General features: G+C 44.3%; 1 protein-coding gene and 1 pseudogene across 1 annotated transcript; both read left to right on the plus strand.

Moving 5' to 3' along the window:
• Positions 1-51455: 51455 nt before the first annotated feature.
• LOC144823952 (coagulation factor XI-like) lies at positions 51456-112313 on the plus strand. Its single transcript, XM_078682905.1, has 10 exons — positions 51456-51518; positions 59940-60087; positions 71063-71172; positions 78027-78189; positions 83658-83767; positions 92885-93053; positions 95523-95626; positions 99646-99805; positions 108040-108152; positions 112103-112313. Exons 1-10 carry the CDS (start codon positions 51464-51466, stop codon positions 112105-112107), a joined length of 1137 nt encoding a protein of 378 aa, XP_078539031.1. The 5' UTR covers positions 51456-51463; the 3' UTR covers positions 112108-112313.
• On the plus strand, positions 93992-95500 carry LOC144823953 (large ribosomal subunit protein eL19 pseudogene; annotated as a pseudogene).
• Positions 112314-144179: the final 31866 nt, after the last annotated feature.

Here is a 144179-nt window from a genome sequence, read left to right on the forward strand (position 1 = left end):
TGAATCCTTCCGTAGCGATCTGAATAGGACAAGTCCGAGGCGGGATAGGGGCGTCGCCACATAGGAAGTATAGACAAGATTTCACCCAATTTATTATCAGTCCCGAGTTCCTACTGTAAGAGGCCAACACATCACATACTACGATAAGGGATTTCTGAGGTGAGGTCAAATATAGTAAGATATCGTCAGCATATAAAGAGATCCGATCCTCAAACTGTGGAGCCCAACGAATACCCCGAATCGAGGGCTCCCAACGAATCCAGGCCGCCAGAGGCTTAAGGGCCAGCGAAAACAAAGGGGGGGAGAGTGGGTAACCCTGCCGAGTGCCCTGCCCAAGACAAAACGGCGCAGAGACGCGATTGTTCACAACAACCTGCAAAAGAGGCTCAGTATATAAGAGACGCACCCAACTAATGAATACCGGACCAAAACCGAACTTGGCCAAGACAGCCCATAAGTAAGGCCATTCTACCGTGTCGAAGGCCATAGTTGCATCCAATGAAGCTATTATGGCCGGCTCTCGCAGTGTATGTGCTCTAGCCAATACTCCATGCAACCTCCGCAAATTCAAAGCCGTGTTCCAGTGTGGAATAAATCCCAATTGATCGGGGTGGACCAGTGCACTAATCACTTTGATTAACCTATTTGACAACACTTTAGCCAGTATCTTAGGTTCCGCATTTAACAAGGAGATCGGCCTGTACGAAGCACAATGGGGTCTCGGCTTCCCCTCTTTATGTATCACCACTGTCGAAGCCACTCTCTGATCATAGGGCAATATCCCACGCTCTCGGGCTTCCAAAAACATATCCCTGATATAAGGGGCGATCTTTTCCGGTCGAAGCTTGTACAGTTCGATCGAGAGTCCATTAGGACCCATTGCTTTCCCTGAATTCAGAGCGCGCACTGCCTGGGCTACCTCATCTGTGGTGAGTTGACCATCCATGAAGTTGCAATCCTCCTCAGTAAGGCACGGAAGTTGGATGTCCCTTAGCAACAGACACGAATCTTCCTCCGGCCTATCTGAGACGGAAGTGTACACCCTACGGAAATACTCTGCGAAACTATTCACAAACCCTGAGGGTCAGCTATATGTATCCCCTCCGCCGTCTCAATCCCAGGAACCACTCGATCCGCTCTATCTTTCTTATCCAACCAAGCAATCAGTTTCCCAGCCTTATCCCCCACATCATATAAATGCCACTGTTGTTCCCTACTCAGGGCTCTATCGCAATCAGTGACTAGCGTCCTGTACTCGAGCTGCTTAAGTCGATCGAGAGACGATCTTTTCCAGTCGAAGCTTGTACAGCTCGATCGAGAGTCCATTAGGACCCATTGCTTTCCCTGAATTCAGAGCGCGCACTGCCTGGGCTACCTCATCTGTGGTGAGTTGACCATCCATGAAGTTGCAATCCTCCTCAGTAAGGCACGGAAGTTGGATGTCCCTTAGCAACAGACACAAATCTTCCTCCGGCCTATCTGAGACGGAAGTGTACACCCTACGGAAATACTCTGCGAAACTATTCACAAACCCTGAGGGTCAGCTATATGTATCCCCTCCGCCGTCTCAATCTCAGGAACCACTCGATCCGCTCTATCTTTCTTATCCAACCAAGCAATCAGTTTCCCAGCCTTATCCCCCACATCATATAAATGCCACTGTTGTTCCCTACTCAGGGCTCTATCGCAATCAGTGACTAGCGTCCTGTACTCGAGCTGCTTAAGTTGTAAAACATGCAGTCTAGCGCGGGTAACCTCCTGTTCCATTTCTGTTTTGATGCAGGCTATTTATGATTCAACTCTCACAACTTCCTCCTCTTTCTGCTTTTTCACTCCCGCAATCAGGGACAATGCTTGACCTCTAACCACTGTCTTAAATGCCTCCCACAACGAGATCGGCGAAGACACCGACCCCTCATTTTCCTGGAATTAATGCTCTAACGTTTTCAACAAATCCTTGCGAATTTTAGGATTACGCAAATACCAGGGATTGATGGGGGCAATTCTACCGCTCAAACCCGCGGCCATCTCAACTCTAAGCCAGAGAGGCGAGTAATCCGAAATGCCTCTAGCCAAATGTGTCACTTCCGCAATATATGACGCCTGGGTACTAGACAATAATCAAGTCAAGAAAGACTGCCATGGGCTAAAGAGTGAAAAGTGTATTGTTGCTGATTAGGGTGAAACAATGTCCAGCTATCCGCAAGACCCAACACCACCATAAAATCAGGTAGCCACCTTTGTGCCCGCCCCGCATCACGGGAATGATATCTGTCCATGGCACCTGAAACCACAGCATTGAAATCCCCACCCAGAATCAGCAATCCACTAGGAAGGTCCAGAACAATCTTCCCCAAATCTGTATAAGTAGTGGTTTGAAGACCCGGGAAGACATAAATCGAGACCAAGGAGAGAACGTACCCCTCCCACCGTCCAGACACAGCTATATATCAGCCCCTATCACCAGCAACAATCGAGTCTATTACGAACAAGAACAAATTTTTAAGGAGGATCCCAACTCCCTGAGACCCTGATGTGAATCCCGCATGCGCTACCAAACGGTATCCCTTCCTATGCATCGCCTTACATGCATTCATACCAAGTGCGTTTCCTGAAGTAGTACCCCATCAGGGGCATGTCTTTTAAGGAACTGTAAAACCACACCACACTGTGTTTAATTTTGTCCCCCAGCCCATTCACATTCCCGCTCAGGACCCTCAACCCCCTACCCCCATCACAGAGCATAAAGAAGGCCCAACCCATCTCCGATCCCAGCACCATAGTTAAGCAACTATTTAGATTCACTCCTTGAGATGCAATGCCTTGAAACAACACAAACAACAAAAACATCCAAACAACATAACAAAAAATACCATCCCCAAACCACCCCCCCTCACCACCCCCCTCCCTGCACCCCTGTTCATGGTGTTTATCCGCCCCCAACTCGCAGTGTGCCTGTCGCCCCATCTTCTAACTACTGAACTATCGAAAAGTAACCTTGAGGAGGAGTACTACTCCCGATTTCCCGCCTAACCCCAAGAATATCATCGGACCCGTTTAAACCATGTCCACCACTGAATTTTCTGCAAGTTTATGTGACCGGATTTCACCCCCCCCAACCCAGACCGAGACCACCTGTAAACATGTTAGTTCTTATTCTCGTTCTTGTGCGCCTTCATCTGCATCGTCGTTCCGTCGTGACTATTCATCTGGGAAGGAAAGAGTCTCCAACCAATCCGAGGCACTTTCGGGATTGTCAAAGAAAAAAGCCCTAGTCGCATGCTCAGCTCTCAACCTGGCAGGGTATATCATGGCATACTTCAGCCCTTTATCTCGAAGTTTCCTCTTGACACCCATGAAGGTTTGCCGCTGTTTTTGTACCGCCTGCGTAAAGTCGGGGAAGAATCCAAGGGTAGAATTTTCATACTGAAGAGGGCCCCCATTCCTGGAGGCTTGGAGGATAGCGTCTCGGTCCCTAAAATTAAGCACCTGTGCAATCATTGGCCGGGGCAGCGCTCCCGGTCTAGGTCTCCCTCCCGGTATCCTGTGTGCCCTCTCCACTGTAAAGAAATTCCCCAGTCCTTTAGGCTTTAAATGCTTGAGTATGAGTTCCTCAACAAAGAGGTCCGCGGCCTGGCCCTCGGCCTGATCCGGCATACCAATAATGTGCACGTTGTTTCTACAGGCTCTCCCTTCATACTCGTCCAACTTGCGACTTGCGAGTGCACTATCAGCTTGAAGATCATGTACTTCCTGTTGCAACAAAGCCACATCGTCCATTAGACTGGAGGTCTTGATGTCCAGTGAAGTAACCTTTTCACCAGTTTTGGTGAGATCTGCACGGATTAAATTGACCTCTATCGTGACTGTGTCCAGCTTGTGATCCAAGGACTCCATCTTCCGACCGAGGGAGGTTTTTACTCCATCAATAGCGGCCATCACGACTTGCAGCGTTGGTTCCATCGCAGGGGCAGCTGCCCTCCTACTCTCGTTGTGCGTTTTCCCTGACCCGGTCGGTGAACCCTTAGGTAGTGTGTACCGATCCAACTTGTTAGCTTGGACATACCTCGATCCACTGGGTGGCTTAGATTGTTGCTTCTCTGCTTCGGGTTTAGTCGCCATCTTGAAGGCATGGAAAGAGTGGCTCTGGTGTTAATACCAATCTCTCGACGGGGGTACCAGGTCTGGGGTGGCACTGTGTGGGCGAGTCCAAAGCCGCAAGTGTTGACCCGGTACGGTTCACCGTCAGTCACATACACATGTGCTCCAGGGCGAAGGCAACCCTCTACCTTGCAGCAAGTGTCCCAGCACCTCACCAGATGGTCACGACCAGCCGGACCGCTAGCCCACAGGGGATCTGTTCGGTGCGGAAGTCCACTGATCAATAACAGTAATCCACAAATCAGGAGAAACACCTGTTTTCCACCCCAAACACAGGCACATCAAGCCTCTTGCTCCTGCGACATCTTCACCACCACTGTGCCAGAGCGGATGGATAGGGGCATCCCCGGATTCTACTGGCTCTCCTCAGTCTAAGCAAAGGCCCTCCGTTCATTACACCTCCACCTTGCCCATCAGAGGTATACAAATAGGCCTCTGCACAACTCAATCGAGACTGGGGCCTGTGATGAGGCAGTTCCGGCAACAGTGCCCCCACGACACAGGCGCATCTACTCTGTAGGTCCCCGCATAAAGGGGGGGGGGGCGCAGTGGCGGGGGCAGGCTATCCTGCAGCTTTGGGACGATTATCAGGACGTCTGTGGGACCGAGCCGGCAACCTCCAGATTTGGGCCCGCTGTTATTGCACTCCGGCCGGGGTCTGATCACAGCTCGAGACCCCGGCTTCCCTTGAGGTAGGCCGCAAACTTCCGATCCTCCTCAAATATGATCGCAGCGACCGATGAAGACGCTGAACGCAGCGTTCTGCGTCGCTACACGTCCGCGACCAAAATTCGCGGTCCGGAACCAGGATATTTTACAGGATCTGCCCGGGGGCTGCGGGGGTCTCGAGAGGTGCTAGCTCACGTGGCCATTTTGGATCGCGGCCAGGCTCCTCCCCCGTGATAGGCAATTTTGATGCCACTCTGTTGGACCTGCCCTTTTTGGCAGGTTCACACCAAAACTTTTTGCTTTTTTCCTAGCCTATTTCTGAAACCTGGTGTTGGTGATTTTAGGCCTCTGCGCACTTTTTCACTGTGGTACAGTGTAAAGTGCGTGAGCTCTCTGTGTATGTGTGGTGAGTGACCTGCCTTCCCATAGGAATGCATGGGGAATATGTGTGACCATGGTAGTTCCTGAAGTGTGGGGAGTGCAGGGTCGAGTTTGGTATGTGCGAACTCATGAGATTGAATGCTGCATAATGATGTATGCGGCATGATTGTGTCTAGTGTGGAAGTGCCACTTCTAGAAGTTGGCATGTTAGTGTAATTTGTGTCTGGCATGTGATTGGCTGGAGCTGGCTGGTGAGCCTGGCTCCAGGAGTCAGGATGGGTCTGCCCAGTGGTGAGTGTTGAGATTAGCATGCTGATGTGAGGGAGGGGCTGCACCTGGGACCTGAATAGGGCTGGGTTTTCCCTCCACAATGCTGGCTCCACCCCCTGTGGTGCGTCTGATGTCCCTAGCCTGGCCAGTGAAAGGGAGTTCCCCATAACCAGTTGTAGCTGGTTCTTACATTGCCTACACCCTGCTAGACAAAGGGATTTTTGTGTATAAAAAGGGTGCTGTGACACTCTGAAAATGTTCTTGTTTCTGACTGGAATCAACCAGGGGCGTGCTGCTGCTTGGGCCCAGGGGAAGGCTTGCCTCCCTGGGCCCTGCCCAGCCCCTGGATCCCTGGATGCTGGAGAAATTGCATTGCTGGGAACTGCTGCGCTCCATCTTGATGCTCCAGGACTTCTTTGGACCCTTCTTGCTGTAGGGGTCATTTCCTGCTCTGGGGCCTGTGGTTTTAGCTGTGCCCCCTGCGCCTCGTGGCGCTTTATTTACCAGGTGTGGGCAGAGCGCTGTTGTTTTCCCTCGGGGGAAGCGCTCCTGCCCTTGTGGTCACCAGCGCAGGTGCCCACCCTGCATTATGCCCGTGGGGGTATTATTTAAACTCGGGCGTCAAGCCCGATTATGGCCGCAGTGATCTTTTTCTTTATTAACCAAGAGTGCCCACCTCGCATCTATATTTTAATTATGCGCCGAAGGAGCCTACCCCTTGTTAGGCTCAAAAAAAGTTCACCGCCGCAGCCCAAGGGAAACGCCGGACGGAGATGTCCGGCCCGCCATCTGGTTGTGGGCAGGGCCGGGAGGACGTTGTTTCCGCTTCCCCCAGCTGGGGTAAGCCATGCGCGGCCCTGCCGGTCTCCCGTGTGGAGAGGGAGACCGGAGATATTGCCGACAGAAGAGAGAGGAGGTCGGGAGCCCACCCCGCCTCCTCGAGTGCCGCTGACGAAGTCCCGGGGCTCCCAGGAGGGGGCCCGGGTGAAGCCGCCGATGAGGGCAGCGCGGGGTCCCATGTGCGAAAGGGAAGCCCCGTGCCGCAGGAGAAGTGCTGCCGGTCCCGCAGCACAGGAGGAAGAGACCGGCCCCAGAGACGGCAGCGCGATGCTGCTGCCCCACCAGAGACGTACTGCCGCCTGCCAGAAGGAGCCCCGCCGGAGGAGAACAGCCGGTGAGTGAAGACTGGCTGGGGGGGCTCCGGGCGTGTGTAGCAGCGTGTGGAAAAGTCACAGTGTGGGGGCTTAGGGGCCTTTCTCCGCACTCTATGATGTAGTGCACAGTCCGAGCGACCCCACATGGCAGGGGGCCGCTCCAACGAAGGGGCAAGTTGTTTTTCAAGCCCCGAGGGGCCCGGGAGCATTTTGGAGATTCTGAGTCCCCAGAGAGGGGACTCCAACGACAGGGGGGCATGATTATTGAAAGAGCCTGTGTGGCTTTAGCGTGGCCTTATTTTCTTAAAACGCCAGGCGCTCCTTATACTGGGCCTAAGTTAGTTGAGGGGCCATTTGCTTATTTCCGAGCCCAGCTGGCTCCAGATGGTGACATTTGTTTACAGAGGGCCAGTGAGGGCTAAAGCCGCATTTTTTGTGGTTGCCTAGAGTCTGAGGGCTTCAACGTTTGGGCACAGTTCTGTTCTAGGGTCAGTGAGGGCCCTGTCTCAGTTTTGTTGTTTTCCAGCTGCCCAGCAATTAGTGGGCAGCTGCACAGTTTAGGCGCAATTTGAGAGTCCCTGAGAGGTACAGAGATGGCACAGTGGTGCCAGGCCTTCCACAGCTGCGCAGCACTTAGTGCCAGCTGCAGCGTTTAGGCCCTTGTGATTGTCCTCAACTGCCCAGCAATTAGTGGGCAGCTGCAACGTTTAGGTTTAAGCCGGTGGCGCACCCCTGACTGGCGCTGCGTGGCAGCTCGCCCTGACATTCTGGACACAGGGCTTTTTGAGTCCCTTTATTGGATGGCCAGTTGGCCAGGGGGCTGGTATGTGGGTAGGGCGCAAGGCCCTAATGTGATTTCTGCGCAATGTGATTTTACTATGTTTAGAATGGTAATTGCCTAATGGGATTTTTGCGAAATGTGATGTTACTATGATTATGAGGTTATTTTACCTATGTAGGTTTATGTTAGTGAGAGTTTGTTTCACTGTGAGTTATGCCCCTAAATGTAATTTATTCTTAGGAGGCAGAGTCTAATGTGTTTAGACTAGTGAGGAGATTGCCTACTGTATTTTTACTGGTTAGGCCTAAATGTGATTGCTGCGTAATGTGCTTTGCCTTTATGCTTGTGTTATACTTCTAAAGGTGCTCATGCTTAGAAGTTTGCTTTGCCTAGTATGTTATACTAGGGAGGTTATGTGTCCAGGCGTGATCTATGCCTATGGTTATTAGTATTGCGTAGTGTGTACCTACCTTTACCAGTAGTTACTGGTTGTGACCTATAATTGTTATTTGGTGCTACACTTATTCTCAGTTCTAGAAGTACTATTTCTGCTAAGTGTTGATTCCAACAGTGGCCCATGTGGCCCTGTCTTGGTGTAAATAATCCCATGTGAATATTGCCCGTGCAAGTTGGCATAATGTTTATTGTGTGATTACTATCTGATGTGTTTTGACAATACAAAAGTTATTTTTATATAACCTTGTGTGGAGTTCCTTTTGTGGTGTGCCTAGGATGTTGTTGCTGTTGTGTGCGTGCGCAAATGCTTTACACTTTGCCTCCGGGATAAGCCTGTCTGCTCGTGCCAAGCTACCAAGGGGGTGAGCAGGGGTTATCTTGGCGTGTAACTCCCTTGCCCTGACTAGAATGGTGGTTTCTGCCTGGCTTTGGCGTAAGCCTTAGCCAACCAGAAAATCCCAGTTCTAACATTGTTGGTCAGCGGTGAGGATTAGGACTTGTGTTTGCGCAGTACCACAGCGACAACTGGCTACATTACAAAACTCTGCATTTTTTAGATAGTCACATGTTTGGGATTATTGTTCTTTATTTTGTTTTTCCTCAAGAGTGTCATTTTCAAATGGTGTTCTTGCGCTTTATGTTTAGCGGCAGAAGAGAGAAAATGACAGGGCGGGACGCCAGTAGAGGGGGAGGTTCCCATAGATCAGGAATCCCTTGCTGGGTCCAGTGCCCAATCTCTGTTCCTGTCCCTGTGTGGGTAGATGGAAGAGAGGGAGTGTGTAGGAGAAATGGCTTGCTCGGGAGGGTGGTTATCCCCTGAGTGTAGTGGGTGTGTCTGGATTCCCCAGTATGGTAGGATCCAGTGGTGGCAGCTAAAATATGTCCAGTGCGTGAAGTCCCATTCCCAGTTCCCAGAGTATGGTGCCTGGTGCTCAGTAAGAGGGGTACAGGTTGAGAGTCAGGGGCAGTGAGGAACTGTCTCACCAGTCTGGAGGGGGAGTGTGTGGATGAGTGGTGTGTTGAACTGGAGGAGTTGGTGTTAATTTTTTTTTGTGTGATAAAAGAAGCTTGCCCGGGAGGTGTACCTCTGGTGGTGTGCAGGAGGTCCTGCAGAGGCACTGGACGAGAAGGTGGACATCTGGCGGTGTGCTAGATGTCTTGCAGAGGCATTGGGGAGTTATTCCAAAAGGAGTGGCTTGTGTATCTGATGATCCTGTGTAGGGGAAGAGGTTCATGTGTAGCCCAGCTAGGTCCCAGTAGAATGGTAGGGGTGTAGGGGCTCACGTTCTGTCTCAGTGGAGGTGGAGTGAGTGTGGGACGGTGTGTCCCACGTTGGCCCAAAACCCTATCTCAGGGCCTGGAGGGTTCCCTAAGGGAGCGCCAGGTCAGGGGCCTAAGCTGTACTTATAGGTCATTTGAGGAGGATCTTCCTGTGTCTAGAGGACGGGGAGTGTCTGTAACTAGAACACCGGCGGTCCTGGCGTTGGGCAGTACCACTCCTAAGTGGAGGGTGCAGAAGTCCTGGTTCGCTGGGCATTTGACCGTCCAGAGTGCTTGACCATTTGTGGGGCCTCTGAAGGTCGTTCCCCGAGGCGGGGGGAGGCCAGGTTCAGGTTCAGCCTGACCTGGAGGGAAGGGCATCTGTAATCAGTGTCCTGACCGGTTTTGGCTTCCAGGGGTACTGCTCCAAGGTGGGAGGGTGCAGAACTCTGGGAGGGGGTTCAGAGGGACGGTGTCCTTGTCTCTGACCCGGTGCAGCCTGAGGGTTTAGAACACAGCTTCCCAAACTTTCCATGTTGGTGACACACCTTTTTGTGAAAACAATTTCAGGGACACGGTAACGCGAGCGAGCGCAGCAAGCGAGCACGAACCACCCAAGGGTGGTTTGGGGGGGTTCTCCCCCCGAGAAATGTTTGAAAAAGTAGTGGGCAAATTGTGCATTTCCAAGCAAATTTGAGAAAGCATGAAGGTTAATAAAGCAATTGTTAATCTGGTCTAACAAAGCCAGTGACTGGCAAAACTGAGTGTAAGAAAGGTTAGGTTTGTGCATGAAACAAGAATATAATATTGCACACATTGACTTATGCCCCAGTGATTTACGGCAAAAAAGGGCAGCTGCACGCCCTGCCAACCCTTTCAACCATGCACAAAGTCCACCTGCTGCCTTGCTGAATATGAGTTATACAAAAATCTGTTCTGGAAGGGGGAATTGTGAGTGATAAAACAATCATGCAACTTTTCAACCGGTCTCTGCGCATTGAACTTAGGTGGGACAGCTTTCCTCTGCGCAGCGCGCCAAAAGGCAACAGAGAATAAGACTAGTCATATGTTTTCCATTCAGCACTTTGAGCTAAAATTAACTGCATGTAAGAGAGAAGGAAATCGTACATATCAAAATGTATGGGGACACAACATATCACACGAAAACCGTTCATTGATTTTTTTTAAACATTTATGATTTGTAATATAACACACATACATTTCCAAAACATGATGTCCTTTATGATTAACAATATGTAAATATGTGCAAGAATGAAAAACTTTGAATAAAAACAACAGCACTTACTATTTTATTGAGATGAATGAGGTGGATAAGATTAACACAGCTGGTCAATATTTGGTGGAATATTAGATAAAGACACTGATGCAATCATAGTTTTGGATTTCAGCATTTGGAAAGTGTCTCATAGCACAAGAATTACAACATGAGAATAAAAAACAACAGCACTTGTCTTACTTTTTCAATGAGATATATGAGGCTGATAGGACGCACACAGTTGGTCAATATTTGGTTGAATATTTGATAAAGACACTCGCATTTCATCATCAAGCATTTTTAAGCATCCACGTTTCAGTGTCTTTAAGTTCGTCATTGTTGAAAAGGATACTTCACAAATGTATGTAGTAGAAAACTGCAAGAGAATTTTTAACGCTTTTTTACCTAGGTTTCGATGCATTTTTGTAACGCGAACCCAAAAGCTGTCTAAATCACCCTCTGAATGCATCATGAGCATACTTCGATAATTTTTTATTTCAGCTAATTCTTCTTCTTCAATAAGAGAGAAGTTCCCAGGTGCAGCTGAAAGGAATGGATTTCTGATCCAATCATACTCTTGGATTGCAATATTTGGAAAGTAATGACAAACTTTCTCTCCGAGCAATGTTAAATGGTCAACAATCAGAGGGCTGATATTGCATTTCATCTGGCACTCATCTGTTTTGAAAAACATTTCAAAACTTACTTCTTTCACTTTCCTTTCCCAAATTTTTATTTTGTCTCTCAAACCACAAATTTTATCTACTGCTGTTAAGATATTTTCTCCTTTTCCTTGCATACTGGTGTTAATTTTATTCAAATGTTCAAATACATCAGCAAGATATGCCAATTTTGTGCACCAAAGTTGGTTTCGAATTAGACCACAGAATTCGTGCTGCTTATTGTCCTCAAAAAGTTTAAGCATCATGTCACGCAATTTGTATACACGACAAAGCACTCGACCTCTTGAGAGCCAACGAACGTCGGGGTGCAGTAGGAGCTTTTTAAACCTTGCCCCCATTTGTTTACAAATATGAGCAAATATTCTTCATTTAAGAGGTCGACTTTTAATGTAATTCACCATTTGAATCACTTTGTCCATAACTTTCCTTAATTCATTCCCAATGGTTTGCGCGACTAGTGCCTCGCGATGTAAAAAGCAATGAGTAAATATTTTAGTTTCATTTTCTTTCTTTGCTAAAGCTATAAAACCTTTTGTTGAGCCAACCATTGATGGTGCGCCATCCATGCATATCCCAACACAATTAACCAGCGCAAATTATTTTCCTTCATGAAGCAATCTAAAGTTTGAAATATATCCTCACCTCTAGTTCTCAATGGGAGTTCTAGGCAACACAGGAATTGCTCAATAATTGTGTCAGTATGAATGAAACGTATAAAAACCAGTAATTGAGCTAACCCACTGACATCTGTTGATTCATCTAGTTGCAATGCAAAGATCATATTGTCATCTTGAAAAATATCCTTCATTTGCAGCTTAACGTTAGCAGACATATCTTGAATCCGTCTTCCAATTGTGTTTTCTGCCAAAGGGATTTTATTAACTTCAATCTCAAATTCTGGGCCAAACATTGTTCGAACAATAGCACAGCAAGATTGCCTAATGGTGGTTTCGGAAACAGTGTGTGGTTCCTTGTTTTTGGCAATTATTTGAGCACCAAGTAACTTGCCTTTTGAGCTTTCTCTGATGTCTTCATTCTCTTTGTGAATGATGCAGACTGCTTCCTTATAGATTTTGCAAGCTCAATAAAGTATTCCACTGGTTTTTCTGACAAATGGCTGTGTTTTGTGGTAAAATGGCGTTTTAATTTATTTGGCACCATACTTTCATTTGCCAGTATTTCCCCACAAACTAAACACTGGGGACAAGGATGGTTTTCATTACCAGAAAATGTGAACCCCAGTTCCATATAAGCTTTCTTATATAAACGGGGATTGGCGATTTTCCCTTTACACTTCTTACGCACTGAGAAAGATTGTTCAGTTGATTCTTGGGTGCTCTGCTCAATAGCTGCTACATTTTGTTCTTCGCAAACGTCATCGTCACCAGCTTTTCGCTTCCGAATTATAAACTTATCCATTTTGAGTTCCTGTTTGCCATCCGGGAAAATGAAATGTGGAAATCTAGAGATAGGAAGAACATGAGATACGAAGTTTAAAAATCTTACGCCTCGCTTACAGTCTGGATTCTCTTCAGTAACATTTCAGGATTTGAGTAGTAGATAATCATGTGAAATCAGAGCTCAAATGGTATTCAATATGCTCGCCAAAAACAAGCACAAGAAAGGTTCAAGCTGCGGCCAGTGGAACTAAGCACGAAAGGCCTTTGGCATGGGGTGGACATGAAAACTGACCATGGGCATAGCACAGAAAAACATGGTTGCCAAGGCTCTGCTGTGCAAGCCAAGCAGGGCATGAGTGGAGGGGTACATTAACGCTATTGGCATAAAATTAGTTTGCCGCCAATCTCAGAGGTTTAGTTTATATCCCATGGTGCTAAGTTAGTTAACTAGTATGGCGCCAATCTCGGAGATGTAGTTACGAATAGGTGCTCATGGTGTCAATTAATTGCATCTCAGTTTAGAATGCCAATCAGAGTGGGGTCTCATTTAGTATAATATGCCTCTTTTAACTAGGGATGAACCGGTCTTGTAGAATCTCATTACGGAGTTAACAAGTTATTCCATTTTTGCTGTACAGACAGTTCAGTCCTGGTCCATAATTTATATATTGGTCCTGCGCCAGTGCTGTGTCACACATTTTTCTTTCATGGAGCAAGGAGTGCATAGCTATCATGCTACCACTGATCCACGAGTTCATGCTTTGCACCGGCAACAGAAGTGTTTAGGCATGCTATCTGAACTAAAATGATGTCACTTGCATACTGCCTAACTTGGTTAATACCCTCACTTCTGTTTTTAGGTGTAGCCTGACCCAGAGATGATTTTAGTATTACTGTCACACACACAACCCCACACACACTCAACATCACACACACATACTCAACCACACACACAACCCCACACAATGCCCCCCACACACACTCCACACAACCCCACCCACAGACACACACCCCACACACACACCCCACACAGTCTTGTAGTTTTGTTTATTCAATTGCAAAACTGGACTACAAGTCCCAGGTTTCAAGAAAAAATAACCTGGCCTGAAGCAGCACATCAGACAAAGACCTTGGAAGCTATGCATGCACTTGTATTGAGGCAGATGAGATATTGGCCACGTTTGTGACCTAAGTCTTGTTCCTGTACTAAGGGTCTCACTGCACTCACGTTCAGTGAGTGCATTCATTTTCAGGCTAGCAAGCATTACTTTTATGTCCCTTCCCGGTGTGTCAAACCATTTCTTTATTCAGCGCCAAGATACCCTTGGGTGAACTTACTCTTTACAAATGCCCCTTATGTTATGATAACCACTGACCATCTCCCTCCAGCTCATTATGGACGCTGTTTCCAGCCCTGTACTTTTGTGTGCTGTACGTACTATACTTTGCATTCTGTCTTACGATTGTAGCAGTTCATATCTCTTGCATGAGAAATAAGACTGTTCAATAAACCCTATTTATTGAAACGCCCGTCTCTCTATTTCTGTGCAACTCTGTAGAAACGAAGCATGCACGATTGACTGAGTGAAACGGTTATCTATTGTTTCCACGACTCTGAAGAGATTGTTCCTATTCTGAGGGAAACAAAGTTGTCATGTTTATGCGGTTGTCAGAAACTAATCCCTTCTTGTATATTCGCGAAGTTCTAGTGACCTTTGAGTTAGCTGGCACACACAAGTAATTAAGTTTATGTACTCGATCTAGGCATACTGACCTCAGTCCTATGCCAAATCTATAGTGTATAATATTCCAATGCGCAGAGCCTATCAGGGATATAGGAACTACACTACAAAACAAGGGCTTAGTCAAACCTAATGTTAGGCACTATATTGCACGCAGTGGATTTAATCAGACATAACCAGGGTTACGAAGAGCAGTAGTTTCGCATTCCTATGTAGGTAAGAATTTTGTCCACTGTGGTACTCCTATACAGGAGGAGGCCAGCTGGCAGAGAGAATGGGATAGTGTTGGCCACAGTGCACCATAGAGTATTCACCCGGAACTGCGGTCAAAGTAGAGAGCAGTTGTTTCAATTCTGGGCAGGCCATCAAACAAGCCTATGGATGGGTAAATAAATCCATGGTTAAAACAGAACAGCAGTCCCCAATTTAAGTGGAGGCCAGCTGACTTGCCTTCAATGGGGTAAATAAGCTGTGCACAAGCCCATCAAGCAGGAGGGCTTAATGCAACTTGAATGCAAAATCAAATAAAACAAGAAGGGCTTGGTAAATAAGGTGTAGTCCCTTGAGTGGATACGCCACTAGGTTTCCCCAATAGGAACGGGGTACACCTTCAGAGGTAGACGGAAAGTGTCCTGCTAGAAAGACTGGTAATCACAAGTTGCAGGAGGTTATGAAGCCTGCTATGGTGGGGTGGGGGCCCTGGATACGACGCAGACTTACAGGGTGATCCTGAGGCTGATTGGTACGAGGGGCACCCTTTCAGGAGCACCACAAGGGTGCATTATGCCAAAATCCCACGAGTCTTGCGGTAGAACGATGGCGCCCCGCTAGTCTAGAATGATGGCGCCCCGCTAGTCCCTCGGTGGTTGTAAGCTTAAGCAACCGGGGGCTTGCCTGGTTACGCTCTGCCCCTAAAAAGGCGTGAGTAAAAGGTATGGACTGGTGGTCCATGATATGTAAGGGGTATAACCCCACAAAATGGAGGCACCGATTGGATTGGCCACGGTGCAGTTGGCTCATCAGGTGGGCAGGACAGCTTAGGTGAGTAACCGCTGCCAGCCCTTGGAACGCCCGTAAGTTAAACCACCAAGTTGGCACACTATACTCCTTGTATGTAATAAAGCTGCAGCACAATTTTCCCAACAAAAACTTGTGTGGACTGTATTATTTTGTGCAGCACGACTATTTACTGCTAAGCGGGGTGTTGCCGATATAGGCACTAAGGCTCAGATCTTCCCTGCGGGTAACGTTGTTTCAATATAATAACATAGCGCTTGTTTCGGGGGGGGGGGGGGAGACACGCTCCAATAATGAGGCTATTGTTGCTGAAATTAAGCGTGTACAGTTGTCAACATTATTGAAAGCCGAAGATTGAGCCTACCATACCAAGATGGACGACAGTTTGTACTGAAGTGAATGGTGGTGGTAGTCTCATTTAAACAAACTACTGATATCCAGTGCTTTATCGATGACGTTGGGGGGAGGTAGTGGATACTAAATCATTTTGGCAGCCGGAACTTAAACAAGAGAGAGTGCGATATAAGGAGGAATAGAAGGATAGAGAAAGAGTGAAAGAGTAAAAAGAGAAGGATGAAGGAGTAAAAAAGAATCCGCAAGGGTGAAATAAAAAGGCAAGATGTGTAGGAAGGGGGAGTAAGATCCCTGAGGTCAATGCAAGGCTAAGCAGCCCTGGAATTCGCCAGCATTCAGCAGCACTAGAGCCAGGCTCCTAAGAAAAACGGTGAGGCTCTTCACTTATGTATTTATTATTATTAAAAATAATACAAATTAGGCACTGCTGATATCTAGCATGATGGGACGCAAGACAGTGTTATTAGGAGCACAACTTTCCAGTTTTCAGAATGGCACTTCAAATTATAGCACCTAGTGTTTGTTTTCAGAATGTCTGCATTTCATGAGAAAAAAGCTGCGGTGCCTTAAAAACTCAAATTCGATATGTGAACTAGACCCTGTGTGTAAACACAGCACTGTGCGATGTGTCTCAGAAATTTACATTCAGTGGTGGGTGCAGACCCTGGCCTATACACATACATGTTTAACAAGAACCTCATCTAGAAAGAAAGTTGCAAATCTGCACCCAGAGCTATGACTTTGCAAAGGTGCAGAATTAGAATCTCTGTAAATTAGTACAATTTTTTAGGTTATGCCTCGGCTGATCACAGCTGTTCAAGCATCATTCTGGAATAATTGTTTGATTTCCCTTTTGCCACTGCTTAATTGTGCACATGGTACAGTTATCGATGGCTACATTCCAAAATATGAGACATTGCCCAAACACATTATACAAATATCCATGTTGATAAAGTCCACACATTGTCCAATATGATTTCTTTTTTTCAATTTAGGAGGTCAACATGCGCCAAAGCTGTGTAATATTTCTTTGTTCAACAACTGTGCTACTAATTTCATCTCCAAGCCTAAGGTATTGGTATCTTTAGTCAGACTGATTTAAACAAACTGGCATGATTCATAGCATTTCGAATTCTCAGACACTTCCTCGAAGACAAAACAAGAGCCTGTATTTTACATAAAACACTTTACACGTCCTTGTGCAAACATAAAACACAATATGAGCTGGAGATTGTCCAAAACACACACAATCGAAATAAGGCACTCTTGCTCATCTCAAATTGGTAGCGAGAGGCCACGAGGGTGTCACAGGGACGCAGCTGTAGTATGATGAGGAAATGGAATCTGTCTGTGTGCTGCGAGCAGGCGACTTGCATGTGTGTATGGAGGGGGATGGGGGTGTATTGGTGTGTGAGAGCGCTACTTTCAAGGAAAACTAAAAGGAGCTTACCTGCTGTATAGGTCTGCACACCGCCACTGAAACTCCGACAATGCCCCCACCGGAACTCACTGCAACACCACACCCACTGAGTCTGGGATCAAGCTCCAGATCACGAGGCTCCGCAGCTGCTCTGCCTTCTGCCTTGTCGCGTGCACGTCGAAATTCTTGGGGGCAGCATTCCCCGGCCTAATATCGGCCGGTGGCCTGCCTACATCATCGCGTCGCATCCCGCGACACACCTACGTGTGGGGCGCGACACAGTAACGTGTCGCGCCACACAGTTTGGAAAGCACTGGTTTAGACCCTAGGTTGGGAGATTAGGAAACTTCCAGGCCAAGAAGGAATCTCTGCCAAAGTAGATCAGCTGAAGAGACTGAGGGGGCTGCCCTTGCTGTGTGATCTGGGGCTCACCTGCAGTTTGTTGTTTCCACTAAGGTAGAGGAAAGAGGACTTTGCTGTGTGCTGTGTCCCCCCACCTGCTTGAAGAGGGACTGTGCTGTGTGCTTTGTACCTCCGAAGTTAAATAGTTTCCAGATCCCAGGTGGTAGACCAGTTGATGGAGACAGGTCCTGAACTGGTGGGAGAGTTGTGTTCTGGTGGGTGCTTCCCTGGGAGGGTGCGGAACCCCAGAAGTAGAGGTAGGGTGGGGCATTCTTGCCCGTGACCTCTGGTCAGCCTGAGGGTATGGTCCCTAGGTTGAAGGATCAGTGGTAGTTGTAGCTACACTGAGAAGGAGAGTGTAGAATGGCTATTGTGTGCCAGGGGTTACTGCCCCCACTCTGTGAAGTGGTCAGGACCTGTGACATTTGGATGGCCTAGGGCCTGGTCCTGGCTGTGGATGACTAGAGAGTACCAGTGGAGTATCCTAGTTGGGCCAGAGAGCTCTGGTTGAGAGAAATCCATGTGGGTTCAGAGTGGCGTAGTACCAGAGGGTGTCCCTGCCGTGCAGGCACGTGTCAGTGTTTTGTCGCCCAAAGCAGAGAAGCCCATCAAGGGATTGATTGGTCTACCCTGCGTTTTGGCTGGAAGGGGGTTGTGTTGGACCTGGCCTTTTTTGACAGGTTCACCCCGAAACATTTTGCTTTTTTCCTAGCCTATTTCTGTAACCTGGTGTTGGTTATTTTAGGCCTCTGCACACTTTTTCACTGTGGTACAGTGTAAAGTGCTTGAGCTCTCTGTGTATGTGTGGTGAGTGACCTGCCTTCCCATAGGAATGCATGGGGAATATGTGTAACCATGGTAGTTCCGGATGTGTGGGGAGTACAGGGTCGAGTTTGATATGTGCGAACTCGTGAAATTGAATGCTGCGTAATGATGTATGCGGCATGATTGTGTCTAGTGTGGAAGTGCCACTTCTAGAAGTTGGCATGTTAGTGTAATTTGTGTCTGGCGTGTGATTGGCTGGAGCTGGCTGGTGAGCCTGGCTCCAGGAGTCAGGATGGGTCTGCCCAGTGGTGAGTGTTGAGATTAGCATGCTGATGTGAGGGAGGGGCTGCACCTGGGACCTGAATAGGGCTGGGTTTTCCCTCCACAATGCTGGCTCCACCCCCTGTGGTGCGTCTGATGTCCCTAGCCTGGCCAGTGAAAGGGAGTTCCACATAACCAGTTGTAGCTGGTTGTTACATTGCCTACACCCTGCTAGAAAAAGGGATTTTTGTATATGAAAAGGGTGCTGTGACACTCTGAAAATGTTCTTGTTTCTGACTGGAATCAACCAGGGGCGTGCTGCTGCTTGGGCCCAGGGGAAGGCTTGCCTCCCTGGGCCCTGCCCAGCCCCTGGATCCCTGGATGCTGGAGAAATTGCGTTGCTGGGAGCTGCTGGGCTCTATCTTGATGCTCCAGGACTTCTTTGGACCCTTCTTGCTGTAGGGGTCATTTCCTGCTCTGGGGCCTGTGGTTTTAGCAGCGCCCCCTGCGCCTTATGGCGCTTTATTTCCCAGGTGTGGGCAGAGCGCTGTCGTTTTCCCTCGGGGGAAGCGCTCCTGCCCTTGTGGTCGCCAGCGCAGGTGCCCACAATGCATTATGCCCGTGGGGGTATTATTTAAACTCGGGCGCCTAGCCCGATTATGGCCGCAGTGATCTTTTTCTTTATTATCCACGAGTGCCCACCTCGCATCTATATTTTAATTATGCGCCGAGGGAGCCTACCCCTCGTTAAGCTCAAAAAGAGTTCACCGCCGCAGCCCGGAGGAAACACCGGAAGGAGATGTCCGGCCCGCCGCCTGGTTGTGGGCGGGGCCGGGAGGACATTGTTTCCGCTTCCCCCTGCTGGGGGAAGTCATGCGCGGCCCTGCCGGTCTCCCGTGTGGAGAGGGAGACCGGAGATATGGCCGCCAGAAGAGAGAGGAGGTCGGGAGCCCACCCGCCTCCTCGAGTGCCGCTGATGAAGTCCTGGGGCTCCCAGGAGGGGGCCCGGGTGAAGCCGCCGATGAGGGCAGCGCGGGGTCCCATGTGCGAAAGGGAAGCCCCGTGCCGCAGGAGAAGTGCTGCCGGTCCCGCAGCACAGGAGGAAGAGACCGGCCCCAGAGACGGCAGCGCGATGCTGCTGCCCCGCCAGAGACGTGCTGCTGTCTGCCAGAAGGAGCCCCGTTGGAGGAGAACAGCTGGTGAGTGAAGACTGGCTGGGGGGCTCTGGGCGTGTGTGGCAGTGTGTGGAAAAGTCAAAGTATGGGGGCTTAGGGGCCTTTCTCCACACTCTACGATGTAGTGCACAGTCTGAGCTGCCCCACATGGCAGGGGGCCGCTCCAACGAAAGGCAAGTTGTTTTTCAAGCCCCGAGGGGCCCCGGGGGCATTTTGGAGATTCTGAGTCCCCAGAGAGGGGACTCCAATGACAGGGGGGCATGATTATTGAAAGAGCCTGTGTGGCTCTAGCGTGGCCTTATTTTCTTAAAACGCCAGCGCGCTCCCTATACTGGGCCTAAGTTAGTTGAGGGGCCATTTGCTTATTTCTGAGCCCAGATGGCTCCAGATTGTGACATTTGTTTACAGAGGGCCAGTGAGGGCCCAAGCTGCATTATTTGTGGTTGCCTAGAAACCTGAGGGCTCCAACGTTTGGGCACAGTTCTGTTCTAGGGTCAGTGAGGGCCCTGTCTCAGTTTTGTTGTTTCCCAGCTGCTCAGCAATTAGTGGGCAGCTGCACCGTTCAGGCGCAATTTGAGAGTCCCTGAGAGGTCATCTAAAAAAACACCACCCTATCCAGTGGTATAAACACCTAAGTAACATCGAGGAAGTCCAAAGTAGAACTGATCCAAATGTATCCATTGACATTGCATCTGATGCTGACGAGGGGCTGATTGTGCAGGGGGGAAGTCAAGCACCGACCAACATTTTTTGTGGTACACCCAGTACCCCTGGCAGCAGCACTGCAGTGGTAGCGCCCACACCCTCTACCCCTGCAACATGTATGAGGCACACTAAGAGTCTGGGACAAACACCAATGCAAAAAACTAAATCAATGAGCCTAACTGGTGTGAAGTCTGCAAAATCATCACGTAAAACGGTCCAGCCCACCATTAGCAGCCTGTTTTGGTCAGATGCTCCATTTGAACGCAGCCACCCAACGGTACGTCTGTATAACGCAAAGCTGGCTAAAATGCTAGCGCTGGACCTTCTCCCTTTCTCTTTCGTGGAAGGGGTGGGTTTTCTTGAATTGGTGGCAACAGTCTGCCTTAAATGGAAGGTTCCTAGCCGGTCCTATTTTGCCAGGGTTGCTGTTCCAGCACTACATCAAGATGTGCTGGAGGTGATTGGCGCAGCTATTCTGAAGAGTACTGTTCACACTATCCACATGACAACAGACATGGGGACCAGTTGCCAAGCCCTTGATTACATGTGCATCACTGCACACTGGGTCTCTTTTGCAGGGGTCGTACAACAGTTAAAACAAGCAGGTGTTGACACGGAGAAAGTTTTTCAAGCTACTCGCAAACATGCAACAGTAGGCATGTTTGCCATGGAGAAATCTCACACTGCAGGTAACCTTTTGGAGGAGTTTAACAGGAAGGTCAATGAATGGCTGCATCCAAGAAATCTCATAGTTGGTTATGTTTCCACGGATAATGGCAGTAATATAGTTAGGGCCATGACTGATGGTGAATATTTCAGAGTGCCGTGTTTGGCGCACAGTATTAACATCGTGGTGCAAGAATTCTTGAAAAAAGAAGAGCCAGTCATCAAATTACTGACCCTCTGCCGAAGAATATGCACACATTTCAGCCATTCTTTTAAGGCCCGGAAGCAGCTGAGGAGCATTCAACATGAACGTAAACTGCCAGTCAAAGGACTAATCCAGGAGGTGCCAACACGTTGGAACTCAACCTTTTACATGCTTGAGCATCTGTCTGAGCAGTGGGAGGTAATAAATGATTATGTCTACTCAGAAAGAGATGAGGCTAGAGTTGGAGGAATGGAAGCTAATTGCAAGCCTGGCAGACATGCTTTGTCCTTTTGAGATCTTCACGCGTGAAGTCAGCAGGGAGGACTGTTCTTTGAGCAAAACTATCCCATTGTTGCGCATGCTAGAGCACCAACTGAAGGACGTGTCTTCAACGTTCAGAGATGATGGTGAAAAGCGAGAAGCATATGATTTGGCGGAGAAGTTATTAAAGCGCCTACTTCGCAATGAAAGGCTTAAAAACACACATACAGAACAACATTACATTCGTGCCACTATTCTGGATCCACGGTACAAAAAGGCAGTGGCTAGCAAAGCATTCATTCCTTTTGATGAAGCAGATGTTTCAAAGTACAAACATTGGCTAGCTCTGTCAGCCACTCGGTTCGAAAAAGAGCGGCAGAACCTTCAAGGAGGCAGCACAAGTACAACTGAATCAGCAGGCCATCCGGCATCAAGTTCCACTTCTCAATCCGTGGCCGAAGGGAGGCACTTTCCCTCACAGCCGTTAATGACACCAGCAACCGTATCATCATCCTCACCTGCACCAGGCCCCAAAAAAATATTGTCGGAAGCGGATTGGCTAACTCAGCAAGGGTTTGCTCGGTCCACTTCTGCAAAGGTCGCAGGTGGTACGCAAAGTGGAGCAACCCTGGAGAACCTTGAGTCGGGGGTGCCGGCCTATCTGGATGACCCAACAGAGGTCTGTCATAATGAGAACCTATTGGTATATTGGTATAGGAAAAGCTCTGTATGGCGACTGATCACCAACCTGGCTCTAAATTATTTGTCTTGCCCACTCGCAAGCGTGTCTTCTGCACGTGTTTTCAGTGCTGCTGGTGCCATTGCAACTTCAAAAAGGACCCGCCTCTTGCCAAAAAATGTGGAGAGGTTAACAATAATCAAGATGAATCAGCACTTAATACCACCCGATTACAAAATACGTGAATGCACGCTGGAAGAAGAGGCCACCGACTTAGTTGACGCTGACGGAAGTTCTTCTCAGTCACCTGACCTTCTCCCGTCTCAATTCATAGACTTTGAGGATGAGCTCTACTTCCCTGACACCGAGGCCTGAAAATGACTTCCTTTTTTTTCATCCTTATTCACTTTTATACCTGTGCGTCTTTCTTTGTTTTGCAACTTTTACCACAACAAAACTCTAATCACCTAATCACAATAAGTCCATCATCAGCACTGTCTTCATCTTCTTCTCCTTATTGATTTGAAGGTGCCGCAGTCTGCATTCCTGATGTTCACAAGTTCACAACTCAATCATGCTCCTCTAGCCTCCTCCTCCAGACTCCCCCTATCCATTTCCCTCAAGGCAGATGGATGTATTATGGAGAAAAAATAAACTTTGTCTTCATAAACGAGTCCCCTCAAGTGGGACTGAAATAACTGACTGACTACATGCTTGCTGATTGTTGACAGACTTACTTCTAATATTGGCAGGAGAGGCTGCCCTGTGGGCCCTCACTTTCCGAAGAAGATGCGGACAAAACATAGAACAGGTAATGAATAATGAGAAGATGGCATGCAGTGGACAGCAATGGCTGTCTGTCTCTGTTGAAACCAATTGCTGTTTGTTTTTTGTGGTTTTTGTGATCAGCGCAATTTGCCATGTTTTGAATATACCAGTATTGCAGGTTTTTGGGGGTTTCTTTGGGGGTGTTCTAGATTTGCGGTGCTGGGTCGGGGGGTCTTAGAGCACTGCTGGGAAGGTCTTGTTTCGTCTTAAGAAAATCCATGGTGGAAAAGGGGAGTTATGGCCTAGCTGCAGAGCACGTTTGGACAGAATTGAAGAAAGGCCAAAAATATTCTAAGTATGAGATTTTCAATTTTTGCTTTTTGCCTGTTTGGGGGGGTTCTACTTTTTGCGGGTGGGTTGACGGGTCTGGGGACATTGCTGGGAAGGTCTAATATCAGAATCAAGTGGTTTGACAAAATCCGTGGTGAATTTGTTTTCCGTTTTTGCTCACTTGCCTGTTTTTGGGGTACTGTTTGGGGGGTTCCTGGTGTTTGGGGGTGGGTTTTGGGGTCTGGGAGCACTGCTGGCACAGTCTAATTTTGATTGCATTTGTTTTTCAGGAAATCCATGGTGGAAAAGGGGAGTTATGGCCTAGCTGCATAGCGCGCTTGGAGTGATTTTGGAATGAGGCCTAAAGATTTCTAAGTGTGAGTTTTTCCGGTTTTGCTTTTTGTCTGTTTGGGGGTCTTCTACTTTTTTTCGCCTGGGTTGACGGGTCTGGGGGCATTGCTGGGAAGGTCTAATACCGGATAAAAGTGTTTTGGAGACAATCCATGATAAAAACGTTTTTCACTTTTCAGAGTTTTTGCTCACTTTTGTGTTTTCATTCATTCATTCATTGTGATTGCATTTGTTTTTCAGGAAATCCATGGTGGAAAAGGGGAGTTATGGCCTAGCTGCAGGGCGCGCTTGGAGTGATTTTGGAATTAGGCCTAAATATTTCTGTGTGAGTTTTTCCGGTTTTGCTTTTTGCCTGTTTGGGGGTCTTCCACTTTTTTTCGCCTGGGTTGACGGGTGTGGGGGCATTGCTGGGAAGGTCTAATACCGGATAAAAGTGTTTTGGAGACAATCCATGGTGAAAAAGTTTTCACTTTTCAGAGTTTACGCTCACTTTCGTGTTTTCGGGGGCCTGCTTGGGGGGGTTCCTGGTGTTTGGGAGGGGTTGGGGGGGTCTTGGAGCAACGCTGGGTATGGATAGTTTTGATTGCAAGTGGTTTGAAGAAAATCCATGGTGGCAAAGGGGAGTTAGGGCCTAGCTGCAGAGGGCGCATGAAGTGATTTTGGAACTGGGCCAAAATATTTCTAAGTGCCCGTTTTTGTGTTTTTGCTTTTTGCCTGTTTGGGGGTCTTCTACTTTTTTTCTCCTGGGTTGACGGGTCTGGGGGCATTGCTGGGAAGGTCTAATACCGGAGAAAAGTGGTTTGGAATAAATCCATGGTAAAAAAGTTTTTCACTTTTCAGAGTTTTTGCTCACTTTCGTGTTTTTGGGGGCCTGCTTGGCGCAGTTCCTGGGTTTTGGGGAGGGGTTGGGGGGTCTTGGAGCAACGCTGGGTATGGATAGATTTGATTGCAAGTCATTTGAAGAAAATCCATGTTGGTAAAGGGGAGTTAGGGCCTAGCTGCAGAGGGCGCATGGAGTGATTTTGGAACTGGGCCAAAATATTTCTAAGTGCACGTTTTTGTATTTTTGCTTTTTGCCTGTTTGGGGGTCTTTTACTTTTTTTTGCCTGGGTTGACGGGTGTGGGGGCATTGCTGGGAAGGTCTAATACCGGATAAAAGTGTTTTGGAGACAATCCATGGTGAAAATGTTTTTCACTTTTCAGAGTTTTCGCTCACGTTCGTGTTTTCGGGGGCCTGCTTGGGGGGGTTTCTGGTGTTTGGGAGGGGTTGGGGGGTCTTGGTGCACTGCTGGCACAGTCTAATTTTGATTGCATTTGTTTTTCAGGAAATCCATGGTGGAAAAGGGGAGTTATGGCCTAGCTGCAGAGTGCGCTTGGAGTGATTTTGGAATGAGGCCTAAATATTTCTGTGTGAGTTTTTCCGGTTTTGCTTTTTGCCTGTTTAGGGGTCTTCTACTTTTTTTCGCCTGGGTTGACGGGTGTGGGGGCATTACTGGGAAGGTCTAATACCGGATAAAAGTGTTTTGGACACAATCCATGGTGAAAAAGTTTTTAACTTTTCAGAGTTTTCGCTCACTCTCGTGTTTTCGGGGGCCTGCTTAGGGGGGTTCTTGGTGTTTGGGAGGGGTTGGGGTGGGTCTTGGAGCAACGCTGGGTATGGATAGTTTTGATTGCAAGTGGTTTGAAGAAAATCCATGGTGGCAAAGGGGAGTTAGGGCCTAGCTGCAGAGGGCGCATGAAGTGATTTTGGAACTGGGCCAAAATATTTCTAAGTGCCCGTTTTTGTATTTTTGCTTTTTGCCTGTTTGGGGGTCTTCTACTTTTTTTCTCCTGGGTTGACGGGTCTGGGGGCATTGCTGGGAAGGTCTAATACCGGATAATAGTGGTTTGGAATAAATCCATGGTGAAAAAGTTTTTCACTTTTCAGAGTTTTTGCTCACTTTCGTGTTTTCGGGGGCCTGCTTGGGGCGGTTCCTGGGTTTTGGGGAGGGGTTGGGGGGTCTTGGAGCAACGCTGGGTATGGATAGATTTGATTGCAAGTCATTTGAAGAAAATCCATGTTGGCAAAGGGGAGTTAGGGCCTATCTGCAGAGGGCGCATGGAGTGATTTTGGAACTGGGCCAAAATATTTCGAAGTGCCCGTTTTTGTATTTTTGCTTTTTGCCTGTTTGGGGGTCTTCTACTTTTTTTCGCCTGGGTTGACGGGTGTGGGGGCATTGCTGGGAAGGTCTAATACCGAATAAAAGTGTTTTGGAGACAATCCATGGTGAAAAAGTTTTTCACTTTTCAGAGTTTTCGCTCACTTTCGTGTTTTCGGGGGCCTGCTTGGGGGGTTCCTGGTGTTTGGGAGGGGTTGGGGGGTCTTGGAGCACTAATTTTGATTGCATTTGTTTTTCAGGAAATCCATGGTGGAAAAGGTGAGTTATGGCCTAGCTGCAAAGTGCGCTTGGAGTGATTTTGGAATGAGGCCTAAATATTTCTGTGTGAGTTTTTCCGGTTTTGCTTTTTGCCTGTTTGGGGGTCTTCTACTTTTTTTCGCCTGGGTTGACGGGTCTGGGGGCATTGCTGGGAAGGTCTAATACCGAATAAAAGTGTTTTGGAGACAATCCATGGTGAAAATGTTTTTCACTTTTCAGAGTTTTCGCTCACTTTCGTGTTTTCGGGGGCCTGCTTGGGGGGGTTCCTGGTGTTTGGGGGGGGTTTGGGGGGTCTTGGAGCAATGCTGGATATGGATAGTTTTGATTGCAAGTGGTTGGAAGAAAATCCATGGTGGCATAGGGGAGTTAGGGCCTAGCTGCAGATCGTGCATGGAGTGATTTTGGAACTGGGCCAAAATATTTCGAAGTGCCCGTTTTTGTATTTTTGCTTTTTGCCTGTTTGGGGGTCTTCTATGTTTTTCTCCTGGGTTGACGGGTCTGGGGGCATTGCTGGGAAGGTCTAATACCAGATAAAAGTGGTTTGGAATAAATCCATGGTGAACATTTTTTTCCGTTTTTGCTCACTTGCCTGTTTTTGGGGTTCTGTTTGGGGGGGTTCCTGGTGTTTGGGGGTGGGTTTTGGGATCTGGGAGCACTGCTGGCACAGTCTAATTTTGATTGCATTTGTTTTTCAGGAAATCCATGGTGGAAAAGGGGAGTTATGGCCTAGCTGCAGAGCGCGCTTGGAGTGATTTTGGAATGAGGCCTAAATATTTCTGTGTGAGTTTTTCTGGTTTTGCTTTTTGCCTGTTTGGGGGTCTTCTACTTTTTTTTCGCCTGGGTTGACAGGTCTGGGGGCATTGCTGGGAAGGTCTAATACCGGATAAAAGTGTTTTGGAGACAATCCATGGTGAAAAAGTTTTTCACTTTTCAGAGTTTTCGCTCACTTTCATGTTTTCAGGGGGCCTGCTTGGGGGGGGTTCCCGGTGTTTGGAGGGGTTGGGGGGTCTTGGAGCAACGATGGGTATGGATAGTTTTGATTGCAAGTGGTTTGAAGAAAATCCATGGTGGGAAAGGGGAGTCAGGGCCTAGCTGCAGAGTGCGCATTGAGTGATTTTGGAACTGGGCCAAAATATTTCTAAGTGCCCGTTTTAGTATTTTTGCTTTTTGCCTGTTTGGGGATCTTCTACTTTTTTTGCGCCTGGGTTGACGGGTCTGGGGGCATTGCTGGGAAGGTCTAATATCGGAATCAAGTGGTTTGGAATAAATCCATTGTGAAAAAGTTTTTCAGTTTTTGCTCACTTGCCTGTTTTTGGGGTGCTGTTTCGAGGGGTTCCTGGTGTTTGGGGGTGGGTTTGGGGGTCTGGGAGCACTGCTGGCACAGTCTAATTTTGATTGCATTTGTTTTTAAGGAAATCCATGGTGGAAAAGGGGAGTTATGGCTTAGCTGCAGAGCGCGTTTGGACAGAATTGAAAGAAGGCCGAAAATATTCTAAGTATGAGATTTTCCATTTTTGCTTTTTGCCTGTTTGGGGGGGGGTTCTGCTTTTTTGTGGGTGGGTTGGTGGGTCTTGGGGCATTGCTGGGAAGGTCTAATATTGGAATCAAGTGGTTTGGACAAAATCCATGGTGAAAAAGAGGGGTTAGGGCCTAGGGTTAGAGTTAGGGTTAGGGTTAGGGTTAGGGTTCTGAAATCGCTGATTCCACTTTACGTATAGCTTGAGGGGAAAGATCTGCAAATTTCGCCCACACTTATTTATCCTTGAAAAGGAGACTCTGAGTATGCACTTTCGAAATGATGCTTGTATGTTTTGTAATACTGTCGACTCTGAAACTGAAAGTGTTATTTTTGCACTACACAGCGTACCTTATATTTTTTTCTCCGTGGTGTTTAAATATCACTTCCTGTTTTCCCATCAACAATTACAGACCGGCTTTTACCCTGTGCAATGACAAAAAGGATGACCTCAGGCTTAGCGACCTGCAATTCAGCATCCGTCAGGCAGTCAGTGGACAAAGTGTCTTCTGGTCCCCAACATTGATCGTCGGAGCGTCAGATGGAATGGAGGAGTACCGCGAAAGAGGAATGGCTGGATGCATGAAACTTCCCAAGTTCAACAGGACAACTACAACAACATACAGTTACAGTATCGATCTTCATTTCAACTTATCTTTTAAGTAATGTTATTGCTGTGAACTACTGTGAGTGTGACACTGTGCATTTGCTTGCTCTCTGCTTCAATTCATCCCTCCAGCCATTGTATACTTTTTTCTTTGCTATTTTTTAAACTAATTTAATGTAGGAAGTGGTTCTTCTCTCTGAGGGCAGATAGGCAAGTGAAATTACGTAATTACTGCAGCCCTGTACTGTCACATTGTTGTTTCTTCATAATACATTGTAGAAAGTACTACTTACTTTACAAAAACCTATCCATTTAGGAAACAACTTCATGCATGCAGTAGTGCATGCACTTCCTTTATGTCCCTTAAAAGACGCATGAATAGCTTCGTATCCAAATATTTGTTTATCTTCATTTGTTGTTTGTCCATGCTGTGTTTTTTTTTCCTCTCTCCACAAAACTTTACCCACAAACCCCATTTCCATCCAAGTTTCAAACCCTAACCCTCTTGCCCCGGGCTGTGTGGTTTTCATTGAGGTGTGAGCAAATTACAACAATAATTCCACACACTTGCTGGGGAGGATAAGGTGCAAGCAACCTCCTCAACTCAATTTTAAGGCAGCTAGATGAATCCTAGGATATTGTAATTCTGGGTAAAAAAAACAACAATGAGTATTTTAAAATAAATTCTGAATTTCATGGCCACCATCGATTGGATCCATCGTCAACATCATCCTCCTACATGTCAAGAAGACTTGTTGTGTTACGCTGCTGTGTCACTGTTCTTGTTGTAGCCATAATCATCCATGCAATTCTTTTTTCCCCATACTTATCTTCAGCATTGCTTAGGCTACTGTTCCTTCTAATACTCCTCTCAGGCCACTCAATGTCTCATTTTTTACTTTGTTTTTCATATGCTGCTACTGCTAGTGTGTTACCACTCCTACTACTAACACCACAACAACGGATTTTCAGTCCGGGATGGTGTAATCGCCATTTGCCATGCAGCCAGCGCTGTGCCTAGCTCTGTTCTCAAACACGAATCACAGGTAAGATAAGCATTTTGGGGGGTAGAAAGATGGGCTAGGATGCGGAGGAGAGACTGATAGTAGTACAAGTAAAGTACTAGTATGCCAATTGAATTCACTAACTCTGTTAGTGGCATTTTTGGACGATTTAGAGTAATTTTGAGGAAAACCAAACGTGCCGTAACTTCCGCTCCCAAAAGAAGATCAAAGCGTACACTATGTTGAAGTATGTAAAATGAATAATGTATTTCCCCTAACAAAAATAAACTAGTCCCACCCCTCCCTAACCCAAACAATTGTCCGTTTGAAGTAGTCCAAAAATAAATAATCCCCAACTCCCGATTCCCCCCCACCCCCCAACAGTCTTTAAAAAAGGTGCAAGGGACACAGTCCCTTCCAGCGGTGTTTGGGCAGGCGGTCCTTGCGGAGGTCCCGGAGATGCTTTTCAAGGTCGTCCACCTTGCGCTCTAGGTAGTCCACTCTCAAGCTTAGGCGGCGCATGCGTGCCTTTAAGGCTCTGAGGGGGCCAGCTGCTGATGGTCTTGCAGCTGAGCGGCGGCGGGGGGCTGTCCGAGCCCGGCGGTGGAATGGAGGCTGCTGGCTAGACACGGTGGCAGTGCTGGAGGAGGTTGGTGACGTTCCCTCCTCATTCTCCCGAGCCCACAGCCGGCAATATTCCACTCGAATGGCCTCCATCTTCCGGGCCCTGGCCCGGAGAGAGCCATCTCCCCTCTGGTGAGCTTTTTGGGAGCATCTATATGAAGAAAGAAAGAAAAATAATGTAACCAATACTCTTTAACAATAACACAAAATAATTCAACAGAAAGTTGCCTCACAGTAACACTAGCAATTTGCAAGCACAGTATAACATTTTGGCATGTATCTTTCCGCCGTCTTTGTAGGCCAGTAACAGTGGGAGTTTCAGGAATTCTACTACCAGGCAGCACTATGGACTCAATACATAGTCAGAGAGTACACCTGTATTCTTCTTTTTTTTCTCTACTTTTGCGAAAGAAATTAATTACTTGTACGTGAACTTGTGGTATCCGGCATAATGCCGCTCAGTCAGCTTGCACCCAAGAAAAAGAGACACAAGCCATGATGACGCAGACTTGCATGCATTACTTTAAGCAGTATATGCAGGTGGGGATGGGAAGCTCTTACTTTTGTATAGGGGTGGCACTGGCCATACTCGGTTACATCAAGGGCTACTGCTCAATGTAATTTATATTTCGCACTGCCCCCCCCCCTGGGCCTTCAGTACTACAAAAGGAAAATGAAGATTATTAATTGCTGATCATGTCTCCAGCCGATCACATGATCTCTTTGCTTATGTGATGCATGACTTTAGGTGCTTTATTCTGATAGATTGAGTGAACAACAGCGATAGTCCACCCATGATTAACACAGCAGAAAGAAAATTACGAACATAGGGAGTGAGTGTGGTAACCATAATTGCCGGAGGAAGGGACTTGACTTGATATAATTGTCAACTATACAATACATACACAATATATGCTGTGCTTGCAAAGTAAACTACTGTACTGTTACTTTAGGCAAGGGAGAGTTTCAGAACAATCACAACTTGTAGTATTTAGATTTCCTCTGCTTTGCTACTCTGGCACGGACATGCTGTTCAAACAAAGTAACACTCTTCATGCACTGAGCGTCTGCTCTACATACACCTCTGCTATGCATGAGGAAGAAGAATAATCCAGGCTTCCAAAGTAAACGTCTATCATTTTTCTTAATGTCTCAACTGTAACAAATTTACTTTTTCTCAACAACCAAATAACACCCATTTCATTTTATTTGGTAAACCACCGTCTTCTTGACTTGCATTTGAGTTTCACCCAAATGATATATTGCAATGCATACTACACATGAATTTTCTGATTGACCCACACAGGCAGTCATTTTTTCTTTCTCCTCCAACCATCCTTGCTTCAAGCAGCCATGCATCTGATTCCTTCCTATCAGCCACCTCTGCCTGCATTCAAAAACATGTATCATTCTTTAGTCATAAATGTTACGACTCGCTATTCCTTCCATTGACCCTAAGTTCTTTCCCTTTTCGTTCATCACATCCCTCAAGTTCATCTGATATGACTTAGCTGCACGATAAAAGTTTCCCAGCTGATTTGAAGTCAAATAGAGGGGGCCATTGCTTACTCGAGAACTACCACCGCTAATGCTATTGCTATGTCAAGGGTGACTGTCTTCTCCGTGATTGGCTAAAAAAAAATGTAATTCTAAATCAGTAACTGTTCTTAACAGTACAGTGTACTTGTAGTAGTGTACTTTCTACTGTACAGTATCATACACTCCTTTGCGATCCTACTCTGAAATGTCAATAAGTAAGGAGTCTAATAGTAACGTCCGCCGCTGCTGAGCCATCCCCCTCAGATCCTCCTGGTGGCGCCGCCGCTTGAGTGGACCCCTCCGCGCTGCTGGCCCCGGTACAGGTGGTGGCAAGTGCTGCATCAGATGCTGTGACGCCTAGAAAAAACATGTCATATTTTTAGATGCCATACATCACCCCCTACTTCGTCTCGTAATGGAAGAGAAAATGTTAAACAATTTTTAATTATTGGGAGTGAAAAGAAGTCACGGTTTTGGGGAGGGTGTTAACTTATATGCTTAGCCATAATATGCAACTCTTTTTTGGCACCACTGATTAATGCTTGCTCTTTAACGTGCAACATTTTTATAATTACTGACAGAACCAACTACTCCTCATCACCACCAGGAGGACTTGAAGTTCCAACAAGGTGAGGGCTCCCGAGTCCCGCACAGTTTCTTCTGACTGAGGTATGTGGAAAGTCGAACTGCACCTATCATCAACAATGTCCTATTTCTCTCGTCCATACTTCTGTATATGCAGAATAGTCCCTGAAACACTAGCGGTATGGTATGTGCTACTATCAAATCAAAAAGACAACTACTACCTTATTCTTGGTGGACATTGACATTTTGTTGTTGGAAATTGTCAAAGCACTAACCGTAAGAAGACTGGAATAGGCAGCAAGAGCAACCCAGAGGACTGCACTGAGTGCCCCTAGAGCTATTGCTGGATCAGAGTTTTGTTTAACACCGTTTGCCGACTAGGCAAGCTTAGCTACCTACACAGACAGACTCAGAAATAATAGTAAATAGTAGTAGCACAGAGAGTGATGGTAGAGAGGCAGGATAAGAATGTAGAAACAGTGTACAAGGAGATCTAAGACTATTTTGTAAAAAATAGAGTTAGGGAAGTATAATTATATTAACAACAGAGCTACTTACTGGGGCCAGCAGAAGAGCCTGCAGTGGACCGTTCCTCCTGTCCACTCTGTTCTGCCGGAGTCTGGGGTGGTGCTGTCCTCTTGCCCCTGGGAGGTGCTGATGATCATGAAATAAACACAAACATGGATGATTGTTTTTTGGAAATATTTGATTTCTTTGACCACAATCCTAAATTATCTCGGGGAAACAAATTAGCAAGAATTGCACTACATGTATTGACCTATCTGATCTGGTCAACTAGGAGGATACTAGTACAATATTGCTGGATTCGCAGACCGTCTACTTGGAAAGTTATGTAAATCACTAACTAAACCAACAACAAAAAGGTTCTACTACGACTGTCAGCACTCAGCAGCACGCGACGTAACAGACACAGTCCGTCATCATGATTGCAGAGCACTAAACAATGTCCTACTACTACTACTAATAACATGTCATAATATACTCAACCTGAACCTATCAATCCATCACTATCTCTTCTTCTTAGTGGCAGCAGGAGTACAAAGGAAGGACTATACTTGAGTCTCTAGTCTCTCTAGCATTACGCAGTTCTGTAAAGTACTATACTCATACATATTCAGGCCAAATGAGCACAAAGTTGCAAACAAGTAAGCATAGTAGCAATGCCACTGAGCAGGCGAGCACCTGCAATCACAGAAGCTATTTAAACATTAATTTACCTGCAATGTAATCGAATTGGCAGCATTCTTGCTCTTCGGGAAAAACATATATTAGCAATATAACACAGAGCAGAAGAAAACAAAGTAGTTATTAAATAGCTACTCATCAAGGCCAGGGATCTCCACACCGAGCAGGTGGAGCAGGTCCTGCTCGCGGTCAAGGAGGTCCGACCACCGGTGCGTCGCTTGCTGGTAGGTGTGCCGGACCCCTGATTCCCTCCGGATGGCACGGCACACCTTTTCCCACAGCTGGTGACGCTCCCGGAGGCCATACCCTGCCGCGATCCTGCCCCCTGCTGCCACGGTCTTGGGGAGGTGGCGCTGCACATAATAGATCACTGCGGCCACCTCCACCGCGCTGAATGTCTCCCTGGCCATCACTTCCTCCCCTCGCAACTGCCCGCAAGGGACCCTGGTAGGGGGTGCGGGACTCTTCCACTTCCCCTTCTCCTTCCCGGCTCCCTTTGCCATGGTCCTGTGCAGCAGAAAGAAAAAAAAAACAAGGAAAGAATAGGGAAAAAGTAAAGAAAAAAAAAGTTTTAAAAAGTAGCTTTAAAAGTAACGAAAAGTTGAAAAAACACAAAATATAGATCTAGAAAAAAGAGGGATAGATATAGAGTAGAAAAGATCAAAAAAAGTCCAAAGAAAAAAAGGATTGCACAGATGAAAGGAGGATTAGAAAGCATGCACAGAACCATAGCAATGAAAGAAAAACAAGATGGCCGCGCCCATTGAGGACCGCGTGGGTAAGTTTGCACAATTTTTCCCCCGCGAGTACGCAGAAACACGTGCAAACTCATAATAGCACGCCGCAGACAACGCGACATTGCCAATAGCGCCCGGAAACGGAAATACGCAACACGCACAAGATGGCCGCGCCCATGTACGACCGCATGGGCAACCTCGCGGTCGGTGCGCTGCAAGCGGTCGGCGAATAAGCAAAAAACCGCGCGAACACGCAAAAAAAAGAAATTCACACAAATTCGCGAATTCTGCGGATCACGAATTCGCTTTCGTGCGATTTCGCGGACCGCGAATTCGCAAATTTCGCCCATACTTACTTGAAACTCCTTATGTGCCGCCTGTACGGTAGCTGTAAAGTCAGGATAAAATGATAACACATTGCCCTGGTAGTTGATTGTGCCCTTCTGGCAAGTGATACACAACACAGTGTCTCGGTCCCTGAAATTTAGTAACCTGGTGATGATTGGTCTTGGGGGGCGCCAGGTGGTGTCCGCGCCGTCAGGGATCTATGCGCCTGTACGGTAGCTGTAAAGTCAGGATAAAATGATAACACATTGCCCTGGTAGTTGATTGTGCCCTTTTGGCAAGTGATACGCAACACAGTGTCTCGGTCCCTGAAATTTAGTAACCTGGTGATGATTAGTCTTGGGGGGGCGCCAGATGGTGGGCGCGCCACTAGGGATCTATGCGCCTGCTCTATGGCAAACATTGTCGAGAGGTTGTCAGCACCGCAGATATCTGGCAATAGAGTCTCCACATAGTCTTCCTGGCGCCCAACTCCGACTCCGGCAGACCCAAAATGCGCACATTGTTGAACTGAGAGCGCGCTGTTGAACTGAGAGCGCGCTTCAATGTCCTCATTTTTCACCTGGATGACAGCCAGGAGTTTCGTGATATTAGACGTCTTCGTAGCAACTTACTGGAGGCCATCCTCGGCATCAGATATACGTTGCTCCGCCTTCCCGATCCGCGCTGCGTGTTTATCTAGTTTTGCCGAGAAATGGTCCATCCTGCCGTTAAGGGCCTCAATCTTACCATCAATGGCCTGCAGGCTGGCCTGTATAGCAGATAATGTATTTTCAAGCGCTGTGGGGGCCTGGGCTGTTGATTCCAGCTCTGAGTCCGAGGCCGCAGTCTGTGAAGACTTACCGCCCTTGCGCAACTCGAATGCTAGCCGTGGCTGCTTTTTCTCAGGCTTGCCCCTAATGCTCTCAGCAGATGGAGCCCTGACCATCTGAGACGTAGTGCTACTCGTGGTGGGTGGAGAGGGAGAAACTGTACCTCGTGTTCACAAGCTGAGGGGCCTTATCTGCAGAGGTAGACACTGGGTTATGGTGCGCACTGAGCATACACGACAATGTCGCTCTCCACAAAGTAAAGGGACTCCCTTCATCTAGAGGCAAGCGAATGAGTCTCCAAGCCCGCTACTGCCAGCGCCCTGCGCCTTAAGTAATGTGACGTGTGGTGCCCCCCTTTGCTGTAGGGTGGGGCAATGCAGCGCCAGTGTCCACCGTCGTGATCTCGAGGCCCAAGTCCGCCTATGTCAGTCCCCCAGCCACCGCGGCAACAGGACCCGAGTGGTAATTACAAAAGGTAGAGAAATGCAACTGTGATTGTCCTCAACACGTGTGTTTTACATATCAAGGCTCCAATGCGCGCTAGACACACTGTGTATGGGACTTTTCTCCGTGCACCAAACTTTTCATGTTATAAACCAAGAGCTCACCGGCAGCTCTGCAGGCAGACAGCACGCATCAGGAGGGCACCTTTGTAAATGGGGAGTTGCGCTGTCCGATCTCGAGACGTCGCCTGTAGCTGGAGGGCAGCAATCTCACGCACGAGGGCTCCTCAGTAATTGTATCCCAGCCGTCGCGGGCTCTTCCCGGCCTACCTCCAAGGTCGACGCCGGCCGCTTGCGTAGATAAGGGTGCCAGCCACGACCCAGAGACCACACACGTGCACACCCCACTGAATGCCGTCAGCCCTCTCATGTCGCCGGGAACAGACCTACAATCGCTGTTGCTGTCGCTGTCGCTGAAGTCCACGCAGTTCTCCGAGCCCTCACAAGCTCTTCCACTGGCACACCAACCGCGGCTATAGTGTACAGGTGTCTTCACTGCTGAGACCTCGCGGACACCATTACGATCCTGGACGGAGTACGCCGCTAGTCACCTCCCAAAGCAGCTACGCCGACAATAGACACACCACAATGTCGCCGACGATGCCAGCAGCACTTCTGTGTAAAATGTAGCGACAGATGGCTTGGTAGAGGCAGGATCATGAAAGTATTAATTCAGCAGCCGGCAGAGCAACACTACTGTGCGGCCATCTTGCCGAATGCCAGGCCATGCCCCGGCTTTGCTTGGATGGTAGGAAATATTTACTTTCCCACACAAAAATATGTGAAAAAAAAAGTTTTTTTCTGCTACATTTTAGGTTTGCAGTGGATTCTGGGTAAGAAACAGTAGGGGATCCATGCAAGCCATACCTTCCTGGAATCCCCCAGGTGTCTAGTTTTCATAAATGTGTGGGTTTGGTAGGTTTCCCTAGATGGTCGCCGAGCACGGGGCCAAAAACCCAAGTGACCCCGCCTTGCAAAACCATGTTTTTTGTGAGAGGCAATTCTGATGTCGCCTCAGTACGTTTTGGGCCCTTGCTTGTCGCGGGTACTTGGGCCTCCCACATGAGTGATGCACCATTTTCATGGGGAGACCCAGGGGAACGCTGGGTGGTAGGAAATTTGTGTCAGCCCTGTGATGCCACACCTTTCCCACACAAAAATGTGTGAAAAAAGTGTTTTTTCAGCTAAATTTGAGGTCTGCAGGGGATTCTGGGTAAGAAAACATTAGGGGATCCATGCAAGCCATACCTCTCCCTATCATCCCCCAGGTGTCTAGTCTTCAGAAATGTATGGGTTTGGTATGTTTTAAGCATGGGCAGATTTTGCGAATTGGCAATCCGCGAACTTGCGTATTTACGGATTCGCAATCCGCAAAATCCACGAACTCTCGTGAATTTGCGGATTTTTTTTGTGTTTGTAAGGGTTTCTGCCAGTTCGCGAGGGTTGTGTACCAGTTCGCAATTGTGAACTTACTTGTCGGCTCGCAACGGCCGCGACTATGTTGTTTCTACGTCTGGTTCATCATCACAGGTTCACAGCACCCTCTGTTTCACCACTGCCACCCTCTGGTACACCCATGCCACCCTCTGGTACATCACTGCCACCCTCTGGTTGGTTTATCACTGTAGATTATGGGGTTAAAAAAAAGCAAGCACACCTGCCCTGCTTCAACTGACATGAATTAATTTGGGGTTCATTAATGTGTCACTGAATTTAAACTTCCAGTCTGGCAGTGCACCTGCTTCCTTATCTGTAATTTGCTTTCTGTTGCAGTGCAATTTTTTTTCACAGGACCTTTGTGGCCTGCTTGTAGCTATTCTATGAGCCTGCTGTGAGGGTCAGAGCAGGGTCATAGAATAGTTGCAAATAGGCAACTGAACTCTGGAGGGGCCCCTCAGGAAGCACTAGAGGGAATGGTTACTAATGTTAAGATTGAACTTTTGCACCTGCTGAGTGCTTTCAGTTTTGCAAAAATCGTTTTTCTGCAATTTCGCGCGATTCGCGGGGCGCGAATTCATGCGAGATCAATTTCGGAAGCCGCGAATTCTTGCGAATACACGATTTGTTTTTTTTGCGGCGTGTTTGTTCGCGTGATTTTTTGCGTGTTCGCAAGCCGCTTGTAGCGCAACGTTTGCGAAGTTACCCTAGCGGTCGTACATGGGCGCGGCCATCTTGTTTGCGTGACGTAATTCCGTTTCCGGGCGCTATGTGTAATCTCGCAAAGTGTGCGGCTCGCTAGTACAATTTCGCGTGTGATCGCGAGGAAAATCTCCCGTGAACTTACCCACGCGGTCGTGAACGGGCGCGCCCATCTTGTTTCTCATTCATTGCTATGGTTCTGGGCATGCTTTCTGTATCCTCTCTGAATCTCTGCCATCCTTTGCTTGTTTGAAGTTTTTTTTAATCTATTTTACTTATTATCTATCCCTCTATTTTTCTAGCTCTATATTGTTGTGTTTTCTGCTACTTTTGGTTAATTTTAAACTACTTTTTTAAACTCTTTTCTTTTCTTCTTCCCTATTCTATTTCTTCTTTATTATTTAACTTCCTTTCTGCCCAGACCATGGTAAAGGGAGCCGGGAAGCATCCTGAGAAGGGGAAGGGTCCCGCACCCCGTGCCCGGCTCCCGTGCGGGCGTTTGAGGGGGGAGAATGTCACAGCCCGGGAGATCTTCAGCGCGGAGGAGGTGGCCGCACTAGTTTTTTATGTTCAGCGCCGCCTCCCCAGGACCATCATGGCAGGCGGCAAGATCGCTAGCGGGTACGGGATCCGGGAGCGCCAGAAGCGGTGGGAGAAGGTGTGTCGGGCCATGTACCAACACTCTCGGGTCCGGCGCACCTACAACCAGGCCACCCACCGTTGGACGGATCTCCTGGACCGGGAACGCGATCTGCTGGACCTGCTCGGCCTTGAGATCCCCGGGCTTGGTGAGTAGTAGTAGCTATTTCTTTACTACTCTGTTTTCTCCTGCTCTGTGTGTTATTATATTGCAAATTTTAGTTTTTTACCAAGAGCAATAATGCTGCTGCTTACATTGTAGGTAAATTATATTTCAAAATCTTCTGTGCATTTCAGGTGCACTGCTCTCCCTCTCAGTAGCGTTGCTAGTATGCTTATTTGTTTTCGATTTTATGTTCATTTCATTGGCCTGTGAAATTATCTATGAGTGTAGTTTAAAGAACTGCGTAATGCTAGACACTAAGGGTCAGATTTTTCATTACCGGCGCATCCCAGCAAAGTAGCAGGGATGCGCCAGTAATTGTGCGCCACGCCACCACCACCCATGGTGCGCCGTATTTACAATGTGGCGCACCATGTGCCCAAAACGTCACCAAAACGTTACGCATCTGTGCCGTAAAGGCGGCGCATTGCTGGAGTTGCGTCGCAACGATGGCGCAGCTCCAGCAATGCTCTGGGGTGCCCTATCTCCCCAATGCTGCGTCAAGCCGTACTTCTGCTTCAAGCAGGCGCAGGGTTTGAGTCACGCATCATTGTCCTCAAAGTGACTGATTGAAATCTTGTAGATTTCCCTCAGCCACTTTTAGGGTGCGTTCCTGCGCAGGAACGCCCTCCCTTGCGCCGGTACGCCCCCTGATGGTGCAGGGCTTTACAACGTGATGCATCTCCCATATGCGTCACGTTGTTAATATACGCCGCACCATGGCGCCTCTTTTGTTCTGCCGCTGCGTCACAAAAGTCACGCAACAATGGAGCAAAAGAGCCGCAAGGAGCTTCTAAATCAGCCCCTACAGACTCAAGTCCAGTCCTTCCTTTGTACACCTGGCAATAAGAAGAAATAGTGGTGGTGGATTGATAGTTTGAGTAATTTAATGACTGGTTAATGTAGTAGGAAACTTTTTTAGTGTTGTCGCTGATCTGCAATCACGATGAACTTTGTCTGTCGCTTCGCGTGCTGCAGACTGCTGCCTGCCAGTCCTAGGCGAACCTTTTTAGTAGTTTGTTTAGTGAGTTACATAACTTTCCAAGTCGACGGTCCGCAAATCAAGCAATACTAATATCGTAGTAGACCACATGAGATAGGTCAATATTTCCCGTGGAATACTTGTCCATTTGCTATTTTGCCAAAATATTTTGTTATTGTTCTTTTCAAATGTTTGATTTGGTTGACAAATATCATCCATGTTTTCTGGTCTTTCTTTCTTTCATGTTGTACATCAGCTCCCCCCAGGGGCAAGAGGGCATTGGAGGAGGCTGCTGCTGCTGCTGAACAAGGCCAGGATCGGTCAGGCGAGGGCTCCTTTGCTGGCCCCGGTAAGTTTTAATTTTAATATAGAGTACCTATTTTTTCCTAGCGTTCCTCATTCGATTTTTTCTAAATCGTCTTTGATCTTCTTGTAGACTGTATCTAAATTCTTATCCTGCCTCGACTATGACTCCCTGTGATATTACTAGATTATTCTTATTAGTCTGTCTGTGTAGCTAACTAAGATTGCACATTTGGCAAAAGGTGTAAAACGAAACTCCCATTCTAGTCAGCAATAGCTCTATGCACTGAGTGCAGTCCTCTGGGATTGTCCATAATGTCTTTTCAAGTCTTCTAAATGTTTATGCTTTGACAATTACCAAAAATAAAAAGGTGAATGACCACCAAGAAAGAATAAGATACTACTTTACTTTTGGTTTGGATAGGAGGACAATCCATACTACTACTGTTGCAGGGACAAATCTGCACAAACCGAACTATAAACACTAAATAGTGCACTGTTTATCAATTATAATAGGCGCAGGTAGACTTTCTTTCCACATACCTCAGTGATATCAGACTTTGAAGAACCCCCAATCTCCTTACTGACTATATAGTGTGGCAGAGTCATTTAGCTCCAGAATGCATCGATGATTGATCCCCAATGATGATTATCCAACGCAGGACAAGAGTACAGAGTCAGAGTCCAGAAGTGTCTGAGGCACGGACTCATGCTTGTAAATTGCAAAACCTTTTGCTCATTCACTCATGACCAAAAACCACAGAGTCTATTTAAGTTTTAAAGCTTTATTAAAAGTAAAAATATTTATTAAAATCAAGCTTGTCATAAAACATAAACGGTTCATTAAAAATGGAAAAGTGCTTAGTCATTTTTTATTTCACACATTTACTGTTGGCGAGCCGAGCCCTCACCTGGTTTGAATTTTCATTTTTCTTTTTGGTGCTGAATCATTGGTCCCTTCGTCCTAATGATTTGTTCTTAGAAGTGAAGCTTCTGTCTGTTATGAGGAAAATGGTGCGTGTTAAAAAGCAAGCATTCATCAGTTGTGCCAAAAAATGCAGCAAGACAAGTTGACAACACCCTTCCCTGGAAAAAGGGACATTTTTACTTTAGAGTAGACAGTCACAAATTATTATATTGGTTTCTGTATTCACATTTCTTCATTCCTAGACAAAATACTATTGAGTGGTGTAGGTCTATGACATCTAACATTCTTAAATGTACTTTGTAGGTGGAACATCCGGTGCTGGGCCCAGCGCGGAGGTGGAGGAGGAAAGCTCTGGGGAGGAGGTGGTGCAAGTGCCGCAGCCGGACCAAACTGCTCTGCGGGTTGCCACGGTAGTGGCGGGCAGTGGTAAGCTCTTATATTCCTTACTTATTGAGATTGCAGACTGCATAGTGTGCTGCTCCCCGTGAGAAAACGTAAGGTTTGTCCAGATGAGAAACATGAAGAAGAATGATTGACATTTAGGGGCTTATTATGATGGTGGACGGACCTGAGTCCGTCCGCCACCATAGAGTAGGAGGGACCGTCCGCAGGGGCAGCGGTGGTCCCTCCGTGGTAATTAGGACGTGACCGCCACCCTGGCTACATTGAGCGAAATGTCAGAAAATGCAAAAACTTTTTCCTCATGGATTTTGTCCAAACCCGTTTTATCCGGTATTAGAGCTTCCCATCAATGGCCTGGGAGCCGTCAACCCAGGCGAAAACAAGTAGAAGACCCCCAAACAGCCAAAAAGCAAAAGTACAAAAATGGGGACTTTGTCACTTTTGGTGAAATTTCCAAAATCACTCAGCGTGCGCTCTGCAGCTAGGCCCTAACTCCCCTCTGCCTCCATGGATTTCCTTCAAACCTCTTGCTATCAAAACTATCCATACCCAGCAGTGCTCCCAGACCCCGAAACCCACCCACAAACACCAGGAAGCCCCCCAAACAGGGCCCCGAAAACGCTACATTGAGCGAAATGTCAGAAAATGCAAAAACTTTTTCCTCATGGATTTTGTCCAAACCAGTTTTATCAGGTATTAGAGCTTCCCAGCAATGGCCCCTGAGACGTCAACCCAGGCGAAAACAAGTAGAAGACCCCCAAACAGCCAAAAAGCAAAAGTACAAAAATGGGGACTTAGTCACTTTTGGGGAAATTTCCAAAATCACTCAGCGTGCGCTCTACAGCTAGGCCCTAACTCCCCTCTGCCTCCATGGATTTCCTTCAAACCTCTTGCTATCAAAACTATCCATACCCAGCAGTGCTCCCAGACCCCGAAACCCACCCACAAACACCAGGAAGCCCCCCAAACAGGGCCCCGAAAACGCTACATTGAGCGAAATGTCAGAAAATGCAAAAACTTTTTCCTCATGGATTTTGTCCAAACCAGTTTTATCAGGTATTAGAGCTTCCCAGCAATGGCCCCTGAGCCGTCAACCCAGGCGAAAACAAGTAGAAGACCCCCAAACAGCCAAAAAGCAAAAGTACAAAAATGGGGACTTAGTCACTTTTGGGGAAATTTCCAAAATCACTCAGCGTGCGCTCTACAGCTAGGCCCTAACTCCCCTCTGCCTCCATGGATTTCCTTCAATGATGTTTAAATTCAAGACACCCCACAGACAGACTCAGTCAATACACCACTCACTACCCCTGGGCAAAAGGCCTCAACAGCAGCCCAAAAAAATCGAAAAAAAACACAAAATTCAGCACAATCCCAGGCCATCCATGCCCTCAATGATGTTTAAATTCAAGAAGACACCCCACAGAACGACTAGGCCCATGCACCACTCACTACCCCTGGGCATAATGGATGAAAGCTAGGCAAAATGGGTGCAGGCCTCAGAACACTGCCTGTCTTCAAAATGGCCCCTTGCACCCCAAACACATGGCCAGGGACTGCCTGTACCAGCACTCAAAATGGTCACCACCAACATTGCCAGTCCCCTCCCCATCAACAGTACACCCCAAAAAAAACGAAAAACACACAAAAATCACCACAATGCAATGGCATCCATGATGTTTACATTAAAGAGACCCCACAGACAGACTCAGTCCATGCACCACTCACTACCCCTGGGCAAAAGGCCCCAACAGCAGCCCAAACAAATCGAAAAAAAACACAAAATTCAGCACAATCCCAGGCCATCCATGCCCTCAATGATGTTTAAATTCAAGAAGACACCCCACAGAAAGACTAGGCCCATGCACCACTCACTACCCCTGGGCATAATGGATGAAAGCTAGGCAAAATGGGTGCAGGCCTCAGAACACTGCCTGTCTTCAAAATGGCCCCTTGCACCCCAAACATATGGCCAGGGACTGCCTGTACCAGCACTCAAAATGGCCACCACCCACATGGCCAGTCCCCTCCCCATCAACAGTACACCCCAAAAAAAACGGAAAACACACAAAAATCACCACAATCCAATGCCATCCATGATGTTTACATTAAAGAGACCCCACAGACAGACTCAGTCCATGCACCACTCACTACCCCTGGGCAAAAGGCCCCAACAGCAGCCCAAAAAAATCGGGAAAAAACTACAAAATTCAGCACAATCCCAGGCCATCCATGCCCTCAATGATGTTTGAATTCAAGAAGACACCCCACAGAAAGACTAGGCCCATGCACCACTCACTACCCCTGGGCATAATGGATGAAAGCTAGGCAAAATGGGTGCAGGCCTCAGAACACTGCCTGTCTTCAAAATGGCCCCTTGCACCCCAAACACATGGCCAGGGACTGCCTGTACCAGCACTCAAAATGGCCACCACCCACATGGCCAGTCCGCTCCCCATCAACAGTACACCCCCAAAAAAACGAAAAACACACAAAAATCACCACAATCCAATGCTATCCATGATGTTTACATTAAAGAGACAAACAAAGTCGTGTGTGCATCGAACATGCAAACACATCCCAAGGAGGCACACCGGGGTGGTTCAAACAAATGATTCCAATGTTTTCATATGTTAATTATTTATTTTCTTAAAGGTAAATGGTTTATTTCATGATATTGTCGTCATATCGATGAAAGAATGTTCAATCCTTGGTCAGGATGTTCAACGAAAGGCTCCGATGCATTTCGGGCGGATTGCCCTTTATCAAGGAGCACTGAAAGAAGAAGGAGAAAGGAGTCTGAAGGGGACATTAAAGAGACCCCACAGACAGACTCAGTCCATGCACCACTCACTACCCCTGGACAAAAGGCCCCAACAGCAGGCCAAAAAAATCGACAAAAACCACAAACTTCAGCACAATCCCAGGCCATCCATGCCTTCAATGATGTTTAAATTCAAGAAGACACCCCACAGAAAGACTAGGCCCATGCACCACTCACTACCCCTGGGCATAATGGATGAAAGCTAGGCAAAATGGGTGCAGGCCTCAGAACACCGCCTGTCTTCAAAATGGCCCCTTGCACCCCAAACACATGGCCAGGTACTGCCTGTACCAGCACTCAAAATGGCCACCACCCACATGGCCAGTCCCCTCCCCATCAACAGTACACCCCAAAAAAATGAAAAACACACAAAAATCACCACAATCCAATGCCATCCATGATGTTTACATTAAAGAGACCCCACAGACAGACTCAGTCCATGCACCACTCACTACCCCTGGGCAAAAGGCCCCAACAGCAGCCCAAAAAAATCGAAAAAACCCACAAAATTCAGCACAATCCCAGGCCATCCATGCCCTCAATGATGTTTAAATTCAAGAAGACACCCCACAGAAAGACTAGGCCCATGCACCACTCACTACCCCTGGGCATAATGGATGAAAGCTAGGCAAAATGGGTGCAGGCCTCAGAACACTGCCTGTCTTCAAAATGGCCCCTTGCACCCCAAACACATGGCCAGGGACTGCCTGTACCAGCACTCAAAATGGCCACCACCCACATGGCCAGTTCCCTCCCCATCAACAGTACACCCCAAAAAAAATGAAAAACACACAAAAATCACCCCAATCCAATGCCATCCATGATGTTTACATTAAAGAGACCCCACAGACAGACTCAGTCCATGCACCACTTACTACCCCTGGGCAAAAGGCCCCAACAGCAGCCCAAAAAAATCGAAAAAACCCATAAAATTCAGCACAATCCCAGGCCATCCATGCCCTCAATGATGTTTAAATTCAAGAAGACACCCCACAGAAAGACTAGGCCCATGCACCACTCACTGCCCCTGGGCATAATGGATGAAAGCTAGGCAAAATGGGTGCAGGCCTCAGAACACCTCCTGTCTTCAAAATGGCCCCTTGCACCCCAAACACATTGCCAGGGACTGCCTGTACCAGCACTCAAAATGGCCACCACCTACATGGCCAGTCCCCTCCCCATCAACAGTACACCCCCAAAAAATGAAAAACACACAAAAATCACCCCAATCCAATGCCATCCATGATGTTTACATTAAAGAGACCCCACAGACAGACTCAGTCCATGCACCACTCACTACCCCTGGGCAAAAGGCCCCAACAGCAGCCCAAAAAAATAAAAAAAAAACTACAAAATTCAGCACAATCCCAGGCCATCCATGCCCTCAATGATGTTTAAATTCAACAGAATAGTTCCATCATGAGCACAGGAGCACCGATGCTCATGACGGAACAATTCAGTCATGAGCATCGAAGGGGTTAAAACCTTGGTCCAATCTCAGGTTCTCCCTAGACTGTACTATTGTAATTCTCTGCTTGCTGGCCTCCCCAACTCCCACCTTTCCCCTCTCAAATCAGTACTTCATTCAGCGGCTCGTTTTGGCTTTTTTTGGCCAAAAGAAGTGACCACATCATAACCATACTGTTTTCTCTTGGATGGCTTCCCATCGAAGCAAGGTCAATCTACAAGACTGCCTGTATCACCCACAAAGCCTTGCATACTTCCTCCCCTCAATACCTGGCAAATAAACGTAAAATCAAATCACTGGAGGCTCTAGACCTTTGCACAATGCGGAAAATGTACTGCTTGAGCCCCCCCCACCTTCAAAAGGGAAAGATGAATGGCTCAATCCTTCTCAGGCAATGTGGCTTGGATCTTGAACTCACTTCCTCCACTACTCCGTGCCACCACCTCTATCTGGACTTTCGAAACTGACCTCAAATCTCTCCTCTTCCAAAGACACTTCCAGAATTAATACATCCCTTTTCATGTCCCTCAAGGAAGTTCTTACAATGTTCTAAATATGTAATCTATGCCTTTAAGATCCTAATCCTAATGTGTTTTTGAGTTTTGTGTGACTGCCACCTATTGTTTTCTTTTTCTTTTTTCTTTTTCTCATTTGTATCTGTAACGTAAGTATGTAAATTTCCTCAAGTAACGTACTTGCTTCTAATGTGAAGCGCTCTGACACCTTTGGGTAAAGTCTGCGCTACATAAAATTCCATAAAATAAAGTAAAATAAATTGGCTCCCAGGACTCGCTTCGTCCAATCAGGATGAGCGTAGTCTATCCTGCCCTGCTGCTCTCCACTCCCTTGCCCATGGTCTCCTTTTCTCACGCATCGCACCCAAGGAACCAAGGAAAGGTTCACTCCTCATTCCTCTTTCTTACTTCTCTTCACGTTTCACAATAGTCTCTTATTTTATGCACTACCTAGGCTACCCCCTTCACTCCTTGCCCCCCCCCTCTCTCTGCCCGGATGGGGCCTGTGCCACAGCTCTGTTTGTCCTTGCCCCCCTTGGGCCTCACCACCACTGCTGGTGAATGTACCTGGAGGCCACACGGCGCTTCACCGAGACACACGCATTATATGGTTCAACTCCCCTTCACTGCAGGCAGCGCTCTTTTGCTTACTACTTTAAATCTATTTGTGAATATGCATTTAAATAGGCGAATATATATATATTCCTCCACAAGTAAGTAAACGATCACTCCAAGGTTTTTTCCACCAGCAGTTGTTTAATGCTCAGTCATAATGCGTTTCGCCTGAGCAAGCCTGCTGTGTCAGGCGAAACGCGTTACGACTGGGAATTAAAAAGCTGGTGGTGTAAAAAACCTCGCAGTGATCATTTTATTTACTTGTGGAGGAATATTGATGTCCAGCGTCCTCCACCTGCACGTCGACGATTTGCCAGCCTGGGGCGGGGGAGACGGGAGGAGCAACTTGTTTAGAAAAAAAAATCTATCTATCTATCTATCTATCTATCTATCTATCTATCTATCTATCTATCTATCTATCTATCTATCTATCTATCTATCTATCTATCTATCTATCTATCTATCTATCTATCTATCTATCTATCTATCTATCTATCTATCTATCTATCTATCTATCTATCTATCTATTCTACTGTTTGTATCTTGCCCCATCAGTTTTATCTGCCTTCCGTTGTGTGTCCAAATTAAATTTGCTTCTATTTCCGCCCCGCCCTTTACTTATCTTCCACCCTGATTTTACGCAATCACCTGCTCCCATCACTACCCCCTCTGCCTCTGATGACATTCACCTCCTGTCAGTCACTCCTCCACCTTAGCTGGCCCCGCCCCTCTCCCGCACCTTAAATAACGCGCTCTTGGTCCACGAGAGCGACTCTTCAGCCACCCGAACACAGACAGCAGCGCCCGACAGAGGCGGCACAAGGTGAGAAAAGAAAAACACTTTTCAGAGTATCGTGTGATATAATTGTACATTTAAGTGAACGTTTCATTGTAACTTGTGGTAATTGGTGAAGTTATTGTGTTACCTACGCACAGCGTTGGGTTGAGAAGGCGGGCGATGGGGAGGTGCCCAAGGGTCACCTGTGGTCCGTGTCTCTTTAGGACATCGGTCAACCGGCCACAGGACTTACTGCCATCCGTGGCCCCCGCCAGGCCACTGTAACCCGCAGGCAGAGCCGGCCTTTGCCAAGACAGCGCCCTGGGCGGAAAGAAATGTGGCCCCCTTGCTAATGGTGGTGAGTTAAACCAGGCACTGGGGGCTCCGTTTGTGTTCACGGGTCAGAACCTGGCGGAGCAGGGACCGGGCCCTCAGTGCAAAGATCCCAGACACCCCCCCCCCCCCAACTCTCCTAAATCAGTAATAGCTTGGCTGCCTCACACAGATGATGGTTTTGTTGATCTGTGCCAGCAGGGTCAGAGGGTGAAGGGAGGGCAAGGCATGCGTCAGACATGCGTTATCTAAAGAGTGCCCTGAATGACTACCCAGCAGAGTACTGAACACTCCCCGGGTCGTCTTCATTACAATATTAGAGGGAGTGGGTAAGACTGGGTGTCGGGCAGGAGAGCCCACAGGAAACGTGCTCTGCCTCATAGTGCCATAGCCTGGAACACTTTCACTTCTAGTCCCAGAACTACCAACATCACCGAGAGACCGGACGAATCTGCTGTGTTTTCCTTTAATAGTCGTACATGTATGTGCCTGAGGACTGACTCAGTCCCATTCCTAACAGCCTGACATATGAACCGGTGCTTTGAGTAAATGTCGCCAAACTCTTATAGACGTGTTTTTTACTGTCAGGCGCTACGAAACATTTGGAGGCACCTGTTGTGTCCCTAGGCCAGCCAGCCTTGCAGTGGGTTGGGTCTGACCTGTATTTGGCATTGCTCCAGGCTAGCAGGCTTCCAGAGGCGCAAAGCATGACAGGTGACCTGCTCCAATTTATCTAATCTTTCGGGCTAGACTCCAGCCTGCTGTGAGCCTGACAGAGCGCATTCCTCCTCGTCCCACTTTACAGTTCAGAGTTGCCAAACTTACTTATGACTGGCAGCCTTTCAGACTCCAGCTGGAGGCTGACAGATTATGCTCCAGTTCTACCAGCTTTTCAAGTGTTCTGACTTCAGAGGGAGTAATTTATCTCATAGACGGGGCTGACAAAACAACTGCTTGTCCATAGTCTTACAAGTGCCTCGCATCTGACCCATTCTGACCCTGCCCTATTAGCCCTAGAGGACTTCCTTGTGTGAAGGCCTCTGCTTTTAAAACGACATTTTTGCGGGACTTCCTCCCAGCCCCCAGGTGTAAGCAGGTAGGATTTTGCTCCCCTACAAATAGCCCTGTTTCCTGTCATTAAATCTTCAATGTCTATTTGTCCAGTTTCAAGCTGGTTTGGTTAGTTTCCATCCTCCCGGGCAGGGAGCTGCAGGCAGGCGATCCAACCTCACTATGGAGAGGAAAGGCCACAGCCCAAGTTTCCCTTCACAGGGAGATACCGAAAAGATGTTGCCCCATCTCCCACTTTCAGTTTCTCAGATGCCCACTTTTATTCCGCTTCACAGGAACTCAAAGTACTTGCTGGGCAACACTTCAGCATTAGCGCAGCACCCCCTCAGCACCAGTGCAGCATCAGAGTACTGAACACTCCCCGGGTCTTCGGCATCACAATACCAGAGGGAGCGGGTAAGACTAAGTGCCAGGTAGAGTGTCCATAGGGGACTTCTACAGGCTCAGTCTCCTAGCGGGGCCTAACCTGAATGGTGCCTATAATAAATGGGAAATAACCACTGCCCGTAGACAAGGAAAAACTCAAGGATTTTCCGGAACAATGCTAGAGTGCCGTCTTTAGAAGGGCTCTGCATATTTATGTATGTCACATTTTATTTTGCTTTTGTATATAAATACTACTTTTTCAAAAAAGCGAGTATTTGGCTGGACATTCATTTTTTTGTCATTGTTGGGTTTATTTTGAGTCTTCAGCATGTGTTTGCCTTACACCTACCTCCCTCACAAGTGGCCTTGAACTGCTCGACGTGCACAACCACGAAGTGAAATGCTGAAGTGGTACTTGGCCCAGTTGCTTAGGAGCCATAGTTGATTGATTCCCGGGGATATCAGGAGTACAAGGCCTCAACCACCAAAATTGGTACCAGTTGGATACTGCTTGCCCCATGGCCCTCTGAAAGGGCTTCTGAAATTAAACAATAACAACTGTGTGAAAAACATACCCTCCCTCTCCTTGTTGTTTACTAAGAGCAGACTCATATTTGAATCACTCTGTGTATATAGTTTATTACCAACAAATCCCAAGTGTACTAATCCAAGCCTCAGGTGCGCATTCCTGCCCGAGGGCCTGCAAGGTGTAGAGATACCTGTGTCAGCTCAGTAATGTGAACAGGTGTGATATTCAGCAGTACAGACTCTTTGCTGTGATCTACAGTTCTATTCCTGACTACACATGATGTAACAAGGGAGACCAATCCTTGCTGCGACTTACACCGCAGTGGCTCAACAGATCCTGGGCAGAAGCAATCCTTTTTCATTTGGTGCTGCCATTACTACCTCCCAGGTGCCCATAAACTAGTAACACAAATGTATTTTCTGTCCACCGAGATAAGCATCTCACATCGAACATTGGATCTTGTGCCAAAAACGAAATATTGAGGGGCAGATTTACAAGCCCCTTGCGCCAATTTTGCGTCACTTTTCCCATGTTAAAAGTGACGCAAAAGTGGCGCAAGGGGTTTGTAAATCTGCTCCTAAGTATGTTTGTAGGTTTATGCGGATCGCAAATTCCTCATTATGCGACCAATCTCTTGTTCCCCTTAGCATGAGCATCTTCAAATGGTGTTCAAATTTCGTAGAGGAGGAGCTTGGTGGATATTGTCTCTCTGTTGTGTAGTCCTGCACAGGTAGTTAATATTTATAATAGAAGAGACAGGCGCCTTAAATATCTCCCGTACGTCAATGTGATGTCATGAACCATCTGTGAATCACCGGTATCAATTGGAAGTGATGATTTCTTGGAAATAAAGAAGAAGACTTGGATTCAGACAAATATGGCCTTATAAACTTTTTTTGACTACTAATGACATATGTTTGCTCAGGATTAAGATTTATCTGTGTATTCTTTTCCTGGGGACTAGTGTCCACAGGAATATTTGCAAACGTGGGTGGCCGTTTCCCCTTTTTCCTTAGAGCATCTTATGGAAATATTTGATGAACTTGTTACTCTGATGGTCATGCGCAGACTCTAACCCAGCCATGCTTTGGAATTGTCTCTATCTCTTGTCGTTTAACTGGCATGGCACATTTACCCTGGGCCTAAGCAGTGCTGACATGTCTACAGGATGATTTAAACGCCCTAATCCATGACATGTAATATTTGTATCTTCTTAAGAAAACCTCTTCCCAAAGGGGTTCGCTGGCCGTCGAGGATTATTGACCTGCTTGCAGAGTGCATTTGCACTGCTGGTCCCATGCAAACAACTAACAGAAATAGCTAGTAGGTTTGGTATTCCCATCTGCCCAGAACATTGGAAAATAACAAAACCATATGTTAACCCTCAAAGGCATTCAGAGAAAAGTTGGGTGGGAGGTGGAGCATCCATGCGTCATCTGCCTCTTATCATTCAATCCAAGGGCCGAGGACTCTGCCGTCAGAATTTAGTCTACTCTACACCAGGACGTATCTTGGGGCCATTACTTGTTTTTTTTCAACATGGAAAAAACGAATCAGTAGATCCTTTGTACACCCACAATGAGTGCAGCACATTCCAACTTTTTTGTATTTCCAATAAACAGTGAGTTTTCTATAGCCTTCTGATTAATGTAAGGGCAAAACAATGATAACCAGGCCATTCCAGACCCAAAAGGAACACCAAAGACATGTTACCCTATTTGTGGCTTTAGACTCTAATTTGAACACACACCCCTTATTACGTCATTGCCTTTGACTGATAGAAGTGTGAAATGGGTGACTTAAAAAGAAACTCTGTTCAGAGATGAACCAGTGGAAAGATGTAAAACTCATTAACATGTTTTTCCTTTCATCCTCTTCATTTTGTTACTAATCAAGTCTATAATTATTTTTTCCAGATAAAATCATGAAATATTTCATCCTTCTTCAAGCCTTTCTCGTGTGTGCAACAGCAGGTCTAGGTAAGAGACAATTACAGACAGGGTGAACGTCCTAAAACATGAAGTGGGTGGACTAACCAGGTTCGCCAGAATGCAAGTGACATCACTGTGCATGACATCACTGCAAATGGTATCTTGCCCCTTGACCTCACAGGAAGTGACATCATGTCTAGCAGATTATTCAAGAGTATATGTGAGCATTATGAGATTTAATAAATGAAATCTGATCAGGTCCCTGCCCTGGCTCCAGAGTCACTACAGAGAGGAATGCAGCCCTTTGTGTGGGGTCAGAACACAGCCTAGTCAGGTGAAAGTGTCTGCTCCTAGATCCCTTTCTGCCCAGAATTGCCCATCAGGATGTGGATGGCTCATAGTTACACCTAAGCTCCCTTTGTGTGTGGCTATCTTGAAGGAATGCTCAACGCCCAGCTGTCACACACCGCAGACGTATATTCAGAGACAGACGGAAGGCACCAAACGGTTAAAGTAAGAAAATGGCAACTTGTAAAAGTGGGATTTTCTGAATTGCAATTTAAAATCTGACTCCACCATAAGTTGATATTTTAAATTGTGATTCCAGAGGCACCAAACCTGGGAGTTCTTTATTTTACCAATTAGAAATCACACTTTAAAAATGTAATAAGTTAATCACAATGTTATCCTTTGGGAGAGATAGGCCTTGCAGTGAAAAACGAAGGTAAGAGTTTTTCACTACCAGGACATGTAAAACCTAAGCGTACATGTTCTACTTTTTAAATACACTACACCATGCCCTTGGTCTGTCCAGGGCCTTCCTTAAGGGTGACCTGCCTGTATTAAAAAGAAGGGTTGTGCCTGGCAAAAAGGTTAATTTGCCAGGTTGACATGGCGGTTTAATGCTGCACGTGCAGGCACTGCAATGGCAGGTCTGAGTCATGTTGAAAGGACTACTTAAGTGGGTGGCACAATCGGTGCTGCAAGCCCACTAGCAGCATTCGATTTACAGGCAATGCGCACATGTATTACACTTTACCAGGAACTTTTAAGTAAATTAAATATGCAAATTGTGGATAAGCCAATGAACACATGTTTGAAGCAGAAAGCACCTTCACTTTAGCCGTGGTTAGCAGTGGTAAAGTGCTGAAAGTCCTAAAGACAGCAAAAATAGGAAGTCTGAAGGCAAAAAGTCAGTGGAAACCACACCAATGATGCCAGGTTTAACACTGTACATATATTAATTGAGACACTAGGGACCATGTTACCAGAGGATGCTTATCCATAAGAACAGAGTAATTAGGAATTCCATGACGTATAATGACTCACTAACATGTAGGTAACAAATCACTTGGGGGCAGATGTACAGCCATTTTTGCAGTCGCAAACAGGAATTCAGCCCGTTTGTGATTGCAAAATTGGTATGCCCCATGCACAAACCATATTTTACGATACGGTAACCTATTACCGACTCGCAAAATATGGTTTGCTACTCAATATTAGGAAGGGGCGTGCCAAGGGCATCCCTTCCTAATAACGAGTCTAACAACAATGTATGATTGTTTTGCGACCGCATTTGTGGTTGCAAAACAGTTGAAGTTTACCACCCACTTCAAGTAGGTGGTAAGCCACTCACAAACAGGAAGGGGTCCTCAGGGGACCCCCCACCCCTTTGTGAATGGGTGCGAAAATAATTTTTAGGAGCAGGCAGTGCTCCCAGAGACCACTGCCTGCCCTTAAAAAATGAAACTGAAAAGTTTCCTTTTTCTTTTTTACAAGTATTGCGTTTTCCATTAAGGAAAAGAGGCTGCATTTTTTAAACAACTGCTTTATTAAAAAAGCAGCCACAGACATGGTGGTCTGCGGACCCCAGCAGGTCACCATCCCTGTGAGTGCTAGACATTCCAATGGGGTCACAAATTGCACGTACATCATGAATATTAACGAGGCAGGCCATTTGCAACCCCATTAGGAATCACAAACAGTATCTGAGATACTTTTGTACATTCCATTTTGCGAGTCGAAATTCGATGCAATTTGCAACTCGCAAAATGGAAAGTTTGTGCATCTGGCCCATAATCTCATGTTTCTGGTATCTTTTGTTGTGATAGGCAGTAGTATCTATCTTCCTAGACTGAGTATCATCCTCATGATAATGAGCAGTCAGCCACCTGTTAACATATGTCTATGAGTTCCAAAGAGGCAGAGAAGAGCCCATGAGATCTATGAACATTAGTAAAAAAAGGCAAGCAATACCAAGACTGTTTTGTATGGGTGACATTATCAAGTTCATTGTGCTGAAAACCCTTGTGCAGTCACTTGAAATCACAGGTTTTGTGTTTATTGCCCTCAAAATAGATTTCAGTTGTTCGGCAGTCTCGTTCCCACCATTGTCACTATCAACTATGAAACCTTCTGATATGAAACAATTAAGAGATAATCTTCCACACAGGTCTATACTAAGCATGGGCGCAAAATCCGTTCCGCTCGCGGATTTTCGGCAAATTCACAATACGCGAATTCCCGCGAATTTGCCAAAAATCCGCAAATCCGCGAGCGGAACGGATCCGGGGGGCAAAAGTTCAAGCTTAGTTACTAAGTTAGCTTCAACAGGAAGCACTAATAGATAAAATGCAGGTGCTCGAGTACCTGCTTTATTTAATCTATTAGTGCTTCCTGATGAAGCTAACTTAGTAACTATTTTAGAATGGCGCTGGCAGCTTGCCGGCGCCATTCTAAAATAAAACAGGAGTGGGGCAGAGAGCAGAAGGTCACAGAGTGGGGCAGAGGGCAGAAGGTCAAAAGTTCAGAACAACGAGTGTGGCAAGGGGCAGAAGGGCACAACAACGAGTGGGGCAAGGGGCACAAGTGCAACACAACGAGTGGGGCAGAGGGCAGATTGGCACAAAAAACGAGTGGGGCAGAGGGCAGAAGGGCACAAAAAATGAGAGGGTGGCAGTGATGAACCAGAGGGCGCATCGCGGTCTCGCACAAAAAAAACCCGCGAACACGCAAAGCGCCCCGCGAACACGTCAAGCGCCCCGCGAACACCTGGTCAGCCATCACTTGCTGAGCATAAATAGGTTGCCCGTGCATGATCTGTGGGTGCGACTCCTTCAGCTTTAACCCCATATTTTACAATGTCCTAGGAAAGAGTAGCAAAAGAATACAGGAAGAACATTTCTGCCTCCAAGAATGAAGTGGCCAACATCAGAAAAGAAACAATAATAAAACATTTGAGGGGATGTTTAAATTCCTAAAAGGCTGAAATATACAAGGTGAAATACTGAACAGAGTTGTGAACTGATCATTTAGCTCTTTTAATTCAATTCATGGCATTTGTAGAGGGCACTGATATCTCCGAAGAGGCTTCCTTGCGCTAGTGGAGAGCTCTGAAGAGAATCTGCTTGTCTAAACACCAATTAGACGGGTGTAAAAAGTAGGGTTTTGAGGCTATGTCTGAAAACAGATTCCGAGGGAGTGCATTAAGGGGTTGAATACGAGTCTGGCAGTCCACAGACCGCCAGACTTGCAGGGGCATGCGCTGGTGGTCTCCCCACCTTCCTATTACAATAGGTGGTGGGACTGCTACAACCCCACTGCACCCGCCAGGGAACCACCATTCCTTGACGTGTTGTAGCAGTGTAGAGGCATTCATGTACTTGGCGGGACCGCGGTGGTCCCGCCAAGCATATTAGGACTTTTCTCTCCCCCATGTTTACATGGTGGTTCCTCTTCCAAGTAAACCCTGGCGGAGAGGAAACAATGGGGTCCTCCATGGCCCCCTGGTGTATTTATGCCCTGTGGATGCACACAGGGGTCACAACAGGAGTCCCCCCTGTGTGTATGCACACCAGTTACCTTCACAGCATGGACTTTTCAGTCCATGCCGTGCTGGAACTCTTTTGCCATTTCCATTGTGGTGCCTGTTTTTAGAGGCACCGCTGTGGGAACACTGAAAAAGCCCACCAGACAGGAGGAACCCACTAATCTGGTAGGCGGCCTGATCATGGGTTTGATGGTGTGGGTGCAGGTGGACCCGGTGCCGCACCACCAAACTTGTAATTGGGTTCTAAAAGTCTACTACTGCAGAGACCTATGTTTAGCATTTAGATGTGTTTGAATCATAGCCATGCCACCTCGGACTTTTGTCATTGTGGAAAACTGATGTAATTAGGAACCTCCTAGTAGAATAAGGAAAATATAAATATATGAGGTGGGTACATTGACTAAAGTCAGACCCTAGTAACTGCAGAAAACAATGCTGAAACTAATTACATAGATCAGTGGCCAAGGCATCGGATGCGAAGTGAGCGCCATCCTTACCTTGTTTGGAGACCACACAGCATTCTTGCATAGCCTCAGAAGGCGCGGTCTTGTGGTCCCCTTCTCTAGAGTAGCCCTCTAGCAAGGGATGTGTGCATTCACATGGTGTGAGGCACAAAGCGTCCCTTAGTTTCCTCCCCGCCACACTTTTCATGGGGGTCATGCCGCTATGAAAAGTGTGGCAATGAGGAAACTCATAATAAACTAATTGTTGCCTATTGTTGTTAAATAGAAAGAATTCAGTTTTAGTGGCATTACACTTTTGGATGATGCTGTACAACCAGGTCTGGATGAGGTGCAGGTAGTGCTTGAGGCACTGAATGTCAATAGCGAAGGAGACTTTATATTAGAGTTGTGTCATCAGCATAATGGTGGATTATGAGGCTTTTATCAGTAAGGATAGTACAGGGGACTCCTTGAAGAGGTTAATGGCAGGGAGAGATGAATAATTGGGGAAACCTTCCAGTGATGAGAAGGTTCTGCAATCTGGGGTAGCCCATGTGAACTAACGTGTTGATTTGTATACTTGGGGACCATTTGAGGACACTGCCTGCAAATCACATTCAAGACTTTAGTAGGTGGATGATGCTGGAATGACTGAAAGTGTTCTGGGTGACCACTAGGCCACTTTATCCTGCATATCAGAAGGCAGGGATTATCTTTATCTGTGCCCAAGAGGGCATCGTCCATTATCTGCATGGTATCTGTTTCTGTGATCCATGTGACCTAAAGCTTATCTGATAGTCGTGCGGGATGGGGTTGACATTGAAATCTTTTTGTCTGTGAACACTTTTTTGTTTTTACTGATGAAGGGTAAGTGATTGATAGGGCTGTAACAAAATCAGCAAGGTTTAGTGTTGATTTCTTCAGGAGATGAAGAGTATCAACCAATCAGGATTTATAAAGTGCTGCAAATTTCCAGTGAGGGTCTTAAGGTGCTGGAGTTGCTAGCTGCTTTGCAGTACTCTATTCCTTCAAAAACGATGTCTAGAATCCCTCTGTATTGAAGAAAAACAAGGCGAAGCAGTGAAATACTAGGGAAAAGCAAGAGAAAGCAGTCTGAAGCACTATTTATGGATTGATCACATAAACATGTATTGCATGTGTGCACATGTTGTGAAGGTTCAGTAGGAACCAGTCCTATAAAAGTCATTTGTATAACCTCTTGTCTAAGTCGCCTATAGACTGATATTACTTAAACAAGGACGTGTGTTAGATACGGAAGTATAAAAATTTGTATATCAGCACATGGTCTAAATCCACCGAACACATGATGGGTGACTGTCACTCTTTAGCAAAGCCTTACTAACTTTCTGTTATGTATGGGGTAATTGACCAGTAGACCAAGACTGGTGTACTTGATGTCTCATAAAGACTTCTAGGTCTCAGTAGAGTGCCTATGTAACTTCAAACTGTGTAGGTCTGTACGTCTAAAAGCTCCCAATAATTGCAAGCGAAAATGCAGCGAATGCATGTACAAATATTTCAGCGGTATGCAGCATGTGCATGCACCCTCTTACGAACATATCTAGCAAAGAGTTATGTGTGCCCTGATAACTCCTATCACAATAAAATTGATTGTGCAATGTTAGCAAATAGATTCAGTAAACATGACATTCATACTTTGAAGTCAAATGGGGAATAAACTTTTATCAGTCCAGCACTTAACAAGCCTATGTTAAATGGTGCTCCCTATTAAACAGTAGGAGGTAAATCACAAATATTACACTAAATGGTCTGGACATCCCTTTTAAGCATAAAATTGGTATTTTCAGTGTGCAATCAACCTACTAAAAAGTCCAGAAAATCCAAGGCCCAATGATGAAGCACCAATGTTGTGTAAACTAAGTCTTTGGCTCAGCTCTGCAAGTTTTATTTTCACACCCTTGGTGATACAAGTGAACTAAGTTCAACGCACCAGCACTGAATGTGAAAAACAGGGTGGTAGTTCCGCAGAAACCCACCCAATGTATAAAGGAGGTGATGTCCATGCTTTCGGGTTACTCACAGAGAGCACTGGTAGTCCAAACGATCCTTCATTAATGATTTACACACTCAAGATCACTGGAAACGAATGTGAATTTAAAAATATTTATTTAAAAATAATTATTTGAATATGCTGTGATCTAGTGCACATAATATCATCACAGAAGATAATGAAAAACAGCTAAGCTTTTCAATAACAGGGAAAACAGGAAAAAATCAGAATACCACGATTTATAGCCCTTATACCCTTGATTTGCTATCTCTAAGTGCTATGCTACTTATTGCAGATGAATAAATAATAAGCCTGAGCTTCGGAAGTGGTGCACGTACAAGGACAACCGGATTTGTTTGGAACGGCTTGTCCATTATTTCGAGCACAAGGCATATAGCTAGGAGATTGAGTGCGTGCGAGGACACTATCTGGGCACCAGTTCGTGAAGCCTGAATGGAATGCTTCACAGAGCCTTAGGAACTTTTGCTGGCGGCTTCATCTGTTGAGATGGAATCTGATGCTCTTCTCATCTGAATCTGTCCGTGACCTGGGTGAAGTTTCTCTCCACTTGAAGAAATGAGTGGTGGTCCTTTAATACTAAATTACATTAAGGAATACAAACCTGATGTTGTTTCAGGAATGTTGGATATAGATTACTAGTACCAGAAGAAGTGTTTTAGATGCATATTTAAGAAAATGGGAGACAGAGGGAATTCAATTTGGACTACACACTTTTGATGACATGTCTATGGATGTTGTTTTGATGTCCTTGACATTATGATAAGTGAACACTTGTCTCAGACTGGATATTATAATAAATGTTATATCTGGGTTGTTATCTGAATGATTTGACTCTGTCAGGTCTAGGAATGATAAGGCCTCATTAGTGATTATGCCAGAGTTATAAGCAAGTTGGAGAGGCTAATTAAAATGGATACTATAGATAAAATAGAACCAATGATGTATGTGTTTAAGAACCTAAAACTAAAAGAAAGAAGCCTAAAAGAAGTTTCTAAAATAGATTGAATAATACAATTATGGAGGAAAACAATATTAAGATATGACAATACTGGAATAATTTCTAAGCTAAATAGTCACAACATTATCACTGAATGTGTTTTTGATTGATCTTGCTTATCAGAGATATACATTATACATTTACAGAATTAAAGCATATTCAAGCAACATGCATTTAATGGAACTGCAATTCATCATTTGTTACATGTTCAATAATATGTCTAAAGATTGAAATGAAAAAGGGGCTCTGCCCTGGAAGACCTGATCCATACAACAAAAGTTTAAGTCTCTAAATTCAAAAGAATGCTCTACTTGTATTGATAAAGACTGTTAGCAGTTTTTAAATACATCTATTAAATGAAAAGAGTATAGAATAAGAACTGTACAGAAGGTAAGTGCTTATCTCAACATATTTAGGCAACACTTTTAACCAAGAGGCATATTCATTTGAACAGGCCTGAGCTCTCCTTTTCCATAAATATAGATGAATTACAGTATCATAAGGAATGTGTGACTTAATAATCACCTTTTTGAGAATTATATTGTGTTTATGACCTCCGTGTGCAGATTAAATGAGGCTCATGTAGATTTCCAGCAATACACCACAAGTTGTGGTCCCTAAATACAGACTGGGAAGATACTGCCTTCTCCATCTTGGGCTCAAAAGTTTGGAACACTTGTCCTCTCAATCTGTGCAAAGAATATAATCTCCTTTTCCAGATATTCAGCAACTTTCTGAATCTGTTTCCACACTATGCCCGAAACTGTTAATTTCTTCTGCCAACTTTTTATCAGCACCTAATGTTTGTGAAGAGTGATGGATGCACTATATAAATGTCAATAAATGAAAACACTTATGTCAAGTCAATATATTGAATATCAATCCTTGATCCAGCATTTTGTACCTAGATTGAACCCTTCTGCACTGCTTTGTAATTCTTTCTTTCAGTATGTTCCCTATTGTCTGCTTTTTAAAGTCTTCTGTGCTTTCAGATGGTGCGTTAAGATGTTGACTGAGCTTCTTTAAACTACAAAATAAAGTGTGCTATTGTCTGGTTTTCCTATTGTTTATCCTAAACAGCTATCCACACATTGTTATATAGGATCCTGTATTCTTTCATAATATGGTTTCTGTCTCTCTGTTTTAGATGGTTCTCTCTTAGAGAATGTGGACTTTCCTGGAAGTGACATTGAGAGAATCTTGGCTCCAGATGCGGAATGCTGCCAGATTTACTGCACTGCCCATTTTCGATGCACATTTTTCACCTTTGTTTTAAAGCATCCTAATGTTCAAAGGTATCTTATTTGTTATAATGTGTATTCATCAGTATATTGGCTGTTGACTATGAAAGACAGATTACAGGCCTCTAACATGACAGCAGAACCAATCAATCAATCAATCAATCAGAGCATTTGTATAGCGCACTACTCACCCGGAGGGTCTCAAGGCACTGGGGGGGGGGGGGGGGGTCCGCTACTGCTCGAACAGCCAGGTCTTGAGCTGCTTCCTGAAGGCGAGGTGGTCCTGGGTCAGGCGGAGGTGGGTCGGAAGGGAGTTCCAAGTCTTGGCGGCCAGGTAGGAGAAGGACCTTCCTCCTGTGGTGGCTCTTCGGATGCGGGGGACGGCGGCGAGGGCGTGGCTGGTCGATCGAAGCTGGCGCGTTGGAGCGTAGAAGTTGAGGCGGCTGTTGAGGTATCCTGGTCCTTGGTTGTGTAGGGCTTTGTGTGCGTGGGTGAGGAGCCGGAAGGTGATTCTCTTGTTGACCGGGAGCCAGTGCAGGTCTCTCAGGTGTCCGGAGATGTGGCTGCGGCGGGGGATGTCCAGGATGAGTCGTGCTGAGGTGTTCTGGATCCGCTGGAGTCTCTTCTGGAGTTTGGCGGTGGTTCCGGCGTAGAGGGAGTTGCCGTAGTCCAGACGGCTGGTGACGAGGGCCTGGGTGACCGTCTTCCTGGTCTCGGTGGGGATCCATCGGAAGATCTTGCGTAGCATTCGCAGGATGTGGAAGCACGACGAGGAGACGGCGTTGACTTGTCTGGTCATGGATAGGGAGGAGTCCAGGATGAAGCCCAGGTTGCGTGCGTGGTCAGTTGGTTTGGGTGCGCTGCCCAGGGCGGGGGGCCACCAGGAGTCGTCCCAGGCGGAGGGTGAGGATCCCAGGATGAGGACTTCCGTCTTGTCTGAGTTCAGTTTCAGGCGGCTGTTCGACATCCATTTGGCTACTTCTGTCATCCCTTCGTGCAGGTTGGCTCTGGCGGTGGCGGGGTCGTTAGTGAGGGAGAGGATCAGCTGGGTGTCGTCGGCGTAGGAGATGATGTTCAGGTTGTGCTGGCGTGCGATGGCTGCGAGGGGGCTCATGTAGACGTTGAAGAGAGTTGGGCTGAGCGAGGAGCCTTGAGGAACGCCGCAGATGACTTCGGTGGCCTCGGATCTGAACGGGGGGAGGCGGACCACAAACCTATATAAGCAGGCCTTTAAGTGGAGGTGAATATGGAAGCCCCAAACCCACACAAATTCCAGGGTGCAGCTATTTGCACCCAATTTTCAGCAAGGTGCAGACATTTGGGGGATAGCAGGTACTAAGTATATTTGCACCTCCTCTGTGTGCATCATATATATTCTGTACAGGGAGACGTCAGTTGATGTCATCAACAAGTTGGATGTCTGTGTGGACCAGTACACCGAATAATACTCAATGGCACCTGCAGTTGTTGTGCACCAAAGACCCTTTAGTTGTTAATGGCTGGTTTTAAGTGGGCTTTGTAATAGGCAGGTAGCCAATGAGGGAATGGAGAATGTATAGATCTGAGTTCTATTCCTTACCAAGTGAAACTAAATAATTTCAAGGCACTGCAGCTCCCTCCCCAAAGAGATACCCATGGCTAACTTTAGAGCCAAAGATGTGGCAAAGGTGTTTCCAATAACGTTCGCAGCACACCACTTATCACTTTCTATATCTAACAATAATTTTTACAAAAACATAAGACAATCCATTGGGCTCTTGATGATTTTTTCTTTCTTTTTAATTATTTTCAACTCCAATCCCTTATGTCATGCCAACGCGTTTCGCCGTGGTTAAGGTAACCCAACGGCTTCCTCAGGGCTGGAAATGATACAAGAAGTGCTTTTACAATATCATCTTCCAAGCGCTACATACATTATTACAGAGCCCGCAATTAGCCAACAATCCTGTGCATCTAATGCTGTAAAACTCTGTGAAGCATGCATGAGATTGACAGATATAACTCCTTGTTATTCATTGGTTAAGAGTCATTAAACATTTCAACATTATGTACTTCGGTCAGTTCTACAATCCTTAAATATTCATTTCGTTATATACTGGGTTTAACTAAGATCAGATCGGGTGTAAGTGACCAACCGTAATCCAATACCAGTTGGGACCACTGTGTCATTTAAGTTCACATCGCCCGTGTGCAAAAAAGCAAATAAAACTACATCCAAAGATGTAGTTACCTCAACTTTGCGTTATTTCGTGGTACCAGTGTGAAAACGAGATTTGTTTGAAACACCATTAGAACCTGACAGACAAGGCAAGGCTAGATTCATCACGCATTTGTTCAGTAATTAAAATATTAACAAGACGACTCGCTACCTCCTTGGGAATAATAGTTAACTTCCAATCAAGGATTTCTCTCTGAAGGTTTTCTTAAGTAAAACTGTGTACACCAGTATCCGTGCTATAAAGTAAACAGATTTTGTACTCACATCAGTACATTTCCAATATACAAGCTCTACATAATATCACAATCAAGCGTGCATTACCGCCCCGTGGCCGGTCTTACCTGTAAGTCTAGATCATGGCGTACGGTGTAAAATATCCTAGGGCTGCCGCCGTAGATTTCAATGAAAGGCTACGAGTTACTCCCAATTATCTGTAACCAACGGAAACAGCTATTAACTCCCGTTCTAATACTTCGATTATGCTCCTCTCAAGATGAAGTCTATGCACCAAAACCTACCGATAACGTGCTGGTCTCAATCAAAAAGTATAGTTCTCCCACCGTCGCCTGCCACTCAATCAGTCTTCCCCTGCCAAATCATAAGACACGAACTGCCATTACTTAACTGAAACATCCATAAAGTTGAAATATTCTAATCAAAACTCCTACTACGTCCTCTTACCTTCAAGTTAGCGTACTGCTTCACCCGAGTACAGGCGACCTCCACCCACTTCCTGGTTCGCATAAGTACGTGATCCGTGTGTGATCATAGAAAGCGGACTACGAGTACAAGCCTAGATCCGCCATCTTTTAATGGCTAATAACATAACTATGTGGCAAATTCTACTCATTACTCCATATATGCCAATATTGAAACACATCCTCGATTGTTATCATGATAGGTTATTAGCCCCTATTAATATACGTCCCAAGTTGTTCTTCCGCACTACATCATTCGATATTTGTATACCTACCATAATTGCACAGAAACTCTAGATATGAGCGCTAGGAGTTCGATGCTACTATCGCCTAGATAACCAATAACATAAATGGTTAATAATGTCGGTATTTATAGTTATGTTGAGTAAGATAGTTCCTTAAATATCATTGTCTGCAGTGTTATTATGATTTCAAGGTAAAATGTTCCCTCGATCTCTTTTTAATTAAGTTGTTGCTGCTTATGATAGCTCGATATGCCATAACCTGCTATGCGAACCCCCAGTTCTCCCAAACAATCCTACTCACACCATGAATCCAGTTACTTAAGTAGAATGGCTCAAATCCATTCATACCATTAACAGGAGCGCTCCTCTCCCTTCGCAAATTCAGGTTCCTCAGTCCATCGGTACTTAACCTCAGAGCACTATACTTAATCACCAAGAAAATATTGTAGCTCCTGATCAAAATTTAGGGTGTCCTCCACGGCCCTCAAACGCATGATCCACCTTGCCTCCTGTCTCCTCAGTTTCAATTCCCTATTTCCACCCCGTGGGTCAGTGATTACAGTTTCAATACCGTAGAATCTAAAACTCTTGCTTTGATCCTGCATTATACAGTTATGTACATGTTCTGCTATTGGGTACCTCACATCATTGTTCTTTATCGCTCTTAAATGTTCACTCATTCTTTCAGCATGCGTATTGTGCTCCCTACATACATTTTCAAACATTTACATTCAATGATATAAATAACATATTTAGTGCTACATGTGATGTTCATTCTTATATCATACATTTTGCCATCTTTGATCTGAAATCTTCTCGTTTTGTCCCTGGCACACCTGCACATGCCACAATGCCCACATTTAAAGAAGCCTTTCAAGTGCTCATCTAGCCAGGTCGTTGGTTGCTCCGACCGTGGGTAACTTGGGCTCAGCAGAGATCCCAAAGTCTGTCCCCTTCTAAATGTAATTTGTGGTCGTGCCCCCACATACTTGTCCAAAGTTTTGTCAATTTTCAGTACTTTCCAATGCTTGTTCATACTTTGTAACTGAATGCTACCAACCGGGGTGTAGTCTGTAATCAACCTAATGGGCTGTTCATTTTTTATAGTTTTCTTCAAAGGTTTCTGGGTTGTGATGCGTTCTGTCCTCATCACCCTATTTTTTGCCTGATTGATATTCCATTTGTCATACCCTCTACGGATAAATCTACTCTCCATATCACTAATGCATTCATTAAACTGTTGTTCTTCACTACAATTGTATCACGCCCTTAACATCTCTCCAAATGGAATAGCTTTCACTTGGTGAGATGGATGGGCGCTCTTAGCATGCAAAATCATGTTGCATGAGGTTGGTTTCCGGTACATTCGACTTTCAATACAACCATTCTTTACAAACAGTTCAACATCCAAGGAAGTTATTTCAGTCGTACTATGGGTGGTGGTGAACCTGATGTTCATATGATTACTGTTCAGATATTCGTAAAATCCCTCTAGGGCCACCTCTGTTCCTGTCCAAATCATAATACAATCATCTATGAATCTGCCCCAATATAGGATAAATTAATTCCATTCACTAGCTCCTGGACCCCAGATGAACTTCTCCTCCAGCCAGCCCATGAATATATTGGCGTAGGCCGGTGAAAATCTCGAGCCTATGGCCACACCCTGTTTTTTTGCCTAAACCATTCCCCCTTGAATAGGAAGAAATTATGTGTGAAAATTAGCTCTGTCATGGTTAACGTCATTCGTGTATGCTCCCAGTGACTTGCTGGTCTCTTTCATAGGAAATAGTCTAGTGCCTTCAATCCCAACTCATTTCTTATACTCGTATACAACGAGACTACATCTAGAGTTACCAGTGTCATCCCTGTTTCCCATTGTATGTCACCCAAGATATTTAAAATGTGACGAGTGTCCTTGATATAGGACGGTAAATTAGTCATAATTGGCTGCAAAAAAAATCTACAAATTGTGACATATGCTCTGTTGGGCTCCCAAACACCCAACGTTAGAGATATGGCAAAAGTGGGCTGGTGATAGCTAGAGTAGTGAAGTGACAGCATAAATCCTCACAGCTGGTTTGGTTTCAAGCAGAGGCAGATAAATTGGGGATTAGAAGTGCTGAAGACCCAGGTAGAGAGACATCATCACACACAGCCAGTCCGAGCAGGATTCTGGTGCCCATGGGCTCATGTTCCATACACATCTGGGGTACTGTGGCACTGCGGAAGGAGTGAGTGTCCTGTCAATGGACAGTCTGTCACACTGAAAGGAGGCACCGGGCTAGTGAGGGTGTGCCTCTTCCTCCTCGCATAGCGGCTGGTTATGACCAGAGGGACCTGTAAATAGTGTGGAATCAACAGCACATAATTAAGGAAAAGGTGTGCAGAGACAAGCCACTGTACGGGAAGTTGCTTACAGGCTCTGTAGCCTTGTCGATGTGGTGTTGCCAACAGGGTCTGTGGCCCCACAGTGCATAGCTTATAGGGGATGGGATCTTGCCTCCTGCACATTGACTAGGTGAGCCCTGAAAGCTTTTCTCATGTAGGGGTTGTATGAGGGCCACCTCCAACCACCCATAGAGATTAGAGTAATGGACCGCGGAGGCCTTGTTGATTTCTACCTGACTATAAAGAAGTTTGCTCTCTGTGCTGCGCATTTGAAGTACTTGAGAACCCTTTTATCTGAGTTAGTGAGCCACGTCATCATTCTACCAATACTGTCACATTCCACATTTGCTCTTGTTATGTATACTCAGTACTCGTTTGCCTGTTGTCAGTCCTCTAACTTTAGGAATGTCTCCCTTTCTGCTCATAGTCTGTCTTGAGATGCCTGTGTTCTGTCATTTAGTACCTCTAACGATGTTCAGAGGTACTCCTGGCTTGCAATCTCGGCATGAAGTTGGCCCGTGTCCCCACCACTGCTGATATGTAGTGACTGCACGCTACTAGTTTAAATGCCTCCAATTCTGTTAGTAAAGAAGAAGCCGCCCCCATGTTCTCCCTAAAGTAATTACAGATCATGTCCCCCAATGCAAACCTGAAAATTAGGTCGTCAAATGTTGGTGTTGTTGAGTTTCAAGGTCGGAATGCTAGGTTTGAACATTTTCCAGTCAAGAGTCAACAATACCAGGTTATGGTTGGAGTGAGCTTTTGCCAGACATTCTGCTCTTTTGGTTCTTGTCTATATGTCAGTAGACCATAAAAAAAATCTAGATGTACCAATAGTTCATGCATACTTAAGTCAAAGGAATAAACTCCGCCCTCCGGCTATAGGATTCACCAGGTATCATCAAATCCCCGGTTGTTAATCCAGTCTCGAAACAAATGGGTAGTCTTGTGTATCGGGAAGGGGACTTAGGTAGTGTGGGATGTGGTCTAACATTGCATCAGCCACACAGTTGAGATCTCCTCTGAGTAATATATTGTAGTGGTGTATACGGGTGAGGAGGGGTGTTGGAGAACGATGGCTGGCCCACATTAGGAGTATAAATGTTCACTAGGGCTATATCTTTGCCATTTAACTTGACTGCAAATATCACATCTACCTTCTGGGTCAATGATCTCTATCTGTGAGAAGAACAGGGTTCAGGAAAGGATCCAAGCCAGCACCCCTCTAGTGAGTAATGAATACAAAGTAGTAAAGTTTTCCCTCTCCAGCCCTTTTGGAGAACCAGGCCATCCTCTGCAAGTCCCCTGGAAGAAGGCGTTTTGCACCCTCCATCATTTAAGATATGTCTGGACCTTGTGTCTCTTGGAAGAGGAATCCCAGGTGAGCACCCCTACAGTGGAAGTAGTGCTAGCCATCTGGCTACGGTCAGAGTCGAAGCAAGTTTTATCCCACCATGTGGCCCACTCCATACCTCCCTCCAGGAGGACATGGGTGTAGGAATAAAGCGAACACCCCAACATATGATAAATGGAAAAACATCAACAGTTCCCCCAACTTGGGGATGAACTCATAAAAGCAAACTTCAACTAAGCCTCCCCGGCCAGTCGTGCAATGACACTCCATCCAAACAATAACAAACCATAGCATTAACACTTCTCTAGTGAGATCTGATGAGACCACTGCTTTTGAGGTCTCCGTGTGGTTACTAATGTTGGATAATTCTCTCTGAGGTATTAAACACGGAGGGAGTTCCGTCCGTCCAGTAGTCAGTAATCCCCTGTCTGTTTACTCTCACAAATGGAGTAACATGGTGTCCTGCTGCTTGCCTTGTCTGTAGGCCCCACTCAGGCTATGCCCTCGGTGCCCTCTATGCCATCAGTGTTGAGCCCTCTGGTGGGGAGGTGCACAGAGTGAGGCTCAGAGTTCAGGTCCTCTCTGCAGGGCAACCTGGCCATGACAGTGATGTGCTATTACCCCCTACAGTCCCCAAGCTGGCCAGGTATGAATATGTCATGGTGGCGTTCAAGGCACTCAGTGAGGTCTGAGTAAATAAAGCACTGGGGCCTTCCTGAGAATTTGTCAGAGGATAGCCATATTGGTTATTTTGCTGGTGATCACCTGGATGTATTCTCCATATTGTACACAGGGAAGTTCCACTTTGCTGCTCAGGGGACCACTATCTGTCCTTGTAATTCAGCTCCATGCTATTCACATCATCTTTCCGTTGTCCAGGCAGCCCATGATACTTTCAGTATGGGGAATGCGACATCCCCCCACAGGACACAGGGCACACAACACTGATACCAGGTGCCGTCACCACACTCTGGATGGCAATTGATCCTGTGGGTGGGTGGAGCATCCTCCGCTCCCTGGGACAATCGGCTGGTAATAGGAAGGGAAGAGAGCACGCGGCCCTGCAGCCCCATGTCAAGATGGCCAGACTGCATTCAAGGCTGCAGTCTAGTGATTCCCATTGGGTAACAGCTGAGGGCCTGCTTCGCAGCACAGCGGTAGCTTCCTTATGGCGCAATCTTGAAAGGACAAGGTCAGTTGCATGCCATGGTCCCAGGGAAGCAATCTCAAGCAGTGCCTCCACTCCTGAGCTGTCTGCCACCTCCCTCTTGGTCTTGGAGACCCCAGGTCGGGCGAAGAAAGCTTCAAAAGTGGGGTTTACAGCATGACGGGTAGTTCTGCCCCCTCCCCCTTCCATCCCCAGGATCAGAACTTATCACTGTAAACATGGCTGTAGATGGGGTCACTTGAACAAACTAAGACTCCTTCTGACTGATGGGCACCAGGGTTTAATAGAAATTAGCATTACATAGTTGCACAGCTCTAATATGTAGCTAGATGAGCAGTAGGAGTTAAATCACCGGTGACTGTGTACTGCGGCTGAATTGTGGTCCAAGTCTCTGTTGGAGCCTGCAGGTGCCTGAAGCTTCATTTCCCCAGGCTACAAAAAACGGCACATGGCTGTTGTGCTAGGTATCTGAAAAGGATGGGCGTGCTCCTGATATCCTCTTCTATGATAGCCCAGAATTATAGTGGCGTGCAAGAATATCAATGTGGCTTGGAGCTGAGACCACCACTGTGGGTGACGTGTATGAATCATGCGCACTCCACACATTTGATGATATTAAGTCCAAATATATATCTATTGCACAGTTCGTGGCAAAATGCTCCTCATCCAGGAGCCTCCTTTGAGGCGCTGCAGAACATGGGAAGCTGAAATACACAGGAACTTACACCTTACTTAACACCAGGGATCAGAATGAAGGCTGCTCCTTTGCTGCATAGGGAAAGCCTACACATAGTGTGGGTGTCACTGCGTTGGATTAGAAGCCTGTGGTCTAGGGGCATTGAGAGACTTAGGAGATGAAGACTGGAGTAGGTTGGTGGGCTAATTGCTGGAGGTATCTCATAATTAAGGCTCCCTGTTTTCCACTTTTTGAGTGATTCTTAATACACTTTGCCATGACTACCAGGCCAATAACGTTGTGGGACCATAGATAAGGTGGTAAAAAAAAGGACTTTTAGTAAAGAGGCTTCAACAGCAGTAGATATGCACAAGGCTGATACTGAAATGTTCATATTTTCATGAAAGTACATTGATTTATCTTCTGCGGATGTTCATATCATTGAAATCTGGCACACCTTTAAGAATGACTGCATATTGATTGGTTAAATAAATGTGGAAATATACCAGTTACAGCTTTATTGTTTTCACGAAACCCATAGTAAATGTGGATAGATACAGATAAAGTTGACAAAAAAATAATATTGATAAATACAGACGGCAATGTCAAACAAATTGGCTTACCAAGAGATTGCCATGGCCGGTGAGTTTGCTTTTGCTGCCATTATTATAGACTGAGGGTCTTATTTATGAGGCCTTGTGACAGTTTTGCGCTTTCTGTGCGTCAGTTTTTGCGACGCATCGGTGGCGTAAAACATGCCTCCTGTTGCACCCGATTTACAAACTGACGTATCTAAGCGGATGCGTCACTTTGTAAACCCCTGCGCTACATTATACCTGAGTCAGGTATATTGTATGCAGGGTGGGCGTTCCCACATAAGTAAGTCTCGTAGAAGTGACGCAGTGAAATCTACCAGATTTCACTGCGCCACTCCTACTGTGCAAATGCGTCAATATCTTACGCCTGCCTCACAGCAGGCGTAAGACTGACGCAAGCCCTTTCACATGGGGCTTGCCCCATGTGAAGGACACATTGTTAGAGTTGCGTCACATTTGTGACACACTCCAGCAATGCGTCACATTTGTGCCATACAGATACGTCAGAAACACTGACGTATCTGTAACTCCTTCCGACATGAGGCTTCATATAGTAAATATGACGCATCAATCATGTCGCAAGGAGGGCACATTAAAGTTTGACGCATTGCTGCTTTCACGCAACGATGCGTCACTTCTCATAAATGAGGCCCTGAGTTTCTAGATTGATACGGGAGATCATTTGCTAGAAGTTGTTAGACATTCTGTTTGCAGACTTCTGACTAGACTGTTTGGGTGCAGTTTTCCTACAGCAATTAAATGTTTGTGGATGTGAATACTCTTAGGAGCTCAGAGGGTGGATATGAAGTGTATTTAAGTTCAGCTGTGTACAAGGGCGAGGAAGCCCAGGGTATAGGTAAGTGCCATACACAGTTAATTGCAAAGTATGATGTATTGGAGTTTGGTGAGTAGTTCTGCGGCACATTATTCCACATGTCTGGGTGTGAGACTCGTGGTACCCAGGCTCAATTTGGTGTACGTGTTAAAGGGGGACAGGATACATACATAAGTTCCGTACATAGTTCAGTGCAAATAGATGTAGAGTTAGAAGTAGATAATGTGTGTGTGTGTGTGGTCCATCAGGCACTTTAATTTATGAATCCCCTTTGGGATACACTGTTTGTGTGTGACCTCTTGGGCTGCACTTTGTTTAAAATGATAATGTCTGTTCTACACATAAAACTATTACACAAAGACCCACTTTGTCACATGAAAACCCTAACACACAATCCATACAACTCTGTCGCATGCATGCATTAAACCCCCATTGAGACACATGGATAACCACTTATGCACAGAGTACTCTGTGACGAAATACAGACACCCAAATTCACTTCCTGCACTTGTTCATGGAGATATTTACACAGCTCACATAGGCAGACACATGCACAAGCCTACTCACGATCTCTGATACAATCAACCAAACAGGTCTTCCATAACAGGCCGACACCATTGGAAAGAACTTATCCTCACACTATAGTTAAACAGTTGAAAACTACATATTTTGTCATTTTCATTGTTTTTAATGCATGTACTGTCAATATGATTGAGTTTAAGAATGTTAGGGGTTGTATCGTAGTAAACATGAATTGACTATCAAGTGAACATGTTAACAAATTGCTTGATTTTAGGACTACAGTTCTGCCAATATTTCATCTTTCATTTTTCATTTCTTTCTTTCAGTTATTCCTGTTTTCTGAAGTACACGAGCAATGGACTTCCAATACAGAGAAACACTTTGGCGAATGTTGTGTCTGGGTTTCGTTTATCCACAGTTGACCCAAACAAACATAGTACGTATTGTGTAAATGAATGCTACACTTGAAATCATCTGTCCAATCTGTTTTTATTTGATTATTAGATGAAGCATGCCCATCTGGGAATCGTGTGTATAGTAACAACTTCAGTGTCATCATTTTTCATTCCTATGAGGTTATATTCTGGAAACAATTTGTACAATTTTTATATATTTTTATATATTTGATAACGTTGTTTTTTGTGAATAGCAAACATATTTTCTAAACACATGATCTTAGATGTTTAACAATACTTTATATTCATTTGTTTCATCCTTTTCCTTTTTTGTTCCTGAATTTTGTGTTTCAGTATATATATTACTATTTGCATCAATATGTTAAAAAACCTGAAACTTCTAGACTGAGTTGTATTCCTTAATTCTTTACTCTTTATTTTTATTTTTCATTCTTGCTGTTTCAAACATACCTTGTAAAGCAATATCAATTCATCAATCAGTCTTAAGCACAATAATTGGCCCGAGTTTTCTGAGTACATGGTGTTAGTGATTTTTTACATTTGATTAATTTTCAAAATATAAGACTCAACTACATAAGTCAGAGAGATCCCCATCTTCTTTATTGTTTTTACACCACGAAAGGCAGAGCAGTTGTCCAACCTTCTCAACACAGAACCTTGGATTTCATTTGTTTGCTTTGGACAACCATTTCTGAAAAATCGAGTTGTTGATTGACTAGGTTGTGAGTCATGGTCAAGCAACAGCCACAATGCCTTGCAGGGTGAACTACAAGATGTTCCTAAATTGACCTGTGACTAATCCTGTTTAGCTTGGCACAAAAAGCAGTCACGCTTAATTCAGAGGCAATGTTTAAAGAATGTATACAGCACACAACCAGTAATAAAGTGAAAACCCAACACAAAAAAAATCACAAACCAATTTAGAGAAACAATTTAATAAGGTATTTCACACCAAAATGACAAAAATCCTATCAGTAGCACCAACGTTATCAATATTTTATGTTTTACGTGCAATCTAATGCCTAAAACATCAAAGAGCTCACCACAGACATCTATTCATGTGAGACCTGGTCAAAGTATAAAGGTCAGGCCAACTGCGATGGAGTGCGGTTCGCATACAAGAAGTGGGCTGTGCCCAGTCAGCGCTTACCATCGGACTTTGGAAAGAAAAGTATCTGAAAAAGTAGAAGTTCAGCAAGGCTGCAGGAGTGTCCAAAAAGGGAACGTCTTTGTCAGATGGCCGTAAAGCGAAATCGCAGAGAAAATTTTTACCTTCAGATTTAGCAGTCTAAATGGAAGTTGAAAATCTCCAGCGGGATGAAGCAGGAGGATGTAGCTGAAGACAGTCTGTTCCACGAGGTCGATCCCACTTTGGTGAAGGACCCTCTGAAATGGATTTGCTTAAGCAGAGAAGAAGGTAGCGGGAGAAGCAGCAAAGTCAACCTGACCGGCAATGCATGTTGGGCGGCTTTGTGAGCAGGTTGGTCCCAGTCTCCTAATGTTTCTCAAAGAACTTTTTGGCCAAATTTTGTTTGTCCTAAGTTTTGGAAAATGTCAATCTTGGCAGATTTAGCACCACAACCAAGGGTCCATGAGTGGACAGAGACCTCATCGGAGTTCAGGACTCATTCAGGCGGGGTCCTGGTGCGGGCAAGATGGTGGGAGCCAGTTATGTCCCAGTGGCTCTGAACAAGAGGTCTACAGACTAGCTCTTGGAGGCACTTCTGGCAATCCTGGGTGAAGATACAGGGCTCAACAGCAGGGCTGGCCTCTGAGGGTTGAAAGCAGGCTCCAAGCAGCAGCAGTCTGGCAGAGTGCACAGTAGGCCACAGAAGCAGGCAGCCCTATTAGCCCCTCCGCAGGTCCAGTAGTTTATGCACTGGTGCCCTACTTCTAGAAGGTGGGTGAAGCTTATGGAAAGGTTCTTTGAAGTGCCTCCACTACCCTGGCTCTAAGCTAGTTGCAGTGACATTACAGGGTCGTTCAGCTTATTATGAGGAGACCGGACACAGTCTATTCAGGTGCAAGTGGGCTGTGCTCAGCTCTACCCCCCTTCCCCCAATCCTGTCAGTGATGGGTCATTGATTCACTGATGCCACTATTGTGTGACTGAATGTGAGGAATTCACAAAGTCTAACTGTCAGCTACATACAGTCATGTGACTCAAGACAGGCACAAAGGTCTAAGTGCAGGAAAATGCCAACTTTTCAAAAGTGGCATTTTCAAAATTGTTATGAAAAATCTGACTTTACCATTAAAGATGGTTTATCATTACAATTCCATAGGTACCAAACGTGACATATCTCGCTCTCAATTACGAATTACAGCTTATTAAATGTAATAAGGAATACCATATATTATCCTATGGGAGGGGTAGGTCCACAGTAGTGAAAAGCGAATTTGGGAGTTTTAGACTACCAGGACATGTAAAATTTAAAAGTTCATGTCTAACCTTTTAACTACACAGCACCCTACCGTATGTGATACCTAGGGCATACCTTAGGGGTGACATATGTAATAAAAGGGGACTTTAAGACTTGGCAAGGGGTTTAGAAATGTTAAGTCAACATGGCAGTGTGGCACTGCATTCAGGCTGCAATGGCGGCACGTGAGAACAGTTTAAAGAGCTATTTAAGTGGGTGGCACAATAAGTTCTGCATTCCCAATGGTAGCATTTATTTAGAGTATACCACTCCACCAGGCCTTACAAGTAAATTAAACATACCAAGCAGGTAATGTCAATCAAACCATGTTTAGGGCAGTGAGCACAAGCTCTTTAGCATTGGCAAAGTGCACGGAGCCCCAAGGCCAACACAAGCAAAAATCCACCAAAATCGGAGGAAGCAGGCAAAAAAGTTTGGGAGAAGACCACATTAAGGCTAACAGGTCTAACGCCCTTTCACAGAGGGACCTTCGGGCAGTACCGATATGTGTGCCTTAGGAACCCATAAAAATAAATTAATATATACAGGTCTGCAGGAACTATATGTAAATGTAAACATTATTCATTGTTGGCTTGATCCCCCTTTTTCTTCTGACTGACTTGCAACTGGATAGGTCATTAATAGCAAACACATCCCTCATGCAGTATTCTGTAGCAATGAAACATGGTGAATGCGTTTACGTACATTTAATAACTACTTTATAGTGTACAAACACATTCTTACTCTACATCAGAGGTCTTCAAACTTTTTTGCTCTGAACCCCCCTAAGCTAAAATGTTTTGAGGTGGGGCCCCCCTCCAAAACTTTATGGCAAAGATTGTGAGAGCAGAACAGACATGACTGCGTGCAGGAGACATGGCTTATGAGATGATTTCAGGAGTACTTTTTCTATAGTTCATAAACCACACCAAATATGAGACTTATAAAACAGCAAATGCATCAAACAAAAACATGTATTGTCCCAAACACTGCTCCCCAGAATTGTTTTTGTTCGTGAGCCCCTCATACCCTTGGATCCTAATGCAACTACACCTACTTCACTAATGATAACTGCAGTCCTGAGTAGCAGGCTATCTCCTCTGCAGCTTTCACCTCTTCCCCATCATGCCTGACCATCACTCCAATCTTGAAACAGGCTCTCTGTCCCATTCCCAAAAAAGAGCTCCCATGTCGTATCCCTTTCTTCTGCAAGAGTGGCCTCGGTCCTAATGCTAGAAAGGAAAACATTCTCCCATGTCCCTTTTTTAAAGGTAGACAGTCATAACTGTGATACAGTGGGCACCTAAAATCCCTGGGCCCAACCCTGCTGCATCTGCTTTATTAATGATAACCAATAGTGTCCACTTACACACCTGGCAGCAGTACCTACTGCACTGATGAATGGCCCTTTAAAAAAAAAAAAAGAACGAAACCGCCAGTTATATTGTCCCCTTCTTTGGGGTATCTCTCTGAAAAAGCTGTCTCTGGCTATTCGTAAACATAAAAATTAGTCCCCATACAGTGCTCTCTATTCTGGGCCATCTATTTGACAACATCCATGAATATCGCTATTTTCCTCTTTCTCCTGGACCATTACTCTGAGGTCCCAGGAGTCAAGAGGTTTAGGGCTCTGCATCTGAATGCAACCTTGCTGGCCTTTTACCTGCCTCCGCATGGACTTAGCTATCACAATAAAAACTGTCCCTGAACAGTTAATGCTGACTTTGATGTGCCTCTGCCTGAAAGTGAAGGGTGTGGTGGTGGTGCAGAAAGTTAAAGAAGAAACCATCCTTCTCACCAGCCATAATTGATTGAGGCACTTAAAGCCAGGGTCACCAGAATTATGAGTTTCTGCAGCAGCAGCGTTTTCCTCATAATTATGATCTTACCACATTTGCTACATAATCCACCAACTGCTGGAAAAGTTGCAGAATTTAGCCCCAAAAAAATGATTCCAGCTCAAATGGGATAAAAGTTACTTAAATTGTGACAAAGTGTTCAGGAGCAGTGGAAGGCCTTTTGCAAAGGTTGACTGGTATTCTTGTAGCTGCTTATTGCTGTATTTGGGTGTTAAAGTGTCAAAATAATGAAGTAATGCTAACCACAAAATGTGCTGCATTATACTCATAATTTATCTTTTCTTGCTGCATAATTTATTCAACCATGCCACATAATATGGTCCTCTCCTGCTGAATAATTCCAGTAGCTCTTCTTAAAGCTTCATGGTGGCAAATATTTATTCTGTTTGAGGTGTAATGTTGGGGTATTATCAGCTGAGTTCTGGGATAATGGAGACATAAAAATGTCCGCATTAGATACAGTTTGATTACTTATTACTAAAAACTTTTTGTAAAAACTTGTTTTATCTCAAACACTGCATCTATTTGCAGCACCCTAGCTTAGACTATGTGAAATACTATTTTAAAATAATGACTTACATATTTACAGTGCTTTCTGCCACAGACTGGTACCTCATAGCACTATAAACAGGTCCACTGGAAATATGTGGCAGGAGAAGGCCAAATTATACAGGGTTAACAACATTTTCCAGCAGGGCCGGACTGGCTGCCGGGCTGTTTAGAAAGCTGCCGAGCTGGGGGCTGATTTCACTGCGGTGGGGGCTGATTTAGTTCATGAAGCCCTGCCTGTTCTTCGAAATAATTCATGGAAAACGAATTTCGTTTAGCACACGCAGGTCTCCATGAACGAAATCACCCCCCAGCTCAGCAGCATTCCAAACTGCCCGGTAGCCAGTCCGGCCCTGTTTTGCAGCATGCAAAGGCAAATTATGCTAAATAATGCTGAACATTTTGTGATAGCATTACTGAATTATTTTGCAGTTTTTACACTTGTTAACGCTGTCCTGGTATTTTTCCCTTTATAAGTACCAGTTTAATACCCACATATAGCAATAATGCGCTTAAATTATTGTGAATACACAAAACGACGACTTTGTTTTTAGGAACATCTTTGACCCTGCCAGCACACTTGGTGACCTCTGACCCCAAGGCACTTTGATCACAACTTTGACTTCACAGGCACTGAGTAAACAAAGACAGCCTGGAAATGCAGCAAATACACACAGTACTTCCAGGGCATCTTCATTTACATGTGTTCGCAGAGGCATTTACGGCCCCCCCGAGGGAACCCATCCACACCCCTCCCCCCAGGGAGGTGCGCCCCACACTCTGCTCTACATACACTTAGTTCTGAACTTCGATTATGTTTAGAGGAGTGAACAAAGAAAGGTATTTAGACAGAATATCAGAAACAGAAATATCATGGACCAAAAGTTCATATCAAGAATATAGAGTACGCCAATATTGTGAAGGTAAATCTTTACAGCTAAACAAAGTTTTACTGTTTGTAACTCCACGTATATGTATCTGGATGATATATTTATCTTCAAGGTAAGTGGATTTAGTGTTAAGAACAGTTAATCTATACTTAACTACTTGCCCTTACCTTCTATATATATTAGTCCTCTATATTTTTAATACTTAAGTCCACATGGTATTTCTGTTTCTGATATTCAGTCAGCGATCCCAAAGAGAAGCATTCAGAAAGTAGTCATACATTCACTAGACAATACATTTGTGGGTGTTCACAGGCAAGTGTAATGTATTTCTTTCATGTATCTTAAAATTCAGTAGATCAATCACATATGCCATAGGGATTGCAGAAAAGAGTTCCTAATAGCGTTTGAAATAAATAAATTGGTATATAGATTTGGAACTCTTTATTGAAGGAAGTGAAATTCCACAAATGTCCTAACCTAAAGCATGCATGATATTCACACTGCATGCAACGTGCCTACATAGAATAAATAATAAAGTAACTATTTTTGTGGATACCTAGCACTTATACAGCTTGGGTTGTTGCATTTTTCAGTTGGAAATGGGAAATTGTGTTACCAGGTCGAACGACATGTTGACGATTACTGAGTTGTAAATGGTACTGTAGATCCTAAAAATCTTTCTGGATTGTAGAGAAAGTATAATATTTCCTTAAATGGCAAAGTGGTCCTGTTTCCTCAGACCAAAGATGAGCTGGGTGTGGAGTGTAATGCTTCTTCATGGTAGCCATATTGGATCACAAAAACCTGCTGAAGGAAGCAGGACCAGGGCTGCTTCAGTTTTTTATGAAGTCTGCTTCATATAAGCCAAGTTTTATGTTGCTGAGATAGAATTGATGGTACCATGCTGTCTTGTACTCCTATCACTGTCTATTAGTCAAAGGATGTTTTTGGTCACTTGCGTTAGGCTGGCATTGCTTTCTTTAAGAGAGTCAGGTTATTTTATTGGGTATACCTTGGTTAAGGAACTGACTACAAAAATCCATAATAAATAGAAAATATTCTATGTGCCAGTTCCATTGTAATCTACTTTTTAAATAGTATTAAACATTAGGTGAGCTCTTTGTATGATAGACTTTGATCTGCTTACTTTAAGGTTGTTTCAGGAAAACCTACAAAGACGTTGATTTCCTTGGCAGTGACATTAGGGCTCTCATCCGAGAAAACCCCACGGAGTGCCAGGATTCATGCACCGACTCCCCTGACTGTCAGTTCTTCACCTATGTTACAGAGCAGTATAATCGAGCGCCAGAACTGCGGTAGGTACATGGTGGCATTGTAATATTGTGGAAAAATATGTTTTGTAGAACAATTTGACAGGCTATAGTTGGGGAACAGCGTTTACTACGCAACTTTTACAACGCTGTGCCTTTACGACACAACTTTTACAATGCAAGTCGTTACAACGACTTGCGCTGGGGGGCGCTCCAGGATAGGGAATAGTTTAATTTACTATCCAACTCCTTCCCTACTATCCACGGGGACTGGAGTTGGAATAGTAAATTAAACTATTCACTATCCAGCGCCCCCCAACGCAAGTCGTTGTAACGACTTACGTTGTAAAAGTTGCGTCGTAAAGGCATGCGTTGTAAATGCATGCGTAGTAACGACATAAATCCGCTATAGTTCAGTCTCACACCTGTTCACATATGAACTTCAGAAGATTTGCCACAGGCAAAGTGGTACCAAATGGAGAAAGAGGGTCCACAATACCAAACAATATATGAAATCACAAATGTATACTCACCAACATTTGGAGAGCTTTCCTTACCCATGACGAATCATCAACATACAGAGGGAAACAGCTCTTAGTTGACAGGACATTCTAATTTGTTGTAGATTGTGGTTTTCTTTTCAAACAAATATAACTGCTTTTATTCATTCCAGCAAATGGAAGTCTGTAGTTGTAGAATTCTGAAATCCACCTAGCATTACAGTGGATCTGTGCTGCGGAGAGAACCAACTTTTTGAGCTACAGGTTTTTCCTGGTTGTGACAGACAGAAAAAAGACATTACATCACCCACCCGAAGTAGGATTTGTGAGATAATGCCTTCCACTGACAGCCCTACAGATGCTTTGTCGACAGAAAACCACAGGTCTGGCTGCTGCAAAGTGAGGCAGGTGAACCAAGGGTTTGCAGGACCAGGTATTTTGTTATGTTTACCATGGTGTGCCCTGTATAAAACTCTAAATTAGGCCCTTAATCAACAAAGATATATAATCAATTGGTCATGAGAATTTTATAATCTTACAGATGAAGGATATTTCATAATGTTCTATTTCATCATAAACGTCTTGTATAATAAAATATGCGCCAGAAAAACAGAAAGATAGGATTAAAACAAGGAATGATGCTTTACTATCAATATATAATACAGAATTTTAGATATGATTGAGCATATGCTTAGGGACTGTTGCATATTCAAGCCATACACTTAGATGATCTTCCAGTCACTTAGTGTGAAAGTAACTCTTAATCTATGATAGGAAATCTTCGAATTTTTTGAATCATAATAAATGTATGTACAGACGTTTATGTGTGTTAGGCAGCAATAGCATTATGGCTCATGTACATAGATCAATAGGAAGCTTTCATCAGGATAAAAGGTACAGGACGTGTATTTATAATTTGTTCTCTTATTATTACATGTTGAGACAAAACATATAAAAGTGTATGACAATTGTCACACATTCTTGATAGAATTGAAATTCACTGATCCCTGTGAAATGATTCCTGTTGAAAGCATCCCTGAGCAAAATCAACATCTAATTTGTAAAGTAAGGACACTGGTCATTGGGAGTCTTGTGCAGTTAGTTTGTTTGGAAACAAACTACACAAGACTGCCACCAACTTCATCTGAGCTAAAAATCAAGCTTGTGAAATTTGTAAATGTTTGCATTATGCAATGTTGTGAAATTCTTTCTTTATGGGAGACTGAATTGATTAGAAAATGTCTCACCAAGTTACATTTTTTGCTCATACCATTGTCCTGACATTGCCTTTCATGTCTTCTTTCAGCAAGTTATGTCCTCATTTGAAAATTTCACTCCTGTATCAGCCAATTGAAATGTTGCCACATTTGTGTAATTTCCACATAATGTAGCAAATTGTATTAAACAAATTGTATGATTTGTGTTGGACTTGGCCTTTTTGGCTAAAGGTCACTTAAACGTTTTGCTTTTCCCCTAGACTGTTTTCCTGACAGAGAGTTGTGATGTTAGATGCTGTAGGTACTTGCCACTACTAATCAGTGTGCAAGTACAGATGTTCCTTGTATAAATTGTAGTGGTGATTGGTTGTCTCTGATTGATATGTTTGCCTTACTAGCAAGATCCCTAAGTGATGTGCACTATGTGTGCCTGGGCTAGAACTAAAGAAATGCGCTGAGAGTGAACACAGATCTTCAGTGAAGGGCCTGTGCGCATTATGATAAATTAGCATGTTGTCCAGACAAGTGCTACCTCTTGTCAAACCACACTTTCCCTTGTGCATACACATGGGGCACCCCTGTAGGACGTCCTGGGTAACCCCTAGGCAGGGTGCAGTGTAGATAAAAGGCAGGACCTGTGCCGCCAGTGTGGGCGCTAGGCCCTGACAGTAGAAAATACTCCCTTTCATTTTCCCTGGTGAAAGGTAATCCTGCCCATAGGACATAATGGGGGAGGCTGGGTGTAGTATTGTTAGTCTAGTTTCCCAAGAATTGGAAATGGAACAGTGAAGTTTGGAATGCCTGAACTCACAGCCTCATAACTCATCTTTTTGGGTAGATGGTTTTGTCGCTGTGTGTCCAGAAACTGCTGTTTGAGAAAATGGGCGAGTTTGTGTTAGACCCTTTTGTGTGTCTCAGAAGAATGTGAATTGCCTGCCTGGATTTGGGAGAGGTGAGAAAGGCTGACGGAGGTCGTACCCCAGGGGAGAGGTGGAGATGGTGCCAGGCTGTCCTGCACCTGGAGCAGGGAGAAGGAGAGGCTTTGCGAGGTGAAGAAGCCTGGTGCGGAGTCATAAAACAATAGACCCATTTCCCTCTGAGTGATTAAAGATCCAGACCCCCAGTATCAAAGAGAGGATGGTGACACTGGGGGGGAGATGCGCAAGACTGATCTAGGGAGGGTTCGGGGACCCCTGAGCACAAGGAAACTTCAAAGACAAAGAGGGGTATAACTGGAAGAACTGCAACACCAAGACTTTGGTTATGTTGGTGATACCAACGATGTTGTCGAGAACAGTCTCGGTATCATTCAGAGAAGTGCTGGGAGTGCTTTGAAGATGCCGTGGACTGGTTGAGTCTCTGGCGGCTCTGACCTGTCCGCGATCGAGAAGAAAACCTCTGCCTCAGGAAGACTTGCTGAATAGGCTGCGGGAGACACTTGACCCTTGCTTCGTGATCTGGGGCTTGTGGGAAATTTGTAGCTCTTGACGGATGAGAGACTGAAGGGGTGCTGCAGTGGGTCGTGTCCCCCTTCTTTCAGAGCAGAACTTTGCTGTGTGCTTCATCCTGTACCCCAAGGGCCCGAGGTGAGCTGGCTCCCTGTTTGGAAACACAGGGACATAAAAGTTCCCAGGGAGTCTCAAGTGGCGAGGTTGTGGGAGCGTGTCGTGGCAGCCTGAGACCTCCGAAGGGATGCCTAAGGTGATCGTGGGCACCCGGAGCGAATCAAGACTCTGACGTGCAGGGTGCGTGTCTTGGGGCGGCTACAAGTGTTGGAGCGCCTGTGGATTGTGGGCATCGTGGAAGAGAGACGAGATTCGGGACGCGCAGGGGGTGCATGTCGCCATGCAGTCCAGGCACTAATGAAGAGTGCCGGGACATAGTGGGCACTAAGAAGTGAATCTCCGACATGCGGGTCGGCTTGTGGTGGTGCAGCAAGGGCGTTAGTGGAGAGCACATGGTACCTCGTGTGCATCAGGAGGAGAGGTGAGACTCAGACACGCAGTGTGCATGTCCTGGTGCGACACAGGCGTTAGTTGAGCGCGCCTGAAGACCGGGTGCACCAGGAGACGGAGTGAGTCTTGGACACGCGGGGGTGTCAAAGGTGCCACCGGAGTTGCTGGTGAGGAGCACTGGAGGTGCTGGTGAACACCGGGGAGCGAAGAAGTCCTAGGAGCGCTGGAGAGGAGGGCCAAGTGATCGGGCCCTCGAAGGCAACGTGAGGTAGCACCAGCTTCGTGTGGAAGGCTTCGAGGAAAGAGTTTGTGCTGAATGTTGGCGGCCCGGAACGGCAGCCCCACAGGAGCTGAACTACCGGTCCAAGTGCACCTTGCCCGTGGTGACAAGGTTCTTGAGTGAGGCCAAGTCACTACAGCAGGAGAGGAGAGTGGGGTCGCACTCCCTTAGGTAAAGTGGATCATCACTTGGGGCGGGGTGCACACTCTCTCGGCCTCTTGCTGCTGGCAGTTGTGTGCACCTGTTGCTTCAGCCCAGATCTCGGTCCGTGCTGTTTACTGCACTATACTGAATTGCACTGTGACGCATTACCTTATTTCTTCCTTGCACAGGGCATGCTGGTGGTGATATGCATTGCATTGTCTTGCTATCATACTGTACGTAATTGCAGCGTGACGCATTGCTGTATTTCTTCCTTGAACAGGGCATGCTGGTAGCGAACCGAGTTGCATTATCTTGTGTTGACTCAGTACATGATCTTGACCCTACGCATTGCATTGTTTCACTGTGGTACTGTACAGGAACCCATCGTTAAGTAGGGCAGTATTCCTTGTATTTTGCAACGCGTGTGAATCTAGTGATACGAAGTACCTAACGTGTTGAGAACGGTTAAAAGTCAGCGTAACTGTTGGTTACAAGCGGTGCTTGGGGATAAGGACCGCCCAACCCACCGGAAACAATATTACCCAGTGTATATATGTGGGAGTTGTATTGTGTGGTCATTTTGTATATCTTTTTATATAAAGTATACTCGTTTTATACAAACTCATGTGGAGTCCGTTTGTGGTGGCATCATTGGGATTGCTGTGGGCGTGGTTGCACATACTGAACACTCGTGCCTTGGAGATAAGCCTGGCTGCTTGTGCCAAGCTACTAAGGGGTGAGCAGGGCTGTCTCGGACGGTGTCCTTTCTTGGCCTAACATGGGAGCAAGGGGGGGTCCAGGTTGCACATTTGACAACAGTGGTTCGCGCGGGAACGCCGGCTTCTAACAATTTTTCACACACATCGCCGACGGTAAATCACATAGGTTCACAATGGATTTTGTTCTGAGTCTTTTCTAAAGATGTATCAAATCAGAACTACAAAGCCAAGGCAGTTGCCCATGCTCATGCCACCTACTCCAGGATCCTACCCCTACTCTATGCTCCTGCTTCTCTGGTGAGGAAGGGCCCTTAGCGATCAACACTGCTACTCTGATACCTTCTTTGTGTCCCTCCCTCTGTAGGAGTTTGAGTTGCAAAAGGGTGCAGATAGAGCAAGGACTGAATGGCCTTGGGATAGCTTGATCATTGAGCATAGCAAAGATAGCTTTATCTGGGGAAAGCTAATTTGTTTTGATTAAAGCTGGACCAGTGTTCAATGCTTACATTATGCACAGTAGCATAGTGCAGCCAACCAAGAAGGCTGCATAAATAAATAAAACACACTATGGTATCAGCAAGTCTGTGAATTTAATGAGAAAGTTCTGGGATCACCATAATTTTGTGTGTTTATGAAAAAGCTCTGTGATATCAATAAAGCAGTATCTTTAATGAGGATGATCTGCCTTTCAATTGCAGTAAGATGTGCTTCCAGAAATTCGCTACGAAGCTGCCATCTCCACCAGTCATTAATATCCTTGGCAATGTTGTGTCTGGGTTCAGCCCAAGGGACTGCTATGACAGCACTTGTAAGTATTGGACAATAGACAGGTTGCTTCTGTAAATTTAATGTGTAGAAATCAGTGTAAGAAATATTTCTGGGGTAGTCACTGTGATGTTTCAAAGAACTTTTGGTTCATGGTATGAACTGAATTTCTTTTCCTCATCCTCTGCCACATAATGTTTGAATCTACAACATACACTAAACAGTAAATTCGGACATTTAAAGGTCTATCTGATCTCCCATCTCCTCCTAATGACAAATCAGTCCTCTCTTGATGGCTCCATTGCATACTTCCCCAACCCCACAGTCACATTGCACAACTCAAAACGTTCTTCTCTTTTCGGGCCAGACGGTCCCCAATCAAGCCTCCTGCTCTTGTTTTCTGGCCAAGAGATCCCAAAGACCCCTGCCTGCCCATACACAATGTTGACTTCAACTCCAGCTAAAGGGCCATTAAAAATGTTGCAAGAAATGCGAAATTCCACTGCCAGACCCACTTGGAAGTGAGGTGAGAACTGGCCATTGATGCAGTTCCATTTATGGCCATCCTACTTGACCCCTTAGCAAGGCCAGTCACATAACCACAGCATTTGTGACTCATTTCATGTGCACACAAACATTCTTCTTCAAATACTTCATTACCCTCACTTTGGAACCTACTTTCGTACTATTTTCCAGCCTCTCAGGTGGGTTCCTTGTTGCAAAATCTACCTCTTGAGCACTAGCAGTGGAAGCACCCAGTAGATGGGTGGACTGACGTGCAGTCAGAAGGACACAGTGAAGGTCTCACAGGATGGGGTGGCCTTAGGAAAAAATGGTGGTTTCACCGGTGGATGCTGCCAGGAACAAGAGATTAAGGGAGGAGGATGGATATCCAGTTGGTCGCGTGTTAAGGTTTGTTGGCTGAGAATGACAAATAGAGTGAGCAAAAAGCCGCTACAGTGAGGCAGATGGAAAGAGTACTGCAAGGAATAAGGTAAGTGTATGTACTGTGGGTATCATGGAACAGAAATGAATTGCGCCTCTAGGAGTAGGCCACCTACTGAGAGATGGGTGGTGGACAAAAACTCAAATAGGATCATCTGGATGAGATGTGTCTTGGCTTGGAGGCCTCTCCCGTAGGAGATTTGAGAATTACATTTATGACTTCCAACATAGACTGATATTACCATATTCATTCATCTACCTGATCTCTCTGCTTTCAACCACTACTTGCTTTTTAAACACTTAGAGGCATATCAGCAAGGGCTTTATCTTAAAAAGCCAGAAAAGCGGAGATAAAACCATTGCCCTATCAGGAAGAGGGTGCTAACATGCATATTCGCATGTTAGCACCCTTTTGCAATACGCCTACCTTTGCATCTCTAATGAGATGCAAAGTTGGCGTTCCTGAAATACACTACATGTCAGGACATCAAAAGCGCGTCTTTGCACTATCAACAAGGATGCCCTAGCAATTTAGCAGACATTAGTTTTTGGAGAAAACTGCTGTTTTCTCCAAAAACTAACGTCTGCTAAATTCTTGACTTAGCCACCCCTAACATAGGGGGTGGATTCTGCTGATACGACCACATGGTCGTATCAGCAATTTTATTGCCGTATTGCAGCGAACATCACTGAAAACCAGCAATGTTCCCTGCAAAACTGTGATTTCGCCGCTATTGCTGGAATTTTTATCGCCTTGTAGATACGCGTTGCTAATAACGCGATATCTCCGCGATAAAAACCTGGGATAATGGGTGTTAGGGAAAGGAGCACTAAGCACGCTTTGCGATAGTTATCGCAAAGAGTTGCTGATATGCCACTTATTTCTCTGTCTGCCCCCACTGACTCACCCTCTTTATCTACCATTACTGTTTCTACTTCTGTCTAACCCTCTGACCCTTTTCCATAACTCCTTTCCATTTTTGTGCCTGCTTTCACAGTCTTTGTTTGCCCTCAGTTGTGCTGTTGACCCAAGGCCTTTCCCTCTGCTTGCTCTTACAGTATCTCTCCTCTGTGCAGTTCCCACTGTCTCTGTCATCACTCTGTTCCTCTGCTTGCTAGCACTACTCATGCTGATTTTATCTCATGGTGTTTCTCTGCCATCTCTTCATCATGTCTTGCACTGCTTGCCCTCTTGTCTTCATCCTATGCCACCATCAGCCATCTCACATGCCTGCCTCTGCTTTGCTTAATGCCTCCTTCTTCCTGCCCTCATGTCTCCTACTGCCTTTTTTATTGCCTCCTTCTGCCTACATTCTTATACCCTTCCCTTGTGTCTTATTGTGCCTGCCCTCACCTCTCCTCAGAGCTTCCGTCATATCTCCCATATCTCCCTCTGCCTACCCTCATGTTTCCTCTGCCATAGATATGCTTTTCTCTGCCTACTTTCATGTTTCATTCCTCTTTCTCTGATGCCTTCCTCTGTCTTATCTCATGTCTCATTCCACCTCCCCACAAGTCGCTTTGCATGCCCTCTCGTCTCAATCTGCCTTCCCTCCTGTCATCCTCTGCTAGCTTTCATGTCTTCTAATTGCCTTAAGCAAAAAGAACAATTGATGGACAGAATGCAGAACGATGTCATACATACACCCCAGTACAGAGATCTGGACCTAAATCCATCGTGTTTTTTGCTGACTGACTGAGTATTTATAGAGCACACTATTGCCGATGCGTCTTGGCACTAAGGAGTGAGCATACTAGAAACAACTGATGGATTTAGAGTTTGGAAAAGTGCCAGGTTTTTATGTTTTTCCTAAAGAGTGACCTGCTGTATTGTAGTCATAGCTGTACTGGCAGTGAATTCCACAACTTTTCTGCCTAGAAGGAAAAACCCTTTCCTCCCCACCTCACTCTTTTTATCTTGGGGATGTATACGAGTCCTGTATTTGTGGATCTAAGGCAGCGAGATGTCTCATAGAGGGGAAACAACAATTGCAGATCATCGGCACCACCACCATATAAAGCTTTGTGTACTAGGCAAAGAGCTTTAAAATCTACCTGTCGTCGAATGGGGAGCCAGTGGATTTGCTTAATACTGCCGGTGGTGGGATGATGTTTGGGTAGATTTAGCAGAACTCATGCTGAAGTTTGGTGTATTGACTAGCGGCAGCTCCTAAATATAGAGCATTGCAATAGTCGACTCTCTACAAGACTAAGGCTCCGACCACGTTTTTCCTTGGGGAGGGGGGTATGAATGGAAGAATCTTACAAAGGACTCTCGGGGTAAAGAAACATGCTGAAGTCACTTGGTTTACCTGTGGGGCTAGTGTTAAGTTTTTATCAATCAAGAAGCCTAAATTCCTTGCCTTAGGCGCTGGTGGTGGGAAGACTCCGGCTGAGGGGGGCCACCACAGTTGGCTCAATATTGATGGTTTCTACCTCGTTTTTTTCCGTGTTCAATTTTAGGAAGTTAGAGTTCATCCAAGCTGTAGGGCACTTTCGAAAACGTTCTGCTGTAATTTCCATGCTTTATGTAACTGACACCACAAGCTGAGTGTCATCTGCTTTCGGCACCTGCTTGAAACCATGGCTTTTTATTAGCCTGGCCAGAGGGGCAACATAGACGTTAAACATAGTCGCGGACAAGGCTGATCCCTGAGGAACTCCCCCTGGGAGAGTAAAGTTATCTGATTGCAGTCCCTCCCAGTGAATTAGTTGTTCCTTGGGTGCCAGGAAAGAAGTTAGTAGGGCTAGAGCTGTGTCCCTAATGCCGGCAGCCACCAGCATTTGCACTAGTACCGCATGATTTACAGTGTCGAATGCTGCGGTAAGATCGAACAGTACGGGACCTGCTCTCCCCCGTCCATCTATTGCCTTGCAGATCTCTTCTTTTTCAGTGTGCCGTGATCTAAAGCCATGCTGAGTGGAGTCAAGAATGTTATTTTGATCCAGATATTTAGTCAAATCAGAATTCATGGCTTTCTCCAGTATTTTGGCGGGTAGAGAGAGGCAGGAGATTGGACAATAGTTTTTGGTCTCCAGGTGTTCAAGCGTGTTTTTTTTTTTAAAATATAGGTCGGATACATGCCTTTTTCCTGCTTCGAGAGAAAAGCCCAGAGCTAATGATTTGATTTAGTAGAGGGGTGAGGTATGCACTAATCTCCTTTGGAGCCAAATGCAAAATGTACGGGGGACAGGGATCTAGAGGGGACCCAGACTTGGTCTGCAGCAGTAAATCTGCCACTTGTTCTTCCATTAACACAGAGAACTGGGATAAATTACATTGAGGTGCCATGTCTTCCCACCCCTCTTGGTGGTGCGTCCCATGCTCTTCTGCTGTATTCTGGAGTTCATTGTAGACATTCTGGACTTTTTCTTGGAAGAAAACTGCCATTTTGTCTACAAAGTTTTGATCTGGTGAGAACTGCGTGTCACGAGGGCTTTTTGATAGCTCAGTGACAGTTTTAAATAGTTCTTTTGAGGAGTTAATTGCTTCCTGGATTTTTGCTGTAAAAAAAAGCCATTTTGCCTTGTTTTATGGCTATTTTATTGTCCTCTAAGGCTAATCTGTACTCATTTCTATGGACAAGGCTATAATCAGATCTCCAAATGTGTTCCTTACGTCTGCATTTTATTTTGAGTTGTTTAAGTTCGGCAGTGTACCAGGATGACGAGACTTGTATTGTCCTAAGGTGTTTTGTCATTTCTGGTGCCAGCTGGTTTACTGGTTGACTAAGCCAATTATCAAAGTTGATTGCTGCTATGTTGGAGTCTGCCAAGGCTGGGGAATTCTTTGTTAATGCTAAAATCAGATCATTTTGTTGAATAAGTTTCCACGGACAAGATTTTACAGAGGAGGGTCTATTCCTGTGACCGCTACCTGTGGAAGGAGTCTTGGCAATAACATGCACTGCGGAGTGATCAGACCAGGTTAGTGGTTGTCCCCCTTTCACTTCAATGCGTTTATTATTGGTAAAGATTCCATCTAGCGTATGGCCCGCTTGGTGCATTGGTTCCAATACGATCTGGCTCAGCCCAAAGTTAGCTAAGTTATCAATCAGGCAGGATGTATCAGAGTCATTTTTTTCTTCTATGTGAAAATTTAAATTGCCGGTATCGTAAGGGACTCCGTATCTAAACAGGATTCCAAATAGGTATGTAATGATCTATTAAAGGGGGATCTCATCCCGGGAACCCTGTGGATAAGTAGACCCGGAAAAAATTCTTGGTTGTTCATTTCAATACTAAATGACATTGCCTCCACTTTTATTGCAGGTTCTAGCATGATTCTCACCTTGTAAAGGGAATGGTAAATTAATGCTATCTCGCCTCCTTAGCTCCTACCCTGTCTAAGTTAGCTACAGTGTAGCTCTCTGGCACTGCTGCATTCCAGTCCAGCTCATTAGAATCATTAGACCAGGTTTCAGTAAGGAATAACAGGTCCGGATTCTCTGCTCAAATCATGTAATCTATGTCATATTTCTGTTTAATCACTGAGCTAGAGTTGAGTAGAATGCAGCTGATTATATTGGGGTCTTTATTGGGGGTGGCTTGTGTACGAACTTGAGGCTTGGGGTCCCTTCTATCTTGGAGTGTATTTGTATCCAAGTTATTCGAGGGAGTACCTCGTTCCTTTTCTTTAGCTGTTAGTTTTGTGGGAAGATTCAGGGCCCTTAGGCCACAGGATTTACAACGCCAAGGACTATGGCTCAGTTTATCCAATTTAGCTATTGGGTGAGGGCACTCATCGATAATCGGATTCATAAGGTCGCATTGTGTGTACATGTGCCTATTAAAAAGGGCACGGGTCCTGGCGCTGGTCACGCTCCGGGCGCAGACGGGCACAGACGGGCTTGCCTTTGGCGTGCCGGCGGCGCGGTCGCTGCATCCGTTTTTTTAAAGGAAATCACGAGGAGCCGGGTGGCAACCTAGAGCGCTAACCTCAAGGGGGTCTGTTCTAACAGGCTGGCACCTCAGTTCACAACATTAGTGGCAATAATAGAATTTTTTTTTATTTTTAAAAGCACAATATCACAGGTTTAAAATACAATGGATAAAAATGTCCCTGATAACAATTCTCCCCTCCGTTATAACGGCACTATTCAGGAAGGGGCGGAGAGTGCTAACCTCAAGCGCGTCCGTTCCAACAGGTGGGCACCACAGTTCACATTAGTGGCAGTACTAGTAAAACTTTGTTGATTTTTAAAAGCACAATATCACAGGTTTAAAATACAATGGCTAAAAATGCCCCAGATAACAATTCTCCCCCACGCTCTAACAGCGCTATTCAGGAAGTGCTTTGCTCACAATGCCATTCCACTTTGGACCCAGCCATATGCAAATCAGTCTTGACCCTGTGCCCAGTGGGTACAGTCCAGCCGAACTGCCAGACCAGGTCCTTCTTGAACTGGAAACAATCATCCTAGGACTGGTTTGAGGCTTTCAACCCTCATCAGCCAGATAGCTTGACTCCAGTGGCATGGAGTGCACGGGACCCACGTCTAGGCATACCCGTCCCACTCGGGGTGACAAATGCAAAAAGAGCAATTGATGGACAGAATGCAGAACAATGTCATACATTCACCCCAGTACAGAGATCTGGGCCTAAATCCATCGTTTTTTAGGTCTCGTGACCTTAAATGCGCGCAAGCGCATTGAGGAACGAGAATTCAAGTGCTCAAAATGCTCATGAAACCACCAGCTTTTTGCTGGCGTTTTCATGCAGTTCATGTGAACCACGTGTTCAAACATGAACGCGCATCAGCCTCCCTCCATTTGCCGCACAGCACATCAAAGGGCTTCGCCCAGCGTGCGCTCTGCGGCTTCTCGGCTTCTCCTCCCCTAACTTACTTGCATTTCTCCTCCCCCTCCCCAGCCAGCTTCCCCCAGGCCGTGTTCCCTCATCCCTTGCACCCCCTCCAATGATCGCACGTCACGACCAGAAGATTTGTTTTTTTAGAACAACCTCGTACAGCTCCTGCCTTGACTTTTCTTGCTCCGTCTCTTCTCCAGTGTCTTCCTTCTCGTCCATGTCTCCCTGGTCTTGTTATCTGCCTTTTTTTTTACCTCTACTTGTAATTGCACACGTCACTTTTTCCTCTTGTTTTTGCTTCCGTTCCCCTTGCTCCTTCGGTCCCATATGTACGTCGTCCCTTTCTTCCTTCATCCCTTCCATTGTTTGTTGCTTCGTCTCTTACTTCCGCCCATACTCGCTTCCTCTCCCCCTTTCTTTCATCCCTTCCCTCTAGCTATCGTCCTTCCACCCCTCCTTCCTGGCCTGTCCCCTGCCTCTGTCACGAATGTTTTTTTGTTTTTTTCCTTTCCCTCCTCGTGCCTCTTTTTCGGACTTTGTCTCTTTCCCTCTCTCTGGTGCGGGGCTTCTCGAACCACAGGGGTGCCAAAGGGTCCCCAGAACACGTCACATAGAGAGATGTACGTCACTCCAATCCCCAGAACGAGAGATACATCCGAATGAGACTCGTCTCAGTAAAAAACATAAAGTGCACTAAATGGCCCAGTAATGACGTTTTGGAAAGAATCGAAAGCCCATAAACAGGTCTATTTGTACCATAATTGAAATTCCCTCCATATAAAGCAGTAAACCGGCACATTTCCACCCATTTAGACGGTGAGAGGAATAAGTTATGCCTCACAGGGGACGCTGGGAAGGGAACTGGGGGACACTTTAGGTGACATGTGGGGGGGGGGGCGTGGGCAGAAGAATGACCGTGCAGAACTAAATGCCAGAACACGCAGGGTAATCAGGAAAATGGTGAAATACTGGATCAGTCCTCATGTTCTATCACTTGACTGAGGCGTTAAAGGTGCTTGTGGGGGACGTGCTCTAAACAAGCATTTGCAATGCAATAGGTCTCGTTTTAACGCAAATTTAAGCTATAGGCCTTGTAAATGACAAAGCCTTTTATTTATGTTCCAAAAACCAGAACGCAAAAATAAAGGGCATTATCATTTACAATGCTAATAGTTCAGACTCGCGTTATTGCGAGACCTATTGCATTTCCAATGCTTGTTTACTCACCATGCCACTCCAGTTTGGACCCAACCATATGCAAATCAGTCTTGACCCTGCACCCAATGGCAACAGTCCAGCACAAACTGCCAGGCCAGCTCCTCCCTGGACTGGAAACAAGCATCCTAGGACCGGTTTCGGGCTTTCAGCCCTCATCAGCCAGGATAGCTTGACTCCAGTTGCATGGAGAGCATGGGACCCACGTCTGGGCATACCCGTCCCACTCGGGGTGACAAATGCAAAAAGAACAATTGATGGACAGAATGCAGAACAATGTCATACATTCACCCCAGTACAGAGATCTGGGCCTAAACCTATCGATTTTTGCTCACCATGCCATTCCAATTTGCACCCAGCCATATGAAAATCAGTCTTGACCCTGCGCCCAATGGGAACAGTCCAGCCCGAACTGCCAGGCCAGGTCCTCCCTGGACTGGAAACAAGCATCCTAGGACCGGTTTCGGGCTTTTAGCCCTCATCAGCCAGGATAGCTTGACTCCAGTGGCATGGAGAGCACCGGACCCACGTTTGGGCATACCTGTCCCACTCGGGTTGAAAACGCAAAAAGAATAATTGATGGACAGAATGCAGAACAATATCATACATTCAGCCTTAAGTCACCTGAAGCTGAGGTGGATGGAGATGGACCATGTAGTATATGTTCTTTGGTTTATTTATAAAACATCCAAAAACAGCTAAATAACCTCACTTTAATTAGACAGGCCACAACTCACAAGCATTTCTACCACCCTGCCAAATCACCTCAATTTTCAGTTCATTCAAACTTTAAAATGAGTTAAAATAAATGCTGTTTTAAATTAATTGTAATTAGTGGGAATGGATGTTCATCTTACTGCTTTAGTTGGTTTGTATATTGTCAAAGTATATTCGGATTTAGGTTTAGATATTTTTGGGGCTGGCTGCAGCATGGGCAGATTTGTTTCTGATTGTGGTTTTCTGCCTCCTCAACCAGCGCTCACTGGAGTCAGTCAAGGTTTTTTTTCAATGAGTCTAAATCTCAAGCCTGACACTACAGGCCGGTGGGTTAAGGGCATCGCAATCTGTCCACTTACAACAAATTGTCACTCACAGAAGCAGCAGAGTGGGTGGTTGACAGTTATCTTGGTGAAATAAAAGTTAGTGTTTGATTAAAATTCATTCTTCTCTTCTCCTTCTCTCCCTACTCAGGTGATTCCTCATGTCCTGAATTTCTCATTCCCAATATTGATTTTCCTGGCAATGACTTTGAGCAGGTTCTGGCTCCTGATGCTGAGTACTGCCAACTCATCTGCAGCAACCATCCTCGCTGCCAGTACTTCACATTTGTCACAGCAGACTGGACTGCTGACAACAGAAAGTAAAACATTATTTGTCTATCTGTCTGTCTGTCTGTCTGTCTGTCTCTCTGTCTATATATAACATACAGTGGTGATCACCACTATGTAGTAATGCTTTTAACTTTTGACCTTTTGGATAGATATAGATGAAACCTGCAAATCTACTAACCATGTAAGCTACGTTTCAGCACGGCACGTTTCTAAGATTTTCATCCTTAATTACCCCTCTGCATTATTCGTGCTCATCTTTTTATAGTAATGAAGACCCTTTCCCTTAAAAACAAATTATTTTGAGGTTTGCCTGAGCTTGAAGTTTGCCCCCTCCTATTATTTGTGGGTGATAGAAAATGTCTCAAAGCATTCAAAATACAAAAGTCTGTTGCTCTTTTAAGAACACGTTCTAATTAATTTTGTTATAGTCAATCAAAACCCCCCTCTGGAATCAAGGCTGAAATTCAAAATCAGCCATGGAAAATATGTTAAAACAAAGCCTGCTCCTTCTTCCCCAATACCTGCATCTTTTAATCTATTCTGCCTCTCTCCTTCCTACCTCACTCATTTTCCTTTCTAATATGTTTTCTCTCTCTCTCTCTTCTCTCTCTACACTCTCACTGCCACTTTCACTCACACTCTCATTGCCGCTGTGTCTGCTTCATTTCACCTCAGAGAGCTGGAGAAAGTCACTCAGTGCATGCAATGGCCATGGCCTTCAATAGCTGGCCTCCAGCTCCCAGTGGAATGCTGAAAGGGATACTTTGTCGATTTGGCTGTCTGTAATCCAAGCTGAGATCTGTTGCAGGTAGCACAGGCTGCAGCTGTAAATAGACTCTGTAGACTTGTATGTAGGTTTCTTTACACGTTCGCCAGATATACAAGGCACGTTCACAGACATACCACCACGAACATAGATGCTACCTCAGCCGAGTCTCAATTTCCGTTCATCGGCCAGGCTGCTGCCATGAGTATTCTTCTGCTTCAGAAGAAGCTTCCCCCAGCATCTTGCACTGTGGCAAGAAAAAGTATGGTTGGATCCTAATGAAACAAATAAGATTGCAAACTAACCAGCAAATCAGAAAGCTGGTGAAATATGGTCTGATTATCCACAAGCATGAACCTGTGCACTCCTGTGCACGCTGCAGAAGGAACCTGCTTGTTCGCAGTAAGAGAAGGCACATGGGCATTAGTAAGAGAGAGTACTGCCAATGTACGTATGCTAGAAGAAGCTCTCATGGATGATGAGTAAGAATCCTGTGCTTTCTTCCCTGAAGGTACCTTGAGTCCCAGAAGATTGACCGACACCTGTACCACTGCCTTTATCTCCAAGTCAAGGGTAATGTGTTAAAAAACAATTGCATCTAACGTAGCACATTCACAAACTGAAGGCAGCCAAAGCCTGCATGCACCTCCTGTCTAACCAAGCTGAAGTTCGCAGGTCAAAGACTAAGGAGGCTCGCAAGAGACGCGAAGAACGCCTGCAAGAAAAGAAGGAAGAGATCATAAAGACACTCTCAGAGGAGGGAGAGACCAAAAAGTAGACAGTCATTCCAGTGTGTAAATAGTGAACTTCTATCCATGCCAATAAAACATCCAATACTAATGATTCTCAACTTTCACCAATAGAACTCCTCCCGCTGGAACAATCTGTTATCACACCCAGCCTGACATGGATCATAGTTAACTTGCATGAACTTATAGAAACACTGAAGCTATACAAGGCAAATACCATTCACTTAGCAGTTTCATTGTTGAAGCATCAACTTCAGATATGCAATAACAAACTGTATTGTTAAAATTCTAATGTCTCTTCATTCCTGCAGCTGTGAACTGCCCATATAGACCATGTTCATAATGGTTTGTATGCAAGCAGCTCAAGTGTCTAATATTTGTTTGTGCACTATCCATGGACTGGCAGTCCATTCTGGTTCTTCTATGGGGCCATCAAAACATTGGCCATAAATGGCATAATAAAACATGATTATTTCAGTCAACCAGAAAAGTACAAGCACATAGGAGCTACTTTTGTGTCCTCTGTGACTTAAACTTGTCCAATAGGAGCAAAGGAAGACTTTGGCCCGCGGGGCAGCCTCTGCTAGGTCCCAGACTTCAAAATGTGCTGAAAGCCTGACCTCTCAACCTCATTGCTAAACTGAGAGTTGAGAAAGGAGTTGGTACTGGAGACAGAAAAATCTGAGAGGAAGCGGAAGCAACAGGAGAATCCAGTCACAGCAGTCAATATTTTATGTAGGAGTAGATTGGATGTTTTATGCTCAAGAACATCCCAGGGAGGCTTTGACAATGTCCACTTCCCTTTTAAATGCTCTGTAGTTTCTTCTGTGGGTTGTCTACATTTATCAAATGAGCAGCCACTGAGTCTTTTCAGAAGATTTCGCTGGTTAAATTGTGAAAAACCATACATGATGCCTGTAGCCCATGATAGGGCAGATTTAAATATTTAATTTCTGATTGGTTGGTAATCTGTTTTTCAATAGGTTCTTTTGCTATCTGAAGAGCTCTGCCACAATGCCGCCTTCAATCAATCGGTTAAACAACGTTGTTTCAGGCTTCTCGCTAAGAAGCTTTGGGATTAAAAGAAGTAAGTTAAATATTCTCCTGCATGCCTTATGTTTAGGGTGGATTCTAAAACAGGCTTCACATTTGGGGTGTCTGTGAGTAAGTGCCCTGGGGTTGAAACATCAAATTGTATGGCAAGACAATCTGACAGGTTCATTTATGATAAATCCTGTTTCTCAGTGCAATGTTTATTTGTCTGCAGATGTACCTCAAGGATAATACTATAAATCAGGAGCTACAGTTTTGGAAGAACCGTGTTGAGGCAAATATGGCAATTATGTGCAGTATTGATGATCTGCCATTCTTTCTTTCACCACTTTTGTGTATTTCTGACTACGAAGTTTAGTTGAGTCCATGCATTGCATGGTTTATGTACATGGATTCTAGCTAACTTTTGATTGTCTTGAATCCATGACTCTCAAATGGATACACCTCATATTTTATGTAATGCCAAATAAAGGATACAAATATTGTGACCTGGTATCATAAAAAAACACTATGAACAATGATCCCTATGGGCTCTGTTTTTATGCACACACCACACGCATACTACCTCCAATCATAACACACTTGATCAGCACCAATTAGAACCCCAGAACAGAACATAAGAAAATTATGAATCTTTATTGTTTACTGAATAATAAAAACTCTGATATTTTTTTTTTTAAAAAAGCTTTTCTCTTTAGAAATATTTTCACAAACCAAAATAAAAAGACACTTTAAAAAGACATACAATTTGACATGCAAGGGAGATCTTGAAGATATAATTTCTCAATTTCAAGACAACAACCTGTTGCACATTGGAAGCACTTAGAAAACAATGCTGTGTAGATGCTCTTGCACCACATGCAATGTACACAAAGGGAATCTTTTCTTTTATCCCCACAATATGTTATTTCCAGTTTTCTAGCTGACCAGGTGTTGCTTGTCAATCTTTTCTTAGACACAGAAGCAGTATGTTTCGGTGGTATCTGATAATTCCCCACCTTCTTCAGGCGAACAAACAGTTTGTACAAATCTCACCAAGATTAATCTAAAAAATAACAATGTAGAAAAGACAAATTGATATTACACACTAATCTTTTCAACCATGAATATTCATTACATAGCATCATAAAAAAACACCTGACAAAACAGTTAACACTTTGATCCTTTGTTAGATACATAACGGTCTCTTTGGGCCTGATTCACAATGGTAAACTTACACTTCTGTGTAAGTTTACGATTATTTGCTGTCCAAAAGGGGACTTGTGAGTAGTCTCTTTACAAGTGCAGAGTCTCAGTACATAAATAGATAGGTCTTTAAATGTATAGATACTTCTCATAAATCCCTTTGTGAATAGCAAACAATCGTAAACTTACATAAAAGTGAAAGTTTACCTTTGTAAATTAGGCCATCAATTTCTGTTTACAATTATACCCTCCGGATTGCAAAAATTAAAGGTAGCGTAAGAAAACTAAAGAGGGCAGTGGTGGTTGCTACCTAACGGCGGTGGGGGGGGATGCGGGGCAGGGTGGGGTGGGGGAGGGAATTGTTATTATTACTTTTTTAATCTCTTACCTACAGGTCAGCCAGCGCCTCTCGGTCCTCTTCAGTCGACTGCAGGACTCCCGGGGCAGGAGGCACACATGCTATCAGGGTCCACTAGCCAATCACATGCTGTGTTACTGCAGCATTGTGATTGATCTGAGCACCGTGGTTTGGTGCTCAGAGAGGAACTGGGAGCCTGTGCATGTTCTCCACCCAGGCTGTACAAGACAGCCTGGTGGAGAACATGCAAAGTGCGCATGACTGTTTGGCCGGCCCAAGACATCTAGCCAAACCTTCATGTGCACTTAAGAGACAGCTCACCACTCCTTCCCCAGCTTCTCTGTAACAGATCAGCCTCACTCCCCCCTAACCATCTTAGCCACCGAAAAATCAAGTGATAATAACAATGCGTTATTATCATTTTATTTTTCCTTTTTGACCTGCTCACGGAACAGTGGGGAGACGCTCCTCGGCCTTAGTGGAGGAGCCCCCGCTGATAAAGGGAAAGGCATAAATAGTAGAATTGTATGCCTAAAACATTGAACATGGGATGGTCAAAATTGTGTATTGTGCAACCTGAACATACAAGTATGGCTAACATTATGCACATTTCACCTACCTCTCAAAAAAAGAAAAGAACACACATCATCAATTTTACAATTGATTTTGAGGATGGTGACCTACCTAGAAACCATTTTGATCCAATGGGATCTTAAAGGGAGTAGAGATTAAGAGTAACATTGGTCAGGTGTGGAATTGAAAGAAAGTAGTGGTAAATAGCAAAGGTAGTCAATTGTGTTTGACCCATCCAGTAGGTGTAATCCTCTGCGTGCCTGACCCTAATACTTGGCTTTCAGCCATGAACCCCATGTGAATATTTGTACTTGACTCATGAGGTGTGTACCAGAAATATGGTAATACCAAGGGCTACATTTGTAAGACTAAAAACAAAATATATAATTGCTACTTTTAAATTAAGACAGAACTTTGGGGTCATGGCCTGCTGTGTTTTTGAAGTTGCAGACAATTGTTTTCTTGTTGAAATGGATACCTCCTCTTCCATCCTCACTCACTCCGGGGGTGGTGGATGCATGTAGTATGGGTTAATGTACTATATATGTTTGCTTGAATAAAGGGTTTAATTGAAAAGGGTTTATCATTACAATTTCATGGGTACCAAACATGACATATCTACCTCTTCTCAGGTTGGAATTACAGCTTATTAAATGTAATTAGTAATACAAAATATTATCCAATGGAAGGGCGAGCTCTCCCCGTACTGGAAAATAAATGTAGGTGTTTTTCACTATCAGGACATGTAAAACATAAACGTTCATGCCTAAACTTTTAATTACATGACACCATGCCGTATGAGGTACCTAGGGCCTACCTTAGGTGTGACATATGTAATAAAAGAGGACTTTAAGGCTTGGCAATGAGGTGTACATGCCATGTCGACATGGTAATGTGACACTGCATTCAGGCTGCAATGACTAGCCTGGGACATCTATTAAGGTGCTAATTAAGTGGGTGAAACAAACAGTGCTGCAGGTGCACACTAATATAGGTGTATTTAAAATAGATATTTGTGTTGTGTTATATTAATCTTTAAGTTATTATGGAACTTCAGCTATGCCAATTATTGTTAACTCATCCTGGTTACTGTCAAGTGACTTCACATCCTGAGTAGATTTAGGATCAAAGGACGTATGAGATTGCTTACTTTGATGTTGTATTTATGTCAAAGGTGTATGATGTAATTTCCACTATCCCTGCAATTTTAGTGATTTGGCATCCATAAGCAGTGGGTTGGATAATCGTTTATTATTATAATGTGTGTTTGAGTGCAGAGCTCAAACAGGCCACAATATCGCCCTGAAAAGCCTGTGACCTCACTGGAAGTCCACTGCTGAAGGGGTTTTACTTGGGCCTGCTTGCAGAGCCAGAGTTGGAAGGGCCGCCAGACCAAAGAGGCAAACCATCACAACCCACAAGTAGCCTATGCTTGCCCCGTGGCCCACGGACAGGGTCTGACAGTTGAAGTACTATAACATGCCTCTAACTGCAAACACATGTACAGGTTTCCTTCTTCATGCCACATTTTCAATGCAGATTCCTAAGTTGCTGGAAACTTAAATGCTGAATAGATAAACAAACTTAACACTGTTTGTCTAACTGCCAGCAGGATCTTTAATTCGTATAGCTGATAGCTGACCTGTGGATACTAATGTAGAAGAAACATTGATTTTGCCTTCCTAGTCAGAACATAAATGTCCCAGTGTTGAACCTTTCTTTAAAGTAGATGTACATTGGTACAATTCACTGCTCTTGTAAAGGGCCCCATAAGCATCACCGATGGAAACAGAGGGGTCATCTCAATTCAGCTTGCAAGGAAACTCTTAGTAGAGGAAATAACAGCGCATAAACAAGAATTCTTCAGACTCCATTTGAATGCTTCTCTAGGAGTGTAAGTGTGGTCCTTCCATCAGCTGCCATCTCTTTTCTTGTAGGATGCAGTGACCACATCTTTAAGGGTTTGGACTTTCCAGGAAATGACCGCGGGGTGGTCAAGGCAAACTCGTACCAACAATGTCAACAGTTGTGCAAAGAAGATACTTTATGCCAGTTTTTCACCTATGTGAATGGTGACTACTCTAACGTAGCCCAAAGGTACGTTTTCTTTCTTTAAGTCAAGTTTGAATAAATGTCTCATCACACTTGTATGTAACAACAGGAACTAGAAATAATTAACACATATGAATATTTGTCTTGCTTCTTGATATGAGCATCAAGGAGCTCTAGGAGGCTAATGTTTTTTTTTAATCCAATGTATTGGTACTCAGATTATCAGCGTTAGATGGCTTCGATGTATTGTGCTATTGGTAGTGTATCAAATAGTGCTCAGATTGCCAGTTAGCTGGTTCTCTGCACTTACAAACAGAAATGTGTTACAGGGACCTGGAGATGTGTGAATGTGGTGGGTCAGATACCTATGAGCTACTGTACTAACAAGAAGGTTCGGCTGAACTTCAAAGGCTGTGCCATTCAGAAGTCTGGGGGACTGACCAGGAAGTTATGTTAGCAGATTCAAAGGTTCTGTTTTCCACTGTAGCCTCAGTCTGGATAAGATAATGGCATTGCTGGGCCATGAATTCCTCAATGATGTTATTCATGGCAGCCAATGACTTGATTACATTTATTTAAAGTGAGTCAGCCTACCTGTTTAAACCCTGGGGAGATATTGAACATCCTGGTGTACTGGGAGCAAAGTGCAGGACACTGAACAACACTTGCTCCATTAACCCTCAGGATAGGAAGTGCTTGGGATAGAAAAATGTTCCCTCTATTGATAAAATGACGTTTTGCCCACCTTAAAAAGGAGGAGACCTTGCTTTTAACAAGAAATCCGTTTGAGTGTCTCATGTTAAGTGTTTCTGATGTTTTGTCAATTGGAGTGTGAATACAGCGTTCTTCTTCCTCTTTGTAGAATATGGGATCACACTAGTCGATCTTGTTCTGTTCGGCTTCTGCGCTCCCTGAGGAGTTGGAGGAGCACCTGTGCATGGGTGGTCTCTGTCACTGCTGAGCACCTGTGCATGGACTATCGTACTGCTGAGCACCTGCGCACAGGAGGTCTCTGTCACTGCTGAGCACCTATGCACAGGTGGTCTCTGTCACTGCTGAGCACCTATGCACAGGTGGTCTCTATCACTGCTGAGCACCTGCGCACAGGAGGTCTCTGTCACTGCTGAGCACCTATGCACAGGTGGTCTCTGTCACTGCTGAGCACCTATGCACAGGTGGTCTCTGTCACTGCTGAGCACCTGCACACAGGAGGTCTCTGTCAATGCTGAGCACCTATGCACAGGTGGTCTCTGTCACTGCTGAGCACCTGCGCACAGGAGGTCTCTGTCACTGCTGACCACTTTTGCACGGGTGATCGCTGTCACTGCTGGGCTCCTATGCACAGGTGGTCTCTGTCACTGCTGAGCACCTGCGCACAGGAGGTCTCTGTCACTGCTGAGCCCCTATGCACTGGTGGTCTCTGTCACTGCTGAGGACCTGTGCACGGGTGGTCTCTGTCACTGCTGAGCACCTATGCACAGGTGGTCTCTGTCACTGCTGAGCACCTATGCACAGGTGGTCTCTGTCACTGCTGAGCACCTGCGCACAGGAGGTCTCTGTCACTGCTGAGCACCTATGCACAGGTGGTCTCCGTCACTGCTGAGCACCTGCGCACAGGAGGTCTCTGTCACTGCTGACCACCTTTGCACGGGTGGTCGCTGTCACTGCTGGGCTCCTATGCACAGGTGGTCTCTGTCACTGCTGAGCACCTGCGCACAGGAGGTCTCTGTCACTGCTGAGCCCCTATGCACTGGTGGTCTCTGTCACTGCTGAGGACCTGTGCACGGGTGGTCTCTATCACCGCTGAGCACCTGTTCACGAGTGGTCTCTGTCACTGCTGGAACTTGTGTCTTTGCTGAACTTCTGCCATGCTGCACTACTGCCCAAAAAGATCTCTGTGCCTGTCTCAGTGTGTCTTGCTTACTGTTGTGCCCCAGTCTACAATGTATCCCTATCTCTTCATCTGTGTACAGTGTACAGCTGTCACCGCTGGGACAGACATGTGTCTACAGTAAATCTGTGTCACCGCTATGCTCCTCTCTAGAGTGCACCTGTCACCACTGAGCTACTGCCTTCAGTTTATCATTGTCACTGCATGTGTGTAGAATGTATGTCTGTCAACTCTGAGCTCCTGACTACAGAGTATCATTGTCACTGCACATTGAGTCAATGTATCTGTTTTACCACTGAGCACCGGTCGACGGTGCACCTCGTCCACTGCTGGGACTGGCGTGTTCACAGAGCACCAGTCACTGCTGAGCACCAGTCTACAAAGTATCACTGCTGTTGCGCCTGCCTACAATGTATCTCTGCCACTACACCTGTCTACAAGGAATCTCTGTAATGTATGTGCTCCTGATTACACCCAATCTGTCACTGCTGAGGTTACAGTCTGCAGAGTATCTCTGTTTCTACTCTGACCTGCGCCTACAGTGAATCACTGGCTCTTCTGAACTCCTGTCTACAGTGCACCTGTCGTTGATGTTCTCAAGCGTGCAGTGCATCTCAGTCACTGCACCAGTTTTTCCAATGAATTTGTCACTTTTGTGCTTCACTTCTCAGTGCACTTTTGTCACTGCTGATGCACCAATGCACAGTGCATCACTTTCAGCGCTCCAGCCTACAGAGTTTTGCTGTCACTGGTGCAGACAGCCCGCGGCATATGCCTGTCACTGCACCTGTGTACAGTGAAGATCTATCACTGCGGGGGGGGGGGGGGGACTGTCTACAACGGATTCTGTCACTGGAACTCCTGCCTAGAGTGAATCTCTTTCACGGTTTCTACTCTGTCATTTCACACACTACACAGTGTTGAAGCAGCGCAGCACGTTGCCAATCACTGAAATGAGTGCTGTGTAATAAGAGGATAAATGTGTTACCAGTGTGAAGTATCACAATAGTAAAGTGACATTTCCTTCTGCGAACAGTTCTCATAGCTAAGTTTGCTGCAAGCTGCTCCTTCAACCTGTTCAATGCACTGAGGATGATAGGAGTGAGAGGAGGAAAGCAGAGTGCTGTGTGTGCATGAGCTTGCTGTGCCTCCAGCACCGCCTTCGCCCAATCTCAAGTTTCTTTGGAGTTGTCTATTGCAAAGGGGTGGTTTACATCTGGTGGGAGAGCAAGAAACACATCTCCCCAGCTAAAACCAAAGAAAAACATCAATCAGAAACATGAGCAAATGGAATTTGCACTAATATTTTCCCTGACCAGTTCTATTGCACAATTAGGTTGTTGGTCATAATACTTTTTAAAAAAATGATGTATTTATATTAAAAATAGAATGCTGGAAGTTATTATTAATTAGCATTTGTTAAGCGCATGGCTATCCTTAGGCATCCCCGCGTTAGCAACAACAAGCAAATGAAGGTTGGGTGTTTAAGGCAGATTCTGGAATAGCCAAGTCTTCAGCTGCTTCTGGAAGGAGAGGTGGTGGGCTGTTGAGCACAGCTGTATGGGGAGAGTGTTCCATAGTCTGGTGGCGTTATAACAAAAGACTCGGCCCCCTGAACGGCCTCTCTTAAGTTTTAGGTACTGCTGCCAAAAACAGGCTGGCTGACCGGAGGCATCTTGAAGGGCGATGGAGGCATAAGAGAATGATTTGTTTTTGGACCCATCCTCCAGAGCTTTATATGTGCTATGCATAATGATTTAAACATTATCCGTTCATTTATTGGGAGCCAGTGCAGTTTTTTAGCGCTGGCTTGGCCAAATGCGAGTTGGAAGTATAATGAGGCAGCACAATTCTGCACAACCTGCAATTTCCTTGTGGTAGACTTTGAGGTGCCAAGGTAGAAGGAGTTCCAGTAGTCCAGACGGGAGAGCACCAACGCCTGGACCATGACTCTTCGAGTGGGTGTCGGGAGAAGTGGGAGAATTTTTTACAGCATTCTGATGATACCAAAACAGGAGGCAGCTAACTTGACTGCTTAGCAGTTGAATTTGAGAGACTATCCAACCAGACTCCCAAGCTTTTGATCTGATCATTGGGGACTGGCGGAGGGCCAAGACCGTTAAGCCAGTTCAATGCAGCTGTGGTGATGGGTAGTTATCCAAGATCATTAGCTCGGTCTTGTCTCCATAGAGCTTAAGGCATGACTGGTCCATTCACATGGCCACAGTTTCCATACAGGATTCTAGATTGACTGGCATATTCTTCAGGTGTTTTAACGCTACCACTAGCAGCATGTCGTCCGCGTAGGTAATGATCTGGATCCCATATGGGAGGACTAGCTCGGCAAGAGGTTTTAGATATGTTAAATAGAGTGGGACTTAATGACGAGCCCTGAGGGACTCCACACGTTAGTGGCACGCGCTTGGAGGTGCAGTTGCCCACGAATACTTGAAATGCTCTATCCTTCAGGAAAGACTTCTTCCATGCCAAAATCTTGCCTGAGACTCCCACCATTCTAAGTCTGTCAAATAAGATGTTGTAGTTGACAGTAGCGAATGCGGAGCTCAGGTCAAGTAGGATGACAGCCACTACACCTCCCTGGTCGAGGATTTTCCTTGAGTGAATAGATAAATAATGAATGAGAAAAATTAAAAATCACAAAATGCAGAAAACTAAACCAATCACACAAACCAGTACAATCAATAAAGAAAACATAACTGGTTATATGTGTTCCTGTTTTATGCTTTTATCTGTTGGTCGACTCCAGCTATATTTCTCTATAGTACATTTTTCTCACATTATTGTATTTTGTTTTTCACTGTTATTTTTGGCTCATAAAAGAACGGTTGTAAATTTCCACATGAACGTGACCGATACATTAATGTTCACAAGTTGTGTAGGGTAACAAAACACTCACCTGAAAATATGAGAATTGTAGTAATAGCACATGAGCACAGCTAACTGAACTTCTTATGGAATCCATATTTCTTTTTTAATCATGTGTGCTGTGCATACACTCTGCGAACTGGAAGGTTCTCTGGGCATCTATTTATGAGGTGTGTGGTTAATGAGATGTTGGTTACGTCACAGTACTTGCGTATGAAATGTTGGAAGACTGTTATCGGAATCACAGCTGGGCATACGTATTAGTTTGAATTCATCATAGTTAATAACTTGTGTTTATATTGATGGGAAATGCCAGGTTTGTATTGCTTCTGGAATTGGAGGTGGCCTGCCCCTCCAGACAGAGAGAATGGAGAGGCTCCCAAAGAAAGATCAAATATTTATCTGTCTTTAGTTATATGTAACAGCCAGAAACAGCAGAATTGTGGACTACTTATTATGATTGTGGACAATATTGTGTCTATTGATACCTACAGAGCCGGAAAAAATAGCCCTTCCACTAAACTACAAAAGCAGTTAGTATTTACTCCAGATGAATGACAATTATCTAACAAGCATTGGCAAAGCCAGTAGGTCGGGCATTGGTTTGCAGCCTTTTGGCAATTGTTGCTTTGTTATGCTTTTCGCAAACCTTTGCGCTCGTCAATGTAAAAATAAAAGTTATAATCATTTGTGACAGGTAGGAAAAACGTTTTGGGTCTAAAAAAAAACACAAATTATCATAGTACTATCTGGCACTGAAAGGAACTACTTCATAAGTTAATTAGTCTGGTATTGGTTGAAGGACGAGGTCAAGAGAGAAGCAGGTCAAGAAAGAGAGAAGGAAGAAGGCAAGAGGGAGAGAAGGAGGGCAAGAGAGAAAGAGGGCAAGAAAGGAAGAAGGCAAGCGAGGGAAAGAGGGTGAGAAAGAGGGGAAGAGAAAGGGTAAGAAGAAAGAAAGATTGCAAAAAAAGAAAGATGAAGCACGATGATGACAGGAAAGAAATATGGCAAGAAAGAAGGCAAAGAATGTGCAAGAAAGAAAGGAGGAATGAGAAAAGGAAAGAGGGAAATAGAAGGTAAGAGAAAAGAAAAATAGAAAAAAGATGGAACAAAGGAAAGACCGAAAGAAGAATTGAAAAAGAAGGAAAGAAAGTGTGAAGTAACGAATGGTAGAAAGATAAGAAAAGAAAAGAAGGAAAAAGGAAAAGAGGGCAAGGAAGACTGGACAAGAAAGAGGATAAGCAGGATGGCAAGAAAGGAGGAAAGAGAAGAAAGGAAATATAGAGAAGAAAGAGAGAAAAAAGAAGGCGAGAAGGAAAGAAAGTGTGAAGGTAAGTAAAAGAAGGAAAGAAAGTGTGAAAGAAAGTAAGAGAAGAAAGTGTGAAGGAAAGAAAATGAAGGAAAAAGGGCAAGAAAGAAGGCAAAAAAGAATGGGCAAGAAATAATGGGAAAAAAGGAAAGAGAAGGAAAGAAAGAAGGAAAGAAGTAAGTGAAAGAAATAAAATGTGAAGGAAAGACAGCAAAAAAGAAAGAGAAGGACAAGAAAGGAAGAAGGAGAGAAAGCAAGCAAGAATGAAAGGCAAAACAAAGGAAAACGGAAAGAGAAGGAAAAAGTAGGAAAGAGGGAATGAACAAAAAAGGAAAGAAAAAGTAGAGAGAAGGAAAAAGAGAAGGAAAGAAAGAAGTATAGAGAAAAGGAAAGAGGGAAAGAGAGAATGAAAGAAGGCAAGAATGAAAAGGCAAAAGAGAGAAGGAACAAGGAGAAAGGAAAAAGAACGAAGGCAAGAATGAAATGGCTAGATTGGGACAGAAACGGAAAGAAGAAAGAAAGAAGGAAATAATTAAGTCAAAAGAAGGAAAAATAGGTTATATAATGTACAAAAATTACAGAACAGTTTCAAATGGACACAATCTGGTATGTTGTGAAAAAGTAGCAGTCAGAAACACAAACCACTCCAAAATGAATTTACTACAGCATTGGCAGGAGATGGAATCTGATAAAGCTGGAAAGTGCATCAGAAGCATCCTGCTATCATATTATGTTCCAAATACAAAGACAACACAAAAAGGAATTATAAGGTAAAGTAAAGCATTGGCACTGAAGAGAACTAGCTTGTGTGCGGGTGTGCTCTTTGTAAGAGATTAAAAGGCAGTCACTCAAAGTAAAGTTAACCTGTGGTTTAAATAGGCTGACCCACTGCCCCATGCTAAATGCTGTAGTGGGCAGAAGGAAAATGTGAATGACAACGACTGACCAATGGATGAATATTGGTGGCTAAAAGCCCCAATATGTTAGTATTGTATACATATGTAATAAAAATGGCTAACGCTAGAACTAAAAGTAGGATCAAGCATAAGTCAGTTCCTGCCATGAAACAAAGCATGCAAAATGAACACAAGCAGCCTTTTAAAGGGAAACTACCACATAATTGTCCTCTTTCAAAAGATTTTCACCTTGAAAAACTGTCAGAACTTCTCATTGTCTTGTACTTGTGATCCATGATGCCAGCAACACATTAAAATATCCCCCCCCCCAAAAAAAATTGCCCTTCTTGCTGGATAAGAGAAAAACAAAGCTTCAAGGAAAAAAATCAAATCAAAGTAGCCAAAGTCAACTGCCATTTATCTTTAAAATAATTTACTGGAGTTCTGATTAAAAATTTGAAAATGATGCTTATATTATTTATTTAAAGGGTTTTTTATAGCGCTGGCTAGACCCGAAGGTTTCAGAGCGCTTTACATGAGAATCAACAATGTAACAGAAAAAGATAAACAATTACATAATACATCAAAAATAGGCAATACAATTAGGAGAGGAGAGAAAGGAGGGAGAAAAGTAGTGGAGGGGGCAGGGGAGGTGAGAAAAGGGGATAAGGGAAAAGACAACAAGGAGAGACGAAAGGAAGTCTGTCTAAAGACTGACTAGGTAGGTGACGACCAAGGAGGGAATCCACGGCCCATCTCCCCTATAGCTAAACCAGGTAGCTCCATCGGGCATCAGATATTTGATCAGTTCGCAAAAAAATGGTTTGCGACACTGCATTTTTCAATATCAGTTTCTCAACATTTATTTTTGGGTATTTGTGTGTTTTGTATGTTAGTTGTGTCTCTTGTGACTGTAAGTGGAAGCTCAACCCTCAGAAAATCTTAAATCCGTGCAATTCTAAAATGAATGCAACTGTGCGCCTGTTTCAACAATAACACCAGTAAATAACCCCATCACGGCCTCATTTCACCCAATTAATTGAGTACGAAAAATTTTTGCTCATGTTTTAGCAGTTGCAATTATTCTACGTTGTGTGCAAATAGAGCAACGTAGTAGTCAAATAATGAAGTTTCACATGTACAAATATGGCAAATTATCTGCTCTAAACTGGTGACAATCCAGTGTAAAACATGATTATGTCATGGAATTTGAGAGCCCATTTTAGCCCCTGCGCCAAAATGGGAATGATTGATTGAATGACTACCAAACAACGTTTTTCTTTTTTTTTCACCGCAGGAAGGACTGTTACACGAAGAGTGTGATTGCGCTCCCGCAGCCTCCTCAGATAAATGACCTAAAAGACGTGGTGTCTGGATTTTCGAGAATACAATTGGAGGATTCCGCTACAGGTAAACCAGACATGACATGGCATGACAAACCTGGGCCATAAGGATGCAAACTCACTTTCTAAGGCTCTGACCCAAAGGGCCAAAACCACTTTCAGGTAGCCTGGGTTAGCTGTCCAGAGATTTATTTGATTTCTTTTTTTTTTTATTGTTAACAATGCCGTTCTACGTGTAAATTGGGTAGGAGAGAGCAACATAATGTAATACCTACAGAGACTGCAATCCATTTACAAATGTCCCAAAAGTTAAAACAGTGTAGGGGAGAAAGTGAATTACTTAGTTGATAGAAGTTGTTAGAACATGTCAGTAGATCATGTGGAATTCATTTTTAGTACAGTAAGAAGGGAGACAGAACAGATAGGAAAATGAGCAGGCGCAATGAGGGGCAGGAGGATATATTAATTAATGAGGGAGTGGAGACAGGGTGGAAGACAACAGGTTAGGACAGTGGGAGCCAAACAGTTAGACAATTGAATAACTGGTGATAAGGTGGGTTTGCAGTTTTTTTCCGAAATGAAGATCTTAATGAAATGTGCGGAGACCCAAGGCACAGCTGGATGATGGATTCTCTTTCCCTGAAAGCAGTCCCGGGCCCCAGGCAACCAGATGTGGACCTTGGCTGTGAACAAATTAAACATAAATTTAAATGAGAGACGAAGAAGGAAAAACTGAACATAGAAACAGGGCAATGCAGATGGAGCAATGGAGGTCTAGAGGCTATTTTGTAATCAAATTAAGATTATTAAGATACATAAGTGAATATAAACTATACATTCCAGTCAATAGTTCAAGAGGAATACTTTTAAGTTAGTCTACTAATGAAAGAAAAGCATAAAACAAAAAAATGAACCCACTTTATAAAAGGACAATAGTAGCAAAGGAGACAGAATTCAATTCATGTCACATTTGAATAACATTCCACTCAGCAGAAGGCAGAGATAGATTTCTCATGTTTGAAAACACTTTGGACTAATAAAAAGGATATGGCATGGTTCATTTGGGGTCATTCACCTTCACTTGCAGTCCTCTTCTATTGGACGCCTAGTAATTCTCTTTATATAAATATTTCAAGGAATACACCCTAAAGCACCACGATATGGGTCAGGAACATACATTAATCAGTAAGACACCACATTACTGAATCCTCTCAGGCTAAGAAGATACTACAGAGTTTTCACTTTCATGTAAGTCAAATCATTTGCAGCTAAGGTCCTTCCTGTAGCCTCTCCTCCGGGGTAACATTGCACGTTTTACCAAAGGCCTTTCCACTTTAGGGTTAGTTAAAAAAAAGAAAAATACTAGTTCTAGAGAATGTGAACTGCATCTCCTTTCTCACTCACTCTAACATAAAGTATTCATTGGATGTGTCCAGAACATGACACTCTGTGGATAGAGTGTAGAAAAGGTGTCAAAAACCAACAAGAAGACACAATAAAAACATCACAATCGAAAGACCAACGAGGAGCTGAGTAATACAAGAGCATGAGGAGAAGAGAAATATGGCTCCAGAGAATATACGTCACAAATGTTTTCTGATGTAGTTGTGTAGGATAGTGGGCATCAATTATCTAGCCTTTTACTTGCTAGTGAGTGCAATATTGAAGCAGTCTACCAGTCATGGAAACCTAACAGTGAGTCGCTTGTCTCCTCCCCAAGTCACCACGACTCAACAGTCAAAGTGAGACTGCACGAGGCTAAACATTCAGCCTGTGACGGCAGGCACTCCAGGAGGCCTAGCAGACTTGTAGCATGTATACCACCCATAGCAATCCATCCAGCCATCCCACAACATTTGAAAGAGCAGGTTGTGATGGGAAAAGGTCAACCTTGAGTGACCAGATAAGATAACCCATTAAGAGATGTGTACCCACTGCTGGGTGTTTTACATAGATGGATGCAAGGTCAGAACAGATGACTTGGGGGTAACATGCATGGGCTGACAACGAACACATCCGCGAGCCACTTGCCCCTCTCACCAAGGATCCCACAGAAGTCCAACTGAGACTTCTTGAGGCTAAAGAGTAAGAAAATGAAGACAGTAGTTAGAGGGGCCTGGCACTACTCCCGCAGGAAGACAAGCCACAGGGACCCAACGATCCATTCTTCAAAATATGGTTTTAAAGGGACATGGTCACATTAAGTGGCAGGAGAAGATTATCCCTACCAGGATGTGTATCTGTTTCTAGATGTCCTGCAGGTAAGAATGTGAGTTCAGAACAGGTGGGCCACAGATTATCAAGATAAGACCCAGAAGGAGTTCTAGGGTCGTGGCAATAGAGATTATCAATATCGTTGACTGACCTGTTTATTTTGTGGTATGGGTTAGAAATATGGCAGAGAGGTTTGGCCCAATTTTGGTGTCCGTTTTGAAAGTCACAGTTGATTCCATTGCCCAGTTTTGAAGCAGAGCTCTGCTTCAACCTGGCCTTCTCCTTCTCTGATTCTTTTCTGCCACTTTGAAAAGTGAAAACTGCTACAGTACTTAACAGTATAACAAGATATAAGGAGTCGAGCATCTTGACCCAGGATTGTGAAATCACAGTTTAAAATTCAACGAATTTTTCAGTGTTTGTCTTTTTGGTACATGGTGGGGGGGCGGTGGCATCTCTTCCACCCCCTCTCGCTCTTGTCCTCTGCTGTCTTGCCCTGTTCATCTCCCACACCCCTGTTTGTGGTGGTGTCGATGATGCCTAACCAAGGGTCACTGGACATGCCTGACAAAAGTCTCATTTCACTCATATCCAGTTTTACTTAACACTTAGAATTATTTATCTTATGATTTATGGCTGTAACATTTGATTTGAAAATTGAGTTTGTATATGAAATGTAAGCTATAATTTCTCTTTATGAATGAAAAAAGTGTGAAAGGGTTTTTGAGCAAATGTCTGTTTGTTAACACATGGGAACAATCATTGTTTTCTATAATATATCGAACACATGCATGCAATTTAACATCATTTGTAAAAATATTTTCTTAAAGGATTTGTTGCAGGCAACGCCCCGGTCTATCTAAATAATTGTTTTCATGCACAATTTCACCTGAGACCAGATATTTACTTTGGAGTGCATAGAGCCTTAAATCAATATAAATAGCCTTCATCAATTGGAAACATTACAATTTAAATAAAAATCCTTTTTAACAACAAACCTTTCCGCACGGCTTCTTCAATAATCTCCCTTTCCAAGAGGGTCTTGCTTACTGAATACAATTGAAATAATAAACGGAAGAAGAAGCAAGAAGAAAATGGACAAACCACCCCCCCCCTGGGGCCCCTTTCCCCCTTGTCTTCAGTTATCTCCCATGTATATCCTGTATATCCTCTGCACCATGTAAATATAATTGTCAATAAAAATTTGCTGAAATAAAAAAAAAAGAAAAGCAAAAAAAAAGAAATAATATCCCCATTTAAAGTGATGAGTAGGGGAGCTTGCTCTGTCCTATCTGCTCCCGATTCATCACCAAGCAGCCAATCCGTGTCAATTAGTAAATAATGGTGGCCAATTGTCCAGTGTGTGATGAGGATTTTCGCTCAAAGCCAGTATTGTGTTGTTTGGACCAGCAGCCTAAGCATTTGCCTAGTCTAGTAGTTGTCTGCATCAGCCTGGTCAGGTCTTTCTACCGAGTCCTGGATAATATTAGCCACCATAGACCTAACTAGTGCCAGGTTTTCAGACTTTCCACTGGTTGTTTATCTGAACTCAGTTCATATTTTCTATATGTGTGTTATGCAGATATCCTAAAAACTGGGCTTGGATCTGGCCTTCGTTAGGCAACTGTGCTTTAGGACGTTGTGCATATTTGGCTGGCACTAACTTTAAAATATGCATTCCTCTGGATAGCCCATCTTATCTGACTTACTAAACTAATTCTGAGCTGACGTTCTTTCGAGAATTACACACGTCTTCTTCCTCAACTCACAAAGCTGACTTGCTCCAATATCTTCCTTTGACAGGTTGATGAACCCCATCCCTGAGAGCTCCTGCTGGGCTCAGGAGAAAAGGCTGCTGATGATTGTTCCAGCCAATAGCAAGTGATCAGACTCCAGATCTGGGTTCCATGGGCTTCTGGGCATTAAAATGTGAGATTTTAAACTGATTGGTGAATCTTTTTTTCTGTAAGAAATCAATTTTTATATTGAAAAAAATAAACCCCGTAAAAGGCAACTCTTTGAATTGGCTGGTCTTTTAAAATAAATAAATGTATTTGTTGCTTCTCGTGTATGTTTAGTTTGTCGGTATAGCATGAGTTGCAGAGACTGATTGCTTCTAGGCACTATTGGATTGAAACGGTAGAGTGCAATGGTTACAATTGTTCTGTTTGATGGATTGGGGTGATGATTTATGACCGGTCACGCAGCAAGGTTTTATTATCCTGTCGATATTATATATGCATGGCAGAGATGATTTAGGAGATGTCAACCGTGATTTACGGCCTGTCTCGTAATTATGATCCTGTGGAACGATTTGTGGCACTCAATGAGTTCTGACACTGTAATGTTTTATGACCCTGTCATCTTAAATTAAGACTGCCCGCTGTGATTTACGAGTTCAATGATATAACGTAGGGTCTATGCATGCAATAAAACTGCGTCCAAGTATTCTCACAGATAATTCAAAGACATGGCTGCTGTGAGTTTATTCATAAACGTATATGTGGAATGTGTACTAAATGGAGTGGGCCAAGTGTGGGGGTTATGGCAGAGGCAGAAGCAGTTGAACAGCATTCACAGCAACTTTACGTTGTGCAGACCAACACGCGATGCGGTTAGTACCACGATAATGAGAATGTCCTCATCTCAAAACTAGGGGCTTTTTATATTTCTTGTCTAATGTTGCAGAAGAAGTTTCTTTTTTTTTTTACTTGTAGCAAACTGGGAGTTCTGGAGTGTCATGGAAAACAGAAGGGGTCAACTCAGCAATGCCTTTGGGGAGGTCAAAGGTGTGTGATGTACTTCCGCTACACCTGGCGTGTTTATTTTCTGAACAGACATCCATGTTACTAGCTATGGTATTTACCACTATCCTGTTCACTTGACACCAGAATCTCAGTTGCTCCACACTTACAGCGACAAGTGTGAAAGTGTGAAAAAACACAGGTGGTGATGGATGTGTGTAGAAGGGGCCAAACAAGGGTATTCTTGCTAGAGAGAGGTGCAGCCTGAGAGAGAGAGAGACCGACGATGAGGAAAGTTTGTAAGTAGACACATTTGTAAACTGACTCCTGGTTTATGAATAAATGTTTGATGTTTTGGTCTGTATGTATCAGCATTTATGTTGTTCTCATCTAACTGAAGTCGTCCATACTTTTTGTGAGTGAAAAACTGAAGTTGCAAGTAGTATAGTAGAGATGTCGGCTAGTAGAAGGTTCGTATTTACATCACTGACCTAGGAGTTCTTGGTAGTCTCTTCACTGGTATGGAGTGATGCTTACATTATAGAATACCATACAATACAATTCAGGCCCTGGCAATGCAAAGAGATATGCATCATAACCACGAAGAGCATTCAAACCACGTGTGCTGAGACAGAGCCTGTTCCAATACAGGGTCCAATATTGGGATGAAAAAGTGAGGGCGGGTTGTGCTGTGACCCAGTGCCGTGGTTTCTCTTAATCTGAGTGGGAACTGAATTTATATATATAGGTCACAAGAGGATACTCCAGCACATAAGAGCCATAAAAAACAAAGATCAGGCCTACCCTGTGGCACGCCATTTTGAGGAGTCACATAACGGAGACTCAAAAGATCTTAAATATTTTTTAATTGATTGCGTGCCGCACAACAAAAGAGGAGGCAACAGAGAAAAAGCCCTTAGAAAATTAGAAACCAGGTATATCTTGGAACTAGATAGAAAACAGCCAGAGGATCTTAACGTTACAGAGGATCTCTATACATGCCTATAACAGCTGTCGCAACAACTAAAAGTCTTAAACAAAAATTAATAAGCAGCTTATATCATTTTAAAGTAGTCTACAATGCCTAGACTTAAAAAACTACCCCCCTTTCCCTTTATCACAGTTGATTTTTATGGGTTTTAGTCTTTTTCAATGGTTTGTTTGCACATTAAAACACAGTCCCAATTAAACAGTCACATGTATTTTTATAAAATATTGCAAACATTAGAATCAGGAGTTTAAGACTTGGGTGTTATCATCATTACCACCATTAGGTAATACTAACCCAACAATAAGATCAACTGGTAAAGCCTATATGTGTACACACTCCATCCTACAACCAAGGATGAAGGTGTGCCCATATACCAACTGAGGTGAAAATTGACACTTGTCTGTAATCATGTCATCAACACAATGTTTTTATTATGATACTGCATTTTATGCATTTATTAATTTATCATATTTAAATCAATCATGGTTTTATGAACATATATTTATAACTATAAATGATTTTATCACAACTGTGATTGTAGTTTTAACTATTTGCCCAGTTGAAAGTATTTCTATTATGTCTACTCTTATGCATTTTGCGTTCACTTAGACTTGTTTTGCAGCTGTCACTTTAAAAATGAAAAAAATACGAGTTTGAAAAAAATGGTTTACAATCCCAGCACCAACTGTGTATCATGTCATGTGATTAAGAGCCTTTGGGCTCGAAACGCGTCATGACTGTGGTTTGTTTGAGCAGACAATAAAAACACTTACAGCATCAAATTGTGGTCCGAGCTCCTGTCTTCCGCAATGAATTGAGAAAGTGAGAGGAGTTGCTGTGTATATATATATATATATATATATATATATATATATATATATATATATATATATATATATTCAGGATGTAGGACTCCCGCAACCTCCGAGTTGGCGAACCACTGCAGTAAATCAGGCAGGATGTTTATTTTGACCCTTCCAGCAAGATGACGCGTTTCGGACTCGAAAGCCCTTGTTCACATAAAGACTGTAGATCTACTGATTATATTTGAACGCTGCATAGTGCACACCCCCTGTCACGTGGTAACAATCACATGGCCATAAAGCTAAACAAAAGACTACATTGCGATATTTAACATGCAAATTTCGATTTCATATCAGTCTCCAATCTTTTGTAATCGTCAAATAATTAAAACCATTTAGGAATAATCCAAATTATAGGTTCTAAAAAATTATTGCTGTATAAATACATAAACACAATCCAAACCGGTCATGAGCAACTTATATAGCATCTTTCTTTCAAAACAATTTATTTCATTAGTCCAATCAATTGCTTTCTTTTTTACCTTAGAAAAAAAAAGTGTGATGGACTTGTGCTCATAAATGAGCTTATCTCTCACATGTATGAAAAAATGACCTGTTTGTAAACATCCAATATTCTTGTGCGGCTATAACTGGTTGAATCCATTTAATCTAGAACCACAATATTTTTACACAATTTCCTTCTGTTTCAATTTATATTCGATTATTGTAATATATCTCTCATCTATGTCTGTTGTATGGAGGGCTTGTACATGTGCAAAAAGGTGCATAGCAGCGAATAATTTAAATTGTGCAAAGCTGTGCAAATATGTTCTCAATTGAGAATAAAGTGCAAAAGTGAGATAAATGTAAGTGTATAAATATTGATAACAATAAATAACGTAGATTAAATATTGTTAAAACCATATAAATAACATCTATACATCTAAGATTCAAGTGCATTAGTGTTTTAAAACCATTTTTTTCCTTTTGTTTCCCCCTCTCATCTTTGAATATGAATTTAAAGATATTGGGGTCTGTCCATCATAGATTATGTTCTAACACTATTATTTTCCTAGACAATAACTCTAGAATAAACCGAATAATCAACGGTCCCATTAAACATAAAATCACTGCAGTCAATTCCAAATATTGATAATAGTTCTCTATCAAACAAACAGGAGTACATTATTTTATCCCATCTAAAATGTATACATATGTAAGCCATGACCCTATCTAGAGAAAGTGGTACATATCCTCCGTATTGTTGAGCCTATTCTGATATTTGCTGTTGAATCCTAATATCATCCTAGTCTCAAGTTTTCTCAATAGGTGTTCTCTGTTACCTCCTCTACGAGGTTTGAGTATGGATGCCACTACAACATATTTCAGGCAATTAACATTGTTATTGTGAACTCTTTGAAAGTGGCGAGCCACTGGATACGTGGGATCACTATGAGGAATTGCCCTCAGATGTTGCAAAATCCTCACATGCACCTGTAGCTTGGTACTGCCAATGTAATTCAAGCCACAGGTGCACGTCAGGACATAAACTGCAAATTCTGTCCTGCAATTGGATCTTCCTGAAATTACTGTTTCACTGTTGCTAAAAGGTCATGTTGACACCAAACTTACAAGCTCTGCATGTAGAGCATTTGTGAAAACCAGGAGTAGATCTCAACCACATATGATTTTGTCTGATTTCTGCGTAGCTTTTATCCAAAATTGCCCCCATGTTTTTAGCTCTGCTGAAAGTGATTGTCGGAGTGGATGGTAAACTGGTTCGCAGCACCGGGTCAGTCAGTACTATGGACCAATTCCTTTTGACTATAGACCTAATTTTTCTTTCTTCACTACTGTAGGTAGTGATAAGTCTTGGTCCTTCCTTCTTGACTGGTTCATCTTCAGAGATCGATTGTTCACTAGTTTCTTGGTTGTCAAGAGTGTAATTAGTGAACAAGCTCTCGCTAGATCTTTTACTGGCTTTATTCATGGCTGCATTTAGCACTCTCAGAATATCCTCGTTCTTTTAGTCTAACCAGCATTTCTTTTACACATATCTCGAAATCAGATTCCAAATTGCATATTCTCGTAAATCTTAAGATTTCCCCATAAGGAATACTAGCAATTAGATGTTTCGGGTGCGTACTAGATGCGTGGAGTGTCACATTGTCAGCGGTGAGTTTTCTAAATAAAGTTGTCTCAATTTTCTAATTTTTAATATACACTGTGACATCTAAAAATTCTATATTGTCCTTATTGATGTGAGATGTAAAATGGAAGTTTAACTTATTGTTATTGATGGCTTTAACAAACTCCACTGCTTCTCCTTCACTACCCTTCCACAGAATAAAGATGTCATCTATGTATCTAAGGAAACAGATTACGTTGTTTTTGAAGTATTCACGTGCTCCTTTGCAAGAACCTGTTCCTCCCACCAGCTCACGTGCAAGCACGCATAGCTGGGGGAGAAACAGGCTCCCATCGCCACCTTCTAAGTTGTCTGAAAAATTTCTTACCAAATAGGAAACAATTGTTATTGAGGCACCATTCCATTAAGCTAAGAATTGCTTTATTGTGTTGGTAAAACTCAAAAGGTCGTTGATCTAAAAAATACTTGACCGCAGAAAGACCTATATTATGGTCTATGCTTGTATAGAGCAATTCAATATCAAGAGCTATAAGCTGCATGTCTTCTGCCCATGTCAGATCTTTGATTTATGCAAGAAAGTCGCCTGTATCTTTGATATAACTAGGCAGATTTTTAACTAAGTCCTGCAAAAAGAAATCAACATATTGCCCAACTTATTCTACAACACTTTTAATGGCTGAATAATAGGCCTTCCTGGTATAGGAGAGATACCTTTATGAATTTTAGGAATTAAATACATCACATGGAGGACTGGGAATTCATTGTTCACAAACTTGTATTGTTCCAAAGAAATTAGACCTTCCCTTCGCCATTGTGCAAGTTGCTTCTTTAATATCTTTGTGGCTTTGACGTAATTTTTATGGGTAGATCTTTCATAGCAATTTGAATCATTCAGTTGTCTATTGGCCACCTTTACATAATCTTCTTTTGGCCAAATAACTAAATTGCCCCCTTTGTCGGATTTTTTTATGATGATTTCATTATTAGTTCCCAATTTTTTCCTAAGGTTGGCGTATTCTTATTTTTTATATTCAACCTGTTTCTTTGGTTTAGTTTTTACTTGAAGGTGCAATTTTTTTATGTCCTCAACAACGCAATCATGAAAAACGTCAACCGCATTTTTCTGCATCAGCGGAATGAAACAAGACTTTACCTTAAAGGGGCTGATCCCAGCCCCCTTCTGTAGTAAGTTGATCCTCCGCAGTCTAGTTTATGTGGCATCGTCAATGTTTAGATCCAAGGACTGTGATTCTGTTGCCTTGTTCAGATCATGCATCACCAATAACGTGGGAATATCAGAGGCTACGAATGTGGAATCCTGCTCCTCTGTACTATCGCCATATTCGCTGTTCGTTTTGTATTTATCTTTTTTCATAGCAAATAATTTTTTCAATGTCAATTTTCTAATGAACCGAAAGACATCAATTCTTGTCAAGGCATAGTTGAAAGGCTGACCTGGGCAGTAATTCAAACCTAATGACAACAGCTGTTTTTCAGCTGTGATTAGAACCACAGTAGACAAATTAATAATAGACTTATCAAGATCTACTTCCTCCGTTGCCATGGTCCTTTTTTCTTTTTCTTTTGTCCTTTGTCTACATCTTTTTCTTCTGTCATTTCTTCGTTTGTTGTTTCTTTCCCTTTTTGTCTGTTTTCTTTCCTCGGCCACAACGTTTGGAGTCTTTCTGCCACAAAAAAATCAACTTCTTGTTCTAAATTTAATTTGGTCTGTACTTATTGTCGACTTTCCACCTCCATGCTTGACTCACTCGTAAGAGAAATGGTATCCACACTTGAGATTTTATCGTTATGTTCCAATACTATGTTTGATGCCCGGGCATTGGTATCGTCTTTGTTTTTATTACTGTATTTTGGACGTTTCGCAATGTTGTATTTACGTGCAAACGTGAAGATTTGGCCGTTACTGTAGTCTGCCTCATCGCGTGTAAACTTGTGTGCCTTCCTGCTTTTTATTTTGTCTTCATGTTTGCGCAGCCTAATATCGATTGCTTCTCTTGTTTTCTTTATAAAATCAGTTTATTGCGATTTACCCAATTAATCATTAATCAGTTCAATTTCTTGTAAAATTGCCTGTCTGTCGATAGCCGCTTATTTAATCAAAATGTGCACCAAGTTCATTGAGGCAGCCAAATTACTCTCACCCCACTCTTTCAACATGCCAGGATTGGGTTTGTCGAAACTTGGGGCAAGTAGGATTCGTAAACCCCAACATCTGCATATTTTGTGAAGGATTTGTGCTCCCAGCACTTCACGATTTCGAGCCTCATGTTTTTCTCTAGTTTTTTTTAGCAGTGATCTTTCTTTGGATTCCGTTTTATTAGTACTACTGGAAGGAGGCACATTTCCGAAAACCTCATCTTCTGCTGACTCATGTTGTCGTACCGTCTCATCAGACATGCTGGGAAATGAATTGTGTGGTCTCATAGGAGACTAACTTCACTGCTATATGCTGTTACAGCCAAAAATCTCCCCACCTATGCTGAATGCTGTCTTACTCACCGACTGAAGTTAAATCCTCTCCGGGGTCCTCCGACTCTGTCGTAGATCAATCCTTCTTTGACGAAGTAATATGTATATATTACCTACTGGCAGTCGCCAGTAGGTAGTTATAGTTAGGACCTAGTTACCATAGGAAAATCGCAACATTCTATTCCCAATAACTTTGGCGCCGATTGACGAATCTTCACAAAACTTTCAAAACGTATGTTCTGCCCCGGTCAGGGTGATTCGGCAAGCGGGTGCCGAGAAAAAAGGGCGTCCCAAAATTTGTTTTCCCCATGCAATTTTCCATAGTAAAATGTATCCGCAGCTACAGCCCAAATTGCTGAACGGAATTACATCAAATGTGGCAAAAAGGTAGCCCTTGGTTCAGAAAGAACTATTTTTGTTAAATGGTGTAAATCGGTTCAGTAGTTGCTGAGAAAATCTAAATTAAAAAAATATCTATAACTAGAGGCACACAGGATCCGCGCACCCTGCAGATTAGGATCTGTGCACCCTTTCGATCACAAGCTGCATTCTAATTGTCTGTCAACACTCCAAAGCAGAAACTGTTGGCAGCCATCTTGTGCCTCGGTAGAAGCGAGGCACAAGAAAACAGTATAATGAAGGCACACAACAAGAATAGGGGGAAGGGTTGTAACACCCTGACCCTCTAGGCCTTCTTAGGGGGTTCCACAAGGGCCTCCAGGGCCAAAAAAGCATTTTTTTTAAAAAGGCCGAGATGCATGCTGGGTGCACGGATCCAGCCGTGAAAATGAAAAAAATGAAGTGCGGACTCCCGCGCTTTGTTTAAATAAAGCCCCCAGGTGGGCAAGGTCCCGGGGGCAGAGAGACAAAAGTGTGGGGGGGGCCAATACCCCCCACACCGCCCCGGGAACGGCCACCCCCTGGGCTTTGCAGAATGATTTGCGGGGGGCACACGGCCCCCTCATAGCCCCGGGGACTTCCACCGGCCCGGGGCTTTAATTTTTAACACGGGGGGCATCTAAGCCCCCCAAGCCCCAGGGACCGCCACCCCCAGGATTTTTATTTAAAAAATGATTCCTGTATGGGGGGCTCGAGCCCCCTCACAAACCCTGGGGACCACAACCTCCCCGGGGCTCTAATAAAATGTGGGGGTCTGTGACGGACCCCCAAGCCCTGACCACCACCCCCCCGGGCTTTGTAAATGTTGGGGGGGCACGCGGCCCCCCTCCTGGAGCCCTTGATGCCCCTGGGCCGTCTCCTGCAGTGTCTCTGGGTGCCCACCCCAGGACACTGCTGTTTGCTATGGCAGGGCGTGAGCCCTGCGACTCCCGCCCAGTGATAGCAAACTGGGGTTTGGTTTTTGGAAGAGAGAGCAGGAAACCTGCTCCCTCTTCCAAAAACCAAAGCCAATTGCTTTTCCACACGAGGAGCTGCATTTTAGCAGCTCCCTATGTGGAAAATCAATGCCAGACCCCGGAAGACGCGGGGAGCCGGCGGGACCGTGGGGGCATTGGGGCTCCCCCCACGGTCCCCATCTTTGTATATGGGCCCCGGGATGGGGGTTCCTGGGGCGAATGGAAATTAGTGGAAGAAAATTGGAGTCGCGATTCAAGCGCGACGCTCAGCTCGACTCCCTGGTGTGAACGCGCTGGGTGCATGACTACAAAACGCGCTGGGTGCGCGACTCTAAGCGAAAAAATAGAAATATTTTTTAATATAAATCTAGCCTATATGTTTGGATCTTGGGTGGCTCTAAAAAAGAGCCCTTGTGTTTATTGGGAGATTTTGGTACCTACGAGTAAGTACCTATGCAGAGTCTAGAGTTGTTAAGAAAGACTCTGTTACCCTCATCTGTGAAATGTACTCTCCTGTAGATGCCATCCATATTAAAACGCAGATTGTTGTTGTAAATGGACCCCATCCTATAATCTCTGAGATAAGCAGAAACAGCTTTATTGACATGTTTCCTAGCTTTCTCAATCAGTGGACAAAATTGATTGGACCAGTTCCATTTCTGCCTTTGGCATATGTTAGAGTAGACAAAGGCAGTTTGGGAGAAAAGTAACATCAATTCTGCAAAGGTGTCCTTCATTAGCATTTCCAGACCTACCCCAGTAAAAGTGCTTAGGTCATTGCCACCACAGGGCACAATTATGAGGTCAGGGTGTTGGAGATGCAAAAAGGATTTAACCAATGGCATCAATTGGTGCCACTTTAATCCTCTCTGTCCAATCCATTTAATGTCTACATTTTGCAAAGCTAGGTCTTTGTCAATACCCCTGCTTTCAGCATCCCTTTTGCACCAGAAAATATAGCTGTGTCCCACAATTCACACTCTAAGCATCTTGAAGGGAAGTCATGATGCACTCAGAAGATGTCAGAAGCTGAAGTAGGCAGTTTGTAAAATAAGATGTTTCTAAAATGGTGGACAAGATGCAGTTTTAAAAAAAGGAGAGAAATGATTGGCTGATTGAGAACATTATACACTGAAAATTAGGGTGCATGTTTCTGTGTTTAAAAGCATGTTTCTTATTGGTTAGTAAAAACTGTTTGAAAGGTACATTACATAGGATAAGCCTGTACTTTGGAAAGTCAAGCACACTTGCTGTTTGAATTTGTAACATTGTGTGCTGAACTTGTGACCTGTGTGTTCAGTTGAGTGTTCTATGAACTGTTACTATGGTAACAGGCATTAAGCAGAATGGGGGTAGGGTTAGAAATTATGCGTGGCATTAAAATGTGTATTTCTTATTAATATTACAGTAATATGTAATTGCAGTGAGATTTCCCAAGTCACTGCTATAGTTAAAAGTAGTGTGTTATGAACAGAAAATAGTAAAAATATTTGTCATATACTTTTGAAGTCTCGTCTGGACCCGTGGTTCCATCGCTTATGGTGCACAGACCAGGCGCGACTCCCAAAAAAATCCAGAACCAATTTTGGTTCAGTTAGAAGTCAGTTGGCAAGAGTTGATAGGTGTAACCAATGGAAATGTGTGTTAGAATTTGAATGAATCTGGGAAGCAATGTGATTTGATATTTACATGTATATGTGTGCAGAATGAGAGGGAAAGTTTGCCATTTTTTGGCTTTGCTAAGAGCAGTGCACTAAATTCATTGAGTGCATAAGAAAATCTTGTGTGTGATTCAGATACTTCATAATCTACAAATCAATTTGAAAGGTTAGTTATTAAGTTGTGAGGTGTTCTATGTGGTGCCTTTGTTTTTGATCATAAAATATAATTCATAAAATTTGGAGTTAGTGATATATTTTATAATGAAGACATATTTATTACAGTTTTTTGTAATGTGTTTAAATATTGTTTAATATACAGTTTGTATATTATTATGTGTGTTTTGCAATAGGGATTGGTGATTATGACTGATTGTTTTAATATGTGCATATGTACATTGGTATTATAGTGCATGATTTTAGGTGCTGATTTGAAATTGAACATGTATATGTTGAGTTAAGGTATTAGTGATGACAGTAGTTTTTATAAATGTCTACAGAGATATAGTTAAAATATGTGCCTTAATTTTTGGTGTTTGGTTTCAAATTGAAGCTTGTATTGTGAATTTATGTGGTGTAGATAGAGTTCTGTATAGACATACTCATTTCTGTTTTTCAGTGATATGGTGAGAGTTACAGTAGAGAATTGTGAAAATAATTCTGATTTGTATTTAGCTACATGTTATATAAAAAGGTAGTTGTAGAAAGGTAATGTAGCAGTAGAGATTTATGCAGTAGTTTTATTCTATAAAGAGTTTGTTTGCTGAGCAGTTATTGCCTTGTTAGTAGTGAAACACTCCTCCAATCTCCCAATGAGCACCACCTACTAATTCATTCAGTGTAGTAATACCTATGTACTTAAAAATTCTCTATGCACTGTGTTTGTGTACAGTCAAATGTGCACAATGTATGCACTCCCCTAACACCTTGCAGATTACCGAGTCAGTCTTGCAAAAGTCTAGGGAATAGTCATGCTTGTCTGGAATCTGTGAATCTGTGTCCATTCCTAAAATCATTCTGTCAGAAGCATGTGCTTATTTAATCTCTCTACTGACACATACGCGCTTATAAGCTTTTCCTGTTGTCAACTACTAACAGTCTGAGAACCCAGTCACCATCTATGTACTTGGAGAATGAGTCAGGCATTCAGGCAAGCAGTGGTACAGTCAAATGTGCACAATGTATGCGGTCCCCTAACCCCTTTCAGACTACTGTGTTTCTCCTGCTAAAGTCCAGGGAAATAGTCATGCCTGTCTGGAATCACACTGTGAGCCTGTGTCCACTCCTAAAATCATCCTGACAGAAGCATGTTCTTATTTAATCTCGCTGCTGACACATAAGTGCATATAAATGTATACTGCTGTCAATTACTAGCAGTCTGAGAACCCAGGCACTGTCTATGCACTTGCAGAATGAGTCACACATTCAGACAAGCAGTGGTACAGTCAAATGTGCACAATGTATGCGGTTCCCTAACCCCTTCCAGACTACTGAGTCTCTCCTGCTAAAGTCCAGGGAATAGTCATGCCTGTATGGAATCACACTGTGAGCCTGTGTCCACTCCTACAATCATCCTGACAGAAGCATATCCTTATTTAATCTCTCTGCTGACATATACGCGTTTATAAACTCTTCCTACTGTCAACTTCTTTCAGACTGTGAAACCAGTCACTGTCTATGCACTTGCAGAATGAGTCAGGCATTCAGACAAGCAGTGGTATAGTCAAATGTGCACAATGTATGCCGTTCCCTAACCGCTTCCAGACTACTGAGTCTCTCCTGCAAAAGTCCAGGGAATAGTCATGCCTGTCTGGAATCACACTGTGAGTCTGTGTCCACTTCTACAATCATCCTGACAGAAGCATGTCCTTATTTAATCTCTCTGCTGACACATAAGCGCTTATAAACTTATACTGCTATGAAGTACTAGCAGTCTGAGAACCCAGTCACTGTCTATGCACCTGCAGAATGAGTCAGGCATTCATACAAGCAGTGGGACAGTCAAATGTGCACAATGTATGTGGTCCCCTAACCCCTTCCAGACTACTGAGTCTCCTGCTAAACTCCAGGGAATAGTCATGCCTACCACTATCTACTTATCTTATTACACTGCCAATACCTAAGCTCTAATAAATTAACTGTGCACTGTTTGCAGCACTGTCATCATTCCAATTACTAGTGCTGTACTTATGGAGTGGCCTAGCCACCATCATAAGTACATATATAATATTCTGTGCACAATTCTCACAAACATCTAAGCACACACATACTATTGATACACTCCACTAAATACTGAAGTAGTACCCATGAAGCCTAGGACACCTCTTGTCAGTATCATGCACTTTGTCAATCACAGATTCAGCACTGTGTCCTTAGTGCATCACTCCACTAATACCTAAGTACTTATGGGGCACATTTACAAGGCCCCAGTGTCACAAGTACTTCAGTTTCTGTGATTTAATAATGCCGCCAGGGACTCTTCCATATTTTCAAGGAGAGGAAAAGCCACTGTGCGTGGCTTATCCTCTCCGTGAAAATACAAAAGCTGTTGAGTGACTCCTAAAGGCTCGGACCATGGGAAAAATGTTGGACACGCCTGTCCCGACATGAGGAGAGCACCATTGTTAACAAAGACAAGGCTGAAGGTTAGGACTATGCCCAACCCATACAGGACAGCAGAGCCAACACCTACTAAAGAATGCCTCTACATTGCGATCCTACTAAGGAAGAGAATGTGCTTTGAATTCTGGTGCATGGAGCCCACTGATGGGAAAAAGTGACTCTCTAGGGACCACATGTCCCAGCCTGCATCTACCTTCACAGCGTGCTCAGTGCGGCCCACCAGGGTGTAATCAATCAACTATGCACGCCCATAAGATACTTCCGTGCATCAGAAAAAATAGCAGCCAGCCCCTGATGAGAGTCAAATCAGCCTCGAAAAGTTTAGGGCTACCGCAATACTCATCGGAAAGTAGAGGAGACTGGAAAGCTGTTGAGTGACTCCTAAAGACTGGGACCATGGAAAAAAAAAAATATATATATATATATATTTATATATCCTAGTGGCGGTCGACAGTAGGTAGCTATAGTTAGGACCAAAGTTTTATATTTCACCGATAACTTTGGCGCTGCTTGACGAATCTCCGTGAAATTTGATGGGGTCCTCGGGGATGAAAATGGTACCCCTTTTCTTTTCTAATGCAAAAATAAATAAATACTAAATTGTTTTTAAAAGGGGCTAGGCAGTGGGTTCCAGGGTCCCAAAATGGTCCAGGCAAGGGGGGCCACATGGCCCCCCATCCTAGAGAAAAAGAGAAAAAGGTAAAAAAGTAGGTGCCGGATGTCCTGCCCCTTTTCTTCACCACTCTGCAAATGCACCTCCTGGCGTGCTGCTGGTGTAGGGATAGGGTCCCCTGGCCTCCTGAGGGCCTCAGGACTAAAGTGGACTTCTTTCCCCAACCAGCAGTGCGCCAGGATGTGCATTTGCATAGTGGTGGAGAAAAGGGGCGTGGCCTCCAAAGACCTCTTATCAATTCCGCAAATGCAGCTCGTGGTGCACTACTGATCGGAGGATGAAGTCCACTTTACTCCTGAGGAACCTTGGGGACCAGGAAGCCCTCCTGGTGCCTACACAGCGGGATTCTTGAGATCTGGTTGGAGGCCCAGACCACTTTCTCCACCACTCTGCCTATTAGTTATTTAAAAAAACATGGAAATTTACTAAAAAAAACAAAGGTTACAGGGAAAAAAACTTACAAATCTAATGAAAAAAAAACAAAGGTTACAGAGATGTTATAGTTAGTAAATGGATTTTTTTTTAAACTAGAAATTCACTGAAAAAAAACACGTATCCATTAATACACCTTGGTGTATATATATATATATATATATATATATATATATATATATATATATATATATATATATATATATCATTACACAAAGTGATCCTCAGGCCACATGAGAGCACTCAGCAGTGTGTGCTCCACCCAGGGGTCGGATCCAGACCCAGGAAAATTTCGGCAAACAAAAGAGGCGGCACAATCAGGAAATGTTTTAAGCCTTTCTAATCAAGACTTCACCCCACCAACGCGTTTCAGCCAACACTGGCCTTGCTCACGGTTGGTTAGTCCCTCCTCAGTGTTGTTATTTGTACTATCCCATATCTAGCCATTTATGAAGCATTGTGGGAATTGTAGTTACATTACTTTTTGTGAAAAAATGAAAAAAGAAGAAAGACAATGTGTGCTTTTAGATTACTGCATATATGTGACTAATAGTTCACTGTGGCTTCATAATAAAGTATAAACAATTTCTGGTTATAGTACCCAAATCTTTCATTAGTGTTCCTCATTATTTCAGTCATGTTCCAAGGGAGGCAACATCGTGCTAATGAGGACATCTGACTACATATGTGAGGCGATGAGACAATTAAATCAAGAAAACAATTATCAGAGAATGGAAAATAATCCATATGTGAACATGAAGAGAGAACTGCAAGAGTACCTAGAAATCTGGTATACAAAAGGTTTAATAGATGAAGATAAAAAGAAATGGATTGGTGTCACTACAACGCGGTTTTTTACAACGCATTCCGTTACATCGGAATTTTTACAACGCAGGATCCATTACATCGGATGCCATTACAACGCATGGCATTACATAGCAGATGCTATTACAACGCATGGCATTACATCGTAAGTATAGGTAAGTATATCTTTTTAAAAAAAATGTAATTAAGTTAATTTAATTAATTTAATTTAATTAATTTAATTAAAATACATTTTAAAATAGTAATTAATTTAATTTAATAAATTTAAATCTATTTATTTAATTTAATTTTAATAAAAATTGTAATTAATTTTAATTAATTAATATAATGAAATTAATTTAATTTAAATATTTTTTAACATTATAATTAAAATAAATTAATTAAAATATTTTATTTAATTTAATTAATTTAATTAAAAAATGTAATTAATATAATATAATTAATTTAATTTAATAAATATATTTTAATTAATTTATAAATGGTAAATATAATTTAATTAGCCCTAAGCACAAACCCAACCCTGAACCCTAAAACACCCTTGTACCCCAAAACCCAAACCCTACCCTGAAACCTAAAAACACCCCTGTACCCCAAAACCCAAACCCTGCCCTGAAACCTAAAAACACCCCTGTACCCCAAAACCCAAACCCTGCCCTGAAACCTAAAAACACCCCTGTACCCCAAAACCCAAAACCTGCCCTGAAACCTAAAAACACCCCTGTACCCCAAAACCCAAACCCTACCCTGAAACCTAAAAACACCCCTGTACCCCAAAACCCAAACCCTACCCTGAAACCTAAAAACACCCCTGTACCCCAAAACCCAAACCCTATCCTGAAACCTAAAAACACCCCTGTACCCCAAAACCCAAACCCTACCCTGAAACCTAAAAACACCCCTGTACCCCAAAACCCAAACCCTACCCTGAAACCTAAAAACACCCCTGTACCCCAAAACCCAAAACCTACCCTGAAACCTAAAAACACCCATGTACCCCAAAACCCAAACCCTACCCTGAAACCTAAAAACACCCCTGTACCCCAAAACCCAAACCCTACCCTGAAACCTAAAAACACCCCTGTACCCCAAAACCCAAACCCTACCCTGAAACCTAAAAACACCCCTGTACACCTGTACTTATTTTAAAAATTATTTTATTTAATATAATAAATAATAATTTAATAATATTAAAAAACATAAATAAATATATTTAATTATAATTAATATTAATAAAATTAAAAAAAATTAAATACTTACCTATACTTACGATGTAATGCCATGCGTTGTAATAGCATCTGCTATGTAATGCCATGCGTTGTAATGGCATCCGATGTAATGGATCCTGCGTTGTAAAAGTTCAGTTGTAAAAGCCTCCCGTTGTAAAAGTTGCGATGTAACGGTGCATCACCAAAGAAATATCTAACCATTGACCATCCAATAATACCTTGTATATATTTTCTCCCAAAGATTCACAAGACTTTAAATCACCCTCCAGGAAGACCAATTGTCTCCTCGTGTGGCTCACTATATGAAAATATCTCCAACTATGTTGACAAATTTTTAGCCCCCATTGCCCAGAGTCTTCCCTCATATATCAAAGACACCGGTGATTTTTTAAGAATACTGATGAATGTGAATTGGAACTCAGAATATCTGTTAGTTACCATTGATGTAGTCTCACTCTACACTTCAATCCGTCATGAGATCGGGATGCAAGCAGTTGAGTATTATTTGAAGCAGCGTAACATCATTTATCTGGAACATTCTAAAATGCTAATCAAAATGATTGACCTATGCCTGAGGAATAACGTATTTCTTTTTGACAAACAACTATTTAAACAAATCTGTGGCACCGCCATGGGCATTTCTCTATCTCCCAACTATGCAAACATCACAATGAGGTGGTGGGAGAAGACAGTAGCGTGGAATGAGGACAATCAACAAGATCTGGAACGAATAATATTGTGGGTACGTTACATAGACGACCTGTTTATTATTTGGCATGGTACAAATGATCAATTTCAAACCTATTTCAACAAACTGAATGACAATGAATTAGGCCTACAGTTTACATGTAACACGAGCACAAAAGAAATAGACTTTTTGGACACTAAAATATATGTGTCTGATGATAAGCTTGAATCTACTCTATTTCGTAAAAAAACAGCAAAAAACAGTGTGCTCCACGGAACGAGTTTTCATCCCACACCCCTTTTACGAAGTATACCGTATGGAGAATTTACACGACTCAAAAGAAATTGTTCGGTACCTGAGGATGCGGAGAGAGTAATACAGGAGAGTAAATGCAGATTCAGAGCAAGAGGCTATGAAGAAAGAGCACTGACGAAATGCAAAAGAAAAATTGATTTGAAAACGAGGACTCAAATATTAATGGAACAGCCTAAAAAAACAGAAACTCACACACCTCCTAGATTCATAACGACTTTCAGCAAAGAAAGTGGAAATATCGCACGCATAATGAAAAAATATTGGCATCTACTGTCAGGGGATCCTGACATTGGAACAACCCTCGGTAAAACACCATTAATAACATACAAAAAGAACACATCTCTCAAAGATTTGTTGGTCAAAAGTCACTTTCAAGCAAAACAGAAACCAAACTGGCTGCAAAACCAACGAAAAGGGTTTCAACCATGCAATTCTTGCAAAGCTTGTAAGATCGGCAAAAGTATGAAAGTGATCGAAGAACTTGATGGGAAATCAATGAATCAATGAGAATTGAGCAACAAATCTCATGCACTTCAAAAAACGTTGTATATATTATAGAATGTAAATGTGGAATGAAGTACGTGGGATGTACAACTTGTATGTTAAAAAAACGGATTTTGGAACACATTCGGGCGGTGAAAAACTCTAATATGCAATATGCCACAGCAAAACACATGAGCATTTGCCAAAATGGAGATTGGAGACAAATGCAATTTTATGGGGCAAAAATGCTGGACAGAATGGAGAGAGGTGGAGATGTGGTTCGAAGACTGCGGCAAATGGAGTCACGCATGATAGTCAGACTCAGAACAAAACACCCGAAAGGGATGAATTTTGGAGAGGATCTACATATTCATCTGGAATAAAATGTTCTCAATATGACATTGGGTACTACACCCTTAATTTGGAACATGACTGAAATAATGAGGAACACTAATGAAAGATTTGGGTACTATACCCAGAAATTGTTTATACTTTATTATAAAGCCACAGTGAACTATTAGTCACATATATGCAGTAATCTAAAAGCACACATTGTCTTTCTTCTTTTTTCATTTTTTCACAAAAAGTAATGTAACTACAATTCCCACAATGCTTCATAAATGGCTAGATATGGGATAGTACAAATAACAACACTGAGGAGGGACTAACCAACCGTGAGCAAGGCCAGTGTTGGCTGAAACGCGTTGGTGGGGTGAAGTCTTGATTAAAAAGGCTTAAAACATTTCCTGATTGTGCCGCTTCTTTTGTTTGCCGATATATATATATATATATATATATATATATATATATATATATATATATATATTACCTACTGGCGGTCGCCAGTAGGTATATATAGTTAGGATTTTTTCTCTATGGGTTTTTTGAAAATTCTATGTCTAATAACTTTGGCGTTTGTGGACGGAATTGGCTGAAATTTTCAGGAAAATGGCACATTTTGTTTCTGAGCAGCCCTTGAAAATTTGGGGGGGGTTCGTCCAGTGGGGGCCGAGAAAAAAGGGGGGTCCCAAAACGTGTTTTTAACATTGAGTTTTCCATAGGGCGGTTGGCCTCACTTTTAGCCCGAACGGCTGAATGGATTTGCACGAAACTTGGCAAAATTGTAGGGACTGGTAGCCCGATGTGCCTTTTGTAGGTCTCAATATATGTGCTCCAGGGGATTTTGAGAAATTAACGTTTAAAAAAAGATATATATCTGTAAGCGCGGACCAGGCAGCGCACTGGTTCGCGGACTTTTCGCGCAACGGAGCTTTGTGAAGCGAAGCTGATTGGTTCTCCGGCGTCTGTCAACATTCCAAACAGTCCGTAGCGGCCGCCATCTTGTCTCTCGGTAGGATCGAGAGACAAGAGGAGGTCAAAACAAAGGGGGAAATAACTATAAGGGGGCATAGTAGATCCTCGCTGACCCCCTAGGTTTGATGTGGAGGTTTTAAAAGGGCCCCGCGGGGCAAAAAAAAATAATAATAATAATAATCGAACGGCTGAATGGATTTGCACGAAACTTGGCAAAATTGTAGGGACTGGTAGCCCGATGTGCCTTTGCTAGGTCTCAATATATGTGCTTCAGTGGATTTTGAGAAATTAACGTTCAAAAAAAGATATATATCTGTAACAGCGCACCGCTTCGCGTACTTTTCGCGTTACGGAGCTTTGCGAAGCGAAGCTGATTGGCTCTCCGGTGTCTGTAAACATTCCAAACAGTACGTAGCGGCCGCCATCTTGTCTCTCGGTAGGATCGAGAGACAAGAGGAGGCCAAAGCGAAGGGGCAAATGACCATAAGGGGGCATAGTAGATCCTCGCTGACCCCCTAGGTTTGATGTGGAGGTTTTAAAAGGGCCCCGCGGGGCAAAAAAAAAAAATAATAATAATAATCGAACGGCTGAATGGATTTGCACGAAACTTGGTAAAATATTAGGGACTGGTAGCCCGATGTGCCTTTGCTATGTCTCAATATATGTGCTTCAGTGCATTTTGAGAAATTAACGTTCAAAAACAAGATATATATCTGTAACAGCGCTCCGCTTCGCGGAGATAAAATTATATCTGTATTACCTAGGTGTTGCTAACACCAGTTAGCGACGGCTAGTAGGAGATAGCGACCATCTTGGGTCCCACTTTGCATGTGAGTGATATTTATCACTAATGACATGCAAAGTGGGCATGCCAAGATGTTAGCGACTGGAAACAGTCGCTAACATCGCTATCTCCTATTATCAACTTTTGGAAATATTCGAGATAAGCGCGAATATCTCCAAAAAGTAACAGCTGCCCTGAGCAGTTCTTAGCCATGTTATCCAATGGGAGGTGGATAACATGGCTAAGAGCATTAGCTCGGTAATGCATGAATATCGCGGAGTTTTCAGCGATATTAATGCATTGCGCTCGTTTTTTATCGTATTTGCGATAAACCTTGATAATAGCAAGGTTTATCTGCGATAATTTCTGACGGTAAAAAAATCTTTGCAATGCATCGTTAGGGATAAATATCGCTTAACTTTGGTAATATGCCCCAACGTCTGTTAACGTTCGATTCGAAGGAAATCAGGAATTGTTGAAAAACATTGTGTGCGCCATCTTGTCTTTTTTCAAATGCCACACTTTTGTCGTGCACGGCAGCCATTTTAGATGCCTTGACCAGACCCACTCTGTGCACGCTGTCGATCCTTAGCATGGCTCCCCACCCTCGCAAGCATCTCACCCAGGCAGTGGTCACCCCCGCTCTCTGTCTTATGCATGGGTAATAAACCTCCCCCCATCTGCGCTGCTCTTCCCTGAGAATCACACCCTGTGCCCGCCCGACACCTCCCTTTCGCCCTATTCACTACCGCACCCTCTGACACTCCTTTTCCTCTGTGTCCGATTGTCTAGGCCGGTCCTAGGCTATCAGCTAGCCCTGCAGATGTAGTTTATGGCCACAGCTGTAAAGAATCACCCCTCTTCAAAGGAGTTATAGTAGATCAAGGCCCACACTCGATGAGATCCATCACAGCAGAAGCGTTGCTATTATCTGAAAACCATCCTGTATTGTGATTGGGGAGGGGACCGAGCGTGAAGCGGAAGATTCCAGGGATGACTCTTTGTACATCAAAGTTTTTACAATTATGTGTCACATTAAAAATATATAGCACTCCGACAAAGTAGTAAGATTATAAAACTTTAATAATTTATAAATATATACAAGAAAACAAAAATAGTAATAACATATAAACATTTTTAGAGAAAAACAACGAAGTAGCGGTCGGCTGTGCGAATAGTCCCAACGCAGCACAACGTCCAGATTTCCGGCGTGGGGCGTCGCGGGGGGTGGGTCATCAGTAGCAAACTGTTGTGCGAATAGTTCCAAGGCAGCAGAACGCGCCGAAATCTAGATGACACGAAAGTGATGTCTAGTAAGTTGCCACCCAGCAAATAACGGCGTGGGGCGTCGCGGGGGGTGGGTCATCAGTAGCAAACTGTTGTGCGAATAGTTCCAAGGCAGCAGAACGATGGCACCAAGGTGATGTCCAGTAAGTTGCCGCACTGGTTTTGGTATCCTACAATGCTGCTCCGAATAACGGCGTGGAGCGCCCCGGGGGAGGCGGCGTGAACGGGCCTCTCCAGGTGGAGTCTCATCTGTTTTAGTGGGGCGCCCCTTTACCGTTTCAGTTGCCATTCCGTCCGCTTTTGGTCCACTGTGTCAAAATCCGCCATTCAGCTGAGTTGCGCCCACTCTTGCGGTGCAGCGATAGGCGGCTGCCACAGGACTCTCAAAATGGCGGCAGGCTCTTTCCTTTTTGGGCGTGGTCCACTGAAATGGCCCTGGGACACCTTGGAAATCGGACGCTTGTCTGCTAGGTCTTGGACCCCATTCTCGAAAGCGTCCCCTCCGCCTTGAGAATTCATCAAAAGTTTTGGGGGCCCCGACTCCTGCAGGCTTCTGGTGGGGAGCGGCTGCCATGATTGCTCGCGGAATGACCACGACGGAGCTACGAGATGGTGGTGCTCTCATGGTGACGCCAGTTTAGTCTGAAACATCCAGAAACAAGGTGGGGCTTTCATCGTTTGGGGGAAAAAAAAAGTTTTCATCCAATGAAAAGTGTTGTTTTTAGGTCATATGATCAAGCCTTCCATCATTAGGAAACCAAAAGTAAAATGAACCAATGAAAAGTTTTATAAACAAGTCACATGACCTGTTATGCGGCATAGGGTATAAAATGCGGAGAAAATACGTTGGCACGTGAGGCGGCGTCAGTAGCGGACCGATGTGCGAATAGGCCGAAGGCAATACAACGCGCCAAGATCCGGATGGCACCGAGGTGGTGTCATAGTTGAGAGTTCTGAGCAGCGGTTGTAACACTGTCTGAAGCTTATTTGCAGCTGCTGCAGCTTCACTACGCGCCAAGATCCGGATGGCACCGAGGTGGTGTGTAGCAAGTTGCCGCACTGGTGTGGCCATCCTACAATGCTGAAAGTCGGCGTGGGGCGCCCCGTTGGCCTGTGAGTTTGCGTCAGTAGCGGACCGATGTGCGAATAGGCCGAAGGCAGCACAACGCGCCAAGATCCGGATGGCACCGAGGTGGTGTCTAGTAAGTTGTCGCACTTCTGTGGCCATCCTACAATGTTGAAAGTCGGCGTGGGGCGCCCCGTTGGCCTGTGAGATGGTGTCAGTAGCGGACTGATGTGTGAATGGGGCCAAAGGCAGCGCAACAATATTTTCTACTATATTTCCGGAGTAGAAGACACCACAAGGCGCTGAGATGCCAAGATCCGGATGGCACCGAGGTGGTGTGTAGCAAGTTGCCGCACTGGTGTGGCCATCCTACAATGCTGAAAGTCGGCGTGGGGCGCCCCGTTGGCCTGTGAGATGGCGTCAGTAGCGGACCGATGTGCGAATAGGCCGAAGGCAGCACAACAATATTTTCTGACTGACACCACAAGGCGCTGAGATGCCAAGATCCGGATGGCACCGAGGTGATGTCTAAGTTGCGGACTGATGTGCGAATGGGGCCAAAGGCAGCGTAACAATATTTTTTGTATGGAAGATACCACTAGGCGTTGAGATGCCAAGATTCGGATGGCACTGAGGTGATGTCTAGCAAGTTGGTGTGGTCATCCTACAATGCTGAAACTCGGCGTGGGTCGCCCCATTAGCCTGTGAGATGGCGTCAGTAGCGGACCGATGTGCGAATAGGCCGAAGGCAGCACAACGCGCCAAGATCCGGATGTCACCGTGGTGGTTTCATAGTTGAGAGGCACTTCATCTGCAGTGGGGCGCCGAGATCCGGATGGCACCGAGGTGATGTCTAGCAAGTTGCTGTACTGGTGTGGTTATTCTACAATGCTGAAAGTCGGCGTGGGGCGCCCCATTAGCCTGTGAGATGGCGTCAGTAGCGGACTGATGTGCGAATGGGGCCAAAGGCAGCGCAACAATATTTTCTGACGAGAAGACACCAAAAGGTGCTGACATTCCAAGATCCGGATGGCACCGAGGTGGTGTCTAAGTTGCGGACTGATGTGCGAATGGGGCCAAAGGCAGCGTAACAATATTTTTTGTATGGAAGATACCACTAGGCGTTGAGATGCCAAGATTCGGATGGCACTGAGGTGATGTCTAGCAAGTTGCTGTACTGGTGTGGTCATCCTACAATGCTGAAACTCGGCGTGGGTCGCCCCATTAGCCTGTGAGATGGCGTCAGTAGCGGACCGATGTGCGAATAGGCCGAAGGCAGCACAACGCGCCAAGATCCGGATGTCACCGTGGTGGTTTCATAGTTGAGAGGCACTTCATCTGCAGTGGGGCGCCGAGATCCGGATGGCACCGAGGTGATGTCTAGCAAGTTGCTGTACTGGTGTGGTCATCCTACAATGCTGAAACTCGGCGTGGGTCGCCCCATTAGCCTGTGAGATGGCGTCAGTAGCGGACCGATGTGCGAATAGGCCGAAGGCAGCACAACGCGCCAAGATCCGGATGTCACCGTGGTGGTTTCATAGTTGAGAGGCACTTCATCTGCAGTGGGGCGCCGAGATCCGGATGGCACCGAGGTGATGTCTAGCAAGTTGCTGTACTTGTGTGGTCATACTACAATGCTGAAACTCGGCGTGGGTCGCCCCATTAGCCTGTGAGATGGCTGTTCTTTGGATTTGGGCCTGGTCCACCAAAATGGCCCTGGGACACCTTAGAACTCGGACGCTCGATTTTTTTTTCCTTTCCTGTACATGCAAAAAAAGGTAAATGCCCGGTACGTTACACGCTTCATCTGCCACGATGAACTCTCCAGAGGAACCGAAAAAAAATATAGTTGTGGTAACTATACCATGCATCGTCATATGGAGAGGTGGCACCAATTAATTATAGTGCTGCATAAAAGAGAGATTTGGAGGAGAACCCCTGACCTGCTAGTACATTCATCAAAGAAGTGGCACTGAGAGCTTCAGAGGCAAGGGAAACGGTCCCAAATATTTAGAAGAACTTTGGAAAGATTAAAATGACATGTTTAGATTGTGGCAAATTAATTTCATGTGGACAGATGAGTGTTACTCTAATAAATACAGCATATGAAGATCATCATAGTCGATGGTTGGTAGAGACATTTTGACTATATCCTGGACCTGCCCGTCCTCGCCCAAAATGGCGCCAGAATAAATGGGACTCGTAACTCCTTGTTGTGTACTGGTTGCAGAACCTTGAAATCACGAGATACGTATGCAGTTTTGAAGCACATGGCGGGCGGGGACGAGAATTGATTGAATATTTCGACATCCCTATTGATATTAAGTTCTGATGTGTTATTGATTACTGTACTGTTGAAAGTTCGAATTAACGTCACCCATGGTACTTGCCCGCAAATGTATATCTAGATAATTTTATTGTAACTGGCCCTGTCGTATTTTAATTATAAAATGTACGTCCACCGATTCCGTAACTGTTAGACACCTTAGTTCTTGCAACCTAATGGCCCGCCCGTTACGTTCCTCTACAGTGTAAATGTCTATTCATCATATACGATTACAGTTTGCTCTGTGGCAGGCCCACGTGGTTATAGGCTCGTATTTGTATAATGAAATTTTCTCAATAAAGGTTTTTAAAAGAAAACATGGTAGTAGTATATACATTGGTAAAGTTTTTAATAATAGTGACTGTTTTAGAATCATTAAAAGGCAAGTGAAATAAAGCAGACCAATTACATGAAGGGTAAAAGGTATAATACGAAGGAACGCAGTAAAGATAAATGGTCAAGGGCTGTTGTGTTTTCTATTCCTGCAACATAAAGTGATCGATAAGAATCTCATATTCAGGCGTATCGGCGACTAAGACAGCAGGTCGACCCTCTTTTGCTCAACGGCTCCGTCATGGGACGAAGAAACGCTCTTTTTCTCGAAAAAAGAATATATTTTACTTGCAGGACAGTTGTAAAATTTCCGGGAAAGTACATTAGCCTGGAACATTATAACATATATTTAAGAAAAAATAATGTTCGGAAGTAATGAAAAGCGTAATTTTTAGGTCATATGACCAAGCCTTTCATCATTACAATAAGAAAAGTAAAATGAACCAATGAAAAGTTTTATTAACAAGTCACATGACTTGTTATGCTTACGTTATGCGCTGCGCGCCCCGGATGACTTCCGGATGCGCTAACGCGGCGCGTCATATGACGCATTACGCGACAACGCAGGTACAGAATATAGTCAAAATGTCTCCACCAACCAGCGGTCGGAACACAACCCCTTTCAGCAGGCTAAATAGTTCTGTTAAATGACAACAGAAGGGACAGGCAACAAGAACCATCAGTCAAAGAGGGGAGAGCTAGTTCTTCTCTACCGGGTTACATTGGGGCGCTACCGGAACTGATCGAATTGGTAGTCTACAGTGTTTCTGGATGTTTCAGACTAAAGCTGGGGTTAGCATGAGAGCAGCACCATTTCGTAGCTCCGTCGTGGTCATTCCGCAACCAATCATGGCAGCCGTTCTTTATCGTTATTTTGGGCGGGGTGGGTGGCGGAGCCGAGTTGTTTTGCAGCCATCATTGTGTGGAGTTCAGTTCATCTCACTAGTTTTGTATTTGTCATGAGGGGTTGTTCCTAATGTTTCTATTTTAGCGAGGTCAAAAAGAGATCCCATTAGTGGCCTACTGATTTTGCTCGATTCCTTTTCTTTTTTTTTTACACGATTTTTCGTTATCTGCAAAGACTGAACAGAGTATTGCGACTCTGTGTTTGTTTGTAAATAGAGAATGAACCAAAGAGAACTAATTCTAAAACAGTAAATACTTGGATAACAATCAATCAAATGGAGAGAGAAGCAGGCACGACGGATTACAATGGGGGCAAAGACCTGCGTTAACTACCTTTCACTATCTGCAAAGAGAGAGTACTCCTAATAGAAATGAGGGGGGGGGGGGCACCATTCAAAGCAGATCAGTGTGCATAAACACGAAAATGTTTTCACTTACCACGTACTTGACATTCGACAGCTTATGATATTTGCTATTAAAAAACCATTGAAATTCACTGAAAAAACCATAGGTTATAGACCATATATAGTTAGGAATTAGCATTTACAAAACCTTGAAAATTCACTGAAAAAACCATAGGTTATAGACCATATATAGTTAGGAATTAGCATTTAAAAAACCTTATTTTACTCACACAAAACCATTGAAATTCCATATATAGTTAGTTGCACTAACTATATATCGCGCACCTGCAATCCACTGCTGATCATGTCACATATTACATCATTCATGACATGGTCAGTGACATCACTGATGACATCACTGATGACATCTCAAATGACATCACTGATGACATCACTGATGACAACATCCAGTGACTGTATGTTTCTGTAAAGTTAAAATATATCTTACATATTGAAGAATGAGTGGATGTATAAGTGTCTGGATGAAGGATTTAGTAGGTGCGTGACTGACTGTATGAGTGAGTGATTAAATGTGTCTCACTGAATGCATGGGTTAGTGACTAAACTGTCTTAATTTGTGCATCATTATGTCTGTTGTTCTGTAAACTGCTGCATGTGTTGATCATTAGCTATACGAGAGGCTATATGTGTTATTAATTGCTTGCCCAAGTATTTCTATGGGAGATTGAGTTTGTGTGGGGGTGGCTGGAAGGTGTGTGACTCTATGCATAGATGTGTGAACAGTTTATTCACTAGGTGTATGAGTTCAAGAGTGCATGTGGAAACAGCTACATGGGCAGTTGACTGTGTGCATGAGTGTATTGATGAGTGAATGGATATCTCAATGCTACATGTCATAGTAAGTACATATGTAAAACACAGTACATGTGAGAGTTGGCATATATAAATAACTGTGCATGAGAGCCACCGAATGAGTGAGTGGTTGTATCGATCATTGTGAACTTGTATCAGGGATTGTATAAGAGAGTAAATATGTGTTAGTATATGTTTCAATAAGTAAGGTGTGTTTAACTGTATAGTTGAAGAAATGGAGATGAGATTGTTTCTTTGCATGACTGACTGGGTGTGTGAGTAACTCCATGGATGAGTGGAAGTGTGTGAGTGTCTGTATACACTGAGTGTATCTAAGGTTATATTAGAGTCTGAAGAGGTTTATCGTATTAGCACAAGAATGATGTCAAATGAGATGTCATCAGTGATGTCATCAGTGATGTCATCAGTGATGTCATCAGTGATGTCACTGACCATGTCATGAATGATGTAATATGTGACATGATCAGCAGTGGATTGCAGGTGCGCGATATATAGTTAGTGCAACTAACTATATATGGAATTTCAATGGTTTTGTGTGAGTAAAATAAGGTTTTTTAAATGCTAATTCCTAACTATATATGGTCTATAACCTATGGTTTTTTCAGTGAATATATATATATATATATATATATATATATATATATATATAGTTAATACACATAAACATTTAAAAAACACTGTCACTGGATGATGTCATCAGTCATCAGTGATGTAATTTGACATGTTAAAAGTGATGTAATATATAACGTCATAAGCAGTGCATTACAGCGGCATGAGTAATAGTGTATATGTATGTGTGTGTGTGTGTGTGTGTGTGTTGAAACAAAACAGGGGCGGCTCTAGGCTCATGTTGGCCCTTGGCAGGGAACGTAGGTAGGGGGCCCCGGAGGAGGGGGTCCGGACAGGGCGGAGCGCAGAGGCCAGTGAAGAGGGGGGGTCAGGGTGTTTAGAAGTGGAACAGAACCGGAGGCCACCAAATCCCTGCCAGGGGCCGCCACGGAAATATGTATCCATCCTCAGAGGATTATTATATTAAGGATATATATTGGTGTGGTGGCCCCTGGGGTTTGGTGGCCCTGTGCAGGTGCACAGCTTGCACATGCCTAAGGCCGCCCCTGAACAAAAGCCCGAAAGCATTGAGGACGCACTCGGCAGTCGATGCAACCTTGCAGGTTTTTTTCAAAAAGGAAGCCAGCAGTTTAATTCCAGTGTTTGAATCCATTTCGCCTGACGCGTTTCGAGGCTCCAGCCTCTCATTCATAGGCAGCTTGGAATGTGAATGTGTGCAGGAAGCTGTAATTGGGAGGATTGCACCATCGCAAGTAACATAACGGCGAGGCTGCGTGGTGAGAACTGTGTCCACGCCTGATATGCAGCACAGTAGATGGGGCAAATATGACCAGCAACTCATCTGAAGGCCCACAAGGGTGAACAATATGCTGTATAAGTTGTGAATGTGACGGAACCCACTAGAGGACAATAATTGCTCTAAAAAGGACCACAAGTCCCAACATGCAGTAATGAAAAAAAGCACTCAGTGTGGCACACTGGGGGTCAATATAAAATGAAAAGCATGTAGGTAATCAACCAATTGGAGCTTCCTGCACACATTCGCATTCCGATTATACTGAGACTTGTGTATATGGGGATCTAGGACAACAGCGAATTTGTCCCCGCCTCCCAGATTACTGTTATGTGGCCAAGCACCATTATTTTCTCCCATACTGCTGCAGCAAAATAGTCTGGGGAGACAGCATATTGGCTGTATGCACAGGCAATGGTGACATTTTTTCCCAGGTAGACCCCATGCACGATTGTACAACTTCTTTCTGTTTCACAGAGAAATTTCAGTATCTGACATTGTAGTCCTCTCCTAATTAGCACTGCTACCCTTGCACATAAGCAGAGTATGTGGATGCATGTTCTTCGCCAATCCATCCTGCCCCCAACTGCCCAGGGTGCTGGGAATATCATAGGAAGCTGGTGGCTGAAAGAGACAAGAGGATACATTCATCTTGCTGGAAATTATAGAAGAGGTAGAGTGCCACGAAGATTCTGGACCCTGAGGGCTCAAACGGGGGGACCTGGGTTTCAGCACATAACAAACCAGGTATTGGTATGGCAAGGTGGGTGGAGGTAGAATGCAGGTCCAATCACTGACCCCTTCCACCTCCCAATGGTGGACCTCTGCATTTCACCGATAGATCGCGTGCATAAGAAGACAAAGGGAGAATACAAGATGATACACCACCTGTTGTTGTCAGAAGGGTTGTTGATCAATGATTATATTGATAAGAGTGAGTGTTGATTGGTGAACAAGAGCCAGATGAGGCAATATGGATGGCAAGGAGCTGTGGGGTGGGAGCTGAAATAGTTAAGACCAGTATTAAATTGGCATACCAATGGCTGCTTGTTAATCCCCAAGACATGCAGTTACTGGGTGTCCAATTTAATCCCAGGGACACATTTAAGTCACTATAGCAATGTCAATGGGCTGTTCAGTAGCATGTGTAGCGTTTGAAAAGTCTAGCACATTCATGGAATAAGCAGTGGGAGAAGTAGTGTGGTCAGAGCATGTTCTGCTTGGCAATTTCCTAATACTGTAAGTGAAGTATGAGGAGAGTGAGTGTGCTAGAATTATGTTGCATCCCTCTTGCTGAAGAGAAGACTATAGGAAATAGCTTGACCTCTGTAGGTATAGAACTTGATTCAGTAGCCATGGAGTTGTGCTTGCCATCAGACAAATCAAACATATTATAGGACGTTGACAGAAGAGGTACATATGGCTGGGTCCAAACTGAGGTGGCATTGTGGACAAAAGAACAATGGGTTGAAATGCTGCCCTTAGCTGTTCCCAGTGGTTAGACAAATTATAAGCATTCCTCTCATCAACTTTTGTGCGTTTGATATATCACAAAAGACCAGCTTGTTCTGAGCGTGTTGCAGTCGCAAGACTCATACTCGACCCCCATGCTGCACCCATTTCACAATGTTCCTCAGAAGGCTTCACTGGTTCCCCATTCAAAAGTGCAGTGAATTCAAACTTCTCATGCACACATACAAAGCCCTACATAACACAGAAACAGAACCCCAAAACAACCACATACCCTTTCATCAACCCACTCACTTAGTGAGTTCGGCAAGAAGTGGAAGACCTGGCTCTTCTTACAAACAACTTGGCACCACACACCTACATACATTGGGCATTTGCCTAGATACACCTTTGGGTGATTAGTTTGCTATACAAATCAGCATAACATAACATGAATTTGTTTTCCTGTCCTTGCTATGGACTATCTAATTCAGAACGTGGCTTATACTGAGGTTGGAAAATTAGGTGCCTGGTTCACTGTCTCATAAGCAGTGGTAGAGGATTTGTGTTTTGGCACTTGAAGCAAACGAGGCAAGGACATCAGATGAGATGTGGACCCTAGACTTAATGCCAGAAGGCTGATGAAAAAAATCTCTAGCAGAGATGGTAATAACGGGTAGCGTGGAGTGAATGGATGAAGTCAGCAGCGAATTGGAGAGCTAAGTAGGGGGAAGGATGCATTAGAGTCAGGAGGGTGCAGTGCAATTTTTGATGTTGTTGATTGACAAGTGGTGTCCCCCAGGGACACTTGCTGGATATTTGGCAGGCATATCACTATACTGGAAAATGTTTTTTTTACTTTATCATTTAATAGCAATTTTATCCATTACAGTAGCCAAATTGCAGTTTCTTGACAAACATAATGTAAAAAAATATCTGGAAACAAACAGATGATAACATGCGGCGTGACAATATCAGAGCTCATTAAGCAACGTACTATGCATAAATGACAGAGGGATGATATGCAAATAACATGGTCCTATACAAGTGTAATCACAGCAGTTTGACAGCAATCTTTGACATTAGCACATCCCACACTTTTTTGAGTACTGACTTTCCTCTTCCCACCATACAGTCAGAGACTCAGATCTGGTAGGAAACATCATATGGGTTCAACACTCATCCATGTCTATACTAACCGCCCCAATGTATCTACTACTGCCTTCCACCTTAGATACGCCTGGTGAGGTTCCCAGATATCTCTTGGTCAATCAATCAATCAATCAATCAGGGAATTGAGAGCGCGCTACTCAAGGTGCCTGGGGGGGGTTGAGCAGCTCCGTTCAGTCGAAGAGCCAGGTCTTGAGTGTCTTCCTGATGATGTTCGGAGAAGGGGCGTGTCTGATGTCAACCGGGAGCTCATTCCAGGTCTTGGCTGCGAAGTAGGAGAAGGCTCTCCCACCTGTTCTGGCTCTGCGGATGTGCAGAGTTTCGGCGAGGGCGAGGTCGGTGGATCGGATCCTTCTTCAGAAAGTCGGAGATATCATTTCAGAAACTGCTAATACCCCGACTAACCTCGGTTCCTCCTTTCAGATCCAGACCTCGCCCTCCTCAGGTAGCCAACTCACAAACTTCCCTAAAATTGATCCAGCCTCCTTATCTCTCCTAATAAATCGCACCAAATCAGACTCCCAGACAGACCCCTTCCCTCCGAGGATTTTTCAAATGGCCCTTCCGGGGCTGGAAAAACATATTCTTGCGTTACTAAACAACTCCCTGGAAATTGGCTACCTACCGACCAACCTAAAAGAAGCTAGGGTCACCCCCCTGTTGCAAATTCCTCTACTCTCAAGAATTATAGACCCATCTCTCAGCTCCTCTTCCTGGCAGAAGTGTTAGAACAACATGTACTAAAGACACTCTCGAACTACTTGGAGGACAACCAGTTGCTCCAAGCTAGACAGGCTGGCTTCAGAGCCTACATAATACTGAGCTAGTGATGTAGTTTGTTCTAGACGAGCTCAGAGATATGGCTGGCAACAAACAGCCAAGTGCCCTGATTTTATTAGATCTATCAGCGGCATTCGATACGGTCATCCATAAAAAGCTGCTGACTCGTCTCTCCGACCTGGGCATCAGCGGGCCAGGGCATCAATGGATAAAATCATTTATATCTGACCGGACAAAGAGGGTACAGTAGGGTGAGCATACATCAGATAAGGGCACTCTTGCCTGCTGTGTACCCCAGGGTGTCAGGGTCTTGCGAGTTGCTGCCACTTCTGTTTATAAATCAGCAATGAAGGCGAAGACCGTTTCCAGACCCCAGTTGGTGAATGTGTGGTACCCTTGTCCTTAGGAGA

The sequence above is a fragment of the Lissotriton helveticus genome, chromosome 1_1 (genome assembly GCF_964261635.1).
Source record: "Lissotriton helveticus chromosome 1_1, aLisHel1.1, whole genome shotgun sequence".
Taxonomy (NCBI): Eukaryota; Metazoa; Chordata; class Amphibia; order Caudata; family Salamandridae; genus Lissotriton; species Lissotriton helveticus.

Coding starts and splice junctions, on each gene's coding strand:
- LOC144823952 (XM_078682905.1), top strand. CDS start 51,464: ATGAAATATTTCATCCTTCTTCAAGCCTTTCTCGTGTGTGCAACAGCA. Junction 71,173..78,026: donor AGTTGACCCAAACAAACATA/GTACGTATTGTG, acceptor GCTTACTTTAAG/GTTGTTTCAGGAAAACCTAC. Junction 95,627..99,645: donor AAGCTTTGGGATTAAAAGAA/GTAAGTTAAATA, acceptor CTTTTCTTGTAG/GATGCAGTGACCACATCTTT.